The 119,405-nt window shown below is 43.2% G+C and overlaps 2 protein-coding genes across 3 annotated transcripts; one reads left to right on the top strand and one right to left on the bottom strand.

Moving 5' to 3' along the window:
• Positions 1-3,232: 3,232 nt before the first annotated feature.
• Positions 3,233-25,891, top strand: LOC118781182 (stathmin-3-like). 2 transcript variants are annotated; one of them, XM_036534100.1, is made up of 5 exons: positions 3,233-3,450; positions 20,236-20,331; positions 21,224-21,402; positions 22,686-22,877; positions 23,414-25,891. In XM_036534100.1, exons 1-5 carry the CDS (start codon positions 3,432-3,434, stop codon positions 23,471-23,473), a joined length of 546 nt encoding a protein of 181 aa, XP_036389993.1. In that variant the 5' UTR covers positions 3,233-3,431; the 3' UTR covers positions 23,474-25,891. The 2 variants fall into 2 exon arrangements, with proteins under 2 accessions (XP_036389993.1, XP_036389992.1); XM_036534099.1 differs by having other exon boundaries at positions 21,221-21,402.
• A 14,354-nt stretch (positions 25,892-40,245) lies between these two features.
• LOC118780489 (copine-9-like) lies at positions 40,246-118,066 on the bottom strand. The gene is made up of 21 exons (XM_036533012.1): positions 117,714-118,066; positions 108,642-108,682; positions 99,079-99,125; positions 93,358-93,461; positions 82,262-82,301; positions 81,784-81,786; positions 80,384-80,460; positions 62,688-62,751; positions 59,784-59,887; positions 59,562-59,666; positions 57,855-57,896; positions 56,050-56,125; positions 55,809-55,862; positions 55,642-55,703; positions 55,038-55,084; positions 54,453-54,634; positions 51,336-51,463; positions 45,638-45,740; positions 45,176-45,233; positions 41,239-41,312; positions 40,246-40,493 (listed from the first exon to the last, which is right to left on the bottom strand). Exons 1-21 carry the CDS (start codon positions 117,788-117,790, stop codon positions 40,311-40,313), a joined length of 1,671 nt encoding a protein of 556 aa, XP_036388905.1. The 5' UTR covers positions 117,791-118,066; the 3' UTR covers positions 40,246-40,310.
• Between the last annotated feature and the right edge of the window lie 1,339 nt (positions 118,067-119,405).

Raw genomic sequence — 119,405 nt, 5'->3', positions numbered from 1 at the left:
TGTCAGACTCATTAAGAACAGATGATATAGCAGAAGGTTGCTATGTATCTCCAGCACCTTTATTGGCCATGGCAATGAAGAAGAAGGCTTTACTATTATGCCAGGTCTGCCTATATTTACATTTACATTTATTCATTTGGCAGACGCTTTTATCCAAAGCGACTTACATAGGTTACAGTTCTTTACAATGTTATCCATTTATACAGCTGGATATTTACTAAGGCAATTGTGGGTTAAGTATCTTGCCCAAGGATACAGCAGCATCCCAGCGGGGATCGAACCAGCAACTTTTTGGTTACGAGTCCTGCTCCTTAACCATTTGCTACAATGGCTTGTATGATGAAATCTCTCCATAAATGTTAGCATTTTTCTTTTTTTCTTGTTTAATTTTTGATAGCCTTTTTTCAATCTTGGTTATATAGAAAGAAATACCAAGATACAGACATCATGGATGGAAAATGAGAATATTACACTTACACTTGTGATGTCAGTGATATTCATTTGATGTAATTTTAACAAGCAGAAACCATCATCTGGGGTAGTTAACATTGCTTACGTGAGGCATATTATCCATGAGCTGTGGCTTGGCATTTGCTGAAACAATTCAGGTTAAGCACTTTGCTCAAGGGTAGAACAGTGTTCCACCTTCATTCAACCTTCAAATGGCCATATGCTTCATTCAAAGATCAAACACATTACATTACAATTTGCTGTTCTTATCCAGAACATCTTACAGAGCTTACAATTTTTACATGTTGTTATATAGCTTATTATTTTCTGAGGCAATCTGGTTTAAGTACCTTAGCCAGGGGCACAACAGAATAGTGCACTGGGAATCAAACCAGGAACGTTTGGGTTACTATCCTTGCTTCTTATGACTGCATCAGACTGCTGTTCCTTGCTTCAGCAGGAATTCAAAACATCTAACCAGCACACTTTCTTCATAACTACTCTGAACCACTGCTCTCACCATTGCCATTGCCAAACATTGGCTGGCTTTGTATACTGGTAATGTTAGGTCATAAGGATGTGCATAAAAACATGTAAGATATGTTTAATCAAAGTTTGCTGAGGAAAACAAGCCATTCATAAGCTCATCATTCTGCGCCTTGTCTTGAATGTATCCAGCACTGAGTCAAGCCTGGTCTTTAAAACTTGAAGAGTCTTTGCTTCCAGTATGAATACTCGTATACTTTTCCATGCATTAATAACTGTATCATTATCTTTAAAGTGGCATTTGTTTCAGCCGCCTCTTACACCACTGTTCTAAATCACAGGGCGTGTCAACATGGCTGGTATGGCAGTGGCTGTGATAATCTGGCTATTTTTTGGTACAGCTCTGGACAAGAGGCCATTAGATTAATAGCTGTGCACAGCCAGAGAGAGGGCAGTTCAATAATCAGGGCTGGCCGAAAAGATAACGGCCAATCAGCTGAACAGATATGAGTCATTCTCCCCCTTTACACAGACAGCTGCAGTCCAGACAATGCTGTTTGTGCCTGATTTGTGAGCTGTCCACATTGTGCCCCACAGATGTGCTGTCATAAGTAGCTCTCTGTCTGTTCTCAGTGCTGGCTGTCAGTGGATACAGTACCAAACATACTAGACGTTGACTGTAATGCACACCCACAGAGGTAGGTTTGAAAACCCTATTAGTCAATGTGAAAATAAACCAGAATTCATCATTTCCTTAGGAATTGGCTTGAAAATATAGGTAAAAATTTGATATTGTCAGTTATTTAGCCGTGTTTGATGACATCACCTTGATGGTTCTCCATTACAGACCTGTGTTCATCAGAGCTGATAGCTATGTACTGTAGATAACTAACATAGGATTGAATTCCCAACCAAACCTGTGGTTTCTCAAATATCAACTCCTTTTGGGCTATTGATGTTTCCCAGCCCACACATCAATTGAGGAAAACCTTATTTGGCTGAAATCAAAGAACAAATTTTGCTTTATTTCAGTGCAATACAGGCATGTATGTGTAATCCATAGTGGTCCAGAATATCAATATTTTCAGATATAGTTTTTGTTGGCATTCTAAACAGTCAAAGCAGGTGGACAGGTTTATAGCAAGGACACTGAGGCCTGAGATGAAAGATAGCATTGATATGCAGAGAGATCATTTCTGGAAATTGCCAGATATGACAAGAGGAATATCATTTGGGTTTTTTTTTTTTTTATGGGACTGAGCGCAGTGAAATGTTTTATGTTCAGGCACAGGCAATGAATGAAAATGGCCCTCTGTTCCGCAGTTCTTCCACTTTCAATATGCGACAAAAAAAGGCTTTCGATGCTGTTTTTGATAGCACCTGCAGCAGTGATTTACTGCAGACATTTCAGCAATTTAGTACAGTAATTTAGTATGAAAAATACACCGTCTCCACAAACTGAATTACACGGCACGTTGTTTATGAATGCTGCAACTAAAATAGTCCCCCCCCCCCCCCCCCCCCCGCCAGAAGGCCCTGGTTTTCTCTCCTGCGCAGGAGAGAGGAGCACCGTGTGACAGCGAAGTGAGAAGAACCGCCTGAAGCGGAGTAAACATTGGTGCTCGCTCTCCCCAGAAAAGCGATGTTTTTCACCACCTATCACGGCTTCACCTTTTTCACAGCTCTAACAAAAGCAAGGAGCAGAGAGACCTTTCATCCCTCTTTGTCACCTCCAGTTTGTCTCTTGAAAACAGCGCTGTTTCTTTTTTTTTTTTTGTTTCACCTTGCAGCTTTCCACAGCCACAGCAAGGCCGAGAGTGGCAAAAAATGCACCTTTTCATCCCGCAAATATTAATTTGGAGACTAGTGACAGCTGTGGAAACTCCCGCAGAGCGCGCGCCGCAACGTTCAATTCAATTAGCTGGAATGTGTCAGAGAGCCTTCTACGGGAGTGATGGGAGACGTTAACGCCAGTCGTCTGTGGAAGACCCTCATGAGCCTGTTTGTAGACATAGCTGCCTTCAGGGAGATACAAGGGAAGGGTGTGGCCCTCTCCCCACCCCCACCAGAGCACGCAGCCACCAGTAAAAGCATGCATATTTACTAAGCCCACAGAGAGCATGGCAGGCTCCTGTGACATTAAGGACGCAGTAGTGAGGGGTTGCGATTTGTCGATTAATATGCAGAGAGAGGTGGGGGAGGGGGGAGGGGGGGGGGTATGGGCAGGTGGGTGTGTGTATGCGCAAGCGCGCGTGCATGCGTATGTCTGCCTCCCTGTTCAACGCCCACCCCCCATCCCCCTCCCCGTCTGTGGCAGGTTACAGCCCTATAGAGCTGACGCTGAGCTCCTCATTGTTCACCAGGCAGCTGGTCGCCTCGGCATTGCGCCACTGAGCCGTAGAGACAGACCCAGCCCTGATTCTCTCCTCTCTCCTCCTCACACTCTCTCCTCTCCGCCCGGCAACATCCCGCTCGGCTCTGCTCCTCCAGCCAACATGGCAAGCACCGTATCAGGTAGGATGCTCAAATAAAATCTGCTATCCGGCTCAGAGATGTTCATAAGCTCAGCAGATCCACTTAAAGGCTTTGAGGGAACTGTGCACAATGACATTAAGTTAAGCCATTATTTTGTGGCTCTGCATGTAACATATACAGCCAGGGATTGTGACAAGGGGTCTGTGTGGGACTGTAGTTATCTATTTTGAGAGATGCATATTTTTACGATTGGTATTTCCATGTTTTCATCATATGCATTTGTAAGGCTTGCTGAGTTCTAAAGGGCATTTAATCACAGTATTAGTTTAAGAAATCTGGGTTTCCTTTCTGTCTGCTCAATTTGCAAAATGTTCTCATATGTTCATGTTCATACTGTTATATATTCTTGTTCTGAAAGCAATATTTTGCTTATTCCAGATAATTAGAAAACTGTCTTGCATCATATTTGCTTCCCCCTCCTGCCTCTCCTCATAACAGCATTTGTCTAATAAAGCATACAAATATGGATATGGTTTATTTATGATGAAGAGGTAGTCACTGGAAATGATAAATAATATATATACCCCCTTGTGTTACGTAAAAAGGACACACATTTTCTTCTAGGTACTAGAAAGTCGGCAGGCATTTGCAGCAGCTGTTTTAACTCAGTGAAGATGGAATATGGCATAAACATAATGTTGGCTTGACATGGCTGCTGCTTTCCATTAACACTAAGGTACCGGTAAAATTCCTAGTCGGTGATGCAGATTTGGGCTCTCTCACGGTGGCTTGCAATGCGGCAGCAATTGGGGAACTAGAGGTCTTTTGGTTCAGAAAGAATGCGTATGAACATTTTTTTTGTATTTTTTATGTGACAACATGATGAAAAGACATCTCGAAGCAATTGGTCACTGTCAGTTGTGCCCTGTTGCACATTGAACTGGTATGGGTGTGTGCCCCTGTGTGTGTGTGTGTGTGTGTGTGTGCAGAGGGGGCATATGTGTGTGTGAGTAAGAGGAAGAGAGGAGGAGAGGGAGAGAGGGAGAGAGGGAGAGAGGGAGAGATATCTGAATCTGAGAAGGAATGGGTGTGTGAGCTAGTTGCCGGTATTGATAAGGCTTGGGGGGGATTCGGGGGTGGGTCAAGTGAAAATATAAAAGGCTCCCCCGTTTAATCCGGTCTTTGAGAGAACGAAAGATAAAAAATCAGAGGGGGACGCGGTCCTCAGGTGCTCCACGCCCCAGTGCTGCCGGCAGCCAGGCGGGTCCCCTTTAATTAGTCCGTTGGAGGTATCGACAGACATTGACAGCAGACACAGAGACCAGCGTCACCACCCTCACAGCTAGACGGTATGCAGCTGGGTCACCGGCCGCATCCAGATGAGGGAGACAGGAAAAGAGAGAGGAGGCAAGGGAAAAAGAAAGACAGAAAGAAAGGAGTGGACCCTTACAAAAAGTAATCACAAATAAGATTAAAATATAAATAAGACATTTTTATACACTATATGTTCTGCATATATTAGAAATTATCTAATTATTTATTTGCAAAAATATTATAATTTTACTGAAACATTTCATATATACATAAATATATACTATTACATTATCAGACACATCAGAAAATATATACACAAATGGCATACAATAAATGATAATATGAATAATTTATGTGTTTTGCAATACATGCTATATTTCACATATATTTATTATTCTAGTCTTCATACTCCGGACCAGCCATATTACTGTATGTGGTTATTAATTTTCTATAAAGAAAAGAAGAACAACAGGAAAGGATGGGAGTCCATCTCACTGAAGCAATAGAGACAATGCAAATGAAATGATGTGAAGAAAAGATTTTCAGAAATGTGTTCCAACAGAAAGATTGGCTTTTTCTGTGGATTCATCACACACTGTGCATGGACAGCAACTCTCCACACACGTAACAATGAAATAATGTGCGGGCGTGAACTTTACTGCGCACACACACACACACACACACACACACACACACACACACACACACACACACACACACACACACACACACACATCACAGAGCTTCACTGATGGTGCAATGCTGAGGATGGCGATGCAATCTGGGATGTATCCCTCTCCTAATGGACCCTAAGCATACAGCAATGCATTTTGGGATCATTCTGTCTCCAGCAGTAGCAAGTTGAGGGGCACCCTAAACAGTACACAGTGCATTATGGTGCCTTTTGTTCTCGAGCAGTCACAGACAGACATGTGCAATAAAAATGGGAGACTGGGGAACAGAATGGTGCTCATTTGTGCAGGGAGCCACGCCCAGTGTGACTCCTCTGAGAGCCTAGCTGCTGTTGGCCGACGGGAATAAAAAGAAAACACCACAGCCATTGAACATGTGACAATTAATAAATCTGCACATGATATTGTGTATTATGATCTCTACAATTTGTTTACAAATATCACAGAGGAAACAGTTACAACACATTCTTATCTTCTTTGTACACTGGAAGGAAGTGACCTCCTCAAGAAGCCACATTTATTGATCTGCTGTCTGTGGATGAAAATGGTTTGCACAGTGTGATTGAGCTGAGGGTGCCGTTTTCCGGGCGAAGCGAAGGTTAAAAGTCAAGGTTGTTCTGTTGGACACAGTAGTGTTGATCTGACCTTTGAACTCAGGCATTTACTGCTGTGTTTCATCTTGTCACGCAGAACCAGGCATCCCAATGCAGATCCTTCCCTGCCTAATTAGACTGATCTGAGATCTGTGCATCAGACACCTGGGGCTTGGAAAGAGCCTGTCTCCCAAATGCATACTCAACACACTTCTAAGTTGTGCTGAAAAGTTGTTCTTTCAAATCAGCACCACATTGCTGTTTGTTGCACTCCCTGTTAGAGGCCCCTTGTGGGCTTCCAGCTGCAGTGATCTCCCGGGCGGGTCTGCTGTCGAGGCACTGCGCTGTTTAACGCATCTACATATGAAAGAAGGAGGGATGTCTGCATGAGGGAAAAATCATCTGTCTGCATGTGAGAGAGGGATCGAAAAAAATGAGAGGAGGAAGGGAAAATGAGGGAAAAAAACTCGGAGCGGCGAGATGCTGAAATAACAAAAGCATTAAAAAAACTCCTCCCGGGCCTTGGGAAACAAAGAGAGTGAAGATGAAACAGAGTGCTGGTGGTGGGGGGGGGATTGTAAATACAATTTATATTTATATATTAAAAATTGTGAAATGTGACCCAGTTCTGGAGAGGAAACACAATTAGCTGGAGAGAGCTGAGGCGGGGGGTGGGAGAGGGGTGTGCGGGGTGCGGGGAGTCGGGGGGATTATTGGAGAAGGAGTGGAGACTGGAGGACAGGAGCGGAAAATTGGATTACTCCTCCAAGGCCTCATTATTGAATTTTTATTCACTTCCTGTGACGCCGAACGTCGCCTCCAAGGTAGCCGAGCACGCCTTGAAGACGGGCCTCGAGACGTTCGGCTGTCTCTCCAAGACAGATTTGACAGCCGAGTCAGAGGCAGAGTGTCTATGAAATCACTTTTCTGGTGCTTAGGGAATGCCCAGGCGTTAACTGTCTGTCAGTGCACTGCGGAGGAAACCTCTTCTTAATGGCTGGGGCCCGCATCCGCACTGCTGATGGTGTTGAGGCCTTGAGCCGCCGTTGCCTCCATGAGGCCTGCACCAGGCAGCACCCCAGAACAGGCCGACCAGCCCTGCGCCTGAGCACGGCAACAGAAACCTCAAATAAGAACTCCTGATGCTCCCCTGCGGTTTGTCGGCCGATGCGGGTAAAGGGTCATCAAGCAAAGATTAATGTGTTTCTGCCAAATATTTCAGCCCAGGTGCCCGCGGGGAAGACAGAAGTGGGCCAAGGCAGTCTCTGCAGTGCCACGACTCACACCGAGCGGTCGTGGACACGCGGCTCGTCCTCTGCGCTAACGGGGAAGTGAGCAGAAACCCTGTTCACGCTTTTTCCAGAAGCTCCAGTCAAGCGGTTTGTGCCAAGGGCGCACAATTTTGGCAATTACAAGACCCTTAACCCCTATGTACTCCTCTGTTGATAAAAAGTGTGAGAGGCTGTTAATGTGTGCTAATTGGCTGGGCCTCTCAATGTGAAAGAGTGTAAAACTCTCTAAAATTTTGAATTTTAGATAATTGCTTAATTATATTGTTAGATTATATGATCCGTCAGATTAACAAAAGGAACAGTATGTCCACAAATCAATTTTGTGATGTGCAAGCAAACCCAAAGTGTATGATCTTCCCCACTGTGTGCTCTACAGGTGCTAAGGTTAAGATGTACAACATCTGTTTTTCAGACAAGGCTGATCTTTTTTAAATACGCTTGCCAGGGACGTTGCATTCATTCTGGCAGTGGTCGTCACGCAGTTACTATTAAGGGATCAGAAGGGTTCGGCAGAGATTCCCCAGGGGGAGAGCGGCTGACAGTGACACCATGCTGTTGTCATTTCTTAACCCACAGCTTAGTTTAGGTCATTAGCCACCTGTGTGTGTGTGAGTGTGTAAGTGTGTATGGGGGGTTAATTTGATACAGCTCTAATCACGGCTCAATCAAGGCTCAGTCAGGGGTGTTCCTGACTTTTGAGAGATGTTGCATTGTGCTTCGGAGATGCAGTTATTCAGGGGACCAGATGTTGTGGAAAAACAGCCAGCTGTGCTGTTGTTGTTTAATGTCTAATCTTGATGATTTCATTATTCTAAATATAAAAATATTTTGTGAAATTACAATTAAAAAACACAGGTGTGCATTTATTTTGATGGCAGTCATCTAAAATGTACTGATGTGCTTTATCCTTAAGAGGGAAACAGGAATGAACAGAGGGCCCAAAATATACAGCTCAATCAGAAGAACTTACACTCAATTAGAATCATGTGAAAATTTAGTCTAAGCATTTGGCCCCACCCCACTAACATGTCCGTCCCCGTACAAGGAAGAAGAGGAGCATGGACTATAGAGCTAGCATGCATTGGATCATAGAAGCCAAACCTGTGCTTCACACCTTAGCCAGAGAACATGTAGAAGCAAATGAGAAAGACAGATGCTGCCAAGCACAGCAAGTACAACACACAGTAGCTAATGGTTACTAGCTGGCTTCAGATGACTGACAGCTCAGATGGGAGGCAGATAAAAAAAATGATCCCCCTAATCTTCTTCATCATCTTTTGTTGGAAATAAAATTACTAAGAACCCAAAATCGAATCACTCGAATCGAAGTACTTTTGGTTCATTGCTACACTGAATTCAAAACATATGACTTTTTCCAACCTTGCACTTAATCATGATTAGAGTGGAAGTTTGATCCAAATTGATATTGCATCCGTAAATAACTGTGTGACACCACATTTACGCTATGACTTATAGTTATATTACTTTCACAGTTCATTGTGAGGCTGTGAGTTTAGTCTTGCATAATACAAATATACTGCTCTTAAGAATAATTACTAGATAATATGATTTTATTGTTATAATGTTTTTCACCTTAATACATATTTTCTGTCATTCTCACAGCTATGTACCTGTATCTGCTGTTTTCATATATCATGCTATATTAAATTTGTATGCTGTTTTGGATAACAGCATCTGCTAAATGAAGTCACAATAATAAAATATATTTTCAAAGGCACCATTTACTGTTTGATCAAGACCAGCTAACCTTTGTGTGATCCTCTGCTTTCAGAGCTAAAACACAAATAGCCACTTTCTAAATGAGGGCCTTATTATCTCCCAGGAGTCCCCAAATTCGCTATCCATCCTCCCCCAACAGAGAGACCTCATTGTCGCCCAACACAGATCAGTGCCTCAGTGTGAACAGGCCACCACTGAGTGCAGGACTCACAGCACAGTTACTCAGACCTAATCAGCTATTCACAGCAGCGAAGAGCTGAATCTAATAGAGAGACGCCCACTCATTAATCACACACCGTTATGACTCTGAACCCGGGAGCAGAACGAAGCGTTGATGAAGCAAAGTTCGTGGCTCGCAGTTTCTCTTCCTTTTTTGCAGACCGCAGCACGTCATGTTCAGACCGTGGGTGGTGCCTTTACAGGGTTTTTTCCAGGGATGCACTCTCTCTGGAGGAGATCTGGTTGCAGTGCTCCTTTCTGTGTGTATCGCGAGGGTCCCCTGTGTTTTGTAATCGGATGCAAGCAAACATGACACTGAGGGAGATCAGCGCACCAGCCTCGCGTGTAGGTTTCAAAACTGCCACAGTAAATTAGTTTCAGTTTGAGCTTTGAGGAAAGAGAATGGAAAGAAAGAACAATGTAAAACTTATCTATTCAACATAAAAGAACTGAAGGAAATCATATACAGCCTATGCTTTCTGTGTCATTGTGTACTTCACAAGTAAGTCTTGACTCACGAGAAATAATCTCAGTAAAGAATTTGATAGGTTGGGGTTTAATGCGAGACTTTGAGTTAAAAGCACAATATAAGAAAAATACCCAAGGTCATACCTCTATTGTCCACAATCCAGTCTACTGAGTATTTTGGAGGTGACAGGAGAAGGCAACTGGGCTTAGTTATGATCTTACAGAGGAAAAACATGATTGAGGCATTATGATACTGAGAGAGATGGACAAAGATATATTATTCAGGGGGATAGGATGAGTGCCTGTGACTAACTGGAAAAAAACTGAAAGTAGACTGGAAAATGTACTGTCAGTTAGTTTACACCTAAATTTTAAATCATGGCTCATGGGAGTACCACTCCATTTAAAAAACTGGGTATACACAACAACAATAAAGCTGACAAAGAGGCAAATAAACAAGAGACTTCCTCCGTTCTCAGCCAGCAAAATTATTATGGGATGGGAGCCAGCAGGCAGCACTCCAGGCATTTGCAGAATAACAGTGGAGTCAAACATTGAGCTGCACAATCCACCCATAATTGGAGATCAGTTGGTCAATATAATTAAGGAATTATTTGGTTAAGAAAGTAGGAAAGTTAAAATAAACATGGACATTAATTAAATCTGAATTTTCATGTCTTGCCAGCGAAAAAGAAATTGTGGCTCAAAATTTGTGATATTGATTTGAGCATTCTGGTTGGGTTTTACAGTTTTACCCCAAGATGCTTTTTTATTTTGACATTAGTTTTTGTGTCAAAAGACTAATTGTAGTCTAATTGTAGACTAAAAGTCCTATGAGCCCTGCATTGGCCATAAAAGGAATTAAATAATCTCATGTTTGTGATATGACCTATGAAGCCAAATGCTGTAAACTCAGTAAGTAGCTATCATTGAAATGGGGTGTTACATGGCAGCTGAATTTTTCCACGAACGCTCTGTTATCTGTAGTGGTTTGGCTTAGTTGTTTATTATTTCAGCTTTCTCAAAACATAACACTTTTTTTTACTACATGTTAGGTATGGGTGCCTGCTAAATAAATATATGATGATATAGTCATAATACAGTAATGCAGTTGACATAACAGCCAGATCAAGCTCTTGGCTTTAGCCTTGCAATGCTGATGAATCACGCTGCTCAGAATGAAATTTTAACTTAGGCGCAGTCAATCTGTCGCAGAGCAGCCACATGTTTCTCTAGAGGTGGGGCCAGAATCAGCACGAGGGACAGCGGTGGGCCAGTGATAAGGATCACACATAGTGGAAGGGTCTTAATCAGCACCACGGACAGTGGCTGTGGGCCTCTGCTGCACTGCCCTGCTGCTTAGCTGCAGTGCAGTAAGTTCCCTCCACCCACCCTTTCTCTAAGCGACAATAAACCTGACGCGGTTACGGCCGTCGCTGCATTTCCTGCCTGTTATGAGAATCCAGGGAATAGCCAGATCCAGCTCTTGGCTTTTACTGCGTGAGCCACTCAGGCAGAATGAATTCAGAGCTGAGGTAAACATATTTTATGAAAAAGGGGGAGAGAATTCAACACCCAGCTCAAAGAAATATCGCCAAACCATTGTGGTGCTTGCAAGCTATCATAATACGGATCCTATCTGATTCACTTTAAGCTCAGTGCAACCTCCAGCTCAGTCAGCACTGGGATTTCCATCAGAGAGTTGTCTTTTTTCCCTGGAACAGTGAAGCAGTCCTCCCTCATCACTCCATACTAACAGCAATTCTGTGGGTAACTTGAGGAGGCTCATCTTGGCTGGCTGGACTCCTCATAGTAGGCCAGCTGGAGACGCAGGGTATCAATTAAATGTTGAAAGCTGATTCAGCGCTAAGAATCAAGAGTGTCTCCATTCGCCAGAGGAATCTGCTAGAGTGGGCACGTTTCTTTAATCGAGCATCCTTGTTGAGATGGAGCGCTCTTCAAACCTCGGGCAGCCAGTTGTGGGCCCCCAACCCTCTCCACGCTTCCCTCATGTTGCAATTTCTCCTGGAAGATCTCCAGGCTCCTGCGCCGCTCTTCTAATAAGAACGTCTCAATAATTAACAAGCCGCAAGCAGGCGAGGATGAGGAGGGGCAGAGAGTTAAATAATTCAGGACGTGACTAGGCAAAGGCTTAGACTGAAACTGCCATCACAGCCCCGCCGTACTGCAAGCCTGAATTCCTTGATGGAGACCTTTTGATATGCGTACGCTACGCTGCGCCTGGAACTCTGTGTTCTGACACGGTGAAGCTCACCGTTTAAAAGGGGCAGGGCACAGGGATGCTTTTTCCGATAAGAAGATCATGGCTGCCTCAGAAGGACCCTACCCATTTGTCCAGACCTGGGACGCGTAATTCCATCTGTCCTGCGTTCTTTCATTCCCCTTGCCCATTTTTACGGTTGGGGCAAAGCAACTTTCAGGCTGTGGAAGTGGTTTCTGAGAGCCCGTGGCCTTTGCGAGCCCCTGGCAGATTTACGATGCTGATCCAATTTTCCAGACAGCGTTTACGACGGAGGGCCACCACACAGCAAACTGGTGCCTTTTCTCGAGGATTTACAGGCCCTGCTGCTCAGGGTTCTAATGAAGACAGAACCCCGACACCTGAGGAAGCCGTCTAGGTGGTCCTTCGTGGAATAGTCTGGAAAACTGCTTGTAAATCACCTCAAAGCTGTCTTTGGCTTGGATATACCAGAAATTCATTTCCATTAACTGTGAAGGCTAAATATGTCAACCTCTATACATGTCTATTAATTTTAACCGTTACTTATTTTTATTAGTCCTCTCTGCTGGAGAAACTGGGGAACCATTCAGTTAAAGTGGTGGTGATGGTAGTGGTGGTGGGGGCGTGGAGTCGTGAAAAAGAAATGATGATGCTTAGCTGCTCCTTATGTAACCATTTAGGCATAACAGCAACAACAGTAATTATACAGAGCACACACATTTATTAACACATCACAGCAGCAATCAAAAGGCTGTATGGAATGTCATTTGTCTATGTCATTTGTAAGATTTCAATACCACTAAAATGTTTTCAAGACTCATTTCTGGTTCTAAACCAATTGTTCATTTATTTATTACGATAGGACATACTGATGGATCTGACTACTGAACAAGAAGCTGTATTGTATCTGATCCCAATATGGAGCCATTGTATTATTCAGATGAACAACAGTACATACAGAAAACAACAGACCAGTGAATGTGTCAATCCATCAAACAGTGCTGTAATAACCAGCGGCATACTGAATACTGAAGGGCTACATTAAAAAATGTCAATAATGGTTTGGACACTTAAGCCCAAACTTGTCCAGAAATGCGCAGTTTTGTGCTTGCTCACTGCTGACTAAAGCATTTGGCACCCAGATCACCACTGTTATTCCGGGAATAGGTTTGGCCAAAGAGTGCATTAAGCTGAGAAAGAACAGAAACTGACACATCAGCACATAGTGACCTCACTGTGTCACAGCCTCAGGTATTAGGCTGGGTTTTAGAAATAGCAGGCACGTCAGAAAGTAAGATAAGAGAAGGGGGCTGTGGCCGATGACCTGTGGCGGCCATTCCAAAGGACAGTGGGTCTCCTTTGCCAGGTTTACATGGCAGAGGACAGACAGTCTCCTGGTGTCTGGAGCAGCCTGTGCAGCAGACGTTGGCTACTGATCCCTGTTCCCATGATGCAGGAAGATCTCTTAAAGGGCCACATTTTGTTATCACTACTGGCGGTGTTTGAACAAGCCCAAACAAGGCTACAAATCACCATCCACCCACCAGCTTGCCGCTTCCACTCTCTCTCTGATCACCCCTCCAGGCAAAGCACGGGCAAGCCGAAAAATCGGTGCAGCTTCCAATGATGAGCTTGCAGCCCTGTGTACAATGATGAGAGGCTGAGCAAAATTAGAACACCATTAGAACTGAAGGATTGGAGGGTAAGACCGGCATCTTAAAGGCCTCATTAAGGGCCTTGTGCGGTGCAGCTAGTCAAGATATGACCTCTAATGCTAATGGAAAATATTTGGATTCAGATGGTTGATCACCAGATTATAGCTGTCAGGCAAAGTCATACATGTTTTGACAAGGACGGAAGATTTGTATTCAAGCCCTGTGCTGAATAATCAATATTCCTTAACATGGGTGAGATTAAGCCCTCAGAAACAGACAAAAGCCCTGTGACACAGAGCTCAGCACAAATGTCCATTTTTATGTACTTTCATAGCACAAAAAGCGTTTCGTAACCCTTGAGTGCCAGGACATCATTTCCATACAGTTGTGTTAATCAGCCAAGGATTTTAACTAAATGTCACATTCAACACAGCAATGGCAGGTCACACAAAAAGATGAGAGTTCACTAAATTCTTCAAACTGCTGAAGACAAAGACAAACTGTCCAGCAGCACAGTGCAATGAATAAATTCTCTCAGTCGAGTTAGGAGGAGTCTCAGTGGACTAGGTGAATGGTCTGTCTGATGCAGACTTTTATATTTAAAGTGGGCTAATGTGCTACACCTATACATCAGCTACCACCATTCATATGGCTATTTAAACGTGCTATAGCACTCAACAACTACAACCTGTCACACCCATCACATCTTTAAATATTTCATGTACTTTCAATATGAAAGTACTTCATGTGAATGGATTGAGTGTTAAGAGGGAACCTGGGCTACAGGTCATTAACCTATCCACTCCCAAGTTACTGCCATCAAGATTGGTCTTAAAAATTGTATGGTATTCACAGGGGATAATGATCTTATCGTTTAATGTTTAAGACAGGCTGTTCCTTTCTATTTAGCTCTTCAATAAGCTGTATGGCATTGTAAGGGAAAAAGAGACCATCAAGTCTTTGAGAGAAATGAAAGAGGTCTTAAGAAGACTGTACAAAAGGATGTGAGCGGAAAGTTTATGTTACTACTTACATAACATTCTAATTGCCTAGGAATGATAATGATTATAATAATGGATTCTTATATTATCAATTGAAAATGAGATGGGAAATTAACCTGTATATTAAATAATATATCAATGATATCATGACTTAATAAGTGCAACATTGGTATGCCCATAAAACCTAAATGATAAACCCCATAATAGCTAAAAGTACAATGTGATTGTAAAATATATTTATTCTAGTCTTTACTTTTTCTTCTTCTTGGCTTGACAATAGAGGAAAATTTGAATGGGGTTTCTTTGTGAGAGGGTTAAACTACACATCTTAACAAATTTATATAATAATGGAGTGTATAAAAACTGCCATGACTGCTACTAATAGCAATGGCTATATTTATTGTTAATGTATACACCATAAATACATTGTTTTTTTTTTTTAGATAGGTAAAATTATGAGCCAAAGGGGTTAAAAAACCCTGTTCTCTTCAGTACAATGTTCGTATCCTTGGCCTCTGGTATTGTCAAGCAAGTCAACACTTGTCACAGGATGTTAAGAATATTTTATCAGTGGTCAGTTTTCCTCAGTAGTCCATATGTGCTTCAGCAGCCAAAAGGCAGTTAAATGCCTCAATTTCGTTTAAGGACAGTCCGCCACAGTTTGGCCTTTGCATGCTGTTCTTGCGGAAGAACAACCACTTAGCAAGCCCTCCCCACTGGTCTGTTCACACCAGGACTCTGCCATCAGGCTCGTGAAGGCAATGTGAGGGACCCTCCTGCGTCATAAAATCAGTCTCTGCAGGCTGGCCAAATTAATAATGCACGACCCCGACAGGACAAAATAGGAAGTCAGGTCATAATACGACCATCTCGCTATGAGCCAGTTTTCTCTCACAGCTTTCATCTGGTCACATGACATCTGCCACCAGTGCCACACCCATCACACGCGCGAGCGAGTGAGAAAGTATGCGTTGCTGAGTGCAGCGGGCTTGGCGAGCGCTCCGGATGGTCGCTGCCTGCCCCGGCATACGGATTAGCGATCCGTGGCTTTGACGTATGAATGGGCCAATGAAAGCTGTCCCTGTGCTATCGCAGAATATCGCTAGTCCAGGCACGAGTTGGCAAGGTGGGATGAATGAGCATCAAACTCAGAATATTTGTCCTAAGAGGAAGCCCTACTCTCAGAGCAGCTGAAGGGGCTCCTCAAAGACCTGATTACTTTATTGATTTTCCACGTTTTGGCCTACTCGCCCCACATCCTTCCTCACGCCCCAGCCATTTGTCCTCCCTGTGCTGAATGACAAATGACAGCGGGGAGATTAGATGGGAATAAACAGGATCAAATGTTTAATTCTTCTCCTATAAGCATGCATGTATTTGTGGAGCCCAGTCAGATGAATTTGCCAGTTAATGAAGGTACTATAATCATTAGCTGTTACCCCGCAGACTGGACTGCTGTCCATTTCCCATAAACAGGATGCAGTCATCTGCGATAACAAGATATATGGGTATACACACATGATGATCAAATTCAGTATATCCATTTAAGTCTCTAGTGTCTTTCTCTCTTGTCCTCCTAGCCTCATTCTTCCAGATTAAACATACAAAAATGATTATCCTCATGAACCTCCTTATGGCCTCCTTTACCCCTGCCCCACCATACACATACACACTTCCTCATGCACATTCCACTGCTGTATTCATTTTTTTGAATTTCAGTGTTATTTTTGTCCCTTGGCTTCTCCGACTGATCTTTGTGGACCTTACAGGTAGACATAGCTTCTCGCCAGATGACTGGTCACAGAGTAGCAATTGAATTCAGGGGCCTTGATTGCTTCTGGCATGGTTTCTCTGTAGATGTGGAAACATTAACACGAAACCTAAACGGTGTTATCTGCCATAATCGTCATTTACTGCGAAAGGGGAAAGAAACAGTCAGCTCTCCAGCTGAAGCTCAGGGAATGTGTGGGGGCGGACCGCGCATGGTTGAAAAGAACCTAAGAAATGTCCAGAAAGCTTATGCCTTATTTCCAGTGAAAAAGGAACAAATTCATGTCTTTTACTCTCTGACACTCACTGTCGCTCTCTCTTATCATTAGACAGCTGCCAATTAGGGGCCATTAATGGCAGTCATTATCTCCTCGGCACCATTTTATGATTCCTTTATGCGAGATCGACATGTTGCACATAAAAAGGTCCCATAGCTTGCAGAATTTTAATGGTCTAACGTGTGCATTTGCCTGATAAACGATTTTCAAAGCACGACTGAAAGCCTGCCCATTGCTCTTCTCAACCAATGAGATTGGAACCTTTTTTACGATTCATATTTTTGCATTTTCATAACATTATGAAGGTACAACCAAATCATCATTCTTTTTATGTAAAATACTAACTGTGTACTTTGTGACTCTCCCTTTTTGCAGCCACTACTACAAAAGGTGTTGTAATACACAACCTATGCCATAAAGAGTTCAGTGTTGGTCTTTGCACTTTAGATCATAAATGATTCATCTAAATGACACATATTATAAAGGAACTTGCCTGAAGATGTTGCTGCCTGGAGCCGTCCCCATTAGTGTGGGGGTGATTCCAGCATGAAACCTAAAAGGTCAACATTGTCTCACATTGTCTATAGCAGGTTATTCTCAGTGACCACATGGTAAACACATACTGCAAAAGAGAAACAGAGGTAATGAATATAGATGGTGGAATACTGTGAGATGTCACTTTTTGTTGACCTGTTTGGTACCATGGATAACACTGAAATTAGAAATTGCCTGTGATATAATTTAATATTCAAGTTAAAAGGGATGAAGCAAAATATTACATACAGCTGACTGTGTGTAGGTACTCGTTCATAAAGAAAAAAAGAGATAAGAGAAAAACATCCCGTTGGTGCTGGGCTCCTCAAAAGGTTTGATTTTATTACTTAATATTTATGCTTACATATTTCACCACCATGTTTGTAGCTGTGCTTTACAGATTAAAAGGATTTGTCCAGATTGAGGCTGGTTTCATTGTATTAAACTCATTTTATTTGATCAGTGCCGATTTTCCCAGGGTGTCCAACAGCTCAGTGTCGATTAGACGGCTGAAAGCAACATCATCGTTAAACGGTAATCTCCCTTAAATTGCCGAAGGAATCGGTAGACTCGCTCTCGCCAGGCACACGGAACGAGCGGAGATTGCTCTCACAGGGGAAACAAGGTGGCGAGCCGCTTTTAATCTTAGCTGTCGACCGATCTCATTTTCTCGCGAAGCTGTCTTCATGACCAAGCTTTGAAGCGGCATTCCTGGACGCTGCCGCGTCAAAGTCCCCAAACATGCTAGCGCATTAAATGTTTCAAAGACGGGAGATGTGAGCCAGCATCCATTATCAGTACTTTCAGACCTCCGTAACTTTTCTTGTTTATTGCCACTTGATCAGGCACGGAAAGAGATGGTGAACTTATCTGATAAACTTGATTTAAATGATCAGTGTCATCTTCAGAAAAGCAATCATTCCTTCAGTCAAAATCAGTCATTTTGAACATAAGCAGGATTTCCTTGTCATGTACTACCCTATAAAGATTGAGTAGTAATATTACAAATTCAATTCCCCCTTATACTACAACTACAGTGCCTTGAAAAAGTATTCGGCCCCCAACCCCTTTTTTACACAGATGATTTCCACAACCTGACATTGACTAATTAGACTAAGATTTTTTTTGTATTTGTGAATCACTCTTATTTGTGTAACTCTGCAACAGCACAGTCCAAAAAATAAATAAAATTACAAACCATTAATGAATTTTAAAAAATCAAGAACTAAAATGTTATCAATTAATAAGTATTCATCACCCTTCTTTAGTATCTGGTTGAACCACCTTTCGCAGCTATTACAGCCATCAGTCTTTTTGAATAAGTCTCTTAATTTTGCACAACGCGATGGCGCAATATTAGCCTGTTTCTACTTTGCAAAATTGCTCAAGCTGTATGAGGTTAGTTGGGGAGCAGAGGTGGACAGTAATTTTGAGGTCTTTCTCACAGATGTTCAATGGGATTGAGGTTAAGATGTCAGTTTTCTTCATTTTAAGCCAACCCACTATTGCTCTGGCAGTGCGCTTTGGGTCGTTGTCCTGCTGAAACACAAACGTCTTCCCTAGTTTACACTTTCTGGAAGAGAGGAACAGGTTTTTATCTAGAATTTCCATGTATTGTGAGCATTCATCTTCCCGTCAAGCTTGGACAGAATAGTCCCACTTTAGTTTCAAGAGCCCACACAACCTTCTGCCATATCCTTGTAGTATCTTCCTTTTTTGCAAAGTCTTTACGGGCAAACACATGCATTTTTTTCAGCAAAGGCTTCTTCCTTGCCACTCTTCCATGAAGGCCCTTTTAGTGCAATAGTTTAGAGATTGTTGACCCATGGATGTCATTTTCAGCTGCAGCCACTGACTTCTGTAGCTTGGTTAGAGTGACAGTTGGCATCACAGTATCCTCTCTGACAAGTGCCATTCTTGTTTGATGACTAAGTTTAGGGGGTGGCCTGCCCTAAGCAGTGTGGCTGTATTTCCATATTTCTTCCACTCCTGTATGATGGACTGCACTGAGCTCCAAGATATGTTCAGCGCCTTTGAAATGCTGTTGTATCCTTCCCCAGATTTGTGCTTCTCCACAATTATATCCCTCACTTGTTTTGATTGCTGTTTTCTCTTCATTCGGGTTTGTTCAATGGAAAATACAACCATACTGTTTGACCTTATAGAAAGGGAAGGTATTTATGCTCATGAATTAATTCAAAACAGGTGATCCACTATTTCCTACAAAGGTGGAGACCATCAACAAATTTGATGAGTTTATAAGACAATATCTTGCACCTGAGCAAGGTTAGCCTTGTAATCACAAAGGGTATTCACAAAGGGTAAATCTCAAAATTTTAGTTTTTTTTTGTCTAAATATTTGAAAGGTTTTCTGTGTTTCTTTTAATTTGTCATAATGTACAATACTGTGTAGACCAGCTGGCTATTTTAAATTTGGAATCTGAGACAATAAATTGTGAAAACAGTACTGGGGGTTGAATACTTTTTCAAGGCACTGTATATTGAAATGGTATGTTGTATCATTATAGCGAATGTAATATACCTACAATCATCATGGTATAGTGTTTTTCAAAGGGCTAAACACGGGGATGCTAAATTATGCTGATGTTATTCTTATGTCTTTTGCGATTCTTGTCCCATGGCCTCTGAGTAGACTTGCCTACATTTATTTGGAAATGATAACATGGGCTCAGGAAGGAGGCCTGCCTTACTATAACTGGAAAATGTAATTCTAAGGAAAAAGGAAGCTCTTTGAGCAAACAGAGAAAGGAAGTCTTATGTCATTTCCAAACCGCGAAATGATTAAATGTTTTTTTTATTTATTTTAAGGCATGCCAGATGATACAGAAGGTTTTTCTTGGCTTGGCTTGGTCAGTGATTACACTTCTATTGTGCAAACCCTCGCTCTTGCCAGCTTGCAGAGGGTTTGCCTGCAGAGTTTGGTTACTAACATGACAAGCCTGCCGACAAATGGCCACCACACAGCGTGCAGGGCTTCTCTAAAAATCTGTCTCCCCTCTTTTCAGCCTACAAGGAGAAAATGAAGGAGATGTCTGTGTTGTCTCTGATCTGCTCCTGCTTCACCGCACAGCCGCACCCCAACAGCATCTACCAATATGGAGGTCAGTGTGGAGGTTGGGGCCCCTGCAGGAACTGGGGCCCACATAAAATCTAACCACATTGTGCTCTCTCTTCACCTTTGAAACACCAGTCTAATCAAGTGCGATGGGTCCCTGTCACTCTTCTCTTCAAAATAAGAAAAAAAGGTTATTAGTAAAAAACAATCTTCAGATCTTGACTAATTTATATGTCATTCTGACATATGTCTGTCCTCTGCAAATTAGGAGCATTTTAGATCTTTTACCTGTCAGCCGAAGACATCTGTATGCAGCTCAAACGTACATTAGCGACTGTTATTCAACACTTTCTTCAAAGAGCTGTCTGCCATCATCTCCCCCATGTTCATGCATTAATGTAGGCGATATGACAACAGAGAGTGAAAGTGATCATGGGAAATTATGTGATGAGATATTGGTAATTACCACAAGGCTACCTTATTCCATGGCGACAACATAAGAGGATTCAGACCTCATTGGTAATTAATATTTGCTCTCATTGAATGGATTTTTTAATAGATGTGGTTGATGAATAGATTAGGACTATGTCAACATGACAGAATGAGATTAAAATGGAAAGTGCTCAAATAAAATTGTATGACTTCATTTTCAAGGGCCATAATCACACTAGTATCACAGAGGGGACCTTGTTACAGCTTTGCCCTTGGACGCATTTTGTGGAGGTTTTAATGTGACGGCTAAAATGGGCCATAAACAGGGTAACAGACACTATTATGGTTTAAAAATCAAATATAAGTGAAGCGGTAATGATGACCTTCAGACAGAAGGAGGCTGGAACAGCCAGTCTCTGTGGCTTTTCTCCCTGTGCTCAGTTGAAGCTGACTGGTGAATGCAGTCATTGACCGTCTTTGTCTGTCCTTGCTGTTTTCCCCAGCAGACATGGAGGTGAAGCCCATTAACAAGCGGCTCTCGGGTCAGTCCTTCGAGGTGATCCTGAAGGCGCCGGCGGACCTGTCCCCCGACCGTCCCCAGCCCCTGGCGTCCCCGCCCAAGAAGAAGGACATGTCGCTTGACGAGCTCCAGAAGCGGCTGGAAGCGGCCGAGGACAGGAGGAAGGTGAGGGGGTCGCAGCCCCTGGGAACGGGCTTCTAATATTGGAATGGCGGCAGCGCAACATAGCTTTCATTTACTTACTTTTCAGATGCCCTTGCTCTGGCAACTTACGTGAAATACCTTTTATCTGTTTATAGGGTAAATAAATACTGAAGCAAGTCGGGTTGCATACTGTTGCCCCACCTGGGATCCAAGCTGTTACAACAATTCTATCTGAAAAAACAACACTGCTTCTCTGTAGACCAGAGGGTATCAGATTCAATCTCCACCTGAGAAATCATGTCAGTAAAGACGTCTAAACATATATGACCATTTACCCAGCACCTATAAACCCATTGAAGCTGGAACAGCAGTGGGGAGATAAAGAAGTGGAGAGAAATAAGTAACAAAGGATGAACTGGATAGATAATGTGGATGAATGTGGGCAAATTAAAGTACTCCATGTGCTCTGTTCCATGTTCAGAAGCAATGGGCATGAGGAAGAGAGAGAGTTTCGCCTTTTATTTCTAGGAGATAGCGGCGCTATTCCCCTGTTGCATATGAATGAGTGTGTTTCAAAGAAATATGTGCATTTTCAAATCTGACAATAATCACAGACAACCCCCCTTTCAACCCCACCCCAAGACGCACACACACACACACACACACATAGACACGCCATTTGATCTTCAGGGAATTTTGTTGAAAGCGTTGTTTCATGGCATTTGCTACTGCATATTTCTGCTGTAATGAGCACACTGAAGACCAATTACCCCCACTTCTGTGACATCCCATTTCTTGCCTCGCTGAATATTTAACACGAGGCGTATCAGTGCTCATTAACCATGGGGGAGCCCTTGCTGTGCTCACAGAGGTATGTGGAGTGATGTGTAGGCAGCAGCCCAGCTGTGAAAATGTAGGCTACTCACCAGCCCGCAGGTAATGTGCCAGAAACGGATCCTCTTTTTAAAGCAATCGTCTGCATAGGGGGTATTTATCTCAGTTTTTTCCCTAGCAAGCATACAGATGGCAGTGATCATGTAAGTGGAGGTTATGACAAACTGAAAGTGTATTACAATTTGAGTGTTTGCTTTTTCTGAAAGACATTTGATTAAAAAACGTTAAATTAAAATAACAAAGGAAAGGAGGAACTCCTCTGTAAAATATATTTCATACATAGGGAGTAGCATCTATGCCCAACGCAAGGTTAAGAAGGAGAACTGCTTAGTTGCAACAACATCTTGTGAGTGATGTCAGGTGATTGGTCAGGGTCATGTGACGTGGGTGCGTGTCCCATGCCCCCTCAGTCCCAGGAGGCCCAGGTTCTGAGGCAGCTGGCGGAGAAGAGGGAGCACGAGCGGGAGGTGCTGCACAAGGCCCTGGAGGAGAACAACAACTTCAGCAAGATGGCTGAGGAGAAGCTCAACCACAAGATGGAGGTCAACAAGGAGAACCGCGAGGCCCACCTGAACGCCCTGAAGCTGCGGCTCCGCGAAAAGGTGAGCCTGTTCCTACCAATTACACTTTAAACCCTTGTTTCTAGTAAATTAAAAAGTAGAATCCTATTTCTTGTCAATTGTGCTATCAGGTTCAACTTCCTATCAATTACACTGTAAATTCCCCTTTCACTGTGATCCTGTCAGCAAAACAGCAAGGTAGTTGCACAGGATAGAAAGCAAAGCTTTCCTGCTGGTAAGGCACTGCTGATAAGAGCACTCAGGAATGACTTGGAGAGGGCAATAATTTTCTAAGCCAGGCTATGTGGCCCACATTTCATGACATCTGTGTCATTTCAGCGTCCGTTCATCCTCCTCTGTCTTGGGAAACAGCAAACACAGATTCAATTTTGCGAAAAAGGAGGCCCTGAGTTCCCATGGAGGCTGGTGTAACACCAGATTGTCTTGTACCACTGGAGCAGGATGTGGCCATTGTGGCCAAGATAGGCAGTGTGACCATTAATGTGAATACTTTGATCAAACACTGCTCGTCAGCACCTGCAAACTCACACAGTCCCTGTGATCCACATCTGTTCCAGGAGAGGCACGCTGCCGAGGTCCGCCGAAACAAGGAGCTGCAAGTGGGGCTTTCCGGCTGAAGACATTTTCTATGACTTTCCTGAGAGGTTCCCATGTCTGAAGAGTTTTGGCTAGGAAAATGCAACTTTTTTTAAACTTTCTGTATCCAAGATCATACATACATACATACATACATCACTCTGCATCTATTAATCTCATTTGTCATGCAGTAGGGTAACCGTTTCTAAGTAGATTATTGCAACTAGTTCACCGATCACCACGTCAGTCTGTATTCTGCCAGTGAAGGTCCACTGATAGTGAATCAGCTGCTCAGCCTTCAGGCTTTCACTTTTTTTTTTCCTTTGCAGGAGTTCGAAACACGTGATTTCAGATTCGAAAGCAGACATAGTGCTTTGAATGCAGAAGCTACAAATCACTGACTGAAAGCCACTGCATTAATCAAATGCAGTGTGATGGACCACATAGTGACATGCAAGTGTAACGGTCACCTGTCAGTACTCTTTTGTGGGAAAGGTACAGTATGTTTGAAGGCTTTTCATATTTGCTCCAGGAGTATTTCATAAAGCAACATTACCAGAATCTTATAGTGAAATTATGACCAATCATTATTATATTATAGTCACCAGATCTTTAGGCCAAATCTTGAACACAAGAATGAAAGAGTGTTTGCTCTTAATAGTCACCTATACTAGACTGAAGCACAACCACACTTGATAAATGTCCCATCAGGTAAAACACTAGAGCTCGAATCCCATCGCAAAGACCCTGGCATTAGCATCACCGTAACTGTCTGTTCCAAATATTTACTGATTGTATGTGCTAGTGTGTGTGCAAGAATCGCTCAAGACTTTTTTTTCCCTGTCTTATTTCTGCAGTAAGTAGTTAGTAGGAACCAAAATGTGCAAGATGTGATGCCGCGCAAGAGTGTTTGCTTGAAGTAGAGCTCTGCCCTGAAGCTTGTTAATCATTTCACCTGTAAATACCTTTTAATAAATGCGTCAATTACCATCCCCTGCCGTCCTGCACCATTCCGTATTCCTACAGACCGCCCCCTCGACCCCTCTCTGCTCTGCTGTTTGTACATACGTCACCTGTCTGACAGGTTGCCATGGCGAGGCTGAATCTGGTGCTATGGAGTTCCGCTGTTTGCTTGTTCGAGAGTGTCACCTTGACACCACGCTGTCTGTGGCTCGTTGGCGTGGCTGTTATTCATGTTGTTGGAGTGGCAGTCCCCCCAACCCAGCCTGGGGTATCCCAAGACGGGGGAAAAAAGTGGTTGTTGTCTGAAGCAGCACAGACTCCAATTTTGTCGGGGCACGTAGATGCATTGCCCTTTCAGCTCTACAGTCTTTCTGTTGCTGTCTGAGCAAATAAAGGCCAAAAGTGAGAGCATATGGAGAAGGAATGAAACAAACTATTTCAGGTAACACTTTATATTAACCACTAATGAAAACATTCTTAGCAGGTGGATCAGTGGCTTTTCTAAAGTAGACATCACTCACTTCTCATTGACCTAAGGGCACCAACACATGATAAGTCAACCACTGACTTACACATTCAACACCTTTCGTACATCATGTGTAAGTGGTGGGTGCCGTCTTCTTTAGGACAAGCACTGCAAAACAGTTAATTTGTGTTTGTAACATTTTATCAATATACTGTATTAATTAAAGGTTTATTAACCTTAATATAAAGTGTTACCCTTAACAAAATAGAAATGCTAGTTGACGTTTCTTGACAGTGCTTTAGTACTCTGCTGCCAAGTGGCGGCTTTGGACAGCATTATACCTGGACAGCTACTTCATCACTGGCACTTTGGCGTAGAGCACCGCCCAGGCACACTGGTCCCTTTTGCTTCCAGTGAAGGGCATACAGTATGTTTGAATCCAGAATTGAAAATTACACCATCTGTGTGAAGAAAGAACTCCAATGTAATGCAGATCATGTTTATATCAGAGGGTCATTAGCGCAAGGCAGCTGTGACATCACTAAGGCGCGTATGAAGAGAGCATCTACTTTGTACCGTGGTCAGACAATGAAACCCTTGACAGGCCTCTGTTCATGTGCTCGTGAGGGCACCCCCATAGTTTTCAGCCTCGGTGCCAACGAGCACTGTGCTGGTACTTGAATGGGTTATAACCTTGCCTTAAGAATGCTGTGCATTGTGCCATTCACTGTATGCATTTCCTGCTTCTGTCAGTTGGAGACCCCCACCAGACAGCCCTGAATAACTCCATGTGGACTCAAGGCCACGCCTGGACATTGTAATGACGATACTGTCACTCAATCGTGTTTTATAGACTATTACAGTACACACCCTGTCCAAATGGCTCCACGCACAGAAGCAATTACACCCCTACAGCTCCCTGTATAATCACATTTTAAGATATGTCACCTGCAGTTCAGCGTCATCTTGGCATTGCTATTGTGAACAAAAGTGATCATGAAAAAAAATAAAGTTGGTAACATGCCATTTATTTCTGTGGTTTGCGCTTCTGATGTGTCTGTCACCTTTGAATGGATGACACCATCATGTCATAAAAATGCCATTTAAAAAAATAGGTTATCAGGTCAGAGACATTTGTGGAATATTTGTAAATGCATTGTGGCAACTTATGGTTTGTTACACACTATACACAATCTTACATCATTTTCCTTTTTCATGAAATCATATAAGGAGAGGGTTGTTGATTGGGAATGTTGATAGGGAATATTGATTGACTTATGAACTAGATGTCTTGTCAGGTCATGAGGGATTTTTGCTAGCTAGCTAGCTAGTTATTTTCAACTATTGACTCGTACAGAAAATTTGACAAATAAATAGCCCACAAAACTACTGTGCAAACAACCAACATATTAAAATATACTAATATATTAAAATTACATCAATATATTTAAAAATTTCATTTGCTACGTCATCTAATTAGCTGGTTTCAACACCACAACTACATAAGACTGGTTACCTCTAAAAAATTGAAAAATACTGACACTGGCAACACCTTAGTGGCCTATCTGATGGAAACATGGAAAATCTGTCAGTTACTTTTAGCAACTTAAACTGAGAGATGTCTTTGTGTTATGAGGCAACACTGCAAGTTTATTTAATATGAGAATTCATCTTCTTTCTCCCCCACCATACCTATAATAACAATGATTAACAGTGGCAGGGAGTGGGGACAGGGTGTAATTAAATTACACAGAAAATACTGGCTGTCCTGCCATAATTGGAGGGGGGCGTTGTTATGGTAAGTGTAATTGCAGGAATGTTCAGTATCATCCAAACAGATAAAAATGCAAATAGATTTGGAGAGAGGGCAAGAGAACAATGTCATCACAAAGGTTATATTCATACCCCCACCATCTCACCCATGACATTATGATACCTGTGCTAACATGTTTTCCCAGGACAACAGAGTAATAAAAAAGTATGAATATTGCCCAACCCTAAATGCTCATAGAGACACACATTCCAAAGAAACACACCTCTCAGCTTTCTACTCCAACAGCTGCCTAACTGCTAAGAAAGTTAGGAAACTTCAGGGGAAACTGGATTGTAAGCTGTAATGGCTCATTGTTCACACCCACACCCTGAGAAATACTTCACAACACTACAAAAGAAGGCACTGAATTTCACAGTTCTGAAATTACCTCATGGCATGAATGGTATGAGTGATGAAGAATTGGATACAGTCATTCACTTCCCACCCACGTTTGTGTGTACATGCACACTCACACATACACTAAAATGAACACAGTTACGTTTTAAGCATTTCCATATTATATCTCACAGGAGCGTGACTCTGCATGTACCATATACTGTTTACTCTACATTGAACAGTATATTCATATAATTTACAGTTAGTGAGATTTTTAAAGGGAAAATTAGGCATCAAGAGTCGCTCATGTCGAAAACTGGGTGTTTTGGTGTGATGATCTGAATATCTCTTGCTAGAAACTTTACTTTGTGCACATGAGAATTTTACCATCTTGAACCCATTTTACAATTGTATTGCATTCCAACACCACATTTTAATGTCCACACCACATTTTTTCCCCTTCCTAGGGGAAAACTTTGCCCAGAAATGCTGGTGAATGAGGGGAGCCGGGAGGAGAATGAGGAGTTTTAAGCAGGAACTTTTTTATGTGATTATGTGATACATAAATGAAAATTTACTGAATTTACTGTTTACTTTTTCTGTATTCCATCAGTCCCTGAGGAGAAATACAAACAGTCTGTTAAAAACATCAATCACATTTTATTCATGATTCATAATTCATAATTGTCTGCTACAAGTTTATTTTCCACCAAAAGGTGCTTATATTTCCCATTATCACAACTGAATATTAAGTATTGGTATTGAAAAAAGTCAACTCAACTAATGTAGTTCAATGGATTATTTGATGGATGGTGAATATTTTTGTGGATGATTTCATGAATTGAAGGTGACCGGTAAGGCTCTAGCAGCCCCTAGTGGTTAGCTGTTGAATAACATGCAATTGAAGCTTATAGCTGGAGTTCTTGCCATAGGACCTAAGCCCTAGTATTGTGCTCAGACCAGAACATGGATATTCAAACCTGACCCTGGATGAACTTGCTTCACTCGCTTTTCTTATACTTGTTCCTGCTTGTCTTTGTCCCCTCTGAGTTACCATTACTTACTTATTTATGCATTTACATAAATCCAGATGGTGAGAGAAACTGGAAATGTTTCGCTTTGCGGTTAGATTGTAGGAAAGGCATTTAAAGACTAATAAAGGAGTCTAGCTGAAGGGCTGATTCCAAGGATTCTTTGGTAATACATAACAAGATGTTAAACCCTTTACATTAAAAATTCAGTGACTGTCTTGAAATGCTTCATCATAGGAGTTCCATAAATACCAACCAGAAGTCCTTGGCAAAAATTCTCTGCAGTAACTAGATATTCCAATTCTATAATGTAGCTAACATTTGTATGGTTAGCAATAACTACAAGATACATGTAAAAAAATCATCTTCATAGTAAATCCCTTGAAAATGGATATATTCGTATCAATGCAAATCAGCCTATAGCTGCAAAAGGTTTTAAACAGGGTCCTGAAAAATTCCGTCAGCATATGGCAGACGACAGCAATATGGCTGCTTACTTTAGTGAACTTCGTAAAGTAGAATAAAAATCTTGTCTCTCTAATTGCTGCAGTGTGGCTGAGCCTAATTAAGGACGCCTCTGGCTTTGCAAACGTGCTGTAGCCTCCTGGAAGAGCCTTAGTGAGCATTACTTCATGCCTGTAAAGTGGTGCACTTTCTTCCAATGGTGGGTTGTTGCAAGAGAAAAAAACACCCCCCCCCCTCCCCGCCCAAGTGCATGGTCACCAGCTGTGAGCTGTCTGTTTGCGTCTGCTGCTCCCTTGGCTGCCCGCAGGCTACATCCCTCAGCGAGCCCTGCTCTCCGTGGGCCCTGCTGATGGAGACAACCGCCTCCTTCCCAGACACATCAGGGAATTGGCAGCCCTTTGGCCTTCTTTCCCATCTCAGGTTGAACTAAATTGGCCTCGGGACAGGCAGCGCAGGGGTGGCAGGGTTCTGATTGGACGTTCAACACAGCAGCTACCTACTGCTGGAAACAAAGCACTAGAGGAGGTTCAGTTAATTAGGTGACCATCGCTGCATTTGTGTAGGTCTGATTGGCTCTCATTTAGGTTAATTGAGAGAATGTCAGTGTGTGGCTGTAGTAAAATGAAACACATAGAATATGGAAATGCCAGAAGTTCATCTGGCAACACCCACAGCTGACTACTGACTCTCTGGGTGCAGAAAGCAGGAATCAAGGGATCTTGCCTTTCATGCTTTGCTGAATCACCTCATCCCTGAATTGTGACACTTTTGGGGTATGATCTCATCCTCTCTTGGCAACACAGTGGGACATATTTTGCAGAGGAAAGTGTTTTCTTAGAATACTTCCAGGTAAATAGGTGTGGTGTCTTCCCATCTTGGTACAACACCATAAAGAAGAGAAGCAGCTCTGTAAGGATGTTCGGCTGGGTTTCAAAAGTCATTAAAAAGGACAATTTGTCGGCTGAATCCCCCATCAGAACCCGAGGAGGTCACCACTGCTGCCCTCTCCCTGAAGTACATTCAAAACCATGTAAGATTTGTTATTGTATTTACTGTTGTTGGGAGCAGCCGGTTGCAACCAGTTGATGCTTGCTGTCTTGCATGTCGATGCATTATGCAGGGTTGAGTCATTTATGCACTGTAGCTGTCACCACGGGATCTGACCTAGTTTTTGCCTGCCACTCTACCGGTTGGAGTGAATGACACTCTTCAGCTAAACAGAGAGGAAACAATAAAATAACACTAACTAATTAACATACTCTTTGGTACATTAGTTCAGTTGTACAGGTAAATATTGCCTGTAGAGATATTCTTACTCTTAAATACATGTCCATTTGTGACTGGCGTGTTTAAGGACAAATGTATTACTATATAGGTTTTGCATTCAAACTAGATTGTCAGAATTTTAAAATCATGATTAATGTTCCATTTGTCATTTGATGTAAAAATTTAGCTCCAAACTGTGGTGTTTTGAAGGGCTTTGATATGTATAAGTTTACTCAAATATTACATTATTATTTAAATATTATAAAATGCTTTCCTTTTCATTCAGTGCTTTATAAGATATTTGCAAATATCCATGTTTTCAGTAATTAGAATTGGACATATTACAGTATTAACCTCGACTTCATATCATTTCCCGAAAGCCGTTCCTGGATAGTTAGGCTGGAATGCGCAAGCGTTTCTAGGTGGGATCCCCACATCAAAGTAGTAGTAGTATTACCAAACAACCAGCATCGGGGTGATGATGCAAGGTTTACAACATTTTTTTTTCATGGTGATCCCCGCACGGCATTCACAGAGGGACTTCTTCAAGCCGTTAGGTGGCGCTCAAAGCATTTGGCTGATACGTGTGAGGAGTTCCTAGACACGTACCGCAGAAAACTCTCAAATTCGCTTTCCTAAACACGTTTTTTGAAGATACATGCACATTGATGCAACATTATTAAAGCAACACTGCCACTGGTAAAAATCCTATTATAGCCTGCAGCGTTCTAAATACAAACGTATTTGAACCATTGTTTATAACCATGATTTATATTCTATTATTAACATATAAATCACACGGCGACATTGTATTGAAACATATCAGCTGATTTTCTTCATGCATACACGTTTAAACGGGAAATCGAAAAATCATTTTGCTCCAAAAGTTATTAGACAATTTTGATATTGCTTTCATTTTCTAACAAACGAAAAAAGTTATTAAATAGTTAATCAGTAATGTAGCATTCGACCTAGAACTGATCTGTACAATTCTACAACGTTGGTCATGCGAAAAGAGTGATTTTGGAAAACACAGCCTTCATCTAAACGTCTTGGATTATTGATTGGCCCAGGCTACAATGATGAAGGACGTATGGCGCATGCTCCTCTTCTTACTGAACAAACTGACAGTTCTATCACATTAATTTCAAAGTGAAGGCGTTTTCCTTTTGTGGACATACTTAGAATGTATTAGGAACTGTTCCATTTTGCCTGTAATTCAAACAGCAGTCACCTCTTAATAGACGACTCATTTTGGTGTTTTCTTTGAGCTCTTGGTACAGAAAAGTGTTTCATAAGATAGGGGACTAATAACAACAACAACAACAAAAACAATAAAAACAACAACAACAACAATAATAATAATAATAATAATAATAATAATGATAATTCTAGTTCTAATTCTAGACCAGCATATTCATAGCTGATAATCATACATTAATGTAATATGACTTGACAGTATCCACAGCTTTGGCTGCATGCCCAACAGTCAAACTGGTGTTTCATGCACCATTTTGAATTCAAACATAATATTTCGAAAAACAACCATGGCTGGCCCTTTTCCTTTCAAGTAATACAGAGCCTTTTGGTGTAGGACAAACTTCGAACACAGATGAAAGGTACAGCCAGCAGGCAGACACTCGGCAATGGAAGTTTTAGGTTCTGCAAGAAGTTATTTCTTATAGTCTTCCCTCCTTTCATTTCAGCAAATGAAACTCACTAAATCTGCAGCATATTGAGTGTATTCTTTCTATTGCAGCACAGAGGCAATACACTACAGATAATGTAAAATATAATAAATATAATTAAAAAAACATGTTGAGTGGAAGAGTTGAAAGCAGCATATTCAAGGATAGATGAAGTGCCCTGAAGTTCTTCCCTACCAGAAAGATGGTTTTGAGGGAATGTCTGTTCATCTTCAGGCTTAGCTCATGGACCAAACTGTCTTTCCTTGCTTTTTTATCTGTTTCTGTCTCTTTTCTTGAAGTGGATATCTGTCCCACTTCCTTTTTCTCCCTTATGTCATTTTATCTGCCTAGAAAGTTGCAGAATCTGGTTGGAACTTTTCAAAGGCAGATCATGAGGCTAGTCCTGCAAGTGCCACGGTTCTCAGCTAAGGGTATCTCAGCCACTTAAAGATGGACAGGCAAGAAGAACATCTGATCCGGTGGATCTTTTGGACAGACACCTCAGCGACAGTGTACTTACTTTCATTGCACATTCTGTCAAATGCAGCAGGATCCAGAGTTTTAAATCCTGATGAAGCTATGTGGCAAATTTCAAAATAACCCTGCAAAAAAATTAGGGTACCGATAAACAATGTAATCCTGTTTATCTTCAGATTATCTGTGCTGTCAGTGTTTGCAGAGGGAACATGGGTAATTCCCAGCAGCTGAGAAGGGACAGGTTACTCACGGAGCTCATCTGTCACGAGCATGTCCACGTGAGCAATCCCTCTTTTCCCACAATTCCCATAGATGTAAAATTATGAGTAATTACTCTACAGTACCATACGGTCATATTTCGTTGTGCTTTTAATGTGATTTTTTTAATCTTAGGTTTCTATTATTACAGTGGATCATACTGGGTTTTGTATATTTCAAGAACATAAGAACATTTTAATTACATTAAGAGGCCATTAAGCCCATCTGGGCTCTCCTGAATTAATGCACCATACCTATAATAACAATGATTAACTTCAATCATTGACTTTTCAGCCAATGATTAATATTCCATTCACATGGCACTTCTTATGCTTAAAAAATATAAAATATGGTGCTAGACAGGCGTTAAAACAACAAGAAAATAACAGTGACTACTGAAGACATTCAAAAGCAACAATAGAATAAAGAGCAAAACAATACGTTGAAACAAAAAAGACTTAGACCTTTGAAATGGCTAGAAAACAAAACGAAGGCAGAATAAGATGACAGCATTTCTAGGGTGAAACTACTGCTGTGTCAAGTTTGGCCTTGAAGGATCCCAGGGTCTCTGACTCACCGCAAATCCTGGCAAGTTATTCCATGCATTAATAACTCTGTGTGACGAAAGGCTTCTTTAGTGCCAGTGCGAAATTAACTCCAAGCTCATTTCCATCTGTGCCCTCTGGCCCTGTTGACAGACCTTAGATTATCCAGAGCCTCTATATATTTTATACCGTGCAACACAGTATTCTAAGTGTGGTCTAAGCTTTGGACTTTAAGACCTAACTTCAGCACAAGCCTCTTTGACTTTCACACAAATGAGACCATGGCTATCATTATGATACTTTTCATATGGTTGTATGGTTGTTGTAAAGGTATCAGGTTCTGGAGCTGGGTTTGAAGTTATAGTGAATGCTAATATGAATGCACTAGATTAGTCCAGCTTTTATCAAGGATTGACATCTATATAACTTTAATGCACAGCTATGGAATGTCCTGCCAAATAAGAGAGATTTATAAAAAAAGATCCGGTTTAACTGATTTTCTGTTCAAGATGATGAATTAACACATTTATTTGGTGAAGTTGCAACACGCCAAGAAAACAATATAAACTAAGGAAGACACCTGTACTTACAGCTTACAGATTTTTACCACAAATAGGCAGAAGTGAATGGAAAACAGCTAAATATGTCTTTATGCTGAATATATCTGTGGCAGACAGGTCATTTGTACTCTAGGGGAACAACACAAAGTATAATGCTGAATACAAAACATAATATCTATCAGTGAAGGAGCTCGTAGCTCTATCTCTTACCTTGTATTTGTAGCACGTTTTTGCCTAGGTAGCATAGTGGTATTTTATTGTCCCAATGATTGTATTTGATATATGTACCCCTAGATCAGATTAGCTCTGTCTCACTACACTGACCTTGTGCTCAGCTTCAGCACTATCTGCTTTGTATGACATGTACACATCTTGCCCTTGTGCCTGTGTCTGTTTGCCCACTGTATGCACTTTTGTACGTCGCTTTGGATAAAAGTGTCTGCTAAATGAATAAATGTAAAATGTAAATGTTAAATGAAGGAAAAGTTGAAGTAAGATCTATGTAAATATCACAAATACACAAATAGGGGAAAACGTTATCCTTCACAAAATAAAATTCAAACCAGTAAGCTCAAAGTACTAGTATGCATATGTATTTTTTAAAGGTACTCATATATAACATCAGATACACAAATACACAATAAAGAGATATATGCCACCAAGAGGAAGTGTATCATTGGTCAATATGTTACAGAAAGGAATAAGTCTGTTAAGGAATGCAAACCAGCAGGAAAAGGATATATGCTACAGAGATTTTTCTGATGGCCTAGTACTTATACTGTATGTAAAGAATGCCATATCAAGATGTTTGATTGGGACATTTAGATATTAAGCACACTCAAGTGTAAGTCAACCTTTGTATGGAAACAACGACACAATTGCCTCAACTAGGGCATCAAAAGACAAAAGACAATGCCACAGGAGAAGGCCACAGTCCACAATAACAGACTTATGCTGTAACATTTTACTGAAAAAAATAATAACTGATGCATTAGCTTTGCATTAGTCCTTAAAAAAAGGCTGAAAGCAATCAAATGGGTGGCGGCTGCCATCATTCACGGCGGCCAAAAAACAAAACTGCTGAATAAGCAACAACAAAAGGAAAACAAACTGTCGCCATGTTGTTCAGCTTTAAAGTGCTTTAATATCAACCAGTGTGTGTTCACATTCAGCAAAGCTGAAAATCAATAGCTATAAAGATCTGGAATGTGATTATAGGCATATTCTGTATTTCGTCATGGTAAATATAAATCTCATGTCAAGGCAGATTCCTCACACGTACTGGCACAAATATAAGGTCAGTAATATAAGGGGGCTACCACACTATTCAGTCAATACTACTTCAATTTCATGTTGTTGCGTATGCATTGTTCCGTTTTTCTTTTTCCACTTTTTGAATTATGCGTCTTGCATAGGTCTGTTTGCAAGGGTCGGGACACACAGGCAGAGAAGGGCCTTCAGAGGAAAACTAAATGACACACAGGTCTCATCTCTTCCACTCCCACCTGGCGATACCACAGACATTCTATGACTAGATATTCACCTCCTGTGTTCCTTCCACCCTCTGTTCAGGAGGTTCTGGCTCAGTCTGAGCTCCTGTGCTAACTATGGACTTTCTATTTTAGACCACACCCTTTGAAGAGTACTCATAAAGAGCTAGTGAATCAGCCTCAGCAATGGCAAAGACAGAATTTTCTATGTGGAATGCACCAAGCTGACCTTGTGATTCATATATTTAAGAACCTGTGCCAATACAGATGAAGTAGGAAAAAAAAAAACACTGGCAAATGTTTCCAATCTGCTTTCCTTTGAAGGAATCTGAAAGGTTGTCCCATATGGACAACATAAACAGTCACCATGGCTATTCTTTAAGTTAATTTTAAGTTGTCTACAAGAAGTGAAGATGTAACTGGAATTTTAACTCAGAGGAACATGATAAGTTAGACACACCAAGCACACACCAGATTTTAATCTTCTTAATATATCCTATTAAATGATTTCCATGTACTTTTACCATACTTTCTGATAGAACCTACCTAGGTTCTTTTCAAAGCGTCAAATTAGTATAATGAATCAGTTCAGTTGTATTATTGCAACCTTTGCAGTGACACTGCTGAAAAGAATGCTTCAGAACACTCCACCAAAAAAAGAATAAAATGACATTAAATGAGTAGACAGCTTTATTTAGTCCAAGTAGATCCAGTCTGGCGAGATACAGTGAAGGTAAATGCAGGCAGTCGACACAGGTTTGACGTGTTCAGTAAGGTCCAATCTGAAGCAGTGCAGTGCAGGTGTGAAAGTAATTATAGGCTTGATTTCAGAGAAGGTCACAGCTGTTCATGGATTCAACAGGCACCATAAAACCTCCTTAAATGTGATTATTGTTGCTTTGTCAATGTGCTTTGTGTGCTATTAACCTCCAATCCAGTATGTGTATCTATTTCAGCAAGTCAGTAACGTGTAGTTCACCATGATAATTCTTGTGTTTCCCTGTCATAGCAGACCTAATGTATGGAACGTTTCTTCTCAGAATCATACACGTTTCCTGACATCGGCAACAAAAGGATGCACTTTTAGTACTTTGAGAATTTGTTTTGCATACAATAGTCTTCATATACAGCCACCAGTGGGCACCAATGCACATAAACATGTCCAACTTGCACAATGTATTGAAGAGATGACTTAAAATGGACACTACCCCAAGAACAGATGAACAAAAGGGACTTTCGGTACAAAAGGGGACAGAACGTGCAGTGTACAGTTTTGTCCATAACTGTGCACAGATTGACACGGAACAGTAATATCCGAACACCATATCATACATTCATGCTTTATCAAAAAATATATGGCATAGATGGCATAGAAAAAGTAAACCTTTCACTCTTCACAAATTGACAAAGGACCTCTACGTGTAAAGTTCCACTTTTGGTTTTTACAGTTTACTCAAGACATTTATGTTTATAATTATTAAGCATTCAAATTACATCAAATCTAGCTCTACTCTACCATACACCTGGAATGTGAAGACAACATGTCTATAATTACTTGATATCTATACATAAAGTTGTGGTCTAAACAAAATCAGTTATACAAACTACATAATCTCTTGTTTCTCTACATAGGCAGTTCCTGTTTGTATACATACCAAACAAAATAACATGTATAAAAGTAAATAGGTTTTGACAAATTGCACATCTCTATACAGTACATATTTTATGCAATAACATTTTGTTGGTATTCAATGGATACCAATAATATCATTATAATGATAAACAGCAACAACAATAATCAGCATGTAGGATCCAATATCAGGCATGCAATTGCGTCACTGTACAAGACTAATTAGTACAGACAATCACAAAAGACAAACGCATGCATACCGATCACTCTCTCTCTCACACACACACACACGCTCTGGCTTTCATTCTCACAAAGGAAACACTCTTTGTTGAAACTGAACACCCTCCTCTATAAATTTAACTCTTTTTCTTTCTGACACATACACACTCTTACACTTCTCTCTTGCTGTCACGCCAGGAAAACCTACAAATATAACACTCCCTTACAAATATAACACTCCCTTAAAAATGTCTGTCTCTCTCTCACACACACACATGCACACACATTGGAAAAATCAAAGCTAATAAGGCCACACATCCTTAACCTGTCCATGTCCTTTAACTTCCTCCTTTGCCTTGTATAAACAGCTCCCTTTTTGAGAGGGACCGAAGGTTTCACAAAGACTCTGCCTGTGCTCCTGAATGAGTCCGCACCGCTGCGAGAGCGGTTCAGTGCGGGGCAGAGAGAGCAGAGATTCGGTGACGTGCAGGCACGTGTCCACAGTCAGATATGAGTTGAAAGTCTGAGCAGCTACCTGCACGCAAGGATGAAGTTCAGACACCTTTCAAAATAATCCAAAGCTTCCAGCAGATGCTTGCAACGGCCTTCCTATGCTCATCACTCCCTCAGTGTCTCCGGTTTTATGCCAGCTTACAGTGCCTTTGCTCCACAGATGCCTGCCCCCATCTTGTCACTTGACAATGCAGGGCAATACTGAAACATGGCGTTACTTATTTTGAAACAATAATGTTTTTCCAAGTTCAAGGAACAGAGCAAGCTGTTGATGAGCAGTACGACAGTGATAAGGAACAGGGTTTGTAACCCAAGGGTTGCTGGTTCGATTCTCAGGAGGTCCACTGCGGTTTTACTCTTGGGAACGAAATTAACCCAAATTACCTTAGTAAATATCAAGCTGTATAAGGGTATAACATGATAAAACTGTCTGCTCTGGATAAGAGAGACTGCTAAGGTAATATAACATAATGCAATTCCATCACAGATAGCCCTGTCTGTGGGTAACTGTGATGCCTTAGTAACAGAACTGAGCCAGTGAAGCTACGCATGCAGTTGACTTGATTGCTGATTGATTGAGTTCAACAATTCACTCCTTCAGCTGCTTCCACTCTGAGCATTTCTGGAAGAACAATGCTATGTACTGTGCAGACACATCTCAAAAGAAAGAGCAGCTGAAAAAATAAAATGATAAACTCATCAGTCAGTAACAAAGCTGTATCCAATTTCCTCTGAACAATAATATATGTCATGCATCCTTGTCCTTTGGCTTTTATTTGTGTGATAACTGAATTTCAGATTGAAAATGTTTATTTTTAGAAGTAGCATCACTGTGCTCTTGGACAAATTATCCCTGTTATCTTAAACACTTTTGGGTCATAAATGGAATTAGATGGATCAGTCAGCAACATAGATGGCACTGCATGGCATCACAAAACCCCATACAGAATGAATGGCCAATTATTTGTAAGTGTCATCAAACAGGACCCAACCCTCATAGGAAACAAGCCGGACTGTTGTGCTGCATCTACTCTGATTCTTTCAATTTTTAATTATGCAGGATTGTGATTGGTGTTAGAATGAAAAGCAGTGAATTATTTGAGCAGTGAGAGTGGCATTGAAGGACACAGGTCTTTCTGCTGGTAACCAGTACAAGTGGAAAACTCCCCAAAATCTATTATGGCCCTCTCATGTTTTAAAACAATAGCAAAGAACACAGGGAGGCATTCACAAGTGTTTACCATCTCATGTACTTATGCTCAACTTGCTAATCTGCGTGACCTGCTCATTGAAGGTTCAAGGTTTGGGAACAATTTTCATGGTCAGAGATAGCAGTGAATGAGAGCAGCGGATCTTGTCAGGCAGAAATTGCTGCTACAAATGAGCCCTCTGGTGATGTCATAAGTGGGGAGAAAATGAGCTGCCGTGCCCTCGGACTTCCTTTCAGAATGCCACTGACTACAGTGGAAGAATTTAAACTAGAGAACAAGTCTGAAAGGCATTAGCCACTGCAGACTGCAAATGTCTTTAGTCTTTGTGACGTACACTTTACCCTACAAAATCCTGAAAGCAGTCAGCTTGGAGCTCAGAGCAAAAAATTATATTGTATCCTGGTTAGGAGACACTTGAAAGCTCAATTTGCATACAGACCTTGGGAAAATTTAATCTCAATGTATTATGTTTTAAAGACTTATTCAATTCTTGATATTAAACAATAGTGTATCATTTGAATCTTGGGCTCGCCAATATTTCAGCCGCTTCCATCCCACTCATCCCAGATCTTTCATGCATTATGGTATCTCCCAGCACAATAAAACCCTGCCGTATAAGGGGATTGGAAACTTATCACTTCTTACCTATGCTATTCCCTTCATAAACCAAACCGTGCATCATTGAAGGTTTATGCAAAATCCAGCCACCTCCTTAAGCTTTGTGATGAATCAACAGCCTTGCATGAACCAGGAGAAAACGGCCCAGCGGTAACTCAGAAAAGTGAGCCAGGAAATGATGACGGCAAAGGCCGCGCACAGTAGCCTCTGGGAGGCTTAGTGTGAGCCATGTGGGTTTGGGCCAGTGTTGTGGTGTTAAATGGAGATTTCCTCCATCTCTTGGAAACAGGGGATGGCCATATTGTGCTCCTTAGAATACCCCCCTCACCCCCCCCCACACACACACACAAACACACACACACAGTCAAAAACTCTTCCAGTCCCCCAGGGGATCCTCTGCAGCAGGGATTACAGACAAGCTGGCAACTCCCCTGCTCACTCACACACACACACACACACACACGCGCACACACCCATCATGCCCCCCTCACCCTGTGCACACTCTGCAGGGACTCCATGGAGACTGGCATTTCTGCTCCAGCGGGTGATTAGTACTCCTGACATTCGCCGTACTGCGTGGGGGATATTGGCACTAATGAACAGGTGACCTGATGCTCTCTCCACTTTTTGTTTCTCTCCGTTTCTTTTTATAGATACCTTTTTCTTTACAAAGAAATGCATAAAAAGAACTAAGTTTGTGTTTCCTGTGAAACAAGCGCAAGCTGATGGAGAAGAAAGCAGAGAGTTTATTCAGGGTGTCTGTAGTCTGCTCGAGACTGTTTTGTGTGGTAGGCGGGTGAATGTTGCAGCTTGCGATCGCGTATCGACATTCGACTCCCGTATCTCATAGGAAGCAGGTGAAACAATCTGGAGATTCAGGGGAGCGAGACCAATGTGTCCACTGAGCTGGGCTGGGACTGCACGGGGTTTGGCTTCTGTTAGCTGTCAGCAAAAAGATGCAGCAGGAATGAGGAATCAGTGAAGGGTTCTCCCCTTGTCGCGCCCTGGTAAACATCTACACTTGCGATGCTGGTAGCGTGGCCACAAACAGAACATTGTCTCTTTCCACATTTGACCATGGGGCAGCAGTGCAACGACTCGGGGGGGGGGGGGGGGGGGGCTTTTTGATTGGCGGAGAAGTGAAGCTTTGGCCGAGTTGGAGCTCCATGGCAGCGCTGGTAGCTCCTGCTTCCCCATGGTATAGATTGAGTCAGTGGGGAGCTTGGGGAGGGTGGAGAGGGGAGGGGGGGGGGGGGGGGGGGGGGACTGGTGAGTGGGGCAGGGTAACTGAGGTGATTGCCAGGTGGCATTCCCCAGTCTCTCCCCTCCTCAGATGCGCATGTTCAGGGCTGGCGAGGGCGTGGCCGCCAGGGCTGGGCGGGGCTCGATGCCCCGTGACTTCATGAAGGACAGCAGCTGGTCTGGGATCTCCGCCAGCACGTCTTTGGCCAGCCGGGCCATGCTCAGCACCTGGTTCCCTGATCGGTCAATGTAGTCACGGAATGGCACAAACTGCAGAGAGGGCCAGGACGCATCCAAGCATGATGGAGAAAGAGAAAGAAAAGTTAACCATCAAGAGACCGCTCAGGTTGTTCCCAGCAACAAGTACACTCCGGGAAAGTTTGTGGTCGTATTTACTAATCAGTCCAGTCATGGACATCTAACTGGTGTGCTCTTGATCTGATCAACCAAACTCCTTCCCTGGATATTATTTCCAAATTCTTTATCTGCTCTCTGCTTTGACCTTTGATTGCTTATCTATCTTAGCAGTCAGGTTTGTTTTAAGTGTAATGTTACATGACAAATGCACTATAAGTGCATCTTATTCAGTGCCTGCATACAGAAGTGTAAGAAATTTTTACCCATTGCAAGTAGTGCTGAACCTGAATTTCAGAGTTAATGGTTGAGGTTATTATTGGAAGTGGACAAGATCATCTTTGATCTGTTGTCAAGGGCAGAGAGTAGCTTGAGAGAATCAACATGAATGCAGGGGGAGATCAACTAGAATGTCCCCAGTGCATTTTGAGGGTACTGCAGTTGCTGAATTTGTCTGCTCAAAAAAAAAAAACAGGGCAGCAAGTGAAATTAAGAAACCTGTGAACTTTATTAAACATAATTTGAGGAACAGGCTCTGGCCAACTACATAGATTAAAAAAAAACCCATGGCACAACCTGGCTTTCATAAGTTATTTGTGTTGTGGTTTGTTGAAAACTGATGCATTGTTTCAGAGAAGGGTAGGAGAAAAGAACAGGATACCTGGACAATGTCTCTCTCAGCAAAGCGCCCTCTAGAGGAAACCCTCACCTCATCCCCATCCAGCTCTTCCATTGCTACAGGGACAGAAGGAGGTGATAAGGGGTCCTTTGTGAAACACAGGCATACATATGAAATAAACTTTGACTTTGCTGCAGAAACTGCAATCTGTAAGTACAGTCATGTGTCATGTAAACACCACTCACCTTGTTGAGCCAGTAAAGAGCTGTTTTAGTCAAAAGAGCTGCTAGTTTTAAAACCCTGGAGTTCAGGTTGTCACCAGCTCTTAAGATGACGTAAAACCCAGGAGTGCAACATACATTAGGCTATTGTAAATCTGTAAATTGTAAATTTCCCCAAACAGGAAATATGCCAAGAAAAAAGCACTAATCAAAAACAGTATGTCACAAAATACAGGATGTCACAAATGACAAATCTTTGGTGAGCACCATCTCCATCTCTCAAGTGACATTGAAGGATGTACCATCATGTGTCAATTGTCATTCAATCTCTGTGACTCAAAAATGGAAAAAAAGAAAAAGACACCATTTCATTTTCTGAAGAGGACTAGAGGTACGGGGATGTCCATTTAAAGTAAGCTATCAAAGCTAAGTAGCCAGTACAGCAGAGGAGTACCAATAACAGGCTACAGTGGTTGTCACGACAGCACCTTTGTGAATGAGGCATTAGACAAGCAAATTAGATAAAGCACTTTTGAAAATGTTCTGTAAGGAGGCATAGAAACCACAGACCCCCAAATCGTCATTATAAAGCTTTAATGCACATTAATGTCACCTGGTTCTTAATGCCACCTCATCACCCATATTTACAAAGGGCTTTCTGGTGATGATTTAGGTGGAACATACATTCAGTGGTGTTTGTTTCTTTTTGCTGTGTCGGTTTAGATGCGTACACTAAAGTCCCCTGTTACAGATTGTTACTGCCAAGGGACACCATGTACTCCGTGGTCTCTCCCGCCTCCGGTTGCTATTTTAACTGTGTTAACAGTGTTGAGGGGCTCCGGTGAAGGGGCACGGCAGAGACAGCGCACTGCATGTAGCGTACACGCAGTCCCATACTTTGTTCCTGTTGCGACTCTTTGGTGCCGAGCAGCAGCAGGTGGTGGGATTGCGCCTGGGAGACGTGGTGCAGAGGTGCCTTGGCTGTATGAAGTAGAGGAAGAGCAGCAGGGGTGGGGGAGTGGTGGTGGTGGTGGGGGGGGGGGGGGGGGGGGGGCTGACAGATGGCTGCAGGGGACGGAAGGGGAAGGGTGCGAGCGGAGACTGGAGACCACGCTCTCACATCTGCTGCCAAGCGGAAGGCGTCCCGGAGAGAGGGGCTCCCCCGACTCTCTCAAAGCCTTGTACACGGGGGACCCTGCTCGCTGGCACACACACACACACACACACACACATATGTACACATACACACACACGCACACACACATATGTAAACACACAGACACATGGGCACACACCCATATTCAAGCCCACTATCTCTCTGACTTACACACAGCACACACACCGTCACAGAATCACCCACACACATGCATAGTTACTGCATATACAAAGACCTCCTTGTATAGTGCTGGCTCATGAATACAGACACCCACAATTCTTTATGACAGAGGACAACCTGAAGAGGTTTGAAGAGGGATGCAGAGAGGAGGTACAACTGTATTTAAGTGGCACTGAAATTACAAATTGTGCCCCGAATGTTGAGGACAGCTGAATTATATCCAAGACTGAAAGTAGGCACAATAAAACAAAATTAACTACCAATCGCATATATGTAGTACCTTTTGTGAATCTCAAATGCTTTTAAAGTTGGGGGGTGGTTGGTGACTCATCTCAACCACCACCAATACATAGCGCCCACCTGGGTGGTGCCTTGCAGCCATTTTGCACCAGAACACTCACCACATCAGCTGAGGTTGAGGGAAGGGGATTTTTAACCAATTACACAGAAGGATGATTAGACACCAATGCAGACACCAAAGTCCTGCTCTGCTTGCGATAAGTGGCCTTTCAATGACCATAGATGTAACCAAGGTTTAGTGTATCATGTGAAAGATAGCACTTTCTACAGCACAATGCCAGAGTTGCAGCACTGAGGCACTGAATGTACCGAGTCTAGAGAGAAGACTGCCTCCTACCGACTCATTAATGCCACTTCCACCAGTACAGCAGTTCTCCCATCGAAGTACTACCCAAGCCCAGCCCCACTGAGCGCCACTAAACTTCAGCTATCTGGCAAGAGAAGGCTAGTGATAGGGAGGTGAAACTTCATTCATCCAGTATGGGTGGAGCTACTATGTTCCGTCAATCAGTGACTCTGTATAGCAAAACACTATAGTTGCATACATAATGACGACCATTATAAAGTAGCTCCGCCCATTTACGCCCATTACGCATAAAACCCCTCTCTTCCTTAACCACCTATGTTTGCCTGCATGAATAACAACATGAGGATTTTTGGTTTGTTGGTAGCAGGGCGTCTTCTGATGAAAATGTCGTGTGACCTGTGCAACTCCATTGCCACCTCCCAGCCTCACACTTTCAACCAACATGGAGTACGTCCCTCCATGAGCTTGCAATTTTCTGGGTACAATTCTGCCACTAATTCTCCTGAACTCATCTCAATGCATTTTAAGGCCATCCACAGGTCTGTGATTCAGGCGTAATAATATTCCTTGGGGAAGCACAACATTTTCCCCTTTGTTTTTACCATGTTTTGTTATTGCACTAATCTTCCTCCCCTTCACTCGCATTTTCCGCACAAATGCTTCACAGCAAATAGTTGGCTCTTGTCAAGCCAGTGGGGTTTGTGGCAGAAAATAATCAGCTTTAATACATCGAAATTTTGTCATGGGTGAAGTAGACCAGAAATGTTACACCACACACTGTGCCTTTGTGCAGACACCACATGATCAAGCCAACAAGAGAGGCTGCAGGGGAAGAAAAGAACGCGAAGCCAAGGTGTATGAAAAGAAAGAAATGGAGGAAGAACAAGGCAGGGGAAACAACAAAAAAGGAAACAAGAAAAAAGAAGAAGGAGGCAGGTTGCCGGCACTATGTGAAAAGCTTTTAGGTGGACACTCCTGCAGATCCTTGTTGAATAGGCTATTGTGAGCCCTGGAGGTGACAATGTCTGTTTTGATGGATTTCGGTCAAATGGCTGTTACCATAGGGGCACTTACTTCTGCACAGCCATGTTTAAAGATCGGTCCAAAAAGCTTTATGAAGCACTGAACACAGACACCCCTCTTGAGAATACAGGTGCTGTGGAAGTGGAGCAATCAGAGTCTCTCTTTGTCACACAACTCCATATACACACGGTAACACACACACACACACACACACACAGGCACAACCACATCCATAAATACTCCTAAACACACACCCAGATACACAAACACATCTGTAAATACACTGCCACACTCACACATACACACAATCACATCCATACACGCTCCTAACACTCACACACACATTCACAAACACTTCTGTATACAAACGGCCACATACAGACACATACACGTACACGCGCACACACACGTGCGCGCACACACACACACACACACACAAACACAGATCTCAGGCGGTGAACTCTCAGCTGTAGTTGCGCGGTTGGACGCAGCAACCTCTGCTACGCTTGGCTGGCTTCACAGAGACTGGCTCTCGATTGCCTAACCAAGGGGAAAATGCTGCAGAAATGACACCAGATGATGGCAGTGACACGTCCTGCTGGGCTGGCCCGGCCACGCACAGCGGCTGCCTGCCTCAGATCCCCTCACTCAGAGCGGCACGGTGGTGCAGCGGCAAAAAAAAAAAAAACCGACATCTGAAAGATTTCTAAAGAGAAACCAAAAAATGTGGGGGGAAATCGATTGAGAGATGAAAGAGTTGTTGTCCCTCATCCCGAGACGAGGCAAACTCACCGTCAAACTCGGCTGGTCCCACCCCCACAATGATGATGGACATGGGCAGGGAGGCGGCCTGCAGAGGGAGACATGCACACACACCCACACACACACACACACACACACACACACACACACACACACACATACACACAAATAAGCAGTGAATCTTACACATAATACATATCCCAGATATAATAATGTAAAATAATGGAGAGTGTAAAAATAGTACACATCATTAAACTTGAGTGAGCTGGAGGTATGAGTGAGCACACACACACACACACACACACACACACATGCTCTAAGCAGAAAATCTGATTACAATTATGTAGAAATACTACACATCACTGGGTTTGAATGAGCTGGAGGCATTGCACACATACACACATACAGACAAAAGCACACACTGACACTTTTCACAGGTCACAGGTCAAGATGGCTGAGAGCACAGAGAGGTCAGAGTGGAGCAACACCCACATTGACCACTGCCTCCTTGGTCTGCACCATGTCGGAGATGACGCCGTCAGTGATCATGAGCAGCACGAAGTACTGCGAGCCGTCCGTCACATCCGCCGCCGACCTGAGGAAGATCGCAGACACAGCGCGGTCACCTTCCATTCACCTTCAGAACACTTAGGTCAGCAAGACAGCTACCACATCATCACTCACCATATCACAAGTCTGCATGTTTCTCCTTTATTCCGGGGTATGGCACTAGTATTTGCATGTGTACATTGCTCTGACATCTTATATGTAAAGTTTCGCTGGACTAGAGTGGAGACTTATCAAGTCAAGCGATAAGCCACAGGGATAAACATGTTTAAAAGATAGTGAAAGGAATAGCCTTGCTCATTGCTAACAGTCCTGCCGGCAGACAGTTCCAGTCCTGCCCCCGCTGAATTAACCATGAGTGGGGGGGACAGACCTTATAAATCAACAACCCCTCAACAAGAGCCACTCTGTGCTTTGGAAAATCGCCTCCTCCCTTTGCTGTTAAGAAGACCATGGGCAAAGGCATAGAGGAATTAAGCCAGTGGCAGTTTCAACCTTACTGCATGTTCCTTGGGCTTAGTTTCATCTCAGAAGTGATAAATGACAGCTTATGTTTGACAGCAAAAGGCGAAAGCGTCCATGCTAAGTACTTCGTCCGTCTGGTTAAACTGGTTTGTGTGGGTAATAAATACCTGATTAAAATGGTGTCACACTCAGATGAACTCAACGGTCGGTCAAAGCCTCAACTCTCCCTGATGAAGCTACGCTAAAAACAGATTCTCACCTCTGAAGACATTCATTTGATCTATTTAACCAGCTTTTACCTGCATCCTTTTCCAGCCCCAGATGCCCCTTACCATATGCCAAAAATCGCATTCTATACTATAATTCATTCATTCATTCTCTGTGCTATCTGCTCATTATCTATATTCCATAATGCCAAGCTAAACTCATACTGTATGCCCTATACTCACATTCTATACTTACATTTTATACTCACATTTTATGTACTCCTGCTCAATACTCACTCAATACTGTCTGTCTCTCATTCAATATTGTATTCATGCTGCGTGCCCTCAATCTGTAAACTATGTTAATTTCTTTAAGATTCACCTCATGCGACTTGAACATTGTGTGAAAAATTTAGCTGTAAAACCCGATGGCGATTTAACTGTTGAAGGCTAAAGCCTACTGATGGCATGATGATTGCCACTGTAAAAGCTCATTGCTGTAGAGTGGTAGGTAATACAGGGTTGCAGTAGTATCAAACTGGAAATCGGTGGTGGTAGTATACAGTTGTATGCTTTATGACATCATGTATTCTCTTTGTTGCAATGTTTCCATAACTTCAAAATATAACAAGAAAGATTCAACATAGATACAGGTGCTTATCTAACTTGTCTGACTTTATTAAATGCCATTTTTGCAAGTGGGTAAGAACATCTGGCTTGATGCATCTGGCTTGATGAATAAATGTAAATGAAAATGGAAATGGAATTCTAAATGGAAATGGAACAACCTGGGCTGAGGTCACAGCTCTCATTGAAGCATCTGATGTGACAAAACAGTTTTACTGTGGCGTCTCTGTGATGAATCCTGACTCGGGTTCCGACGCAGCCTTGATCCGCGAGGCAGCGCCCTTTACCTGCGCAACACGTGGAATATGGCGCATCGCGAGGTGGACTACGGCCATGTGACCTGTGGGACCGCCCGTGTAAATCTATCTGTTCCTGGGGGCTGGCGAGGTGTCATCTATCACCGGGAGGAGGGATCTGTCACTGGAGACCCCCGGTGGCGCTCCGCAATCACAGCCCTGACTGATAGGGCCTTCGCACTCCAGGCAGCTGTATCACCGGAACAGGGTAATTTGTAGAAGGCAGACAGGGCAAGCGCCTCTCTCTCTGACTTACAGCAGCTCTCTTTTTCTCATTAAAATATATGTGGTAGGACACTTATTAGTCTGGGCCTTCCCCGGGATTCTGGTGTCTGGGGCGATAATTCAGGCCGGGTTTCCTGCTGCCTGGTGGCTTGAGCAATGTTACTGTATAAAAATCCAATATTTTAGTTCTTTTTAGTTCTACAGTATGTCTACCTCTAATTTAAAAAAAAAAAAGAAAAAAACAGCAGATTTATTTTTTAAAATTGTGCATCAAACCATGAATATCAATATTCACAGATGTGTTATTTTATATTCTGTTACCATGTTGTTGCTCTTTGCAGCTGACACGTTACTTATGTATCTTTCCAGCTGGTGGCCCTGCAGGTCACAAGAGCATCTGCCAAATTAAAAAATAAGCAATAATAATAATATCACGATATATATTTTAAAATGACACATTCTACTGCTTCTCTACACTCATTGCTAAGATACATCCAAATGAGCTTTAGTGAGAAATGAGAACAATGTATTTTAATTAATTTGGAAAAAAATGACTGTTAGGGAGAAGAACTGATGTTTATATACATTAGTGAACTACCTCCTATGGCAAAGCTCAACACATATGTTATTTTCCCTTTAGGGAAAAGCCCTGACCCAATTGTCTATATATGAGGGTTGGGGAAAAAGATTGGAATAGCCTACTGTGAACATTAGCCTGAATATATATGAGGTTTATATACTGCAAAACAAGAAATGTTGGCAAGCAATTCATTTTAGAGGATATTACAAGTGAGGAAAATAATAAATGAGTCTTTCCCTTCATGCAAACATTCACTAATGTACTATAGCAGACAATAACACTAATATTGCGATGGCGAAGCCTCTTTCCAAGCAATACAATTCTGATAAAGTGCAGCACAGAGCCATTTTAATCAGTTTTGTTAGCCATTGTATTTTCTTTATATGCTTTTATGTTAGCACTTTATCTTGATGCTATGTTTACAGTCTGCCTGCATTGTAATGATATATTATGGAGGTTGCTCAAGCTGCTGTGTTGCATTTAATGTATCATAGCATACTGGTCTTTTAAATTACTCTTGCAAGTGAGCATGAACACACACATATACACACACGTACACACACACGTACACACACACACACACACACACACACACATCACACAGGATATATGAATATATGAACTCCCTGTCAGCTCCATTGTTTATCACATTTATAAGATGTGAAATGGAGCGCCAGGGTTAAAGGTAAGCCCGTGGAGTCTGGGCTTAGCGGCTGGCACATGTGAGGGAAGCTCTGCTCAGGATGAGGCTCCTCTCGTAGCTGCAGTGCAGGAGGTGGGAGGCGGCACAGCGGGAGGCAGAGATTTCTGCTGGCTGGATTTCCACAGCCCCGCTTGCCGTCTGGAGCGATAGCAGGAACAGGAGCTGAGCTGAGCAGGACCGGCATCTTTCTGATCCGCTGCGGAGATTCGCGGGATCGCAGCTAATCTCCCCAATTCACGACCAGCCAGTTACGACCTAGATATCCAGTGTCACCCGCAAACAGAATGTTTGCAGAACGCTGAGGTGGACCAGCCTACAGGGCTAGATTTGCATATTATGCAAAATTTTTTGCCTGTCAATACATTTCAATATCAGCTTGGATCTGTCTGAGAGGCATTGCATAACATTTTCTAGAAGGTTTAAAATCTATGCCAGCTTCAGCTGTGGGAAGGCTGGGCATTTCCAGGGAGGTGGTCCTGGCGTTTATGTACTGTAAGGCACACCCTAAGTGGGTAGGGCACTTCCTGTGAGGCTGTGAGGTCACCACTCTGTTGGGTGGGGGTGGGGGTGGGGGGGGGGGGAGTCAAACGAGGAGAAGAGCCAGGCTTGCCTCCCACGGCTCCTGGGCCGACTCGACGGGGCGACCAGCGGCCTTCGCCCACCTCCCTCCTCCTCCTCCTCTCGGTGAGGATAGAGCACAGTCGGAGCTGGGGGGAGAGGAGGGGAGCGGAGGAAGGGGGGAGGGGGGATGACAAAGCACGACCGGGCCAGCGTGTGGGAGGCCGTGCGGAGAACGCTGACTGTTCGGCTCTGAAGGCCCGAGCTCTCAGTCCTCGCTCCCAGAGCCGATGCGAGAGGCCCCGGTCCTTCCCCGCGCCGCATGCTGCCTGGTTACGCAACCCAGATCAATTACCAGGGGGTTACTGCTTCCCATGTGCTGGCTATAAATACACCAGCCACAATCAACAACAACAGCAGCAGTAGCGGGTAAACTCACACATTCATAATCACAGTAAAGTTTCTTAAAGATAAAAATAGTCAATTGGCTGTCAGAATGTTCTGACAAGGGTGGATTCGTGACGCAACCATGAAGGAGCTGAAAGAGCTCGTACTGTAATGTTCAGCCTATTCGGGAGGCATGCTTCCCTTCCCCCTAGAGGTGTCAGGCAAACATCGTAATAACTCATCTCCACGAGTGTCCCTGACACAGGCCCCATTAGACCTAGGCGCTTAATGCATGCAAATAGGGTGTCTGCTGAATGTATGGAGGGAGTCCATAAGTGTTATTTCTGCCTTAATAGGGAGCGTTAAAGATGAATAATGAAGAGGTGTGGGACAGAGCCGGGCTCTCCAGGCTGGGAGAGAGGTGAGGCATGGCTGCCGGAGGGGTAAACGTGTTCGAGAGACCCACAGAGCTCTGCGCCCAGGGCATGAGAACAGCAGGGGAGCTGCATGTGTGTGTGTGTGTGTGTGTGTGTGTGTGTGTGTGTGTGTGTGTGTGTGTGTGTGTGTGTGTGTGTGTGTGTGTGTGTGTAATTGTGTGCCTGCCTGTGTATGTGTGTGGAAGTATGCATGCACAGGTCTGTGTGTGTCTGTGTGTGGATGATAGGAAAGCACAGGACAACTAAATCCAGTGCAAAAAATTATTTACATCCAGTGATTCAGTGAGGGAAAAAGAGTGCAGGAAAGGTATTTACAGTGGCAATGAAGAATAATAAACCTATACGGCAAGAAAACAAGTAATTAACTTAAGTCAAACTGTGTACACTAAAACTCCAAAATTTAGACGGTGGAAAACAATCCGCTACAGCAGTGCACAGTAACAAAGCTCTTGCATATAAGCCTCTTGCCTCTAACTTCTCCCTTCGCCAGCCAAAAACAGACTGTTTAAATCGACATTAAAGTCAGGGTTCCCTCCACAGGATTCTACCATTTCCCAGTTAGTAGGGGGAAAAATACATTTGCCTGACAACAAGCACTTATGCAAAATTTCACAGAAATAATGTATGAGACAAAAAGAACAATCACTGCAGGTAAGTAGGTACAGCATGTCAACCCATCAGGCTTTCATAGTGATACAAAATTAACACATCACACCAAAAAGCAAATGGTCCCTCCTAACATGACCAGACTGTCATGAGCAGCACATAATCCTGATATGTCTGACCGGCAGCGCCTCTGGTAGACAGCATAAATGAAGACCTGGAGGAGCGGAGAAATTATAGAATATGAGAAACTGGAAAACTACTGATGTGGTAGACTGAATAAAGTCTGCATGTATGATGTGCTGCGTCTCAGTTTTGCTTAAGGTGTTGCAATGGACGGGAGAATTGCAATGAGAAATGTAAGCAAAGCTAACCACCACTCATGCATAACCTTGACCAGTATGGATTAGCAGAAGGAGGTGTTGAGTAGTGATGTCTCAGTGTACAAGTGACATGATTAAATGCAATAAGTGCAACAAACCTTCGAGTGTAGAACACTAAGTTAGAGAGCTCTGTGCCCCTCCCCCCTTTCTTACCGTGCCACCTGGTTGATGACTGGAGCGAAGTTGGTTGGACCGTACAGCTGGACGGTCCTGAGGCTCTGGAAGTAGGCCTCCAGGACTCCTTCGATTCCTATGCAATTGGGGTTTTCACTGTCTGAATTCTGGAAAAAAAATCAAAACAGAAATTCACATCAAAGCCTATTGATGAATTTATGCTTCAGGAGATCAGGCCTTCTGTCATCCCCTTCTATGGAGCTATTGATCACTATCACTCAAATAATCAATCAGTCAATACATCATTCGGGAGTTAGTGAGAGGGAATTAGTATCCAGTTTAACCTCTCCACCTCACCAGAAGTCCATTCAACAGCAAAAAATTAAACTAAATTCAAGTACACCTGACTAGCTTTCAAAGCCAGTAGCTGTTCTATGTATTAACATTTCTATGAATTGCAAGGCACAAGACCAGAAGACTGGAAATGTCCATGAATTGTATGAGTATAAAATTCATAACAAAGAAAGCACTGAGTCATAATGCCTAATCATTATGGGACTTCATTTTATAGCCACTGGAGACAAAAACAATGAACACACTGCAACTGGCATTCCCTCTGTGCCAGATTAAGGAACATTATTTTGCTGTTCTACAAGTCAGCAATGGTGTTTGATATCACACATTTAACGAACATTTAATCTGAGAAATGTCTTGCATTCAGGATGCTGCCAGTGCTGACATATTTTCTACATTTATCTCCCCTTTGCATGTGGTATGGAGACCTGACTAAGACCTGTTTGAAACTTAATTTAATATGCAATTAAATACATCATCAGCAGTGTGTAGGTATTTAAATTCTCCTTACAGATCAGCATATTATCCTTATTTGGACAAGAGTTTGAAAAAGGCCCAGCTCTAATTGGTGGACAGTCATGGAGAGGAGGACTAGGCAGCTGCAGTTATCTCAGTGACACAAACAATGATACAGACAACACAGTCCCAGTAAAATTACAGTCTTTACACACTTGAATCTCTTCGCTTGTCTATCCCTGTCTAGATTTCCCTGGGGGGGAAAAAAAGCAAAAGCAAAACATAGGTGGCCTGATATTTGAAGGGGACGTCCAAACAGATACAAGACTCCAGACAGCATCCATCAAATAATTATCTGAGCTAATTAAAACTGTCTACGCATGGCAGAATTTCAGCCTCGTCATGCCAAAGTAGCTTTTAATTGGCAGGGTTGATTAACTGATGACTGCAGTTCTGGTGTGTGAAAAGTTAGAGGCAATCAACTGTTGTTGGAAACTTGTTTCAGCAAAAGAAACTCAGCTCTGCTGGGGAATGCGGTGAACGTGTTATAGGCATTAAGGCATGGGGCAGTAATGTGGCATAGTCGTAAAGAAGAGGGTTTGTAACTCTAAGGGTGGGGTGCTCCTGTTGTGCTCTTAAGCAAGACATCCAGCTGTGTAAATGGGAGATATCTACAGTGTCTACTGCGTGTAAGTTGCCCTGGAAATGAGTGTCAGCTAAGCAAATAGCATAATGAATCAGTGTTGACCAAGGAGAGACTGGTGATTTTTCTTGGGTCACTTTTATGGAGTGAGTTGGAGGGAGGCATAGATTAGGTTAGGGGATATCACTGTCAACACTATCAGCATGCTGGTTCTCTTTGTCCTTTTCTCATTCCCAGCTCTCAGCCAATGACACGGACACTCACTTGGGTGGCGTTTGACAGTGTGGAATCATTGCATCAAACACAACTAGTTCCACTCCACTCCATTCTTTGGAAGGGGTGTGTACCTCTCTTTAATTAATAAGAAAATGCATGTGAGCATATACACATATGACCCTCTTCTGTGAAGATGCCTTGCCTAAATGGCACTTCAGAGAAGAAAAAAAGAAAACTACTCCTACCAACAGCGGTAAGAAAACCACAGAATCTTCTATGCAAATACCACAGCTCCCCGCTATCCCTTTGTAGTGTTAATGGACAACTTCTCTTTTGAAACAAACCCATATGACCCCATAACTATCCAAGCTGTTGAAGGACCGTCACAGGGATCTTTTTCATCACCAATTTGCAGAGGTTCCCAGAAGACGTGCTCTATATATTTATTCAAAGTTATGTTCTTTGTGATGGGGGGTTCAAACTGCAGCAGGCCTTGACCGCGCCATCCCCGCTGTGTCGCCAACAAAGCCGTGGAAAAGACACTTCTCTCTAGCAGAGTCGTGCTAATTGGGGTAGCTGAAACCCCAGGAAAAGGGGGAATCTTATCCTTATTTATAAAATAATCCCGCTCAGCACCATCACTGTGCCAGAAGATTGTCCAATGATATGACAGAAACCTTGATTTCTGTGGTCCTTTCTGTGACTTGTCTTCAAAACGTGTCTCCCATCATTCTGAAGAAGGTCTATTTCAGGCGTTTGTCTGTGCAGGCCTTATGTTCGATGGCCTTCATTTTCCTTTTTTGTCTGTCCCTTCCCTGTTCGCTGTCTGTTTTTGTGCTCAGTGACTCACAAGTGTTCTCTCTCTCCCTCACTCTCTCCCTCTCCCACCTCCGCCCCCATCTCTGCCTGAGAGGGTACTTTCAGGCTGGCTTGAGATCTTTTGAACTTGTAGGCTTCCACAGCAGTCACTATGGTTCTTGTTCACTGGACTCTCCACTGGGCATTTTTGTTCATTTTGGCTCTGCCTTTCTGTGGTGCATTCTGTCATGATTCTTGCATTATTTCTGTGGTCTGTGAAAAGGGGCTTTCATCCCCCTCAAGTCCTCTGAGATGTCACATTTTTGCAAGCACTTTCAATGGAACCTGAGAATATTTTATCCTAGTCAATGTCAATCTCTCTGTCTCCCCCACAGTGAATTGTGTGGAACTAAAGAACATATGTAAGGGTCAGCATTGGCTTTCTCTCTGTCTCTCTCTCATTCCCTCTCTCCCTCTTTGTATGTCCTGTCCTATGTTTGTAAGGGTCAACTTGATCTTGATCTCTTTCTCTCTCTCTCTCTCATCTGATAGTGGCGTATTTGGTCTCTATCTTTTTCTCTCCCTCCCTCTGTCAAATCATCCTTGTCTTAAGAATGAGGGTGAGTATGCCATTGACATCTGGTTGACAGCATCGGTCCTCATCCCTCCACAGAGAAGTGTTGCCTTACCAAAGGGAACGCGTGTGAGATCTTGCCGTCTGGGGGCAGCTTGGCGCCAAAGCCGTAGGCGGGGAAGAGCTTGTCGCTGTCGTAATCCTGGATGATCTCGCCCACGGCCTTCAGCGCCATGGCGTAGGCGTTCATCTGGTACGGGTTCATGTAGTGAAGAGAAGTGGGCTGGGAGGGGTTCCCTGTAAGAACACGGACACGTGACCCAGATCCGTCAAGGCCCACCAAAATACCATTTACCCAATCCTCTATCTGTTGGTATTTCAGTGACTAAAAAGTAAGAGCTATGTTATTTATGGGTGATGAGGTTGCTAAAGGCTACTAAACACCTGGGTACCTCTGAGAAAAGTGAGTGCATGCAGGTTCAGGTTGTAAAACAGTGCCAGCTACTTTTGTTGGTACAAATAGTAGACATGTACGTTAAAGATAAGCTTCTGGCCACGAGGCAATTACAACATGATTTGTTTTGTGGTTTTGGAGCTGTCCAGTGGTTCTACATTGGTGTCAAACTAAAAAGGCTCCTCAAAAAGAGCTGAAAGCTTAGGCACATGCAATCATCAAGAGGCCTTGATGCTCAACACCTACCATTGGATGCTGTGAAGTCTATGGCCACTGTGAAGTTGAGCTGGGTCCTGTTGAGAGAGACCGGAGGTATGTAGAAACCGCGTAAAAAGAGAATGCAAAATCGACAAGGAGCACAGAGATGTCTCTACTGATGTGTTTTCAATGCGCCAGAACGTGACACATAAATCACACAGATGTCACAAACCGCAACGGCCCAGTTTGTAATGGGAGGAGAGTTTGGCTGTGCCTTTGAGGTTTAAAACCTCAGAGAAATGGCTCCCGGGTCTATCGAAAAGGCATTGCCCCGAGCGCTCCCAGAGGACACGGACATGTGCTGGGTTCGCCAAGGCCACCACCCCCGCGATACATTTCTGCGGGGCACGAATCAGCTGATAATGGAGTGGGAGCTCTGAGCCCGACGGGAGGTCTTGGGGGCCTGGCGGCGCAATAGATTGCAATCAGGTTAAACACACGGGCCCGCAAGCGGAGGCTCTCTGACAGACAGGGAGCGGCGGCGCTTGAGACAGCTCAGCATGCACGCGGGCCGCTAATCTGGCAGATTGCTGTTTGCACACCGAGCTGCGAGGTTCTTAATTAACGTCAACACGATTAACGTTGCCCTCACCCGCCGCGGATGAAATCCACAAATGTGTACTCTGACTCCACTTTGAAGGACAGCAGCGTTACCTGCAGACAGCAGCGGGAGGAAGGGGACATCAGATTATGATAAACACCAGAGTCCCGCAAAATCAGCATGAGGGCACAACAGCCATGAGAAGAGTTGGTGCTTACCGTGCCAGAGTTGACATACTTTTTCTTTTTGCCTTTCTTTTTTGGATTCAGTACCTAAATTGGGACGAAATAAGATTTAATACGAGTTTCACAGGGTAATGTTTATCACTGCTGTAATAAAAATGTTAACAGTATTAATAATAATAACAAATAGCCCAACTTTGAACAATGGAATGTGAGACTTGATGATACTGATGAGTAACAGTAGGCGTCTGTCTCTCAGGCACCGGAAACCTCTCACCTCATAGACGTTGAACTGGCTCTGGCCCCGCGACAGCTCTCTGTAGCTGGTGGTGAACTCGCCAATGAAGTCGTGGCTACAGGAGAGAGAGTCACACCCGTCACCTCAACTGCACTCTTGCCCTCTCCTCAGCCCTGCGAGTCACTTAATGTCACCCCCCACACACACACGCTCACACATACATACACACACAACCACACACATTCACACCCTTGCAATCACACACGCCTGCTAGCGGAAATGCAAGCATTGCACATACACACGCACACTTCCTCATTCAGATCCCCTGGCTTTTTATGGGACGGGAAAACATTCAGCAAAGATAAAAATAGCACATGCAGCCTCAGCCTCTATTTCTGTATCCCTACCCGAAGGCTGTGGACCATCGCTTCCGTGAACCCTTCTTACTTCCTAATTTCATCGCTTTAATATTTAACAGGGTTTTTTTCTCTTTTTTTTGGGCTTGGTGCAGTAGACTTCCTCTCTGCCCAGCTCACAGGGGACATCGATAGGGTGAAATAATGAAATTCTATTGGATGTGCAGCACCTGTTTATCTGCTATTTATATTCTGTGTGGGTATTTTCTAATGGTTTGCTTGTCACCCTGTATAAGGGTACCTGGCAGCTAAATAAATAAATACGGAGCTGAGTCAGTTCTCCTTACTGAAACATGCGCTACCTTTTCAACAAGGACACATCAAATTGGCCCTCTGTACGGCCATACTTATTAGTATGCCGCACCTGTATCGTGTAATGTCCTGGAAGTCACCCTGGACTGAGGTGTCTGACAAAGAAGTAAATATATAAATATATATTTTTTGAACTCTTTTTAAAATACTTAGGAAACATTAGACAGATTGTCTGTATGCGTATGTAGTCGCTGTACTCTCTTTTATGGTAGGTGACACGACTCCCGAGGATGAAGCTTTGAAACTAGTGCTTTGTGTCTTAAACAAGGTGGGTGAGGACTGTTCTTATGTGTGGGAAGCAGTGTTACCTAAGGTTACCTAAGGTTTTGCCCCCCTTGTCAAACACACACAAACGTCCATGCACACACAAGCATGTCCGAACACGTGTCCACATATGCAAACACATACATAAACAAAAGCACAAGCTCACACACACATGCATATACAAACACATACATGTTCACGCTCCCACAGACACAGACAAACACACACACAAATACGTGCTTGCACACACAAACACATACAAACACATGTACACAAATGCAAACACATACACAAACAAATACACAAGTACACACACATGCATACACAAACACATACCTGTTCAGGCACACACACACACACACACACACACACACACACACACACACATGCACACACGCACACCCACGTGCACACAGTTTCTTTATGTCTTTATGTCTTGTCCTCTCCTTATGTCTGTGTGGATTAACCATAAATTCAAATTTGGGATTAAATTAACCATTGCACCTATTGCAAGAGCATTTGCAATATTCAAAATACAGCAATTCACCTAATAAACAGCATGTTGATTTATTTCAGTTTTGATATTTGACTCATTTTCTTATCAGCTGGGCTTGGTATAAGGCTGTGTTATTGAAAGCATCTGAGAGAAAACCAATAAAAATGAGACATTATTCATCATAAGAACGAAGCAGACAGAAATCACTGTGATCTTGCTCTCAGCAGAGCTAGTTCAGAGAGATCACTCCTTTCAGATGGTCTCTCTCCCTCAGAGGGATAAAATTGACTTGCAGGAAAAGAGGCGTGAAAATTAACTTTGGAGTGGATGAGTGCAAAGAAATTGCTCATAATTACCTTCCATCTCTGTCCCAATCATACACATCCACCTTTACCGTTCTGGAAATAAAAAAAAGAAAAAAGTGAGAAGATTTTGCATTTTCAGCCAAGAAACAGATTATGCAACCAGGTCAGGTACCTCCAATTTCTATCGGCTAAAAACGTACAATACACTGAATTTCTGCTTCATGTCCCATATAAGACTTGTACTGCCGATTGTAATGGCCTTCATTATCTAGGACATGTAGATCTTCTGGTTGCTCTTCCTACAAGGGTTATTCAGTCCAGTTAGGTTTACTTGTACGTCTGTCACATTATAATGACCCAGGTGAGAAGAGTGGAAGTAACCTTTGGGGTCCTGTAGAAGCACTTCCATAATCCTGGCTACAGAATAGTATATGGCCTCTGAGATATCCTGAGCAGTCACAACATTATCATGTCACAAAAAAAGCGAGATTGGATTGTAGCGGATGGAAGTTAGAACCGAGCATGTTCTTTCCTGACCAGCAAGGGCGACTCCCACAATGGGCAAATTGAGAAGGAGGGAAATTGTCCCAGGATGAGAAAACGAAGCCTTTACAGTGGCTCAGCAATCTCCTGTCCAGTGGGAAATTACAGCACAGGCAGGGGGTGCTCTTCGTGTTTCCTCAATCTTCATTATGGTCAGATGTACAGAAACTGTGGATGGTTCTAAGCTGACCTAGTTTTGCCATTCTCCTGAGGGGATGCTAACGGCTCCGTCACTGCAAGATAAAGCATTGGTCTCTTCCCGATCAATGTGACTTTTTAATGTCGCATTTGAACCCGGCTGAATGACAGGAGCTGAGCTGATCTGCGCCGAGCGTCGAGAACCCACGCCCTCCTGGTGATGTCCGCTCTTGACGGGAGGGTGTTTGAAAAGTGCCTGCATGGTGAGGGGACTAGAGATAACCCAATGCTCAAATCCTCTGTGTTAATCCCAATAACACCAGCGCTGGCCCCTGAGACGCCACGGCCGACTGCTGGCATTATTCTGACTGCCACAGGGCACAGCTCCACTCTCTGTGGCGTCTTCAACATGGCGGATTTTCCCGCTGCCTGTGATGATATTATATCCGCAGGTTCTCCAGGGGCACACAGCACAAACTGATCAATAGAATCATGAGCTGGAGGGGGTTTACCACAGAAACATGATAAGCACAATGGTTCTTCCCCTCAGAAGATGGAAAGTATTGGAGAGCCAGTGAACTTTTCTGGAGAGGGGTGATTCAGAATCTCTGTTCAAACTCAGATGTAATTTTACCTCTCCAGTACTGCTGCAGTGACATAAATTTATGTTCCATTCTATGCACCAAGATTTCCAGCTCTTTGCCAGGACCTGTCAAACTGTTTGGATTAAACAGTTATTAAATGCATTGCTGCCTACAGTATTAATTAAGTGTGACATATTTTAAAGTTGTTTTGTAAACAGGTAGTGAGCAAATGCTAATTTGTTACAAATTGACTTTACGCTTACATGAGCAGTATCATTTGGGATTGACTGAAAAATGTTAAGATTAATATAAGGCTTGATGTTGTGAATAATGTTTTAAATACAGTTCAGTCACTTCCTGACCATAGCAAGTTGCACTTAATGTGTAATAATATATTCACAAATGGTTTCTACCCATATAAACAGGCCCTTTAAGCACAGTGGTACCCACTGTCAGTGTGGCTCTGTAGCTATCCCTCGCCTCACCCACATACCTGTCGTAGTCGCCGTTGCACAGTGCTCGCACGGGGATGGTGAACGGCTGCCACACGGGGTTCAGCGTGTTCTTCACCACCTCTGTCTTGTGGCAGATGGTGAACCTGGGAAGAGAGAAGAGACTGGGAATGGGGCGCAGAGCACACAGGGCGGGGGAACACGGGAAGTGTGGGGAGAACCCGGGGAACCCGCGGCGGCACCGGTTCCACAGGTGCACTCACGTTCCATCCTCGTTGCTGCGGTAGAACACGAGGAAGGGGTCCGACTTTCCGAAGAAGTCCTTCTTGTCCAGCTTGTTGGCACACAGCTGCATTGTGGCAATGTCCTGTATGGACGGTTACGAGAGGTTTGGGCTGAAATGATGCCCAGCTTGGCAGCATCTATCAAGTTTTACCCCTATTTGCATGCAAAATAAAAAAATGGCCAACAGACCACCCTTTAATTAATATGTGGTGAGTTTTTATGTCTTTCTCTCTTTTTCTTTTCTGCTTTCTCTCCCCTCCCTTATATTGTAAAACACCAGCTAGTGACTGCTGTTTGAAAGTAACCTCACCTAACAGCACTTTAATATGATGCAATCGATAATTGTATCACACATTGCATCAATGCTTGATTGGCATCCCTACCAAATTAACAAATTAAAAAAGAGCAAAAGAACAGCCAACAGGAGTACAGGGACAGCAGTTATGTGGTTAAGATTTCAGCATTTCATCTAGAGGCAGACTTTCATTGCAGTCAATCACTTCAACACCTGACTCCACCTGAACCATGGTCTTGATCGAAATTATGGATTGATCGATTTAGTCTTGGTTCCAGTCTGACTTTTAGTAATTTACTGAGAGCTGGACACCCACTGGCTTGCAGGATGGGTGCTGAGTGACTCAAATTCAGAGGGAGAGAAGCAAGGTGGCTGAGTTTAACTGCACACAGTTTAACCAATGAGAAATGTGTTGAAATATATTTCTATCCAGTGTGACATAACACAACATGTGGAACAGTCAACATTGGTCAGCATTCTGTGAAGCAGGACTTTATAGTCCTGTTTTTTCAAAGGATGGAATATTCAATAAAACTCTGTTTCTGGAAGCACGTATGATGCATGCAGTACTATTTTCAGGAATCAGACACAGAATCCATGGAACAAGAATTATTTTGTTCCTAGAACTGACTCTTGGTTTCTGTGAAAAATCTAAAGATGAGGGACTCTCCTTTAAAGGAATAAAACCATTATGCTTAGTTTGCCAGGGACTAATGAAATTCAATGCTTCTGAACGCATCATCAATTCTCTGGACTGTACTGCTTCAATTCCCCAAACCCTCCAGCTTAAATAAACATGAGTAAATCAAAGATATAGCTACATTGTTTGCCAGGCTTTTATTACATTACATTATTTATTTGCTCAGAGGCGTCACCCTGGCCGAAACCACTTATATTTTAAAGCTTATCTTTTACATATTATCCATTTACACTGTAATATATTTATAATGATTTTACATTGCAATATTTATACAGTATTTAATGATGCAAGTACCTTGCTCGAGGGCTCAACAGCAATGCCTCACCTTCAGTAACCTTTCAAGTGCAAGCCCAGCTCCCTACTCTCTGCACCACACTGTTGCCTAACAGCTTGGGTAAACTGATTTAAGACCGACTTCTCTCTATCACACCTCATTGACAACAAGTCATTATCCAGTTGCAGGCTATTATTGAGCCATTCTAGAGAGATGTGCGCGGAGTTGCCTCTCCTAACAAACTCAACGTACTCTAAGCAGCGGGGATTGCTGATCCAGACATCCTATCTCATCTGCCTTTGGAATCTGGGATCCTTCTGGGCCAAACTGTGAAGAGTGTCAGGTTCACTGAGATAGGCCTACTGTCCTATTCTCGCCAAGAAGCATTCCTATGCTGTTATTGAAAGCAATGGTTGAATGAATAGCCATACCAGCCATTCTGCGTGGTCAACCTAATTAGCGGCTGCTGGAAGAAAAAACATCATTCACAGTGTGAATTCAAGACTGAGGTTGAAACACAATGAAATGAGGTTACAGCTGAGCGACCACATGCTTGTCACCCAAATGCATATAACACAGAGCCGAGTAAACACAATCACGAGTGGTATGTATCACTATCCTAACAAGAGTAGGTGGAAAATTTTCCACTACTGAAAGGAAAATCTAGCTCGTTATTAGGATGAGTGACACATATTAGATAAGAACAAACAACCTGTCATCTCATTTTAGGAATGAAAGGGCAACTAAATGAAGAGATGAAAGGAGCGCGTGGCAGCTGCTTGGATGTCAAAAGACACTCTCAGGTATCGGGCGAGCGATCCGTTAGATGAAAAACAAGGAGACTGGGAGAAAAGCTGACAGCTGAGTAACAGTGGGGGAGTTCTAAGGGGAGCTCTTGCTTTTAATCTGGGTTCTTTGACTTTGACTCGCTCTCAGAACTGCGTCTCAGGTCTTGTCTCATGCCTCTCTGCATCTCCGTCACTGAGTCGCTCTATTCCCTCTTCCAATTTACCCTCCTCATCTGCGGCAATCTATGAACCCAGGAGCAATAACCAACGCTGAGGGCCACGGCTGGGCTAACCACTAAGCATTTAGCACAAGCAACATGAAAAAAAAAATGCAATATTTAAGAGGGAACTACTTTTAGTTATAAGCTAATGGGCACTTAGACCTGTTCACTGCTGTATATAAAACTTTGAAAAAGTGTCCTTGTGGCCATAGTAACCAATCAAAAAGGGTACCCAACTAATGCACGCTTAATGTCAAAAACAGAAAACTGTCCTTTTCAACAATGAACTGATATTTTGCATAGTGTGTCCAGTTGTCCAGTTGTGCTGTTCGGAAGACAGTTATGTTTCCAGTTTAGCCCACGAAGGCCCATGATTGGCCTTTACTGTTATCCCCCCTCCAGTTAACCAATGATTCACATGGTCTTCACTTGTTTTACTGGTGCTTTTTGCAGGCATCGCTGTGACGGAACAACCCTTCCTTTCCATAAGAGTGTACTCCTTTATGTGTCCCGCACTGCACTGTTTCCTGTTTGCACTCCTGCACACAAAGGAGCAAACCAAAACCAGCGGAGAAAGAAAGGGAAAGGGGGGTGTGGTACTGACCCGACAGTTGCTGAGCTCCTCCGCTGTGAATATAATGAGGCCGCATTTCTTCCCCGGGATGCCTCTGGGAGACGAGAGGGAAAAGAGAGATAAAGTGGCAGTCAGGGTTCCAGGGGTCACTCCTGCAAGCTGGACACGCAATTACCGCCCGCCCGAGACGGCTGCGCGCGTGCCAGCCCGCGGACCTGGCCGACTCGCTCCCGCCTTATTAGTGACAAGAGCGAGAGCGAGGACAGAGTTCAGGTCTTGGGTCAGGCCATCGGACAGTGGGAGTTATTTATAGATGGAACAGATTGCTCGCTTTCGCACCTTAAGATGTTGCCAAAAAGTCCTGGTGATATCTTACTGATCCACCACGCATGAGCCATGTACTGTATTTAGACAGATCTAGACAGACACATTTTTTCTTTCTTTTCAGCCTAGTTTGTTTATGTTTCTCTCTTCCTATTAAGCCTCACCATTTTTTTTTCTCTGTGATTAAACACTGTCACGCTCATAGGGAACTCATTACCATCCATGCAGATTAATTTATGCATTAAAAGTGCACTTTTTATCTCGAAATGTACGGGGGCGGCCAGTGTTATCAGGCTATGGATTTGAGAGCTTTGACAGGGAAGTGTCCGGGAATCCCCAGTGCATTTGTTATAAATGGGGCAGAGATGCGTATCCGCTGTCTATGGACTAACGACTTCTGAGGTGGGGAGCAAGCCCTTATCGCTAGCACATCCAGGGCAGTGCACTCTAGGGTTGGAAATAAGAGGAAGAAACTTGAAGGTTAAAAGTTGTACAGCATGAGGTCATGATTTGAATCACAGTGAATTCCACCCCGACAGCCTCAAGATTCTGATTGCGTGTTCTGCAAACAACAACCTTATCAGTTTAATACGTGAGGAGAACATAGGAGCCCATTCATCCGACATCCATCCAGTCTTTAGTCTGCAGCTGAACGCCTCTGCAATAGGAAGCAGTACCTCATTCTCATTTCCCCTTGGCTGTTTTCCTGGACCTTTGTGATGTCACAAACAGATTCTCTCTCCACTGCAATAAAGGAAGCACCAAAAACATTGAGCTGCATTCTGCTCACACATGGGTGGGGTCAACAACCTCTTTAAAATGCCCCTCAACACCTTTAACAGCCCACTGTACGGAAATCTTATTAGGGGCTCCCTCCCCCAAATCAAAACGAGATTACTTTTTTCAAGGGCGTCCTCCAGACGGGCGTCCCCCCTCCCCCATTACACACGGTTGAGTCACACAGAGATGAGGGACAGGTAAGCACTCCAGCCGCTGGCAATATAAAACACAATTAATTGTCAGTGTGGGGAGAATTCCTACTCCTAGTGAATCAATGCATTTTTCAGCAGGGACCTGAAAGTGATTCAGTGCACGTTGTTGGAATGTCTCTTCATAAATGACCCTCATCCATTCCGGTTCGTGATGGCCCTTGTGTATTCATGGTGACCTTCATTCCTCACTATTGCAGTCAAAACTATGGGGTGTCCAGTGAACATTCAAAGCAACCCAAAACCTCAACTCATCCAACACAAGTTTAAACCATGACCCTGTCCCAAAACCGTGACTGGCCAGTGCATGACTCAGTATGGTTTGGGAACAATGCAATTACAGCGTTATTGCTTGGATATTTGCCATAAAATGGGACTGACTCCAAACAAACAGATTGCAAGTTCCAACCTGGTATTCCTTCTAAGATCAGATCTTCCTAAAAGAGATTCTAAGCTCATGAACAAAATTTTCTGTAAGTACTATGGCCAGTCACTGGCTTGAGCAAGTTTTTAAAATTCATTTTGAATTGCTCTATGCACGCAAGTATCTGGCTCTGGCCCAGATTTTTTTTTTTTTTTTTTTTTGGAAAGGCCAAAGACAACAAAATTCATCAATTAATCAAATGCCATTGACCTTAACAACCTGTGCGCTTGTGATGCCACAAACTGCATCACAGAAACTAATGAGAGCAAGCAGGCCAGTTACCGTTCTGCTTCAGCTCAATTAGTTCAGGACGTTCACTTCATAGAGAGATCAAATTAGTCCACTCAGATTGAATTATTCTATTTGATCCAATTAGAAGCAGTGATTTGGAGGAAGGTTGCAGTCCTGTGTATCAGTCAGTTTGGCACAATGTCACCAGAACAAGTGGACAGCGAGTGGCTTTTACAGGAAGCTAGCAGTCTTCACAGGAAGACTTCACAGTGCTTGTTTTTACAGAAAATGGAAGTTCATTTTGCTGGAAGTGAACGGCTTTCATAGGAGGCAAGTAGATTTCACATGAAACAGGGCATTGGCGGGAGAGCCCTGGTTCTGGGTAAGCCTGTTTCGACCAGGACTCTCCGTGCCTCACCCTCCTCCCATATCCCTGAGTTCCTGCCACACTCAGAGCCAGAGAAAGAGGAGCTGAACACAGCCACTTTAATGGAAGGGAAGGAAAATTCTGACAGGTGCTTCAAATTTGCAAGCATGGTGGCATTTGGCAGCGTGGCACAGGAATAAGAGACAGCCACTACTTCATCCTTGTAGAAGTTACTTATCCTAGCCTCTCTTGGTATCCAGCTGTGTGTGTATATATTTATCCATATACAGACACACAGTCACACTGGATTCTGCTGAACAAATAGATAATACATAAAGCATAGAACTCGCTCACACTTTTTTAATGTATTCATGTGTCACTCAAAAAATAAAATGATATATAGTACAGTTCCACATCTGTAGTCTCACTGGGACCCCAACACTACCCTGCCACTGCTCTCAATCCTCAAAATCCACACTAAGGACAGTGGTGCTGTTTTGTCATCCTGCAGAGATCCGTTCAAAGAAGGAGAGAGAAATTTCTGCAGAACGGCAGGTCTCCCACAAGGAGGCCTGCATCAAAACAGGCGCTCATTGTCCGGCTGAGCGTGTGGCACGTCTCGTCTGTGGCCTCCGAGCCCTACACCAGACGGAGTTGGGGACATCCAGATTGACAAGCCGACAGCCTGACGAGCTCTGCTCCATTACTATCATCTGGGGGGTTACGTATGAAAGCAACAGAGGAGATAAAGACAAACACAGTGGAAGAAATACAAAAGTTTGTCCTGGCTGGCTTCAATCTGCCCCTGCAGTCCAATTAGGGAATGTTTCTGTGCCGGGCATTTTTTCTAAGCAGCAATATAAGAAAAGATATGCAGAAGCTCTGTTAAAAAAAGTAGATACCATGAATTAAATAAGATATAAAGAGACACCTACTTCTTAATGGTAACAAATTTAGTGCTCTGTTCTATATTAATGAGGCACATGGAAATTTATGTACTTATGCTGAGAAAAATATTCATATTGCATGCTGATGATTCCAAATTTGCATTGGATTGAATATGCGTATCATACGGTTTTGTCATATGGAACTAGTCAACAGTGTTTTCAGTGGTAAATTATGGTAACATACACTCCTCCCTTGAAGTGATCTCAGATGAAAAAAGCAGGGCAGCGGAGTCCCAGGGCATTATTCTAATAAATATGGTACTGAAAGAATAATGCAATAACACTTACATGTAAGGGAACCCCTGGGGGGACAGACTGAGGAATGCTCCTTATTTTCCAATAAGAAGTCTCCATAAATAGTTAGAAATAAAAATGTGTTTAAAGGAGCCTCTGTGCTGGAGTTTTAGTTAAATGCAAGGGGACGTGTTGAAGTGCAGAGGGTTAGTCTACATTACACCCATGTCCTGCCTAATAAAACAAGCAATTTTGGGAGAGACGTGGTTTGGATGGTGTGTCTATCTGTTGCTGTTTGAAGCACAGCAGGAGGGCAGAAGATAGGCGCGATTCCCGTTTTAAATGCCCCAAAGCAAAACAACAGCCAGCTTCAAGATAATATGCAGATAATTTTTTTTAATGCAGAGCTGTTATGGAAAGGCAGGGAGGCAGGCGGGTTTTCATGAAAACCCAGTGCAGAAGCATGTTAAGGTCTCCGGACGTCTGTGCCCAGCATGCTGACCTCACGAGGCTCCAGATGCGGCCACAAAGTTGACTTTCACTTTCTGGAGGGAGGGGAAGCACAGAGACCCGCCAACATCCTGGACAATTCATTATACATGCCAGTACGCTCGCCTCATTTCCCTCTCTGCAATCAGCCATGCAAAGCCCAATACAAAATTTAGAGGGAGAGGGGAAGAAGGGATCCGTTCAAATTTTAAAGAGGGGGAGAGGACAGCTCGGGAGCTGGCATGAAAGGCGTCACGCTCGCCGCGGTCCCTCAATATTTCAGTCTAATGTTCCAGATTTAGACGCGCTTAACATGCTCGGCACTGAGGAGGGTTACGATGAACGCGAAAACAGCTTCATTAAAGCCCAAGAAAAGGGGGCCATGGGTGCCTTTCGGGACTTTGGGAGTAACTGAACTCAAATGTCCCAAAAGTTGGGGTGTGGCAAAGCAGGCCGACCGACTTTGGGGTCCCCGCCCTCTGTGTAGAGAGAGATTACTGCCGGGATCATTCAACCAATGGCACAGGTATGAAGCAAGTGTCACCAGAGCTGACAGAGCGGTCAACATTATTCTTTTGTGTTGGAAAAAAAGGATTAGGCAAAACATCCAAAAGAGCCATTCCACAAAGCTTTTTTCCCTCTTCAAGGGATTTGTCTATTGTTTGCATCGTCTCACTGGGCGTGTGAATATCACAAACTAATATGAATATCCACGATACTCTTAATCGGATAAACACAAGCTAAAAAAACTTGAGAGTTTTTCAACAAAACAGTCTGACCCCTGGGACATCTTTGCATTACAGCTGTCGAACAGATGAATTGGGTAGGCATTCATTGTGGATTAACTACTGTAACCACAACTCTGGGACTGCAACATTAGGACAGTGTTAACACCGAATAGCTGCCAGCTTACTTAAAGAATGGACACGGAGTAAATGGACTCAGAGTGGAGGAAGCCTTTCCGAGCCTCTCAGAATCTCTTGTGTTATTAGTATGGATAGGAAGCAATTTCTAACCGCAATTAACCTGATGGAATGATGAAGCACTTTAATTAAGCTGTTTCAAGCATACTAAACCCTTTTGGAAAGCCCACAGTAATGCAAGCTGCACTGAATCCTGGCTGATTTTTGCATGTTCTGAGCTCATGTTGATTTTTGTGACTTCTGTGACTTTCATACACATGTCTAACTATGTATCCTTCACTGGAAGGTCACTTCTGCAGAAAGTAAATAGAACCTGAAAATGGTTGAAAACACACCCTTATTGGAGAAAAATCCGAAATGATGAAGTCAGTGAGCTGTCACTGGCAGTAAGCGCATTGGAGGATAGCTCAGATGAAAACAGATTCCAAATGCTCAAGTCAGAGTGCCAAAAACTGCAGGGGCTGCAAAATTGTCATCAAAACACACAATCCTCCAATTGATATTGTGGGGTTTTAAGTACGCTCCAGCAGCCATGAGAGAGGTGAATAAGATGACCTCCTCTTCTTGTGCCCTGTGAATGAGGGACAGCAGGAATGACCTTTGCCACTCCCACCCGCCTGCATACCTTTGATAATAAAACATGTGCAGAGGCTGAATATGATTAGCCAGACAGAAGCCCAACCTTCAGACATGGAATCCAAGCTTCCACGGAAACCACTGTTACCTGAAGTCAGTCATCCTCAACAAAATAGGAGATGATTAAAAACCCTCTTGGGTTGGCTGTTGGGTTATCTGAAAGTATAGGGGACAGCATGGACATTTAGTGAATGGGGAGAGAGAGCACGTGACTAGTTTTATGCCTTGATTCCTGCCTGGACCATACAACAACATACCTTCATTTTTCTTTTGCCCACCTACCCACCGGATTGTATTTATATAGCATCTTTCAAGTATCTCAAAGTGCTTTACAGTGAAAGCTATATGTATGTGTGTGTGTATGTGTGTGTGTGTGTGTGTGCGTGCGCACGCGTGTGTGTGTGTGTGCGTGTGAACGTGTGTGTGTGCGTGCGTGCTTGTGTGTGTGTGAATGTGTGAGGTGACTCAATTCAACCAACCTGTTTGATGCATTTCAATCATTTTGCACAATAATGCTCACCACACATCAGCTGAGGTGAAGAGGGAGGGAATCATTTAGTTACCCATTTAAACTGGTTGTCTAGAAAATCTTACTGGGGCTTGTTATGGTCAAATCACATATCTTATACTACATTGGCCAATGTTAAAAGGAATTTTTGGTGAATGTCGACTTAGCTGTTTGGTCCCCTTGCTGCTCTTTCTCTCTCACTCTCCCTCTCTCTTTCTCTGTCTCTCTGCTCCATCTTTCCAGCACCCACTACAGTACTGGAAAGCAATCCAGTGCATATTCACAGGGAATTAAAATCAAGAGAAAAATAAATGATGAAAATGTCATCGGCCAATGGAAGGCAATTATTCCTCCGTGTTCTGTTTCCCATGCCTCTTGAACACGAGGCGATGTGATTAAGGGGGATTCTCTTCCTTCTAATCCATTATAAAATCTTTCCACTTGCTATTTGGATGTTACAAATCAGGCCATGAAAACCTCATTACAGCTTGACTTCAGCATGCAAATTTCACTCAAGGATGCTTTCCTGCAATCTCCTTAACACAATTCTAACCAGCCTTCTAATGAAACTTCCTCACAAATTCAATGTTTCCTTGATTGTTTTAGCTCATTTAAAGGCCATTAAAATAGTATATGCTCCTGTGAAAAAGTGATGTAATTATCCTTAGAAGTTTGGCCAACTTTATTTTTTCAATGTACCTTGCAAGACATGCAACTTGATTTGAAGTTGGTATATTTATGGTGAGACAAGCATCCAAATGTCATTACATTACCTAACCTGTTTGCCCATTTGGAACACTTCTTGGGAGGGCCTGCATCCATGGTGCCCTGACTGTGGTAAAAAGCAAGTAATTTTTACAACCGTTCTGCCATGAAGACTCCAAACTCTTCTTGGGAAGTTGCCTGATTTGTTGTTCACTGCTTACATTTGAAAACAAAAGTTCATCTACCCTGGGTTTACCCTAAGTTTCCTAAAAGTTTGTTATATATAGTGGAGAAAGTCATTAAGTTGGCAGCAGTAGCCCTAGGTAGAGAGAAGAGAAACTCTGAAATAGGTGTACAGAATGTTTCCTGTATTTGCCTCTCTATTCTCTCTCTGTTTCTGTTCTCTGATTTGAGCAGGAAAGTGATAAATGCATCTCACTCTTCACGGTGACCGCAAAGCCTTTATTATTGGGAAGCTCAGGGTTTCTTTATACCTTCCCATTTTGAGTGTTACAGTGGACTGATTGTTTTTATCCACAGAGTCTGCCCAGAGACCAGCTCTTGCTACACTCTCACAACAACACCCCCCCCCCTCCCCCACCCCCTCCCCTTTCTACCTAAAAACAGAAATAGCTCACAGCACATTTCCCCTCCCATAAGCCCTCTCACCTCCACCCCACCCCCACTGAAGATCAGGACAACCTGGGCAGTGAGCCCTCCCTACCACCCTTGGACTATTGTAGATGCCCGTACATCCACAGACTGCAAGCGTGCTGAGATGAGACAATAACAGGTAAACTGACATATGCAGAAAAAAACATCTTTTTTTTTTTAGCCTTCCAATACTCTACTCCAGTACAAATCCTGCCATACCCAGTGAGGGGAGAATCACGCACTGCACAGTCAGTTGACACATACAATAATCCCTAACCATGCATCCTACATCATGTCATATAAATAAAAAAAAGCTATAAACTGGTCTGACATACATAAACAAGCACAGAGCCTGCTGCAAATGAACTGACCCTTTTTTGGTCACATTAACAAACACACCCAGGCAAATGCCCGCCCTCTATGGAAGCACTACCCTTGCAGGGGAAGGTCAGAAAGAGAGGGAGAAAGAGAGATGGAGAGAGAAAGAAGGAGAAAAGGAGAGAAGAGACTTACAGGAGATATTATGTAAATAATGTGAGTCATTTCAACGCAGACCCCTTGCAATCTACATTGTTTAGTTACGGCAAAGCCACTTTTCCACACAAATAGGAAAATAGATGCAGAAAATCAGTACAGGTATGAGTATTTTTATCTTGGGAGATATAAAACACTCATTTATATTCAAGTCACGACACTAAGTGGAAGCTTTATTTTGTCGTCCGTCAGTATTCCGATAGGGGGATGGGACTATAAATAACCCCCTGACTGTGTAATGTTGCAGATTACAACTCCAGGAGCCTAAATATTAAAGAGCCAGAGGATGGAATTTTTCAAGGAATTGATTTTTTTTCCTCATATCTTTTCTCTTTCCCCCCACCCTCTATTTCCCTCTGGAAATCGGGAAGCCCAGCATAACAGAGATGGGACCTCCTGATTACAGGATAGGTGCTCAAATTAATGGTCCACTCACAACCTGGCTCTGACTCTCAGGAATGTAACGCACCGTACACCCGAACATTAGCACAGCCTCCTGGGGGTTCAGTATACTAGATTTTACTTTTGCTTGGACAATAGAAAAAAAAACAGTTGCTTCAAAAGAAAAATAATTGAGCTTAAATCCTCATCAGGTAAGTGCTGAGCCTTTGAGAGGGTACACCTGTATCTACCTTGAAAAGGATTCTGGCTCTTTTACATCACCTGATTTCAGGTTGTTATTTACAAGTCAGTGCTGGTTGTCCAAGGCCAGGTATTAACCTATGAGGAGAAAGCAGCGCATCTCACTGGTGTGTTTGCACAGGGAGAGCAAGAGTATTACTGCACGCCTGATTACAGGCAGATGGAACTTTTAATGAAAGTGAAATATTAGACATATCTGTCAGCGTCTGCCATGCCTGATGTGGCAAGGTGAGTGAGGGGGAGTGTGTTTGTCTTGGTTTCACAGTGAAACTAATGAAGGAGTAATCCCTGCATCACATATGCCTAAGAGAAACTATATATAGTTTCAGCCTTAGCTGGTTGTGTAAATGTCTATGTAAATGTACATTTCTTATGCAAGAAACCAGACTTACAGCACACAAGTTTCAAACCCAAGGGCCATAAGAATACGCATGCTGACAATTTTCAAATCCAGTATCAAATGTTCTATGCAACAAAGATAATGTGCAGTACTTGCATGGTAAATGATTTTCAAATACAATTCAAGTAAGTAGACATGTCACGCTTTCTGTTAAGGCATCTGAATGGTTGGACCAAAGAGGCTTGAGAGGTGAGTATTGGAACAAAGTGCAGATTTCTCCAGGGTTGCAGTAAACAGAATCATACAGGACCGTTAAGTGCCAAGACAGTGTCTCAGGACTTAATGTGCACTGTATTTTATTTTAATGTGTTGTTGGTGGTGAGTGCAAAGTTGTGAGTGCAAAAACTGAACTCTTTTTTTTTTTCTTTTAACTATTTTATGTGAGGATATGAAATCGCAACATCTGCTACACCTTGCCTCAGCCTGGCACATCTATGATATCCCACAGCATCTGCTCAGTCACAAAGTGGACACTGTTTCAAATGCATCAAAACATGCCACAGGGAGGCTGTGCTGGTACCCAAGACGATGCCTGTGAGCGACACCTGGCCCACTGAGCGATCACCGCTGTCTTTTTGTGCTACCATCAATGTGGTAACACATCCTGGAACCAGCTCAATCAGAGTGTGTGTGTGTGTGTGTGTGTGTGTGTGTGTGTGTGTATTGGTGTTTCCATCTGTGAGAGAGAAGGAAGAGCAAGAAAAAGACAGAAAGAGAAGTGAATAGGGAGAGTCACAAGTGAGGGAGCGAGAAATAGAATACAGAGGAGAGAGACAGGAGAACAGAGAAAGAGACAGAGGGAGGAAAAGAAAATGAAAAGAGAGAGAGAGACAGCTGGCGCACAGCTGCAGAAATCACCATCTGTTGCAGGCGTCGGCCATGAAACGATCCTCACCCCAATGCATTTGGCTTACTGTAAGGCACATGCGGTCCAGCGCGCAGTGCCAGGGGACGCACTGGAGAGGAGGCAGCTTTTACACCGAGGAAACAGCCTGCACAGAAATATGACTCCTTTCCCACAGACTCAGCACTGAGGCAGATGACCCAGTGTCTGCCTTCCATACAGCTGGTGCAAACTCTATGTGACAGCATGAAACAGCAATGCCCAAACAGCAGTACTTAAAGAGAATTCAGTGATTCTCGGCAATGTTGTGGTATCTGTGAGAGCATCGGCGATATCACTATGATATCACACAACGTCGGCGGTGGGGAGGGCATGTAAATAATAATAACTATATGTCAGGAATGCAGAGCATCTCAAACCGAAATCCAATATGTGATCTGCCACGGTAGGTCATGAGGCGCTTTGATTGACATGTAGCTGGCAGAATGCACCCAAAGGCATGCACACGCAGTATGCCACGCTACAGTGTTAACGGCTCCTGTTGGCATGTTGAAGGATCGCTTCCTCATGGAAGAAAAACACTAGGTTTACCAAAACAATTTACCACAAATAGCTCATAAGCTCCGAAGATGAGCGCTCTCTCTCATCTCTCCCTCAGCTCATTAAAGCACCCCGCATATCTCCATATCCATTTTCAGTGGGCTGTTCCTTTTCAAATTGAGATGGACTGTCTTGCTTCCCCGCAATTTAAGAGCTGAATGTGACACAATTTCTTCGCAGTGGATTTAATTACTCTGCATTGATTGGATTCCAGTTAAGCTTGTATGGCTAATCATAACCATTTCATTAAGAAACACGCCCCCTTTCCTCAGATGGAATGGTGCTCCGAAAGCTTGCTGTTTTCTGTGTATGATGCTTTTGAGGGCGAATTTGTTTTTATTATGGGTCTCTTGGAACTGAACTGTGTGAACCTGATCCTGATGAAGGAAAAGAACAACTTTCTGTTTTGCCTCAATTGCTGACACCCACAATCCATAATCATTTAGGAGGGCTCTCCCATAATCAATGGCTGTAATTAAATGTTGGAGCAATCGCAATATCGGGGAGAAAAAACACCCTGTAATGCCCTACGATTTATTGGTCTGTAATGCCAGGATTCAACAGAGAATAGCACTCAGTATAACATCACAACCCACGTCCACTTGCTCACTTTAGAAGTGTCCACTTAGTCACTGTTTCGCTGTCGAAGTGTCCACTTATTCACTTTGAAGGTGGGAAAATAGCACCGGAGTGCATTGCACTCATTCGGCCTTGTTTCTATTTTTGCAGACAAACCATAACACATTGATATGATCCAATAAAACAACGCAATTCACACAACGCTATTTACAGACCCCCTGTGTAATGGGTTTCGGTTTGTGGCCACAAACATCCTCTTTGCATTTAAATCACCCGGTGTACGCACAGCGACCAGCGCAATCGGGGAATGCTTCCGTATGAGAAAGCGGAAGGAGCCGAAAGCAATCTGCAGTCACGATCTACAAAAACACCTCAGAGACAAACGGCACATTGCTACACGTTCATTGCCGGGAGAGGAAGCTAATCTATGCATTTTTGTGGTGCTTTTCCAAGAGCCCATGCAGTGTGGCTATCGTTTCACATATCATAATCTCGCCACTATGTGAGCATAGAGGACGTTCGCATCAACAACCTCAAACAAGGCACTAGTGACGGCGTCAACGTGGGAGCGGGAGAGTTATTCTTCAGTCTCTCATTGTTATTCCTCTTGCTGAGGCCTAAGCCCCAGGGGAGGCTTTTCGCCTTAACAAGGGCATTTTCCTGGATTTCGAAATCCAAAACCTCCAGCGCTTTCTCATTACAACACGTCTCTATTATAGAGAGCAGCCTCTCTCTCCAGCCCCGGTCCAGGAGACCCACTGTGTATGCCGCTCATAGCTACAGCCAGGCTAAAATTCATCAGGTCTGATTAGGTCATTTAATTGAATACTGATGTGGTTTTTACACCTCTTGACAGTTATCTGCGTTATTTGTGCCTTTTTGACAGAAATGTGTGGTTGCAAGTGTGTCTGTGCAATTATGAAGCCAAAAGGAGAATGAATTGTCATTTCTTTATTTGTTAACTCGTGACACTCGTGATTAGTGAAGAAAATGATACTGAAGTTAATCTATAAAGATTAATTACTTGCTTGGTTATTTGTTAGGGCAAATAATTGAGCAGCTAATTGGGCTTATAAAAGACAACTGCCCTTTGTTTAAAGAACAGATATTATCAAGATGTAACCAAGAGTCTGGAATTTAGCCTTAGGGCTATGCATACTTGACATAATGCCTCTTGCACACATTTATATATTTAGTACCAATGTATAAATCTTTAAACTGTTTTGATCCACTATCACATACATTATTCCAGGGTGTCCAAATACCTTTGTGTTTAAGGTGCTTGCCTTCAGCAGAAGCTGAGCTCTATGCCCCAGGCTCAATCCAAGATAGAGAGGGAGGGAGCAAGGGAAAGCAACAAGAACATGCTCACAAAACACACATTTGTTTCATCAATGACAGACTCTGTGGCCATACCAAAAAATAAAATACACATCCAACAAAGGGCTCGATCAGACGCAATTATCAGACGCCGTGATTGGAATGACAACTAGCCCTAGCAGTGGGTGCCCAGGGCCAGGATGGAGAATCAGTGAAATCAACCGCAGTGTGCCTTTCTGTGATTTCCATTAGAGCATATGGCCCAATGCCTGCAGTGGCGAATCCTTATCAAAAGCACAGCAGGAAGTAGGTGGGCTTCAGCGCTGCATGTATGCTGACCGTCTGCCTGAACGGCCCCCTCCAAGCCTCCTCTATCCGCCTTTCAGCAACAAAGGCGACAGGGACACAGGCAGCTGTCCTTTCAGTAATGCGCCTGATCGGCTCCACCGCCATGTCACACGTTGTGGCACTCTCACTAAAGGCTCGCACAAGGCGTCCCGATGGCAGATTTAAACCCTTTGCTCTGGTCCCTCTGTTGCCGAATCTCAGCACCGCTGCTTTTAATAATCGTTGCCCTGTTACTGTGCACCAAGCCACGGGCAGGAATGCATTCCTCACCATGGCAACCGGCGCCGGTGAAACTGTTTGGGGGAGAACAAGATGAACGTCGTTCGCTGTCATATTGCCACAGTGCAACTCCAGTGTTAAGACCTTTATTGGCGGGAAGCGGACACTTCAAACAAAGTAGCTCAAACGGAACCGCAGTCTAGCCTCAATCTAATCATCTAATCACACGGAGAGTAAAGCCGGATGTCTAACTTGGACCCAGGAGGCTCCTGACAGGTAAAAAAAGCAAGCTCTCGCTGCCACGTTTCTCTCTGTTCTCCTCTTTTTCCCGGTCCCCAGTTCCCCTTCCCTCCCTTTTTTACACCATCAGTGAGAGGCTACAATAGGCCCAAAAAGGAGAGCAAAGTTCCCAGCATCAAAACTGTTTAATCAAAAGTCATGATTATGTTTGCTCACAACAATTCAGTTGCCGCTACTAGCATTTTACAACAGGACCATTAACCCAGCCCATGGCCTTTTAATGGCGCGTCTGGGCTATGCGCACTCACTTTGCATTTGGCACCCACACAGCTCAGGTAATAAAAGGCTACTGTAATCCTTCCACAAGGTAGGGCTGGGGGAGAAGGTGCCGCACAGGGGCTTCCAGTAGCGCTGCCTCCCTCCTCCATCAGCCGTGCCCGCTTCACAGCCAGAGAAGGAGACGTTAATGATGTGCTGCTATTACGTGCGAAGCCGCCTGAATTCGCAATCTCAGACGCGGAGGGAAACCAGATCGCCCTTGCCCGCGATACTGTCATCATCCACAAAAAAAAAGAGAGAAAGAGAGGGGAGCGGGAAAAAAGAAAGCGGAAAGAAATTGAGAAAAAAAAAAAATATATATATATATATATATATATATATATATATATATATATTATATATATATAGGTCTGAAGCAGCTGCCTGTTAAATAATGAAAACTCTTCATTTTTCAATCAGAGGTGGGCATGGGGGGGGGCAGGTGTCATAAATCTGTGCGATGCAGCATTAATCATGTCCCTCCCCCACCCTTCACCTTGAGGGCCAGGGCCCAAGGACCTCCCGCGGGCACAGGGCTAGAAAACACAAACCGTGCTCAGATATGTGGTGTACCTGAATTCATCAATCTCCTATAGCAGGGAATCCCTATTTGCATATTGCATATGACAGGGAGATGGCTGTCAGCACAAGGTTATCAAGATGTTCAGTGGTGGATCATGCAATGCACCCTCCAGGTGGACCTCCCAGCCATGTGTAACTTCCTATAGAACACTGTCCCTGTCAGCACTACCCCTGTTCCAATTCTAGACCTCTGGCTATATGTGGTGTTAAAGACTCTCACCTGTTATAATGAACTGTGATTCTGAAGGGAATGGTTCATAAGAGAATGCAGGAGATAACAAGACGACTGATGAGGAGGGTGGAGCCAGAGGAGAAACAAGGTGGAGGGGCTGTAGATTCATGTCATATGAGTGTTGGTCACTATAGATGTAGGGCGTGGTCATTGACATGAATACTGTTGGGTGCAGGGCACAGGGAGGGTGAGTGGGGAACAGCTCAGTAGTGGGGCAGTTCAGTAGGAGTAGGACAGTAGTGAGGGGCTCTTTGGGAAGCCTCCCATTGGGCAGAATGAGATGGGAGCAGAAGATTCCGGAGCAAGGATTCCGGAGGCATGAGCCTCCAGCCCTCAAGGGTCCCAGAGGCCTGAAAAAGACCTCACAGATCCCCGCTCAAACTTTCAGGAAGGACCCAAAAAACAAAATACGTAGGCCCACTCGCAAAACGGCATTCTACAGGATATGGATGACTCCACCTGGGTGCCATGGAAACGTGCTGGCGAGGTGGGGGGGGGCTCCATCCTCCAGTGGTGTACGACCTGCTGCAACTGGAAAACATCACCTAACGGAAATGCCAACTGCCGCCGCTGCAGCCGCCTCCGGCGATTCACGGGCTGGCTGGGTCCTGTTCCCACTGGGAGGCGTGCGACGCACAAAGGCAGGGCTGGGGGGGACAGCCTATCATGCTGCGCCCAGGCACAGCCCACAAATCCCCCGTCCAATCGGGGCCTGTTTCTCTCGTGTCGCAGGGGCCTTCTGAGAGAGCTTAGGCCTCTCTGTCTATGCATTTGCATCCCTTTCCATAGCTGTCACAGCTTGCGTCTTGCCTCCCGAGGGGTGTGGCTTCTAAATGACAGCGAGCAGAGTTACACATGTTCAGCTCACGCCCCTCCTGTTCACATTTCTGGAGCATGGTTTCACTGTGCATAGGTCGTCACTGGTTCCATAGTTCCATGAGCTCGCACTCGGTGTCAGCAATGCAGGAAAAAAGCCATCTTTTTGGCCTGCTGGGTCCCTGCTCTTTTATAACACAGCATTAAGGACTAAGGAAACCAGTTATGTTTCCTCTGATAAAATAAACACGCCACTTAAGCAGTGCTTGTGCACGCTAATGTCATTAAAAAAACTTTAAAGCACTTCCCTCTCTTCCCCAAGGTTGTGAAAATTAAAACAGACACTTAGATCACCCTGAACTCATTACATTTCTAACGAACGGTAATGGGGTTTTAAACAACAGCACCTGTAGGCTGTTTTAGACCCAAAGCGTCCGTGACAGTCCTTAACACTTGCCGGGCTCCTGACAGCTGAGGAGCGACAGGCGTCTAAGGCGAAGGGTGTGGAGAATGGGCAAAGCTGGTGGGTGCAGCAAAACGCAGAGCTGGTGCTGTAGGCATTTCAGGGGCCGCACCCTTTCAGCCGTGTGCTGTTCACTGCTGAGTGAGTGTGGCTGTTATATGTGACTACTGGCCCCGGCTGGTGAAGGGGGGCGGTTCTCCACCAAACACCAGGTAGGACATCTTATCTCAGGCGCAGGAGCTCCATGGGCTGACAAGCAGTGGTGTCTTCAAGGAGCAGTGCAATCTCTGCTCCGCGTCAGGGCTTGCCACTGGACTATGGACAGCCAGTCACGGCTGCCTGATAACGATAAGGTACGGCACGCTCCCCGAGCAGGGCGTGACTCCTCTAAATATGAAGAGATCAAGGCGGACCGAAGACGGGAAAGTTAAGGTGCTCTTTTTTAATGCGATTGTTTTTTTTTCTTGAAAATTTTGGAGTCCTTTTTATCAGATGTTTCTGTGATATGCTGTGATTCATACAGGGAGAAAGGGACAACGGTAGATAAGAGTGGTGGGGTGGACCATCAGTCAAGGCCTAAAACCATAAATGCAGTAACATTCCAATAATGCACTGAATTTTAAAAAATGAAGTGGTTTAACTTGTTATTATTATTATCACTATTATTATTATTAGTGTTATTAAGAAGAAGAAGAAATTAGTGGACATTTTTACTCACATAGCAGGTACACCACAGGTTCTAGTCTCTCTTTAGATCACGGTGCACCTTTTTGTCTGTGTGCTCCATCGGTCCCATTTGTCCACACAACCCTGCACAGCTGACTACAGTACAACAGAAAGCGCAATACAACAGCTGCCAGCTATGGTCGATGGCCATCATCGATAATCTTCTCAATCAAACTCCATCTTCACCTTATTACCTTCTAACTCTCCAGAGATTAATGAATCGCAATATTATTTCGGAGCTGTTTTAGCTGAGAGTTTCTGAAGTCATATCAGCCATCGATCCACTGCAGCCCGCGGATATTGGGTGTTACGAGCTAGGCATTCAGAAACTAATACACACAGAAACCTTTCGATTGTACAGATGGGGGACTCCTGGTTCCCCTGAGGAAGCATTCAAACCACCAAACTATGATGATGATGGTGGTGATGACTGTTATTTTTGTTATCATTTTTTTTCTTTTTTAACTTTATGTCTATGCATTTATTTATTTGGTTGATGTCTCATATCCTGAGAAAAGTCTCATCAAGGCTAATAAGGCATGATACATTACCATATCAACATATCATATCACGGGAACAGCAACATGCAATAACAATGCAGAACAGTGAGAATAACAGTAAATAGGTTTTGAGAAGAAAAAAAGAACAAAAATAAGAAACATATCTGACATGTGGCGTTAGGTTTCTTCCCGTATTTTTTTTTCCCTTCAGTCATACCTGATGCAGGAGCACACCTCCAGTTTTCCAAGGCCATGTGAAATGCTTCCGGGGGAAAAAAAATGCCACTTGTATCTATTTAATGTTGATATCACAGCAACAGCACTATGCTGCTTCCATGTGGTAGAGAGAAACACATGGCTACAAAGCTAAAGCGTGAAAACATACGCTATGTGTTTTTCAAAGCTGAATAGGTAAGTTAACCAACATACAGATACAAGTGATATTTTTCTTCCCCGGAAGCATTTCACTGAACTTTGCTCCCACATCAGGTGACTAAAGGGAAAAAAATATGGGAAGAAACCTAACGCCACACACTGAGGATAGCTATTATTGTATCGTAAAATAGCTATTCGACATATCGCGACAGCTATATCACCCAGGCCTAGTCTACAGTATAAAAGCAACATTTCTTTAAATCATTTTGCTAGCATGGTCAGCCACCTTGATGAAGTCAGTCACATGTATTTGCGCATGAACACCCATACACTTTGTCAGAGCTAAGAGCAGACCAGCCCTCCAGGAGCTGCATTCAACATATTCGCCTCCATCGTGGCTGTAAGTATTGGCTGCCCTGGCTGAGCTGAGGCAGGATCGATGTCCCCCGCTCAGGTCACCCTGACAGCGGCCAGGGGACCGCTGCTCCCCGAGCTCTGGCCGACACCGCCTTGACTTGGCTGCCGACGAGGTAACGAATTACCGAGGCGGGACTTACGAGAGCGTTTTCTCCAGCCGGCTGCCTGTGGACCCGATGATCTCCCCCAGGGTGCAGAACGTCTGTCCCAGGAAGTCCTGGAGACACAGGGAAATGAGCACTCTGCACTCCGGTTGGGATGGACTGGTGCTGCAGCCTAAACGTCAGCGCTATTGAACCAAGGCAAGCCGTAGGCTACCCGGTCTACTGTCCTGACCCCATTAACATTTACAACAGTCAATACTTCATTTGGTGACAGACGCTCAAGGTACTGTGCATCCACTTCCAATAATGCGATTGGCTCCGACCGGATTCTCCGGAGTATCTGGTACAGATTATCCAGATGTCACATGTCCACAACCAAATATGAAGTTATTCACATGAAAAATAAGGAATTTAACCTGTACGTTTTTGTGTACATTTCTGTTCAGTAAATATGGGACTTTTGCCCACCAACAAGCGTCAGCACATATAAGGAGATGGGATAACCTAATGTGGAGACAATGATATTTCAACATTATTATCCAGTTGGGGAAATAATGTGTGCTAATGTTCACCAGAAGGGCTGGCGCTGCCCTGATACTGTTTAGCAGTCTGTAACAGTTTGATCCATGATAGCTCAGGATGTCATTGGCCCTGGCTGACTTTGCTCACAGCACACAAGGCAACAGATGGACCCTTTGAAAAGTATCGACGTGAGATACTAAATTCATAAACGGCACAAAACCGGAAAAAAAGTGCAGACGTCTGTCACAGGGAGAGAACAAAGGCCGTGTGTGGGAATTCTGACAGACTGATGCACAGTGACAAAGGACGCTCGACTTTGAAGATTGCTGACAAACAGCGCTTTACCTGCGCTTTTGAAAAAACGAGGCAGCTGTGATGTAACATTGAAGGACAGTAGTGTCGGGCTTTGAGCTGAATTGCGCACCCTCAGATTAAAAAAGTCACTAAAATACAGTGCTCCTGATTAGCTCATTCAGCTACAGCACTTGTTCTGAGGCCTACGACCCAGACCAAGGTTTATTCACCAGGAGTCTACTGGAGAGCAACATAATCTGCTTCATTCCCCCAGGGTAGGGTGGCAGGGTTTCGCTGTTCTTGGCACCCTGTTGTTCATTAGGCACCTATGAGTCACTCAGGTGATTTCAGGGAGATGCACCTATTCTCAGTTTGGTATTTGGTCTCCTGGTGCCCTGTGGGATTTGATTGGTGTGCATGTGCGTTGGAGGGTTGCATTCACTGCAGCCCCCCCCCCCCCCCCCCCAAAAAAAAAAAACAAATTGAAATGTACTGTATTAAACACTGCCATCCTTCTTTGTTTATGAACTCTGAGGCAAAAATGGAGGGGTAATGATCCATCAGTGTAGCAAAAAAAGAGAAACACAAAAGTATCATAACAAATAATTAATTATACTGACCTTCTGCTCACCACGCGTTCAGCAGGAAAAGAAATAAAACAGATCTGTTAGTCAAATCCCTGGAGAGAAAGAGAGAGGGGAAGATTTCATATTCCTTGTACAAAATCACCAGTCCTAACTTCTGAGCTTCTGAGCTTCTTCTGAGCCATAATGTACGCTGTCACGTATTGCATTGCAAAGGCTTGAGAGTGTTCTGGGAAATGCCTCCCAGGGTGTGTTAGTGTCGAAAGCAAGCAGGAGGCAGTGGTCATACCCATTCCTGCACTGACTGAAGCAGCTATCTGGATTGATGTTTGACAGTTACCCAGGCTGGATCAACTTCATTAGAGATGATTCTACTTTCAGCTGGTCAGCAAAGAAAACCCATTACAAATGACTTATAGAGACTTTTTCAGTGTCAGGGAAGAGAAGAGACCAAATAAGACATTCTATACAGCTAAAGACATGATAATGAATGTGCAGCCTCAGAATTACTTACGTGCTTGGAAATGTTGGAACTCCTGGAGTCCACATTGTACCTGCAAGGAAGCACATAAATAAAAACAAATTAACTGGTGAGTGTTTCATTCACACTGAGCCCTATTATCTAAAAGTAAGACAAGGTGACAACATAAAAGGCATGTTTTGTTGTTGTTTGAGAAACAGAAAACCAAAGGTAAGTGTATGGTTGCCTAGACTGAGCATTGTCAAATCAAATTTATGGGTACCACTGTGTTTGGGGTGTCTAGTAAAACACTTTCCCTGAGGCTCATTTTCCAAAACTTAATACTTTTACAGGAAGAAAAATGTAAGATAATCAGAAGATCTCAGAGAAAGAAACTTCCCCTTTAAAGTCACTGTCCCCACCTGATGTCACACATCTTTAATGGACTGTGATGTACAATATGTACATGAGAAATACAGAAACTCTGTCTCTTTTGATTCCTTTCCAACACCACAGACATTTGAGAGATGAATGAAATAGTTCCTTAGTCTCCAGAGGATGCCTGGAGTGGCCTTGTCTTCATGGCTTAGTCTCCTTTTCTCCTCTGGTGCTCAGAGCAGATCACAAAGCTCATTGCACCACAGCAACTTCCCTATATCTTTGTTTGTATGAGTGCCTATCAACTAAATTCAAACAAGTGTAACCTGTCATCCAATTCACCCCATCAGCATGTAATCCTCTCCTAATCATCACCAACAACATCTACACAACATCCCAGCTACCTCCAAACTCTCACCTCTCACTAAAATGCAGAGCACTGCCAGCTCAAGGTGCACCAGCACAGTGGCAGTAATGGGTACTACCCACTACCTTCCATTGTCAATGGCCTGATCCCTGTGGGCTGTACTACTGTTTACTATAAGATCCATAAAAGTTTGACACGGTTGTTTATTTTAGTCATATAAGTACTTTGCATATCATTTTCTGACACTTTCTGTCAGTAAAAAAGACGAGCAAACAAGAGGCTGAAAATAAACAGGCTTGTATTCAGACATTCTAAAAAAAATTCTCCTCTTGCTAGTTCCCTCAATACAGTTAAAACATTTCTTATAATCATATCCATATTAAAAAGTTTTTGCTGTTGTTGAAGAAGTCATTCCATTCAGATCAACTGCTTATTCTGCCTCCAGAGGAATTTTCTCTCCATTCATTAAACTTTCATCAAACCTGTTTTCTACAAGGGAAAGCACATAAACCAATTGTGCAGAGTTTTTGCTTCATGATGAAGAGGAGTACTGACCTTGTCAGTGCCTGTTTCATACAAAACCTTCTTAGAGACATTTGTCAGGGTGCTGACAGAGAACAATTACACTTGGCAATGGTTGCTAGCTCCTTCCTAAAAATTAATTAGGAATACTTTGCCCGCTGATTCCATGGTGTGCAGGCAGGCAGCTTGGAAAGAAACAATCAATTGGCCCAACAATCAAAACATCTTATTTCACAGAGGGCTCTTGAGAAAGGCAATGTCACAGCTTCCTTCACAGAGGGGATTCTGTGTGAACAATGTGTGTTGCAGTAGACATTGTTTGAAAGGAACAGCGATGATGCCGTGGAAACAGAAAGAAAATCACCTAAATTGTTAGCAGTGGAAGCAATTACACGTGAACGGACTAGGAGACAAAGAACTCAGAGAATAACACCTTGCAGTTACATACTGTATAAAATACATTATTATATTAGCAATTTAACATTGCAAGGATGAAACACTGTAAGTAATAGCACACATATTAATAAGGAAAAGACATGAAATTTTGGCCTCAGCCAAATGCAGGTGGAGCAGATCCAGCATCAGGGCTGGTTCAGCTAACCCACAACCGTCCAGGATTCATTCCCTCATTCCAGAAGAAGACAGAAAGCAGTCCATTCTATGTCAAACTGTGTATATGTAAAAAAAAACACTGAAATCTTTACTATAAATGTAACCTACTTGCAAATAACAATGCACACAGCACCATCGACCATGTTTGTTTTGTAATAAGTGTGTTATCCATAAGATGTAATGGCTCACTAGTGCTATGTTAGAGTGCCACAGACTGCTGGGTGTGGGAGAATACACAGGAGGAGGACATTACGAGAGCTTCTCAGCACCCCTGAGGCAGCCTGAGCAGAGAGAGGGTTGCGGGGTTGAGCTGGATATATATATACGACAGCACCTTGAGCGCTAAGGCCCATGATCATAAGCACTGGTTCAGACGGGTTCTCGCACACCAGGCCAGACACAGAAAAGGCAAGGATCGCTCCGAATCATCTCTCCCCCTCTCTTTCTCCCCCTCTTTCTCTCTCTCTCTCTCTGTTATTCTCTACTCCTCTCCCTCCCACTAACTGCCTCCCTCTCTCTGGAGAAAAGAGCAAAAAGCTGGCTCTTATGTTCTCAAATGAAATTACCCACCGCATTTTAGACCTGAGAGCGTTCTAAAAATTAGATTCACCACTGCAGAACAGTACAGGGAAACTCACCTAAAATCGCATTTAAAGCTTTCAAATTTGCATCCCAAATGGAAATGACATCTGAGGCAGCTCTTTTGACAAAGGACACATATCTAGTTTTGCTAGTTCTCCTACACTAGCTCATCAATGATTACACTACATGCAGTAATTTATTTCATAATGTGTAATTCTGCATGTGGAGGTTTTGGTAGTTTTATCGTTTCACGTACACACTTTGAGGACTAAAGTCTTCATCGTTGACTGACGTGCCTCTAACCTAAGAACAAAGGCACTACATTTACTCAACTGATTATATTTTCTCCCCTCCAATTCGCTATGTTGTAGTTTAAGTTAAGTATCCATTTGGATCTGTCTCTTCCTTTCAATAAAATGTAAGAAGGCAGGGAACAGCACATAATCACACGCACACACATGTGCGTGCACACACACTCACATTTTTGATTCTTCGAGGGAAGAATGCCGAAATGTTGATGGCCTAATGAAGTGCTTTATTATCACACTAAAAAAAAACATGGTCTGCCGCCTGCGCACAGCCACCAAAAATACCACAGCAGGACAGAAAACAATGTATCAGGGTGTAAACAACAGGTCAATACGTATTGATTGAAATGCTGTGCTCTCTCGCCCATTCGTGCTATTACAGAAAATGAAAATGTCAAAGATGTCTCTTTTAGATCAGGTAAGGGGGCTCTGGCTAACTAGACTAAAGATAGTAATTCAATGCTGGTGTAGTTCAGTTTCCCTCACCTCTGAAGGTGATGTTGAGCATGTGTAAAAAAAAAAACCTTTTTGTATTAGTTCAGACTTAAAAAAACACATATCTCGGACTGAATTGGTTTTTACCTGAAGAAAACAGTGGATATCACTATTAGAATGCAGCTTATTTTGGGACTGCCCAGCCCTTTGACCATTATGGCAACAATTAAATACTGATATATCAAGCTTAATAGACAGGGATTTTATTTTAACACCTAACTTGTTCTTTCTGAATAACTTTTCGAACCTTTCATTGACACTTTTTCAGAGTGTTTTTTTTTTTGCTGCTCTCACAGCAGCTAATAAGCTGTTGGTTTGTCGTTGGAACCCTCCACATTCAATGTGTAGACATCTATGGGCTCTCAGTTTGCTTGATATTACTTCCATGGAGCTTTCAACAGCTTGCATACATAATGCTAGCACGAGGACTTTGGAGAGGTGGAGTGCTGCTTTTGATAAAGTTAAAACACTTATTAGCCAATGTTGACACCTTCATTATATCGGCAAATTATTATTATTATTTTTTTTATGTATGACTGTGTATGTAACATATGTCTTTAGGTGCATATATGACATGTATATGTCACTATTATTATAATATACATACAACATGTTATATTCATAGTGTATATAATATTGTATATGTATAATATTTATATATATACACTGGGGTCCAAAACTATTGGGACACTCACTTTTTTTTCTGAAAACCCACAATATTTTTGCTGCATATTCCATCAGACATTGGGAAATTCATTTTTGTTCACTTGTCTGCACTCAATAAGTATGTAGGTACCTTTCAAAATTAAGTTAATGTCATGTAATTGTCAGTTTGTTTGGCAGAATTAATGTCATACATATTATTAAAATGTTGGAAATAAGGGTAGTCATCAGGCAATCGTGTGCCAACCACATAAAGAGATGTTTTGAAAATGTTAATAGTTGCCAAAACATGTAACTGTTTTCGCCACACCATAAATTAGGTTCGAGTGATAAAACTAATAGCTACATGGACACATCCACACTTAACCACAAAATGCCCAGGTGTCTGAATAATTTTGGACCCTATTGTATGTATATATATATTGTGTATGTGTACATGTATGCATATAATATTGTATATATAATGTCAATATATTTCTGCCAGATATTTACCGCAGGGTTTGTTTGCAGGTGGGTAAGTGGGTGGAGCATGGGGACACGGGATTGTTTTGTGTTTTTGTATTTTGTTTCTGTGCCTTTTGTATCCACAAAATGAAAATAATTGTTCACAAAAAAAAAGAATACAGCTTATTTCTTAACACTTAATGAAGCAATAATGAATAACTGTATTTAAAATAATTATACACATTGTTATTGTTTACTTCAACGTCTCAGTACATCCATACATTTAGTTGCATTCAATTTGGTTCAATTCAATTTAGTTGTATTAAATATTCTAATATTTATCTAAATAATTCAGTATCTGTATATAATAACTCCAGAGTAACTTAGTGTTCTAATGAGCTGTTTTACTATACTCAGTAATATAAAGTTCTAAGTGTTCCTGGGAGTTTAAAGAGTTTAGTGTTAAAAGTAGCTTAGTTACTGGAGCAGCTCTGTAATTTCTGAAATTTCTGACCCTGCAGGGAGCTGTGCTCTCTGCTAATGTATTGTTGCTTCTGTCACACACTATGTCAAACTAAAGGTGAAGCCTGATATTTTTCTGAGATGAGGAAAAAGCTAATACTTTATCAAAATCAGTAAATATAATATATACTTTTTAAAATGCAATAAAATAGGGATTACATACATATATTATGCATGGGCGATTCGATTAAAGCACTACATAAGCCCTTAGCATCCATGGAATTGTTTTCCGTCTTGTTGTTTCTTCTCGTTTTCAGGCTGACGAATGGACTCCCCCATTGCACTCATCACTCATGTTTCATCACCTCTGCTTTCTTCTGCTGCGGAATACGTGCTGATGAGATGCCTCCAGCCCACCCAGTCGTTTTCACATATCTCTTTTATTAATGGCAGTGCCGCAAAAAAAACTGCCTGTGAGCTCCTGCAGGCCGATGTGCGCAGAAAGCACCAGGAGATGCCCTGCGCCCTAATGACCTATCCTGGACAAACAATCAATGTCCCAGCCACATTACAAACGTACATTACAATTGCGAAGTCAAAAACATTTCTGATTGTGGAACAACGAGAATATTTCAGACCAGAAATTTCATGCTTTGAGCACCGTATAAATATTAATATAATATACCATATAAATCTTAATTAAGCATAGATACTGTACATTATAAAAATCGTATTAAATACTTATTCATAATGCATATTTTAAAAGATCAATAACTCTAAATGGTCAATAAAAGTGATCATTAAGATTTCCAAGCAAATTCTAGACTTAGTGAAGGCTCCCCTGCTGAAATCACAGCTGGGTGCTTTATACAGGACTATTACTGAGTGAAGTTCTTGAAAAAGAGTTGCAATGAACTACTGTCACTGCATTGGAAATAAAAATTTAAGAAAGCTAACAAATGTTACCAAAAAAAGTCATAACTGCAAGATAGACAGAAAGCCAATGTGTCTTCTAAAGAGAGGAGGGAGCTGCCCCAGTCAGAGGGGGAGCAGGGCTGAACGCTGGAAGGCTGTCAGGTTTTGAACACCGGGCACTCTTCACATATACAAATAGAGTGACAAGTGCCTTTCTAATTACCTGTAATAGTGCTCCAGATTACTGCTTCCTTTAGAACAGTGGTGTCAAGCTCAATTGCCAGAGGGCCGTGTGTACGCTGGTTTCTGCTCCAACCTCTTCACTTTGCTCTTAATCACTTAATTAGCCGAATCATTTACTCCATTTGACCTTTTCACACATTTTCAAACGACGACACCACAGATGAAGGGCTTTACTTTTGCAGTGAAGCCAAGGAATATTTTCACTGTGGCATATTTTGGGTAAATGCACATGCATAAATGGATACAGTTTCACTATGATTATTAGTACTACATTAAGAAGGAATCGTGAAAACAGTTTAGCCTTGTGAGCTGTTTGGAACAGAAACAAACACAACTATATGTAACAACTATATAATATATATGCTCCAGTTTTCAGGTTATTTTAACATATTTACATTTAACATGTACCAATCAAGGTAATACTGGTATTAATGTTACCTAAAAATGTAATTCAAACATGTGTTTAATTTTTTTTATTCTTTGAAATACCACGTGGACAGGGAGTGTTTGGAAGTGGGAGTGACAGCCACAGATGTGCACAGACGTGATTGTCATGTATTTGCAAATGAAAAATGATTAACAAATCGGGCTTCTCAGGCCTGGGTTCTGAGCTGCGTCTGATTGCACTTAATGATTTGTATCTCACGTTTCAGGTTGTAAAAGCCTCTCCTCACATCCTTTGAAACCCCTCAAGGTGCCTGAATCCATTCTGCCAAAATGGGCGCTGATAAAGAGGACAGGTCCAGCCGCCATAACAGCCTCTCAATGTAGAACCCAGGGAAAGCCTTCGATTGGACGTAGCACTTAGTTCCACTGGAAAGGCCGTCAAAGACAATGGAATGACAAGATATTAATCTCCATTGTTTCTCAACGGCAAAGGCCGCCACACTGAATGCCAAGGATGCGTTGATTGATTTAATAATTAAGTCTAAGAAATCACCTTGACATTTGCTGGTCAGTTACCTAGTGTAAGCTGATGTATGCTCAGCCAAACACCTTGCTGGGGTTTAATTTTTGAATAATATTAATATTAAGCTCCAATTAGATATATGGTAACAAATGAAGGGTAAAGTGGCAATTATTTTTCAGCCATGGACACCCTTGAAAACATGAGTCATTCTTTTTCAGCAAAGCAATTAGCTTCCCATCCTGGTTAACTAGATGAAGTTCGACATTTGTGCATCATTGAAGTGATTCAGCACACAAAAAGACATGGGTAAGGACAAAGTACAGGTTTGTGCCTCTCCTCTGGGTCATCCCCGCACGCCTGCTTTCTCTGTGCAGTATTATCAAGTCTGTGCTTTCTCTGTGACGTATGTTTGTATCTCTGCTTTGTACAATACTACTGTGTCTTTCCTTTCTCTGTGCAGTATCGTGGTGTCTGCTTTCTCTTTCCCTGTGTCTCTGATTTCCCAGTGCAGTACCCCTTTGTATCTACTTTCTGTCTCTGGTCTCTGTGCAGTATCCCTGTGTACCTGCGCTCTACCTCTGGTCTCTGTGCAGTACCCCTGTATATCTGCTCTCTACCTCTGGTCTCTCTGTGCAGTACCCCTGTATATCTGCTCTCTACCTCTGGTCTCTCTGTGCAGTACCCCTGTATATCTGCTCTCTACCTCTGGTCTCTCTGTGCAGTACCCCTGTATATCTGCCCTCTACCTCTGGTCTCTCTGTGCAGTACCTCTGTATATCTGCTCTCTACCTCTGGTCTCTCTGTGCAGTACCCCTGTATATCTGCTCTCTACCTCTTGTCTCTGTGCAGTACCCCTGTATATCTGCTCTCTATCTCTGGTCTCTCTGTGCAGTACCCCTATGTATCTGCTTCCTCTGTGCTGTGTCCATTTGACCTTCTTTTTGACACAACTTTTACTTGTTAACGTTAAACAGTAGAGCAGCAGAGCTTCACGGAAGCTTGTTACTTCACAACATTCATGAGGAAATGCTCATTACTGCTACATGATTTTAATTTTAAGCATTAAGATTTGAATATCATGAGCTGGAAATAATTAGGCGGCTTGATTCCAGAGCCCAAAGTTGGCCAAACAGTTTTTGAAAGGGAACGACAGTGTGATTCACAGGAGCTCACAGCTCATGTCAGAACATCAAGTTTCTGATTTTAGGCGAGATCAACACCATGCCCGCCCCCAGATCAGCTCCAGCACGGCACACAAGCGTAGTGAATGCTCTGGGGAACGTTCAAAGATTTACGGTTGTAAATTGCATAATTACAAGCCAGGGCTCTTATCTCCAGAGCACATATTGAATAATTGATTGGGAACATTTCTGTGGTGATTCTGCATTATTAACCTATAGCTGACAGCGCTATGTAGCCGTAGAAGTTTCTTGCATATTCTTTGTTTGTTCTTATAGTTGTGTGCGGATCGCTGGGATAATTACTTGGTAATGTATGTGTGCCGGGTGGTGGTGGTGTGTGTGTGTGTGTGTGTGTGTGTGTGTGTGTGTGTGTCTGTGTGTGTGTCTGTGTCTGTGTCTGTGTGATGGAAGACATATTTTCAACTGAAACACAAGTTTGCTGTCCTTTTAATCTGCCCTCCTCTAAAAGGTGATTACATTGAGGTCATGTACATATATACCTGGGAACCTGTTTTGCCTGTTTTTACCGTTTTTTTTTTTCCTAACACTTTTCCATCCGTTAGTGAATATAAATTCAGATCTGGATCTCATCTATTGGCAGTTATCTGCTGTGAATCTTTTGCAAAACAAACACCTGATTGGAGCTCCCCCTGATATGAGAAAAAGATAAACATAAAGGCACTTCTTTAATATATTTTAATTGACATTTAATTGACACTTAAAAAAAAATATCTGGGGTCACTGTCCCAATGGAGCTTAATTGGCTGATGAATTGTAAGGCCTTTTAAAAACTAAAATTACATTTATCTTCATTAATCTTCATTAATCTTAATTCTAATCTGTACCAAAAAAAAAGTTTGTAAAGAATTACAACATCTTCTTGCACACCTCCAACAAAAAATGTGTTCAGCCCAGACCAGCATTCAGTTGCAGTAACAGGTCAATCAGCCCTATTTATACTGCTCCTGTGTTGGAGCTAAAACCAACATATGCAGTGGCTTCTGAGGACCAAGACTGGGAGCTGCTAATATACACATACATGACTCCAAATTTGAATGCCAAAATTATGGGAAAAGCCAAATTCAGACTGCTGACCGGCATGTCAATAATTTTAATGGTGGCTTTCAAAAAATCCTGAAAATAATCGGCCGATTATTGCCATATGGCTGGAGCGCTCTTCTTCACAGGCTATATGTATGAGTCAGGCTGTGTCTGCAGTTAGGCCTGCATGGGGGATAAAACCGGACAAAGTCCCTGGTAGGTATGCACATCACGCGTTGTCCAGCCCTGACCTGCGGCGGCGTCTGTCACGCCGGTTCCAATCAGACGGCCTCGGCGCCCGCATCTCAAACAGGTGTTTGGCGCGCGAAAAAGACCAGCGGTGATCCTCAGCGGTACTAGTCACATACCCTGAAGACACCCAGCCTCTTCCTCACCTGCTGTCCTCCAAATCACTCGCTTTCAAACTAATTTTGCCTCTACGGCACTAGGAACTACACATATATATATATATATATAGTTTAAGCCCTTCCAGCTCGGCGGTAAGTCTCTCATACCAGGATAATTTCAGCCCTGCCAGAATCACGCAGTGGTCTTCCATCTCTCACTGAGAGAGGAAAGAAAGCGTGCTGGATGCTCCCGTAGCAGTGATAACCACACACAGCGCTACCAAGACGCCTGTCTTCTGTGCCATCAGGGCCTCCTGTGGAGCATTCTTTTTTTAATCTAAAAAGAATTGAATATTATTTTGTCATTAAATGATAATAACAGGGAATATTGTAACGGGAAAATGTAATTCCTCTGTTCTGCGCAGGGAGAAATATTGCAGCAGTATATTGTGTTCCCCTGTGACTTGCTTCTGCGCAAATGTAATGAATTTTATTTTTGTATGAACCTTGCACAAAGACAATGACAAATGCTTTGAAATTTTTGTACATGATGGTGCGTGGTTCCACATCATTTAGGGTGGCAGCTTGGTGTACCGGTTAAAAGAGCTTGACTTGTAACCAGAGGGGTGTTGGTTCAGCCCCTGCTGGGGCACTGTCGTGGATCCCTTAACATAACCTGAAACACCATACTGTATGACTTGCTAAGCCATGTTATCCAGTATTAATAAGGGAGCTAACAATTATTTCCTAAATTCTCTCTAATGCATATACTTTTAGGTTGTTACATTAGCACTTTCCAGTACATCAGCAATATAAACAATATTCTGGATAGAGCGCAGAGTAACTGAAATCCACTGATTACTCATTGCTGTCTTTTATCCAACAATTAGACCAGTGAGTAATTGGTACTCATGTGGTATTGATCCTGCAGAAGAGGGGTGGTAGCAGGATGGAATCTCTAAGTAGCCACCCTGCCAGCACTGAAATCAATGTGATGAATAGCAAGGCCTTGTCCGCATTCTCACTGCTCTACACTGGAGCTCTCCTCTGTGGACATTCACTGATAATGATCAAACCCCCCCCCTCCCTAAAATATCACAGCCTGGTGGTAACGAGATCTTGAAGGCTTTGTGTCCCACACTTGCAGTACTCTTCCATCATTGTTTGAATCCAGCAATTTCAGGTAAAGTCAGGTGCTTGGTGTCTGAGCATGCATCCATTAGCAGAAAGACTTTCAAATGGTTTCTATTCTAACCTCCCCAAATATGTATATAGATGTATATAGATATAGAATCAGAGTAACAGCACGCTATCCATAGTCAAAATAAATACCAGGTTTGCCTGCTATTGAAAATTTATGAACTGTGTGTGTGCGTGTGTGTGTGTGTGTGTGTGTGTGTGTGTGTGTGTGGAGTGCAGAGTTGATTCAAAGAAAGCAGGCATCACTAGAACTCTTTGAATAATGAGTAGGACAGGACACATACAACTACAACAAGAAGCTACACACTGTGCAGCGTCTCTCTGGTGGTAAAGAGTCTCTGATTTCCCCTGTGGGAAATTGTCTGGGAAAGACAATCCTAATCCGCTTTGCTGGAGTAAACTTTGACAATAGAAAGAATGAATAAGGAAGAGAAAGAAGAAGAATGAAGAGGGAAGCGGGGACGCTGGGGGGTCACTTACACGTCAAAGCGCAGATTCTGTTTTTCCTCAAAGAAGAAGTCCAGGACGAACTTCCGCACGAAATCCGGGTTCAGCGTGTTGTCGATCACCTCCGTCCTGCCAAACTTGGGTCAGGAAGAAGGAGAAAGAGAAAAGAACTGAGAACGATGCTACAAAGATTCAATTCATCTCCACCTGTGTGAGTATCATCTTTATTGTGGCTGCTATCCCTTGCCTACAGTCAGGCCCTTTAGACAGTGTAAACTCAGAGTCAAACTGCGTCAGAGACAGAGTGAAAATGGCTCAGTGATTCTCAACTTGTATCGACTAGCCAAAACTCCATCTGCCTTGAAATCAGACACTAAGCCCCATTGGCCAGAGGGTCCCATGGTATGGTCTGACAGCGGAGAGTAATGAGCTATTGATCCCGGCACCGCTTCAATGCCTAGCTCATGTCCTTAACGCCCTGCACACATAATCCCCGCTATCAACTCTGTGACTTCCAATCCATTATCAGCCCTTGTAGGGGAATTTATTGGACCAAACACGCACTATCGACCAGAAATCTCCAGTGGGTTATGGCTTGACTTTTCTATTTGGGCGGCTTTTTTCTCTTTAAAAAGTAATTGTTTAATGCAATGTAAGCATTGCAAGTTCATTGTAGGAAGGTGGGGGAGACAGAGTCTGAAATGGTTCTATTAGGGGTACCTCTGCCTCCGGACGAGTTTGGAGAGATGTTTCGTGTGAGAAAAAAAGCACACCTGCCGCGGCACGAGGCGCAGTAAGAAAGCTCCCTCCATGCAGGCGGACGCTGTCAGAGCTCCTTGGTGAGTTTTCGGGAGTCAGTAAAGATAAACAGCACTTCATTATCACAGCCAGAAGGAAACGAAGTTGCTTGTGCAAATATAGGCTTGGTACAAAGCACTGGCCGGGACACTGTCGGTAGCCCGGGCGACGTAAGCGAAACGTTCCGTCCTCCCGCGGCCCACCCACAGCGAGCCGGTGTTTCGGCAGCTCCCTGGGTGGCGTGGGCCCCAGGCACACCCGACAGCTGACGGGGGAACGTGGGGGGAGGCTAACTGCTCAAAATCCCCCCCCAATAGTGTGTGCGGAGAGAAATCCGGGGACTTTCCAGGCTCCAATTTGGCTAGAAATCTGCCCCACTCCCTCCCTCCTCCTCAAACCAACCCCCCCTCCTTAACCCCCGCCCCAACCCACCCGCGTCCCGCACCCTCCACTTTGAAATGAGTACCCACTCTCATTTCACATTTCAAAAACCGTCACGGCGAAGTCAATTAACGCTTTTTTTTAACAATGTGTCCCATTTCTGTGTCAAGATCAGAGGGATGCGGGAGGATGCATCATTCCCCTTTGGATTTCTCTGTTTCTTAATGATCCCAGACCTGCTTAAAATTATCCTTATAAACAAAAACCTCGCAATGCCCATATCTGGGGTGGTGGGGGGGTTGGGGGGGGGGGTCGGAGGAAGCGCTCTGAACTGCACACTGCTGCAAGCGCTGGCTTACTGCTGCACTTCCAAAGCTGCCTTTCCACACTCAACCGATGCATAGAGTCCCTCAAGGAGCAAATGTCTCCTGAATTTAAATAATTACACAGCATAAGCTTATGTTTTCCCCACGAAAGCCATCTGGTGAATTCTGGACCATTAGATTCAATGCAATAGCGAGAACAACGATGGCTGCCTAATATTAATTACATTTGTTAGCGTAGCTCAGTTAATTTACCTAAGCTTCCACATAATTGTCCATTGCTATCAACTCACAGCCCAATCGCACCTGACTGCATTATTGACATCTCTTAGGGAGTTGTGAATTGCTCTATCTTGCGAAAATGCAATTTCGGTCAGTGGAAATTGGGCTCTAAATGCTCATATATTTGATTTAGTCCCCTTTGTATTGATACTATGCTTCCTAATTTAAGTGTGGAAACAACATTCTGAATCAATTTGTATGCCTATTATCCACACATAAACATTTGTTTGGAGACTTTGTATTAATCCATTGTCCTGAAGGTGGTTGTCTTTATTGATGATGATTCTGTACCAAATCTCAGATGCTAGTCAACTCTTGGGAACAGGATTGACTGCTTTCATTGTTAATCAGCCGAGTGGAAATCCACGATGGTGACACCGACTGTGACCAATGCTATCTAATGCATAAAAAAAAAGCAATGCAAAAGCAGAGAAAAGGGGAAAATGATAAACAACTGCAGAAATGACCAGAATACATAAGGCTACCTTCGCTGGGACTGGACTGAGTGGATGAAGAGAACGGATCACTCAGAAAGATAGAAAGATAATCTGTGAAACAAATAAACTTAATGTTAATTTTTTTTTTGGTGTTTTAGCAAAGGGTGCATAGCAAACAATGATAATGGAGGGTGGCAGTGTAGCATAGTGGTTAAGGAGCAGGACTCGTACCCGAAAGGTTGCCAGTTCAATCCCCGCTGGGACACTGCTGCTGTACCCTTGGGCAAGGTACTTAACCCACAGTTGTCTCAGTAAATATCCAGCTGTATAAATGGATAACATTGTAAAGAACTGTAACCTATGTAAGTCGCTTTGGATAAAAGCGTCTGCCAAATGAATAAATGTAAATGTAGATGTAAAATAATAGTGGGGGGGTTATTATTATTAATAATAGAAGTAGTAGTGACAGTAGAATTAGTATTTAATAATTGATCAATAATTAGTAACCATAAATCAGATGTGGAAAGTATAATACATATGATGGAGGGGTAGATCCAGGAGGGCAAGAGAGGAGACTGGTTTCCCTCTATAATAAGACAACAATGCATACCTTCCAGATATAAATTCCCCATGAGATAACAGGCTGGCTAATGAACTTCAGAATTTTAAACCTCCTGGGCAGGCATGAGAGACATGAATTGTTATTCCAAAATAAGTAGGTTAGCATCCATATTGCCTCCCACAGAGATATGCTCGGCTCACGGTTCATCGCTCTGGAGATGAGCTAATGAAGACACTCCAGTCGGCATGGAGATGGGGGGAGGGGCTTTTACTGGATCAGAGCTCCTCTGCTTGACACTCCAAATCGCAATTAGTGGTTTGTTCTCAAAGCCTCTTGTTTTTTTTTTTTTTTTTGGAGGACCGTCCGAAGTTTTTTCTCCACGCTCGAGAACGCTCACCCGTTATATTATTAATTTCTTGCGGAAACGGCACGCCGGTGCTGTCCAAGTTTTTCTTCCCACAACTTGGTTTGTCAGTTCTAAACTCGTGCATCGAAACCTCTGAGCCTCAGACTGTAAGAAAAAAACTTTCTGAAAACGGAGCCAATTTGGTGCTTTCCCGCTGGCCAGAAAAGGCGCAGGGCCAATCACAGCACACTGTACTTTCTCATCATTTCCTTGGTGCTGTTCTTCCAAAAATAACCTTCCTACCTGGTGTCGGAGTCTGGGGGGGAGTACACCAGCAGCAGGCTTGGGGGGGGGGATCTTTAAAACACACTGTAATTACAGTTTGGCCTCCAGGGACGTGTGTTGCAGACCAAGATCGGGAAACATATGGGGGAGTCCAGGCTCCAGCCCAATTGGCAAGTGAGACACTGCAAAAGTCTGCAGCACTTTTATATCTTAAAGAGAGCGAATCATATGAGTAGAGACCAGTATAATGCAAAGAGTGGTATAAAATGACACATAAAGTCAAATTCAGTCTCCCAAACAAGCTGGACAGAATACCATTTGATTGATAGGTATTCACAGACAAATATGAACATATCAATCTAGCCATCATTCACTTCCACCTCCCAATGCCCCCTAAGGTCCTGATAGGGCCTTGCTCGGCAATCACTAGACCTCCTCCACAGGGGCAACAACTGCGTTCCTTTGATAGCTGAACGGAGCACATATTAAACACGGCTCCCTGGAGAGCAAGAGAGAGGGAGTGCAAAAGCAATAGACAGGCACAAGAACAGAGGGAGAGAGAGGGTGGGGAAAGCCACAACTTTATGCCCCTGGCCAGATGTCACGGCTATAAAGGTGTGCCACTCTGTCAGATCCTATGTAAAAAGAGACAGCTGCATTTCAGAACTGTGCCCTTCACTCCCTGTAAGGCAGGATTGTGGCCGTTTCACAGCAGCAAACATAGCACGAGGAGCCTTTAACTAAAACAAAACATGCAAATGTGATGGCATTGCTGCAGCAACCATCCATATCGTGCCAAATTTATGCCCCATGTTAATTCTATGAACTAGACCATATATTTCCCTTTTAGCAGCTGCAAGTGGGCGCAGTTGGTTGCTTTTTAATTGGCACCATTGCTTTGATCAGGCTTGTCACGTTATACGGAGGGGTGGGTGTCACCTATCCCCCCCCCCCCCCCCCCCCCCACCCGCAGATTGCTTGTCGAGCAGGGACCCACACGGACAAAGTGCCTAATGAAGCCGGGGCGGGGATGTTGCCAAATAAATAAATGACGACCCCAAACCTGTGTCAAAAAAAGAACCGGCTAACAGGGACCGGAGGATAAGGGTGCCCCAGGAGGATTGTGGGAGAGGGAGAGGGAGAGAGCATGTGGCAGAAAGAGAGAGAGAGTCTCCACCAGGCTCCTGGTGTCTGTGAATATTTTATGAGCTCCTCCTGAGTGAGAGACCTCTCACAGGAGAGGCAGGGAGCCATGTTCATGCTCCCACAAGCCACACCCGCATCCAGCCACCCAATACGGGGCGGCTTTCCCTTTAGCCTATCACACCCAACTGGGCCACTGGTGCCTTACAGCTGGTTGTGTGGTCCGATACATTCATAAACTTCCCTCTCTTCTATAGCCAAAATACCAATAAAGTCAATGTATAGCTTACATACTTGTTAAGGCTGTTATTAATGTTGTTCTTGTTATTGTTATTCTTCTTATTGTTGTTAAGGTCATTGCTGCTGTTATCTGCATCCTTTGGATGACATGCCCAGATCTTTCACCATTATGCACAATCCTCTCTTGAAATATAATTCAAATTGAGTCAAATTGAATTTAATGATTAGTAAACATATTATAAACAGGTTACAACCAGTTAAAATTGACAGGACAACAAATTGACACGAGAAGTTTTTGAAAAAGTATACATCTCATAGGGTGCAAAATTTGTTGTTTTACACTTATGTTGAGGTCTGGCACTTCTGTTTACTTGTGGCAGCACATTACTCATATCCAGAACTAAATGGTACTACCTGCTTATTATCGTTTTATATGCTTTTTACAAATGGGAGCAATATTTATCTCATAGATAGCAATCTTTCCTCACAGTATAATTAGGCTCTTAAAATACAGTATGACCAAGGTTTGTCATACCCAGAAATGCTTTTGCCAAAAGCATCATGATTTCAGTGAAAAAGTAAGGCCTATCTAAGCTTCACTACAGGTCAGAAGGGCATCACAGATTTCGTAACCTCCTAATAACAACATAACAGCAACTCCTCATCTTACTTGACCTGTCTGCGGTGAGCCTATCAAACATTTGTAAACCAGGACAGAAAGAACACCATGGTAAATAGAACTGTATGGCTCCACTGGAAAACATTAACGAGAAACATATTCCTCCAAAGATGTCAGGTCAGGTTAACTGAATGATCTGAAAATTTGTCAAGGATATACAAATGCAGTTCAACTATGAATCTAAGTCATTAAGAGCAGTAGACTTCCATTGTCATAAGCCGAAAATGAACCAATCTGTGCACGTGATAATTAAACAGAAACGAAATATTTGAACTCACCTCTCTCCACTCCTTGGTCCCAATGCCCTGCACATATAGCACCACAACTAGAGAGAGGGAGAATAGAGAGAGAGAGAGAGAGAGAAAGAGAGAGAGAGAGATGAGCAGAGAAAACCACCTGAGTTTCAAGACAAATGTTATTTTCTAAGTCCTAAAGCTTAAAACCTCCTAAATCTGAGGCCAGATTTCCCCAGTATCAGCTTAAACTAGACTGTGACTCCACAGCAGAGATCTTCTGTGAACCTACCGATTTTTCTAGCCAAATGAGGGGTTATGCTAGACATTTCACACAAATGCACACACACATGAACACGCACGTGCACACACACACACACACACACACACACACACACACACACACACACACATAAATACACACTTGAGTCACTTGAACCAATAAATAGTATCATTTTACAGCCCAGTAACAGATCCCACACTAAAGCTGAAGACTTTTTTTACCTATGAAAGCCCATGACAAGATGGGTCCTTGTTTCACACATAATTACTCTCTCAAACACCCCTCTGCAGCCTCTCCATTCCCTCTCCATTTGTTCCTTCTGAGACTGTAGCTTTGGGTCTCCCTCCATTCTCCCGCCTATTACTGTGTGCTACACAGGGTTGTGTAGCAAAAAATAACAATGATTTTGTAAGATAAGCGCACAGCCAAAAGGCCATTGCACTATAAATAATCACATAACCATGCGAGCACCTGCACGCTTTCACAGGAAACGTTTTAACTGGCAACATCAACACTTGCCTGGAAATAGGCAATCTGGTCAGGTCTTAGGGATTTGATTACAGGTTCTGCATTCCCATCGCTTCCGTTAATGCAATCGTACTTTGCCCAGGACTCGCTCACAGAGGCTATTAAAAAGTTTTGTGGGCGAATGATCGACCGTGTAGGGCAGGGCCCGAGCGCAGGCTGAGGTCAGGGTATCTTAGTGATGGATGCTACACCAGATGCACCATCTTCTCTCCAACAGCTGCCATTATGCAATTTTGTGTATTCAACCATGAGTGAGCACACACATCAGACATGCCATTTCTGCCCCACATGCAAAGTAGATCAATAACACACACACATTCTCTCTCTCTCTCTCTCTCTCTCTCTCTCTCTCTCTCTCTCTCTCTCTCTCTCTTTCTCTCACACACACAAACACTTGCATACAGTAACAATAGCATAACAAGCCAGTCAGACCCATGTCGCCTGTTCCAGATTGTTCTGACACATCCTTTGATGGTACCAGTTAATCTTCCTGAAACCTGTGAAGCTTGGGTAATATGATAATATTACCAATCTCCTCGGTATAGTCAGCATCAAGTAACCAGTGCATGAAATGAGGAAGTCTTCAGAAATAAGGCGACACTTCTAGGATAACCAATAATGTCATTGTATTTTTGCAAGAAAAGCCACATAAAGAGTTATCCCTCGTGACGAAGAACCGTCGTTTTGAAAGAAAAACTGCAGTCGAATGAAAATAAATTGGAGGTTGAAAAAATATAAACACGAAATCCCCTTCATGCTTTCTTAGCAATGGTTGTCAGCCTTTGAGCTGCCAGGGGGAGAGAAACCTGAGACGGAGATGTAAGTATAGTTCTCTCACAGCGCTCCAAAGTATGCAACTGCTATGTCGTTAGTGAGTCTCCCCCTGCTCACATAATTAATTTGGGCCTATTAGGGGTGCGAACTGACCCTGTCATCACTGGAAGGGGAGTGTTTGGTGCCTGGTGTCCACTTCAGTGAGCATGCCTCACAGGCCCGCATCACAGTACCAAGCGAGCGCTCCGTGAAGGCCAACTGGCCTGGCGTTGCCTGCCATAACGAGGAGCAAGCTCGCAGGGGGAGGGCCAAAAAACCAGCTCATGAGCCGGATGCACAAAACGAAACTGACCGGTCGGTGAGACCAGCCTGTCAGCCTACCCACTTCATGGAAAGCACCCAGCCTGGAGGGACCCAACAACAGAGGCGAACGTCCATTAATACACACGCTAATACCCCTCAACAAATGAGGGAGTGGGAAAGAAAACCAGAAGATGGCACAAAAGGAGGAGTGCAGTGTCTGCAGATATGAACCTCATCTCCACCCTAACAGTGTTTAGTGGTGGTGGGCATGTGATGCAAAGCAGCACAAAGGGAGAATACCAGAGTGCTGCACAGAAAAAGGACAGCCAAAGAGAGACCAGTTCACAAAGAGAGAGCACCTGAGAGATGAACGCAACCAAAGAGGGTGCGGCACAACGAACTGTACAGTGTGAGGAGAGTGGCAGACACTTCACAGCAACACCCAGGAGTGGCTCGCACAGAGCCCCGAGGCACAGCCCTCCTCTTACGGCAGGGGCAAACCTCGACTTTTCACGTACAGTATTCACGACGATGAATGATAAACCTGCGCCGTGGCCTGCCAGCATAAACATGGTGACTAATGAGACGTCTGACCATTCGCTGAATATTTTTGGATTGGGGTTTATTTGATCTGCGCGGAGCTTTGCCGTCTTCTGTTTGCCAGGATTCCAGCTCTGCTTTGGGCTGATATTGTGTAAACAGCTCACAACTGGTGCATGGCTGGCAGGCTTTAACAGAGGAGGTTAGTGACAGGAGAAGGAGGGAGGAATTCAGAGACTAGGCGTGTTTGTGTGTGTGTGTGTGTGTGTGTGGGTGGTGGGTGGTGTGCGTTCCTGTGCACATGTTCCTGGGTGTGTTTGTGTGTGCGCACACATTTTGTGTGTGTGTGTGTTCAGGGTGTGTTTGTGTATGTATGTGCACATGTTTGTGACTGGTGGTGTGCGTTCCTGTTCACATGTTTGTAGGTGTGTTTGTGTGTGCACACACATTTTGTGTATGTGTGTTGAGGGTGTGTGTGTGTGTGTGTGTGTGTGTGTGTTGGGGTGGAAGGAAGGACACACAGAGCAGAGAAGGGTGAGACCAGGGCAAACAAAGCCAGCTGGGGCACACTTTCAAAAGGGCTCTGCTGAGGCTCCCTGGGCCTGACCAGCGCGAATCTCCAAATCCCTCACGGCGGTTTAGGAAGGCAAGTCTGAGATTACCGCTAATCAGGGCCTGTGAGACGGGCCTTGAACACCGAATCAATTTGGACACACCAGGCACAATCCAGGATGTGACTCTGCTCGGACAGGGAGCGATTTATAGCTCACCAATCAAAAGGTCCCCACCTCTTCTGCAGATATCCGACTGCCCCCTGGGTCATACACGCATCTCTCCAATCCTTTGCCATCCCAGAAATGAGAGGAAGGGTTAATCAGCCAGTCAGCGGAGTAGATGTGCACCACCATATGAATACAAAAGAGGAACGGTTTATGTATCGAGGTATCTCTAATATGCTGGCGTATCTGTTGTGTTGAATATTTTGTGTCTTGTTCAGAAATGCCTAGCTGACTTACTAGCACAGTTTTTCTGCTGTTTGTAATGTTTTTCCTACACTAGCATTGTCATTTCATTAGAGAATGGGAAACTGGGATGACTGTTTGTTTATGGGTAATTTCTCAATTAGGAGGCTACAGTGTTGTGTGTCACACAGATGCGGAGACTGTGGGTTGGATTGTGGATTTGGAATGATAAATACAGCCAAACTGTGCTGGGTGTGCTATTCACAGTCTTCAAAACGTAACGGTATTGATCACAGCCTTGGACTCGCCGTTGATGTTTTCCCCTCAGAGCCGCAGCCCATTGAGCTGTGACACGCCCAGAGAGGGGAGCCCTGCCAGGCGACCCACATGAAAGGCGGCGGTCACCGTGAATGGGCTTTTAAAGTTCAGGGCTGTTTTTGATGACGGGGACACCTCCGGTCCAGATCACTGCTGCCCGCCCCTGGGGGGGCCGGCACAAGGGCCCCTCTGATTCGGAGGTCCTCCGATATGCCAGACCACTGATCTCCTCTCTCTGTAGCGGGACCTGAGAGTCAGGGCCCCCCTTTGGCAGGGCGGGGGGGCAAGCTTGGAGTTACTGTCACAGTTAGTCACATGATCTTGGGTGGAACACAAAGCCGCTGAAGCAAGCCAAGTTCCAGTCTCAAACGGCCCAGTCAACGCACACAAAACTATGGCCAGACTAACAGAGCAGAGACCATTGTTATCAGCAAGCACTTGTCAACAAAATCAAGGCCCTCTGCTTTGCTAACCAAAGGCAAGAGCCCATCCCTTTGAACACTGTCTTCAGGAAGGTTACTCCCATGGCAGAGCCACTGACCTGCAGACCAGCTCTGATGTCAGGTATCACTCTTTTGCAACATGTGTCCGTTTCTGCCTCAACCGTTTTTTCGAGTCATTAATTCCACAGCAAAAAAAAGTTAATAGGAGTTTCCCACCAGCCAACTGTACTGTATCATCTGACACAAAAGACAAGCAAAAAAAAATCTAAACAGGAGGGGGTCACATGAACAAAGACTGGGCAGACGCGACTGTGATTCCAGCTATCACATTATGCAGCACGACGAAGACATGCCCAACTCATATTCAGATATGACCTTTGAAAAGTCCCTCCTGTGGTTTAATTAGTTTTAATAAACGCGCACAATTATGATCTCAATAAAGCCCACAATGCATAAGCTTTCTTTTTTCTCTCTCTGAGGCCACCCCGTGCTGAGGAATTAATGAAGGGGGACTTAATTGGTTTCCAATTGCAAATACGGGTCGGGCCTGCTCTGATTGCTTTTGGGGAAGTGTTTTTTGGCTGGGGGGGACAGTCTGCGGGCCGTCTGGGCTTCCCCAGCTAGTCGGCAATGGTGATTCGCACCTCCGTTACAGCACACGGTTAGCAAAGCGGTCTCACCCCGAAGGGAGCCTCTCCCTCAGTAATGGGGCAGGCACCAGACTCAACAGCCCGGGGTATGAAACATGATGTACCCAAACCCCAGCTGCCTCACACAGAGGGGCAGACTTTATTCCTCATGTGTGAATCTGGATCCAGCGTAGATGGGAAAGGGGCGGTGGGCAAAGTGCTGGCATGCATTGTTTTCACGCAACATCCCTCCAGCTCCTCGGCTTTACCGCTGTGGTCTGAATTTAAAACAAAGATGACTAATGTGAGCACATTTCTGTGTGCCTCCTGAAAGTTTGCCGATTCATAAAAATGCAGCCTGATTGAAAACCAAGATGACAAGTGCAACCCTGTTTCGTTGGGGCTGAATGTTTTCTCACCTTGTCTGAGACCAGTGAATGCTGCAATTCTTACAATCAGGAGAGTGCAGACAGATACCCAGCCGTTTCCCTCCTCATTTGCCATCACATTATGAACAAGTGAGTTATTTACATATATCTCTGACATGAGGAGACCAACAATGATCTTGGTAATGTGTCCAATAAAAACAGATTATGTAAATGACTATAAACTAGTGACTATAAATAACTTAACACAGATAACAGTGTCTGGCTGAAGTGCTTACAGGCAGCACCCTGAGCAAAAGGGAGTTCAAGGCAAAACACTCTCCTACACAAGCAGTTATCATGGGAACACACAACAATAAGATCACTATCTACTTGCTATCTACTTATCCACTATATCTCTTTTTCATTTTTATGTGAAAAATCACCTTGCAAAATCTATGATCAGCAACACAAGGGTATATAGAGACATACAGTAAGATAATATTTATTCACCTGACTACAGCCAGTCTTTCTTTGTTTAAGAACAGACGTAGTCAGGTTACATTTAAATGGTAATGCCATGGTGACATCTTTTTTGCATCACTTTAATGGCATGAACATCAAGAACACAATTGTTTTAGAACACCTTCTTTCACAGCAAACACCAAAGCTATACCTAAGACTGCTGGCTTACACTCTTGTTATTTATAAATCTGCAGAAAATACATCTCCTCAGATTTAGTATCCCAGTAAACTTTTATGCAAATACAACCATCCATCCATCCATGTTAATGCATCATCTTCACAGTCACAAGTCAATTCATGCCATAGGCCACAGCCGACCAGTTAAAAGTAGGTGGCAGTGTATAAGGGGCTGACATTATGTAAGCAACGCAATGATTAGCCTGAGACTATTTAGTGAGAAAATATAATTGCCTATTATTCTCCAAGAAGCCTGATTGAAAGAACGAAATGTGTTGTGCATGCTTATCGAATGTTTGTGAAGAGGAACTTTTATTCTCAACCAGAAGTCAATTGAAGCAACAGTTCTGACCGCTAGGACACTCTAGGTTGAAAGGGATTTGAAAGGATTTTTTTTTTTTGGTCTAAGAGTGAGATAGATAGACATGCCATTTCTTCAGTGTGGTGCCTGCAGCTAAACTGCACAGAGCACATCAGGTGAGAACAAAATGCACCTGCCCATTGTTGCAACCCCTCTACCTCAATGAGAGCAGCACAACACCATTTCATAATGACCCTGTGATTTCACCAATTCACAGCCCAGACACACATACACACACACACACACGCACACACACTCTGTCTCTCTCTGTCTCTCTCTTTTCTCTTTTCTCTCTTACCTATATGCACATACGCACACAGACACACATACACACATACACACAGGCTCTCTCTTTCTATCTCATTCACAGACAAGGTCTCTCTCCATTTGACATAGAAACACACCCTGTCTCTCTCTTTGTCTCTCTCTCCCACACACACAAACCCATTTCATTTTCACAGCTAACTGGAGAGCCTCGATGAAGAGCAGAAAAGGGTGGACAAGGACAGAGCTAAATTCATGTCAAAGTCATCCTTTAACAAGTCGGGGCTGAGGGGAGGGGACTCACTATGCATTCAAAGCACTCTTTCGTTCAAACACAGTGCGACAGTAAATAAGTACATAAAAAGCACTGAAACCCAATTCTCTGTCCCAGACAGGAATCTCCGGCACTGTCTTGGGCCTAGGATCAACACTAAGCTAATCTTATAAGAGAACCCCATCGTTTTGGAGTGGATGATGGCATAGGCCAAAAGAGAGAAAACAATAGATCAAAATCAAACCGAACAAATGTGATTATTGCTTTCCGTCATTGGCCTGGGGCCCAGTTCCCTCACAATGGCTTGAGATGGTGAAGGGCAAAAGCGACGCGTTCTGGGACAACACTGTGCCCCACCGACGCTGACATTATGGTAATCCACGGGTCACTGAGTGGCCCATAATGCTGGTCACGCTATGCTGCGTTTTGGAGTCTGAAGTCTCTCCAACTCTGCCACCCCGACTCCGTGAGCAGTTCTTGCTGACCTTCTCAGTCTCACTGTCGTTCGCACAGGCTCAGCAAGCCCTCCCTTGAGGCACGGCGAGCTGGAGGCTTGACAGCACAATCCCATTTTAGTGCTGGCTCTGTGTGAGCTGGGCATGCAGGTATTGGAAAGCTTGTTATCCATCCAGGCTCTCAGACAGTGGCTTCAGGTCTGTCCTGGCACGGCTTAAGAAGATCAAGTCAGAGCCACATGGCATGGGTCTGAAAGCTTTGTCCCCCGCCCCACGCTGACCATCCGAGCAATCAGACGCAAACATGCCACTGCCTCCATCTGGTGCCCATTTTTCAACTGCAGTGCCATAGCCAATCCTGCTGACCAAGGTATTGCTTTGCCCAGTCTTTTTTCATCAAGCCAAGTGAGAATCAAACATGAAACTCCATGGCTTGATGTCCTGTTTGGCGCTGATTGGTTGCACCCAGCCTGTGGGCAGTACCAAAATATGGTAATGTATTTTGGGCAATGGCTGTCTGGAAGAAGGAAGTGTTCGAGGAACTTTTAGAACTTCTGGAACTTTTTGGAACCTCCATGAAGAATCAACTTATCTATTTAGTGGTTATTTATTTTAGAAGTTATGTATCTAGTTAATAATTTATCAATGTAGCAAGTGAAATACATTTAGCAAGACATACTGCATGTCCTCTCTTTCTGTGTAGATGTGTGACAGTTAAAGTGATAAACAGCAACACAAACATGATGCAAAATCCTTATTTATGACAAGAGAGGCTGAGGAGTGAGAACAAGAACAATAAAAGATCCAGCAGAATCAGGGAAGTAAAGACAAAAAGTCAGAAAAGTCAGCAAGGATTAATACAAAATACTGGTCTACTGGTAGCTACTTCTTCATGTTAGCAAGTACGCTAATGTGAAATAAGCACATGAAAACTCCATGAGCTTGCCATTTTCTTTTTCTAACCTGCCTGTGATGGCACATTCATTCTATTCCTGCCTTCTAATTGTGTGACGTTTCATATTATACCCCAGCTCTGCAGTGGAAAACCACATAAGCCATATCAGCCAGGCCTGGCTGGGTTCCAGTGGGGCCTGGATTGACATGATTCTCTCAGTGGGAAAGGTGCAGAAAGCTTCTTGTAAGCTGCCTGTTTCAATATTGTTCTGAGACCAAACTTTTGCTGCTCCTTTTTGGGCATGCCCACACATACACACACACACACACACACACACACACACACTTTAAAACCAGAGAAATGCTCAGTCCAACCCCAGTGTGCAATGACCTTTGCAAAACAAATGCAGGCAAGCGTTTCAAGCCTTTAACCATATTTTTTTTACTTAATTTCAGCATTCAGTGAGCTTGTCATGCCACCAACTGAACAGGAATGTAACGCTCACCTAAATCCTTCATTCAAAGATAAAAGGACAAACCACACTGTGGTTGGATTGAATTTGAATCCTGAGTCTCATTCAGAATGCATCACATCTGTCAGGAAGATTAAATGCCATGGGCAAATAAAATAGTGAACCAAATGGGAACACACAAAAACACAAACAAATAAACAAGCAGACAAGTAAACAGCCTCATCTAAGGTATTGACTTCCTGGAGGGAGTCCAATAAGATGCACAGCTGGGCAAATTTCTATGTTCTGATTAATGAATAGATTAATAAATAGGCACAGTAAGCAAGTAAGCGAAAATGGTGCAGGGAATTGATTCGAAGTTTTAGAAACAGTGACAAAGATCAGAAAAGACAGATATCCTTAACAAGGTGCTGAGGGCAAATTAAAAAGATTTTAATGTTGGTTGAACTGGAAAAAAAAAATAACTGCCTTCTCCTGACCCATTTTTTATTCCTTTAAGTTGTTTTAAAAAGCTTTCTTTCCAAGAAGTGTCCTAAATTTTTCATTTTTCTATCTGCTTTACTTATTGCATGTCTCAAATAATGAAAAAGGAACAAAAAGAAAACCTATAAAGCATTTATGAGCATGGTCAATCAACAGTAACAAACTGGCTCAACATTGTAACCTCCTGTTTCACATTCATGCATGGAAGAAAGTACTTCCTGTTGCTCTTATCTTCTTTTTAAGCATGTCTGTTTTTTTGCGTTTGTATAGTGCTCCTCTACACAGTGGCCTTGGTCTGCGTCACGATTCTGATGAAAAAACGGATCTCTCCTCTGTAATCTGAGATGATCTGAAGGCCCGGCAGCAAATGATCTAAAAACCCAGCAGCAATCCACCGGGACCACCACACACACCGGGAAACACAGGTCCTCTCAACACACGCAACACATTCAGCCAGACTAATGAAGAGGACTCCTTCAGACACACGGGAGACGGCCCCTCCCCCTCCCGCTGTGACCTTTCCACCCCATTTTTTTTAAACAGTGCGCAGCACATACCGGGATCCGACTTGGAGAAGGTGTCCATATCCAGCAGGTTCCTATGGAAACAAGACAAAGGAAAAGAATGAATGAATCTATATATCCGACATTCCTTTGGCAGAGTTCAACAGAGAAGCACGGCAAGGTTCACCTCGAGTCATTCATTCCCCTGTATGTTCTAGTGCAGCCTCGAAAATGAGCTCCTCATTCCATCCAACAGCAGCTGTAAAATTTCACACCCAAATGACCTAAAAAGGTCAAAAGGACATTTTGAAACTGAAAAGTAAGCACACCAGACAGGAAAATAATGATATCTACAATACTAATACTAGGGCTGCAACAGATACTGGATGAATGGAATGGATTTTTGAATCCATTCGAGCTCATGGATTCGAAAATAATTCATTGATTAGAATTCTGGGCCTCTCACAGTCCCCAACAATTTAAAATGCCAGATGAACACAAGTAATTTAAAAAGAACTTGCAATGTCTTCAGCTATATGATTGCCAGGAAAAAATCCTACACAAGGACACAACCATTTAGTTAAAATAATTACATTTTTCAGTGACTGACAGGTGGAGGTGCATTCTACAGTTTTTCTTCCTCCCACAACTGATACTGTTAGATTTTCACCAAGTATTGCAGAGTACAGCAAGCCCATGCTTTGTATCAACCAAGACAATAAACCATGGCATACACCCATACAAAAACCCACGCAACCATGACAGAAAAGCTATGCCAACTTTCATGACATGTCACAGTGCCCTGTGTCTTATTGCTTATTTGTACCACAGTGACAAATTTGCAAGGCTGGCAAGTTGTTTCTTAGGTCTGTGCATATTGTAGCTGACTAGCTGAGTTGAGTACCTTCAAAGCAAATTGCCAATCTTAGGTGAGAATCAAGGAACTTATCAAACTGAGATGGACTGGAAGATTGGAAAGCAAATAGACGACCAGCAGGAAAACAGAAGCTAATAATAGCCAGAATTACAAGAAGTGTAATAATCATAATAATACAAGAAATCAGCAACTCATTTGATTGTCAGTGCACATACACTTGGCAGGGCTGTTCACCAGTGATGCCCATAGGCTTCAGCCAGGCGCCTTCACCCATAATGACACTTTCCATAATTATGAAATAGATTTCCTAGCAGTGGGGCATAATGAGTGAGCAGGAGTCTGCTAATAAGACAGAGAAGCGTATTGTTTCAGGCAAACCTCTAAGTGACAAGCCCAGCCATGGCAGTGCCGAGCGTTCCAGCTCGTCTGATGGGATGCATCTCCCTCCCGATCTGCCGTTGGCGCTGGGCCTTACATAAGGGAAAGCGATCGCTCCCACAGTAGGATCCCGCGCACAGCGGCGTGCATCTTAACCGTCTGAGCGAGCGGGCAATCAATTCCGTTCCAGCTCAGCCCGACGGCGCTCAGAGCCACAGGGGGCGGTGTTGATTTTTAGAGGAGGCTTTTTCAAAAAAAAAAAAAAGAAAGAAAAACAACACAGTTCTATCCGCATCGCCTCGGGGCACGGAGGGCCGAATCAGTCGCCTGCGAGCCGCGGCACGGAGAGGGAGGCATGAGCCCACGGGCGCCATCGAGTCCTCGTCTATGTGGCGGACCATCGCCACAACCAGCCCAGCTGAAGGGCCAGACCTGGCGTGTGCGCCCTCCAAAGGGAACAGATGGTCTGGAGACAGGCTCTTCCCGATGGCCGTTCTCATCGAGCCGCCTTCTAGGTGGCTCAGTAACACTGACTCGTCTTCTGACGGGGGCTGTCTGCCTCCCTGGGTGGTGACACCCAGTCGTGTTCGGCGGTGTAGCATCCCTCCCAGGCTGGGATCATCAGGCCCTGCCATGCTCTCAACTCACGCTACGTTCAAGGCTCATAGAGAATCATCAGACCCTATGATCTTTTCAACTGACAAGAGACTCAGGACTTCTGGAGATATTGACAGAGACTGCAAAGCATGGTGCTGTTTAAAGAACAAATCTTCCAAATGCAAGGCTCTTATTTGAAGGGCCATGGCTTTGATCCCCACTGTAGAGAAACCAAATGTTCATTGAGGCATCCTGTTGTGGCACTCCCCAGATGCTCCTTCAGTGACAGCCAAATGCATGGGGTTTAAGACCAGAGGGCATTCCTGCATAATTAGTGGTGAGGCTGACGTACTTACCCATAAGGCCTTACATTCTATGATTTTGATAATAGAGCAGAGATTAAACCAACCTCCTGTAAGATGGGGCAGTGCACTATCAATGCAGCTGCCATGGTGAGGGTCTAGCTAATTATATATACTTAAATCTCAACATCACATTCACTCAAAGTACCCTGCGAGGGTGGGCTACAACAATCAGTTAAACAATGCTGCTCATGTGTGCCAACTTTACAGGGGTTCTGGGCTTACAGCTCCTCCATAATGCTTAAATGAAAGTATTATTACCATCAGGTTATCACAGGACACACGCCAGGTTTGCAGCACAGCCCACACTGGTTGCAATCCACCATTAGAGTTCTCAGCACACACCTACACTGCTTGCCAGCCACCATTGAGGAGAGTCCTGCCGATTGTACAAATTAGCCCATGAATGTGGGCCGAAAACATATCCCTATGTAAATATGTGCAGTTGCCTGGTCAATCCACTCAAAGCGGTCTCCGTGACTCCATACTCGCACGCTTGTTTCTCAGTCGATAGCACTCGCTCGCAGGTTTAATCATGAACATTCATTGTGTCTTTAAATGCCTTTTTCTCTCGGCCTCATCCCTTCTCAATGCTTCTTCCTCATCCATACCTTTGAGGACTTTGTTTCTTAATGATGGGTTTCATTTGGCAGCAACAACCCACCCCCAACCCCCCAACTGCCTGGAGCTGGTGCCCCTCTGCCCTGGAGTATGCTGGGAAGTTCACCTGACCCAAATCTGTCAACCCCTCATTGCTCATGGAACTACCTCTCTCTCCAGTACCCACCAGCCATGCAGGCACAGATGGGTTTATCACACAGCTGGCTGTGACCTGACTCCCATCTCTAAAAGCCTTCTTCACCTTTTTCCTTTCTGGTCTGTGTTACTTGTTTCTTCTTCCTCCAAAAAGGGGTAATCGTCTTGACTCCCACACAGCAGTGAGAGGCACGGCTGCCCGTGCCAGCGTGGCAGCTGGCGGAGGTGTTGACAGAGGAAGGCAAACAGATGAGCCCGTTGCGTCTTCTGGTGCATTTCAATCTACACGTCTTGCATTGCGCAAACAGAGATACAATTTGTTCTACATCCTCATGTTGTTATGCGTGCTCAGATTCCACTTTGTGATCATAAGTCCATCCAAGTTACTCTTGTTTATTTTCTTCAAAGAAGCAAAAAAAAGGAAAATACCTACTCTGATAAGTTCAAGCTCACCGTTTAGCTTCTTTCCTACTGTTCAGACTGAGAGATCGCTACAAAAATTCAGCACATTTAACATTTAAACAATGTTCAGATGCAAATGCTGTGGAAGTCAGCAGGGTTTGAGTCCCATGTGGGGTACTACTGTTGCCTTTCCTCTCTGACATTAGTAAGCATGCTGTTCAAACAGGTTAAAGAATGCATACAGTAAGGTAAAGTGTGAGCATATTAAGCAAATTAATATATATGTGAAATCAAGACTTTAGAACAGATTTGACAAAAAATACAAAAAAAAAAAAAAATACAGGGTTGCCTTTCATGACATTTTGATGTCATTTATAGTGCTGACCCTTGTGGGTGCTTTGGCAACAAATGCCAGTAAGCAATGATTTTTGAAAGTGGGCATTATGTGCAAGCCAGTAAGTTACTTCAATTTCTTATCAATATCAGCACACTGATACAGCTAAACATGATAGTGACACACAGCAAGCTAACGTATTAGCTAGAAAGATGAATATATATTGCAAAATGGGAACAAAGAACCAGAGAAAGATCAGTTCACCAATGACTTTTCAAGGGCAGTGGGATATTTAACCACTTTCCTTAATACTTCTATAACTTCCCAGGACAAAAACATCATGGCTTTAATTGACTATGGGATCACCGTACATGGACACACAGAGGTTGGGTTGCTACACATGTGCAAATGTAGATTAAGAGGATTGAGTGATCCTTTTCCTAATACCATCTACAGAAGAGCCCGTGTGTCGGCCTCTACATCTGTTCCACTTGACCTCTACCGTCGAGCGGATAGCAGCTGCCTGGCTTCTTTGTGCCAGTGTGTCTTCTGCCTGTTACAATGACAAGCCACAGACTGCAGGGCACAGCAGGGCACCTTGTGCCTTCCACGGTTCTTTGAGAGGGCAAAGCGATTTCTATTTATTTATTGCCCCGCTGCCCCAGAGATGTTGGAGAGGAGAGGGCTTTGGTTTTGAGAATTGCTGTATTCCTCAGCAACCTAGTCTTTCTCTCTCATTGTGCCGCTCTCTCCCTTCCGCTCACTTTCCCTATTTCTCTCTTTCCGTTTAATTGAATTGACTTTAATGGAAACGTATGTTTCATACATTTCTATGTCTCCTGTTTTGTCTCTTTCTTTCTTCATTATTATTTCTGTTTGCAAGATGACCCTGGCCAAGGCGACATTACATTACATTACTTCATTAGTTCTTAAACTGTGGGCCAGCAGCCAAAGTGGCTCCTAGGCACTAGGATGTGAAATAAAGTGGGCATCCATAGCTAGAGTGCAACCGTTATCATCATCGTGCCTGTGCACCAGCTATCTCTATTGGCCATCAAACTGTACTTTTGCCTCCTCACGCTACTAAATTAAGGCAACTAATGATGCATTGTATGACTGAACAAGCAATTAACATTGCTAATAAAGTATGCTTGGTTCATCAGTGGACGGTGATTTGTTTAAGGCATTCAAGAATAACCTGTGGATATTTATTCATTTTAAACTAAATTAAGTTAAAGTATTTTTTATTTCAAGAGATGTGCATTAATATTCAGATAATCAGACCACTGTCCTTTCCCTCCCAGTGCTGTATGAATCTCAGTTCTCACTTTGTAAATAATGAGTCACTGCATTGATTCAAACTTTCAGGGAGGGGAATTAATAATATCAATGAATTATCTGTTATTTTAAGCAGGGTTCTGAGGTTCTTCCATATTTATGAGAAAGAACAACCCTCTGGATTGTTCTTCATTTGTGCTCATTAACAAGCATATGAATACTGATCCAAGTATGGTTAACTATTCTGTCTCATCTCTGTTAATTCCCAAAATAATCAGTTGATTGCGGTGGGTCACAAGAGGGCAGGAGACTATTTTCATTGAAGATCAAAAGTTTAAAAACCAACACATTACAATATTATCCATTTATACAGCTGGGATATTTGACTTTGTTCAAGGTTTCAACAGCAATGGCACACCAGTGGTTCAAGCATGCAGCCTCTAAGTTACATATCCAGTGCTACTCCAACTTTGTATTGCATACTGTATATGCGTATCAATGCGCATATGTTCACATGCAAGCATGTGCGCTGGACAGCGATGTTCATTTCCCCAGCATTGCTCTAATAACTGATCCAATGAGGCAGAACTCACAAAGCACATTGTGCATATGAGTACAGAACAGATTGTTGATTAAATGTGACAGGTCACCCTGCTTGTCATAAATAACAATAAAAACAGACAGGAGAAAACATGTCTTGTCCCCAACAAGCCCTTTTATACACATTTAAACATTAAACAGAATGTTCTAGAATAATTGAATGTAGTCAGTCACATATGGCGATTACAGCTACAGTTACAGTATAATACCTGTTATGTCTCTCATCACAACCTGCATCTATCAATGACAAGCTGGACAGAATATGTCCTCTTTGTCTGGGCTTTGACTACCCAAGATACAATGACTAAAGCAAACATTTATATATCAGTTGTGTGATCAGAAGTAACTCCAGAAAGTAGCACCCTCCAGCATCTTTCTGCCACAAACAAGTGATCCAGGAGCAGCATATGCACCATTACTACTGTATATGAAACAAAGCTGCTGATGAAGGATTGTTTACATGCAAGATCTGTCCACACTTTTTTTATAAATACAAAGTATCCATCCATTGTTAAAGCGAATGTAAATTGCCTTCTTGCCTTCCTAGCCTTCTTTATGTTCTTATGTTTTTGGAAAATCACAAATTTTTATGTAGGTCCAATTACTGTAGATGTTAAATGAAGCTTTTACCAAAGGGATAAGTACTAGAAGCAAAAAAATTTCAGCAGTATAGGCTTCTCCTGGGGAAAAAACTAAGTGATCAAAACGTTGTGGTGATAGAAGCTTGTGGCTGAACATATGGTTCTATGGCACAGCAGAATATGATTGTAAACCTTATAACAGCACTTATTGTGCCACTGATTTTCACTGTAACCTTACATTACAAATATCACACTAATGATTCATTATTTATATAGCTGCAAACCTAACCCTATTGAATCCACTTGTTGTGAATTACCCTGGATAAGAGCTTGTCAATTGAATACATGTAAAAGTGATAAGGTGTCAAAATATAAAGGTTTATGCAAGACACCATGGCTTCCCTTTCCTCTAGGCTGTTACAACACACAGAAGGCAACCACAATTGCAATCATGATTCAAAAGTTAGATTAAAGCTTGTTTGCTATTTATCACCATTACAAGGTTATTTCTTGGAACATCAACAATAGTTGAAGCAACATAATCAGTGGCAGACATTTGGAAGTACCTCCTTTACTATTGAGATAGACTGCAGTGAGAGCAGTATGATCATTACAATTACTATTTCACTGTGATTACTATTTCTATAAGTTCAGAAGGCACAGCCAATAACTGATTAACAAAGGAACCAAACTGCAATCTGGTCCTGTTAGCAAACCACAGATATCCTAGAGGAAAGTCTAGGTCACAGAATTTGGTCACTTCACAGATACTTCATGGCACACACCCAACACAACAAGCTGAAGAAATCACTTGGGCCCCAGTAATAGCACAGGCATGGATACAGTCTGGTGAACATTTACTGATTCAGTGGTGCCACAGTGACACTCTCAAGGAGGGGCATTCTTGCTAGGGATACCAGGGTTCCCCTTCATTAAAGTGTTGTTTTTTGCTGTGTGTAACAGTCCGCCCCCTCCAACCACAAGGACGACGCATCCTTATTCAAGTCCGTATGATTACACCATTAAACCTGTAAGCAAACAATTAAACTCGACGAAGCTATCGACACATACGCACAGGCTGATCATTTATTCACAGGATGTGAGTCACAAATCTCAGTGTGATTCTCAATTGACCTTTCTGAGGAAATAATGTTTCATGCTCTCTTCTGAAAACAAATAAGTAAACATATGTAAATTAAAAAAAAAAAAAATTGAGGCATGGCAGAGGCGCGACTGGTAATAAATTGGGCTCAAGGGACAGTGGGGAGGACAAATTAGTTTGGGCCCTTTATTAGGAAAATTGCTCACCGCCAGTGTTGGTATAGCATGTCTGCAAGGTGAACAATTTGCCAAGGCTGTGAACGGAATCATTCCTTCACAACTACGCCCTCACTTCTGAAATCAGGCCACCAGAATAATTATTTCCTTTTTGAATCAATTGCTTTGGAAATAAATCAACCAATTCCACAGTGTGTATCAATTGTCTTTGCAGCTAATCATGAGAAAAAAAAAACATCTAAGCTCTGAAAAAATGCAAACACTTTTCAGAAAATTAGATATGAACAGGGGCAAGGGGGAATATATGTATTAAAGCTGTGAGTTTGAATAGGATTGTCCCTGTATCAGAATCTGATTCACAAGTGATAACTGTCCTTTTTCATTAACATTACATTGTGACTTACTGAATGCAAAGATTTTTTTTCATAACAGCTCACAATTACCATGAGTTATTTAAGTCTCCAGACACCTCTCTGAGAATGTTAAAAAATACAAATGAAGGACATTATTTCTTGAGGCAGGTTTTTCTATGATAAAGTGTTCAGATGTGAATATATTTAAACATTTTCTTTTTCTTTTCAATTCTTGAGGGTAAACAAACACCCGTGGCTGGCTGAAATTAGCACCGAACACAGCAAATGTTGGATACACAGCAAGTAGATACAGCTCATATTTATGTATAGACATCTTTATAAATATGTTATAAATATTTCAGCAGCAAGGAGGTCTTGATTGTTATATCCAAAATAGACATATACAAATTACCACTATCGTCACGCGCCGCTACACTAGGAAACATAAAGTGCAAAAGGGCATAACGCAAGACACGGTATCCCACCCCTGTGGCTCATGCATTAGTTACTCCAGCAGTGTCTGTGCTCGGTATTTCCCTAAAAAATAAATAAATACAAATGAAATTAAAAAAAAAAAAAAGTAAAAATCCCACGAGTGCCAAGAGATGGAAGTTAAACCGTGTATTGGACTTCAGAACATGTGCTGTCTAAGCAAAGTGAAACCACCAAATAACATTCCTCTCGGAATGATTATAAGCAGTAATGGATATAAGTTAACTTTCCCTCTGTGAAAATCCATGGTCTGTAATCTGGTACGCCCACACTAGAAAATCTCTCTCTCCCACTCCTTCCTCCTTCTCGTCACCCACGTTTCAAAAACTAGAAATGCCTACTCCATTAGACGTTTTCTAACCTGTCCTAACACCTGCCATTTCCCAGTCGTGTCTACATTTGCTATCTGGAATCTGTCAAGAATAGGCAACCGTTTGCGCTTGTAGTCAATAACATTATTAGTGCTGCGCGCACCCATCTCAAAGGCGACGTTTCATATAAATTCAAAGCTTGATAAAATAGAATCTGCAGTACAGCGTCCATTATAAAGTATGTGATAGATCTGTCAGTACCTGGTATGACGTTGACATCCGTTATACATAGACAGGCACATTTGCATTAATTCACATTTGAATAATGTCGACATACAGTTTAATTTCACTACTTACTGGGTTCTCACATCAGTGGTTTGTGAACTTCGCACAAAACCCAACACCTTTGGGATCTAATTCTAACTGTTTTCACGTCCGAATGTGATTTTATACTTACAGCCTTTATTTTATTTTGCATTAGCACTTAGACTCTAGACATATAGGCATTTGATGAACATAAAACTTACCTACAGGATACCGTAACTTCAATTTTAGTTGCAGGCACGGTTGAGTGTAGCGGGTCGAATTCCCCGATTGACGCCATCCTCCGGTTTTTGATTTTTTTTTTATTTTTTATTATTCAAGTTTTCACCACTTTATATACAGTATAGTCAGTTTACAAGCCAGAGCATGTAGCGAGTGAGAAAGCAGTGGTTACACGGCGCGCACCTTCAGCGAGCTGACAGCGTGGATACCTGTGGGAGAGGTGAGTCGCAACAATCGCGACGTTCCCTGTGTTAGGACTCCGAGGAGGCAATTTCATTCTTCATTGCGATGTAAGAGCGAAGTGCGCGCTGCTCTGGATCACTGGTGGATTCCTTCTCCGACAGCTTTCTTTTTTCCCCACTCCTGTCGGCAGGTGGAGTTAGTATCGCAGTTAAGACTCCCGGAGCACATAATTGCGTGTACATTAAGGTAAAAAAAAAACAATGAAGAAAACTGGACTTAATATCAAGTTCAGACAATTTATGGCGTTTTCCCTATTTAATTTGTAAATCCATTCGGTCTGTGATGGTATTGCAAATAGTTTTAAACTATTTGTTTTTTTATTAACATTTCTATTTACTTTTCTTCACCGAAAATCAATCGCCTTATCCCTGAGGATGTTGAAGTGAGATATCAATATATGATCAATAAAATTGCTTAAAGCCTAATGATTATAAAACAAAGGAAACAAATAGAGTCTTTTGTAAGAGGTGCATTCAAGGACGCACATTTTCATACAAAGAAGAAAACAATAATCTCATTCTGCGGCGTGGCTATCTCATAATCAGACTTCATTTATACGTGTGTTCAGTTAGTACATGCAAGTATAATGATCAGTAAACAATTCAATCTGATGAATCAAAGCGCTTTCGGTGACTGTACCACTGACATGCGCTAATGAAACTGGCTGTCACTGTGGCTAGCGATGAAGTGCGTCAATGGCAATCGACGTTCCTTATTATGTTGGATGGCACAGTTTCTTTTGTCGAACTAACTGCACTACAACACATCTGTATGTTTTACCTGTAATGATTTGTTACTTATATTCTTTTGCATTATCAACTTATGGCATACTTACTGAAGCAGTTCAGGTGAGCAGTTTAAGTGCAAGGGGCAGGATCCTTGAATGAGTGCTCCTTTCTTACCTTAGACAGGCCACCTTGCCATGTGACAAAAGTAAGACCTCTAAATGTAAACCTCAGCCTCTTCATTTAAGTCTTACCTCATAGTATGTGTGTTAAGACTAAGCAGTACTACGTGGGATTTTTTTTTCCTGATTGTCAAAGCAACCTTAAGAGAGACTCCTGACTTGAAGGTTGAATTATAACTGTAAACTGGTAGTCGTAATTACTCTTTCATTAATTTTAAAGCAGCCTGTGCTTCAAGATCATGCAAGACAACAAAGGGTCAGTAAACAGTGGCATGCCATCTTTTTCGACCCCAGCTGATTCAAATGACCCCCTTCCTCAGTCGTGATTTCTCATTGAGTGCGTGGCTTATTTCAAGACATTTTTTTCTTCATACCTGAGTCTTTGTATTATCTTGACATGGAAGGTTCTGTTGACTGCATTGAAAGGCCTCTTGAGCACAAGACAAAAGAGGCAGATTTGGCACATAAATCCAACTGCCTGCGTAACTATAGTCTTGTCTGTAGTCTGCTAGTATGCTGCCAA

Source organism: Megalops cyprinoides, chromosome 7 (genome assembly GCF_013368585.1).
Source record: "Megalops cyprinoides isolate fMegCyp1 chromosome 7, fMegCyp1.pri, whole genome shotgun sequence".
Taxonomy (NCBI): Eukaryota; Metazoa; Chordata; class Actinopteri; order Elopiformes; family Megalopidae; genus Megalops; species Megalops cyprinoides.
The sequence above is the reverse complement of the archived record's forward strand: the minus strand, read 5'-3'. Positions and strand labels throughout refer to the sequence as shown.

Bases quoted from the DNA above. Each gene is read 5' to 3' on its own strand.
- LOC118781182 (XM_036534099.1), top strand. The intron at 20,332-21,220 runs GTCAGTGTGGAG...TGTTTTCCCCAG, and splicing joins CAGCATCTACCAATATGGAG to CAGACATGGAGGTGAAGCCC. The intron at 21,403-22,685 runs GTGAGGGGGTCG...ATGCCCCCTCAG, and splicing joins CGGCCGAGGACAGGAGGAAG to TCCCAGGAGGCCCAGGTTCT.
- LOC118780489 (XM_036533012.1), bottom strand. From the start codon at position 117,790: ATGGCGTCAATCGGGGAATTCGACCCGCTACACTCAACCGTGCCTGCA. The intron at 55,863-56,049 runs GTGAGAGGTTTC...GTCCCAATTTAG, and splicing joins GCCAGTTCAACGTCTATGAG to GTACTGAATCCAAAAAAGAA. The intron at 51,464-54,452 runs GTAAGGCAACAC...TTTTTTTTCCAG, and splicing joins TCTCACACGCGTTCCCTTTG to AATTCAGACAGTGAAAACCC.